General features: G+C 36.0%; 7 protein-coding genes across 15 annotated transcripts; 6 read left to right on the forward strand and 1 right to left on the reverse strand.

Moving 5' to 3' along the window:
- Positions 1–49783: 49783 nt before the first annotated feature.
- On the forward strand, positions 49784–54594 carry LOC116262801 (LRR receptor-like serine/threonine-protein kinase RGI1). The gene is made up of 2 exons (XM_031642309.2): positions 49784–53663; positions 53980–54594. Exons 1-2 carry the CDS (start codon positions 50816–50818, stop codon positions 54453–54455), a joined length of 3324 nt encoding a protein of 1107 aa, XP_031498169.1. The 5' UTR covers positions 49784–50815; the 3' UTR covers positions 54456–54594.
- A 7330-nt stretch (positions 54595–61924) lies between these two features.
- LOC116266968 (uncharacterized) lies at positions 61925–71737 on the reverse strand. 2 transcript variants are annotated; one of them, XR_004175501.2, is made up of 10 exons: positions 71579–71737; positions 71372–71437; positions 69388–69468; positions 69135–69188; positions 67382–67450; positions 65476–65538; positions 63514–63596; positions 63353–63418; positions 62588–62728; positions 61925–62280 (listed from the first exon to the last, which is right to left on the reverse strand). XR_004175501.2 is itself a non-coding variant. In XM_031648520.2 (9 exons), the coding sequence occupies exons 1-9, from the start codon at positions 71627–71629 to the stop codon at positions 62698–62700; spliced, it is 564 nt and encodes a 187-aa protein (XP_031504380.1). In that variant the 5' UTR covers positions 71630–71737; the 3' UTR covers positions 62361–62697. The 2 variants fall into 2 exon arrangements, 1 of the variants encoding a protein (XP_031504380.1); XM_031648520.2 differs by lacking the exon at positions 61925–62280 and having other exon boundaries at positions 62361–62728.
- A 1024-nt stretch (positions 71738–72761) lies between these two features.
- On the forward strand, positions 72762–85022 carry LOC116262361 (agamous-like MADS-box protein AGL30). 7 transcript variants are annotated; one of them, XM_031641717.2, is made up of 14 exons: positions 72762–72982; positions 73110–73175; positions 75852–76072; positions 79233–79292; positions 79385–79406; positions 79972–80036; positions 80135–80150; positions 80249–80328; positions 80468–80564; positions 80973–81020; positions 81107–81237; positions 82511–82619; positions 82710–82865; positions 84511–85022. In XM_031641717.2, exons 3-14 carry the CDS (start codon positions 75888–75890, stop codon positions 84523–84525), a joined length of 984 nt encoding a protein of 327 aa, XP_031497577.1. In that variant the 5' UTR covers positions 72762–72982; positions 73110–73175; positions 75852–75887; the 3' UTR covers positions 84526–85022. The 7 variants fall into 7 exon arrangements, with proteins under 7 accessions (XP_031497577.1, XP_031497549.1, XP_031497523.1 ...); XM_031641689.2 differs by having other exon boundaries at positions 72763–72982; positions 82511–82865; positions 84517–85022; XM_031641663.2 differs by having other exon boundaries at positions 72765–72982; positions 82511–82865.
- A 1620-nt stretch (positions 85023–86642) lies between these two features.
- On the forward strand, positions 86643–90894 carry LOC116253806 (uncharacterized protein C57A10.07). Its single transcript, XM_031629129.2, has 3 exons — positions 86643–87961; positions 90088–90212; positions 90523–90894. The coding sequence occupies exons 1-3, from the start codon at positions 87370–87372 to the stop codon at positions 90838–90840; spliced, it is 1035 nt and encodes a 344-aa protein (XP_031484989.1). The 5' UTR covers positions 86643–87369; the 3' UTR covers positions 90841–90894.
- Positions 90895–93075: 2181 nt separating this feature from the next.
- LOC116246123 (uncharacterized) lies at positions 93076–100164 on the forward strand. The gene is made up of 6 exons (XM_031617829.2): positions 93076–93493; positions 95045–95256; positions 96771–97088; positions 97227–97301; positions 98522–98596; positions 99299–100164. Exons 1-6 carry the CDS (start codon positions 93277–93279, stop codon positions 99842–99844), a joined length of 1443 nt encoding a protein of 480 aa, XP_031473689.1. The 5' UTR covers positions 93076–93276; the 3' UTR covers positions 99845–100164.
- Positions 100165–105418: 5254 nt separating this feature from the next.
- On the forward strand, positions 105419–111036 carry LOC116263603 (putative UDP-glucuronate:xylan alpha-glucuronosyltransferase 3). Of its 2 annotated transcripts, none has more exons than XM_031643341.2 (5): positions 105419–105612; positions 106286–106427; positions 107951–108169; positions 108486–109120; positions 109763–111036. In XM_031643341.2, exons 2-5 carry the CDS (start codon positions 106363–106365, stop codon positions 110785–110787), a joined length of 1944 nt encoding a protein of 647 aa, XP_031499201.1. In that variant the 5' UTR covers positions 105419–105612; positions 106286–106362; the 3' UTR covers positions 110788–111036. The 2 variants fall into 2 exon arrangements, with proteins under 2 accessions (XP_031499201.1, XP_031499204.1); XM_031643344.2 differs by lacking the exon at positions 105419–105612 and adding an exon at positions 105719–106104.
- A 5988-nt stretch (positions 111037–117024) lies between these two features.
- LOC116264201 (uncharacterized) lies at positions 117025–119144 on the forward strand. The gene is made up of 3 exons (XM_031644290.1): positions 117025–117463; positions 117656–117842; positions 118414–119144. The coding sequence occupies exons 1-3, from the start codon at positions 117278–117280 to the stop codon at positions 118875–118877; spliced, it is 837 nt and encodes a 278-aa protein (XP_031500150.1). The 5' UTR covers positions 117025–117277; the 3' UTR covers positions 118878–119144.
- Positions 119145–122853: the final 3709 nt, after the last annotated feature.

A 122853-nucleotide genomic window follows, 5' to 3' on the forward strand; every position in this document is an offset into this window, starting at 1 on the left:
ATGCCAGCTCTAGCATCAAGGAGTATAGTGTAGCTAACCAGGGTAAGGATATGTGATTAGACATGTCTATAGTTTGACTTTCATAAACACTATATTTCTGTATTATGGACCCTAAGTTGAAAGGTACGCTGTTGTCATTATTGATACTTTGTCAGGGAGGAGGTAAAAATTTTTCATGAGGGGGGCATAATTAAAGTTTTTAAATTTTAACTAAGGCCCAAATATCATTTTTCAAAACTTTTATATAAACAAGTAAAATTTTCTAAAATTTACATGTAATTTTTTTTTTTTTTTTGAGGTGGGGCCAGGGCCCAAGCGTACCCTACCTTGGCTCTGCCGTTTCTCTCTGCGGTGAGTCATAATCTTCTTGCCAAATAACAAAACAGTAACACTTTAAATTGCAATTTTTGAGTTGGCCAATATGTAAACATAATGAGCAAATAATATGAAATAAACATTCATGTGAGACTGGTGTATGCAATTATCTGCTATGTGAAACCAATTATATGCATATGAAAAAGGAACAACAATATATTAAGCAGAAATTTAACATATATCTGAACTCCCATTCTAACCTCTACAGATATATCCCGTGACTCTTTAAATTGACAGTTAGTGGATCAGCAGATCTGGATCTTATTGTATGGACATGAAATTTACAAAAATTCAGTTATGTAGATCAGGATCTTGCTACATTTTACTTTATGCCTTAAATAGGTACAAGAGTCTGGACAAAATAACAAAAAAATGATTCAATAACATTGTTCTTAAGTTAATTATTTTTTGAATTTGATGTTTTTTTTATAAGACATAAAATTGAACAGCTCATATAACATCAAAATTTTAATTATGGAGTAATCCTGATTTTTCGTAAAAAAACAAGTTTTACATCAAATTAGTTTTTTATAAACATATTAGGATGTTTTTATTTTGTTTAAAATATCTTTTAAGCAAAAATTTAAAGGGTCTCATTTTTATCTCTGATCTATAGGTCTGTTTCTACCAATTTTTCATATATATATATATATATATATATATATATATATATATATATATATATATATATATATATATATATATATATATATATATTATATATGTGTGTGTGTGAAAAATTGGTAGAAACCAGAACTATAGGTCAGAGACAAGTCAAACCCTTTAAACATGATATTTAAAGTTTTTTTTAAGATCTAACCTTGTGAATATGATATTGAGGATATGTTGATGCAAAATATATATTAAGTTGATCATTTTTTAAGTTTTTATAGTAAGAAAAAATGAATGGCTCTCATAACATCAACATTTTGAGAATAGAAAAATCAACATTTTTGATAAAAGCAACTTGTTTCAAAGCATATTCTATATCAAAAGAGTTTTTATATATATACTAAAATGTTTATATTTTATTTAAAATATTTTTTTATCAAAAAGATTAAAAAGTTCTAGTTTTCGTCTGTAACTTAATTGTCTGGTTTCTACCAAATTCTCTCTCTCTCTCTCTCTCTCTCTCTCTCTATATATATATATATATATATATATATATATATATATATATATATATATATAGATATAGATATATATATATATATTCTCGTGTATGGGATATTATATTGGCTTCCAATTATAGTCTCAAGGGTTCAGATTTATGGTGACAGTTTGTAACTTGAGCTTCAATAGTTGGAGTCGTTGTTGATGCCAATGTAGCACATGAGTCCAAAGACAATGTGAATTGTTGCGGTGGGGAAAGGGGTGGGGGTGCTTCACATCTTTTTTTTTTTTTTTTTTTTTTGATTGGTGGCTTGTTAACCTCTCAGTCACCAGAAATTTTAATGACAAATAAATACTTTTTAATTGGTTTCTCATTTTATCCAAATTCCATTTGTGGTAGATCTCTATGTTAATGTTATGTTGTTAACACGGAAACAGTTGGAGCCCACCGTTTAATCGAAAGAGTATTTTTCTTTTCTACATTTTGTATGAGATTTTTTTTTTTAAGATTGTAGTTTTCCCTTATAGAGGAAGTGTCTTGTATTTATTCCAATAATTGTATTTTAGTTATTTCTAAATCATAACACATGATCCCTTTAGGGTCATAATATATAACCGAACTTACTTCTTAATATTACAAATATATCATAAAAATAAAAATATCTAAAGATAAAAAGTGTGCAAAGTATACAGAACCCATGTTGAGGTGCCTTACTCACTGTCAGTGTTTATGTTCTTTTTTTTTCTCTTATGATGTGTTTGTTTCACAAATTATCGGTGATCTGAGATTCATGGATTCAAAGTCGCACTCTCCCTTCATCTAATCTTTAATCCATGGTTTTTAACATGTAGCATCGATTTTAGATCCATATTAATGAGATCCTCCGAACCTTTTAGATCCCTTATCAAGGAAGCACACTAGGTGAAGTCCACCAATTAAATAATCAAATGACTGATTTCAAATCCATGCCACATCTAAGAACAATCATGGATATGCGGTCCGAAAGGGTAAGGAATTCGGACTATAGATCTGCAAATTTGATATCCTCAGTTATTAGAGATTATCATAGATCTTAGATACAGAGCAAGCCTGCAAGCATACCTTAAAGAAATTTGGATTTGCGTACCAGTTGGAATTACTTCTCTTATGTCTCGTATCCTAATCTGAATTTGAGTTTTGATGAATTGGCAATATATATATATATATATATATATATATATATATATATATATATATATATATATATATATATATATATATATATATATATCCGACTTCATAAGTTCTCAAAAGTTTTGAATATCACTTCGTTTGGAAGACAAGGCACTTTAGATCTGTTTCTACACGATCGTCTAAGTGGGTCGAGGCCGACAAAAAAGTTTGTATTATTTTATGAAGGAAAGCATACAACGTGTTTGAGTCTACTCCATATTGTTGCGTATTTGAGATAATTCATCGAAAAAATTTATCTTTCTTTGGATGAGTAAGGAGAGTATTTTATCCTACCGCCCAGTTAGAGGGACGAGACTCCCATCTTTCCCTTCATCCCTCGAAGTGTCATATTTGCTTTCAGTGCTTTAAAGTGATGTCTCTGTTATGTTTTAACTTACATATTAGTACTCCTCCATCACAATACTAGAAATTGACATTTTCAGGTTCAAAACAAAGAATGTACGACAGAATAACAAAATAATTTGGTTTATATACTGTTTATATTGGCAGCTTGCTTATGCAATATGAACCCCTAGCTGGTCGGCAGCTGGTCACGTGTTAAAGTGACATGAGCACTAGACCCTTTGTGCCAATGATGTGGAGTACTGTGCTAAGTAGTCGACAACATGGGTTACATTGTAGTGGTAGAGCCACATATAGTTAGCGGTGGGTAGTTTCCCACACTAGCCTTGTATTTTTTTTTTTTGGCATTGATACATCTCATTTTTGCACATTAATATATAAATGTGCTCCTAAAGATTTGAGTGCCTAAATTTCTTGGCTCGAACTCGGCTTGCGTGTCTTGAAAGAAACTCAAACTCCACTCAAGCTCGACTCGAGTTTTACTCGAATTTGATTTCATTAGCTCGAAGTCTACTATGCTCGAGTTCTTAAAACTCGAACTCGGCTTGATTAAGCTCGAGCCGAAGATTGGCTTTGAGCCGAGCCAAGCATTTCATTAATTTTGTTTTTTTTTAAAGGAAGAGGTATCACATGACTTGAAAATACTCAATTCAAAACCATATATATATATATATATATATAGAAAGAGGGAGAGAGTGAGTGAGTGAATGATGATAACAAGGGCAGTTTGTTTGAAACGTATAGTTATTGAGAGAAAAATAGGAAGAAAAAAATTTAAAATAATATTAGATGACCAAAATATCTACAATCTTTTTTTTTATTTCTTTTAGCCGTCCATCGTGTTAGGTGTGTGCATCATAACGTTTGAGTTGCTTTTCACAAACATAATTATATAAATAAGTAAACGGCATGAAATATATTATTAAAAAGTTAAAATTGTGATGTATGAATCAAATTATAATAGTAGGGAAAGCTTAAATCAATCTTTTGTAAAATTTTATAAAATCTAGTTTATACATTGATCGGAGGATTTTCTTAGATTAATATTTTTTTGAAAGGTGCTATCATGATAGTATTAAGGAGTATTGAGTTAGGTTTATCCTTGGAGGGTTACTAGTTGGTAGCTAATGTGGTAGAGTTTTTACCCTTTTTTTTTCTCTCTTCCTCTCCGTCTTTCTCTTTTTTACCATCTGTTCCATCCGCAATGGTTGACAATTTACCTGATGTCTTGGTTCATTTGTTCATGGTAGGTTTGGGAAGAGAGCAACAACCAAAAATATTCAAAAACTCACAGCCAAGTGTTGCTTCTATCAAATGCATTGTGAAGACAGATGTCTACCTCGTGCTTTCCTTTGCATTTGCTGGAGGATGTCTTTTTCTTTTGATTATCTCTTTCTCTCCTCCTCTTGCTTTTGTTCATGTCATGGTTACTTTTCTTTATCCTTTTTTTTGTCCTTACTTTGTCTTCTAATCTTTTTTTATGTCTAATTTTTGTTGATTGGTGATGCTGACAGAGCTAGAAATTTTTCATGAATAAGGTCAAATTAAAGTTTTTAAATTTTAACAGGCTTCAAAATATCATGTTTCAAAATTTTTATATAAGACAAGTGATTTTTTTTAAAAAAAATTACATGTACATTTAAAAAAATTAAGTGCCGCCGGGGCCCATGCGGGCCCCCCCTTTCGCCCATGATGCCCGGTCTCTAGAGTTTTGTCGTTAGTAAATTTCTTTGTCAGTTCTCTCTCTCTCTCTCTAGCTATTTTGAACACCATAATGAAGATTAAGCATCATAATTGAGATCGTTGTCGTAAATTAAATGCATCGCGTTGTTAGCAATTTCAAGATAACATAAAAAAGGATGATTAAAACCATCGCGTTGTTAGCAATTTCAAGATAACATAAAAAGGGCTGATTAAAACTGTAGAGCACCTAAGAATTGCGATTAATTTATTTGATCTTCTTTGTTCTATGTGTTATGAATTATTAACGTGATTTTGTCTTAAGCTAATTAATTTTGTATTATTTAGTGAGTTGGTCAGCTTTTATACTAAAAAAATCCCTTTTTTTTTTGGCAATATCATGAAAATTGAAAAAACTGTCATCCAAACACATTTTTAATTTCTGTGTCTAATCTGCCGATGAAGCCAATGGTAAAAAGAAAAAACTAACATAAATTAATGTGATGTGTAGGATTTATTAAATAAAAAAAGTTTTAAAACAACATAAAAGATCACTTCCATGGCTCACAAGTTTTAAAAACAATATCAAAGACCTTCAGTGTTCAAAGTAGCAAATTGGATTCGAATCGGATCCATGTAGAACTAATACAAAATTTTACTTCCTCTTTGGGTGGCTGAGTTTCACAATGAAAACACTAGGGATGTCGATGGTGCATAATGTAATGTTTGATTCATTTTCAGATTCGACTAGTTTAAGCTTTTTAAGAAAAAGTTAGATTGGATGGTAAATTGGATATGGATTTGTTGCATGATTTTCTTTTCAATTTGGACTGGATATCCAAGCCTTTTTCATTCTTTCAAAAGACAAATTGTAAGTCAGGCCCAATCCTGGCCTGACACCTGAAATTCAGGCCCAGCTCGGGTCGGGCCCAATCAATTTAAATTATAAAATATATATTTTAATATAAAATCATATATAAATAATAAAATTATAATAAAATAATTATATATTTAAAATAATAAAATATACTTTAAAAATTATTATTGGGCCCATCTGGCCCAGTCCCATAACATTTCCAGCTGACAGGTTGCCATTTTTTTTTTAAGGCTCGAGCTCAAACCCAAGCTAGCGGAGGGCTTGAACCCAAGGTAGGCGGAGTACCCAAGGTAGGGGGAGTATCAGGTAACCCATGACGTCCCAATCTTAATAAATTGTCAACCTCCTACTCAATAAAAAATAAAAAACATATGTTGTTAAATAATAGAATCGACCTCTCTCCAGCCAGTGCATGCATCGTTCCAGCCAACCGTTTTGGAGCAGCTGCCGATGGCTGGCAAGCATAAGTTGGGTTGCAAATAAGTCACATCTCGTTTGAGGGTCTTGCCACTTTCAATCCCTATGCATTTAGCTGTGGCTGATTCAACCCATTTAAAACATCATCTGATGTTATATTCATGCACTTCCACACACACAAGTGCATCTGCCTATTCAGGTGTTGCTTTATTCAGATCAAATTTGTGTTGCAATATATATATATATATATATATATATATATATATAGAGAGAGAGAGAGAGAAAGAGAGAGATTGGTAAAAACCAGACCAGGTAGATAAAGAAAAAAAGCAGACCCCTTAACATCAACTATTGTTATTATTATTATTTTTTTTGCAATCTAACATTATGGGTATGGATATGATTTGACAGTAATTTGGTGAGAAACATACCTTAAGTTAGTAGGTTTTTTTTTCTTAAATAATGTTTTCTAATAATAAAAAAAATGAACTGTTCATACAACATCTAAATTTGGATAGTAAAAAGATTTCTTTTACAAAAATACTTAAACTAAAGCATGATTTATATTAAATTAGCATTTATATGGTTTTTATCCCTTACTCAAGCGGTCTGGGGTATCTACCAATATATATATATATATATAAACTGATTTATCCTAAATTAGTGTTTATATGGTTTCTATTTCTTACCCAAGTGGTTTGGTATGTACCAATCACTATATATATATATATATATATATATATATATATATATATATCCCTGTGCTCTGGTATCTACGTCGTTGGCAACAATAATGTATTCTCATGTTTTAGATAAGAGAGAAAGAGATTAATATTAAAACTGTGACACATTTAAGAGATTGCAGTTGTCCTATTTCATTTAATTTCTCCTATGGTGGTATGAATTGTCCAATCCATTTTGTCTTAAGCTAATTAATTCCACATTATAATTTAGTTAGTTGGTTAAGGATCATAATAAAAAATGTGGATCTTTTCTTATGAAAATATCATGCAAGATGCATCTAGAACTAAATCTGATAAACAGTCCTCCAAACATGTTTAAATTTGTTGAAGTCAATGGAAGGAAGAACTAGATGGTCGTATGCTAAATCATTTGTAGGACAGTAGACCGCTCATCATGTGTGTGCCAATATCAAGTGGAGCTAAGCCTGGGCGTTGGGTCGTGTACCCAGTTGGCTCGACTAGGGCTCCATAAAAAGGCACCGGGTTGACCCGATAACTTAGTGGACCTGAACTGAACCTACGGTAAGATACTCTGAAAGTGTCTTAATTTACATAACCTTTTCTTTGTCATGCTTGTATTAGGATAATATCGTCAGATTATTTACTTTTTCATGCTGTCAGCACTTCTATTCTTGTTTGTTTGTTAATTATTTGCTGCTAGGCAGGAAAATGGATTTACAAGTCAGGGTATTGCAATGTTTCTTCTGCAAATGTGCTGCTGTTCGAGGGGCTTATCATTACATTCTTGTGTCGAACAGCAACTAGAATTTCTTCCATAACTATTCCTGTTGTCAATAATTGCAGTCCCTTAATGTAGAGATCCTTAGATGGTCTGATAAATACCAGCAGTGATCTGCCCACAAACATGATGTGCAGAACACATACGAAGCACTCCTATTTGAAGCACATGTATCAACCTTTTGAAGCTACTATTTTGTAACTGTTTGGGACATTTTGTTGGTTTTAGGTGGTGCATGTGGTTTTAGAGTGCAGGTTTGTAGACTTACTTGTCTGCAGGTGGTTGTGTCAACAAAATGTCCCAAATCTGCTAAGCAGTATGTGTTGGAAGGAGAAGCTAATAAAAGCTCCTTAACCATTAGAAAAGACAACCAGAAAAGCTTATTCAAAAAGGCATTTGTCTTATACTTTATTTGAAGGTATGCATTATTGCAGTTATTTCTTTGACAAATTGTGCATTATGCAGTGCCTAGCTACTGTCATATTTTTGTGAATAATGACTGATGATGCTATCTGATCCATCTGCTGGCAACAAAATGATAAGGATTTTGCTTTCCCTCAAAATATTCAGAAGCTTGTGAGAATTACTCTCCATCTGTTGCATTTCCATATACACCTAGAAGATATACAAAAGAGGTATGCGCCAATTGGTATCCTGGTTAATCTCATTTCCTGAGAGATGAGGCATTGATAGATGTAGTTTAATCTTATTTTATAGCTACCAATATATTACTTTTCATATAAAAACTTATTGCCAGATCTAATTCGCAAACTTGTTCTAAGATAATATCAATTGAATGGGGAATTGAAAAATTCCACCAAACACTAATTCACTGTCACCATACTTGATATGCTGAATTGCTCATCTAGTCACTCATGCAAATGGAAAACTAATTTCATTAGTAGTGGGATCCAACACTTAGTTGATCAGTACAACAGTTAAAAGCACATACTTGTATTTGTAATGAAATAGTGGTTTTTGTTTTTAGATTTGTAGAAAGTAATGTTTTGCTGGGAAAAAAATGCCTTAGCTGGTCCTGGTGTGGTGTGATACTTTTTGACACCGTTATGAAGGAGCTATTCTCTTAGTGGCCCTCTAGCGAGTCCACTGATTCTACATAAAGCCGAAGGTGTTGCAACTCAAGCATCCATGTGCTTTTTCCTTTTACTCTGTCAAAGAACAAGTAGATTATCTTGTTTCAAAGATCATGTTCTTTTTTCTTTCTGAATGCCCTTTCTTAGTTTGCTTTAGGAAATGCATGAGCTTGGATAGTGTTTTTGTTAAAGAAATTATTGAAATGTCACTACAGTTGTAATATTTTGAGATGCATGAACTCCCCCTAGTAAAGTTTTGTTAATAATATATTATAATTAAAAGTTTGATTAGGTAGTCATTCTGTTCCAGTAATGCCAATGAAATTTTTCATGAAGTAGGTAAATTCTATCATTTTTCTGCTCAAAAATTTAATATTTTGTTCCTGTTAGATACGTGGTTTAGATGAAACAGTGCAAATGAAAGCTAGCCAAATTGTGTGGTTTATATTTGATGCTCATTTCTTGAACACCAACCAGAGTCACTTGTTCAATGAAGAAATGCTACCTAATCCCATTTCCATTGTTCATTTTATCAAGTGAACAAGTCACGGAGAGAGCATGGTTTGTCTAGGAAGTCTTTACCATGGGAAAAGAGTCCAAGCATTGATCCTCCTTTGAATTGTCACTCACAAAAATCTCAGCAGAATCATTATGAGAGTCTTAAACAAATCACATTGGAGCATCCTGTTTGAAAGGAACAATACTTAGATAGTCTCAAATTTAACAGCAAGAATAACAAATGAACACAATTGAAACCTTTAAATGTCATCATTCTAAAAAAAAAAAGGAAAAAGGCTTGTCATTGCATGTCATATTCAAAGCAACACAGTAAAAGGTAATTTTCTCACACATGACCTGAACAGGATACTTCATTGGCACCAAAGTCAAAATGGTAGACTAAGTACAGTACAACAGCAGATGAAATGGTAAAAATGTAGTATAGACTTTAGAGTAATTTCTATAGCATGTTTGGCATTAAAGGGACCATAAATCCTGGAAAAGTAAGCTAAAAGTTGCTTTATCTTCCAAGTGTACTAATGAAGCTCTTTGCTTGCTCCTGAAGCATAGTAACTAAGAGGCATGAGGATGATCATGTGGACTCGTTCAATTCTCTGATATATAAGATGATGCCTTGCTCTTGTTTACCAGTATCCATCTAATTATTTACAATTTTATGTGTATCTATGACACACAGACACGGCTAAACTGCCCACGTACCCATGTCAACACTCAGACACTCGGATCTCGACACGGGACACGGCTGGGACACGCCAAAAAATTAAAGTTATTAATTTAATATTTTTTTTCATTTTATCATTTTTTTGTGATGCATCCAATTGTTTCCATGAATAATCCTTTCAAATACTCAGCACTTTTGTGATAAAACAAACTTTCTTATGAGATTCTAAGAGTGAACTATTAATTTAATGTTTTTTTTATTTTACCATTTTTGAGAATATAAAATTTGTCGTGTCCACGTGTCCAAAAATTTTGAAAATTGCCATGTTCCCATACCCGTACCCATGCCCATGTGACATAGATGTGCATGGTGATGCCTAGTGCATGAATTCCTCACTCCTTGTAAATTATCACATATCTTAAAAGTATCATCTGATCGTGTGTTTCTATGTACATTATTATTCAAAATGAACTGTCACATCCACAATATCCTAAAATATCATCAAACGGCATCTTTTATGGATACAATTATCTTTCAAAATCTCATATTTTCCCAAAAATAATACAGTAATAGAGGCAATACTTTCTCTTTGTAGTAATATAATTTTATTACAAAATACATCCTAAAAAAGAAAGACATCTTCACCCCTAGGTGCAGTAAAAGAGATCTCAAGGATATATAGAGGCTCGAGTAATAGCTTTGACCAATCCAGAAAACAAAGAGAAAGGGAGAGAGATACTTCATACCGCTTTTTGTACTTTCTCTTCTTCTTCTTTTATATCAATGCTTCTTCTGTGATTCTTTCATGCCTCTCATTTCTTATCAACTCTCCATCTTTCATCTTTTTTTTCCTTTAGGTTGTGTTTGATCTGAGGTTGCATTAAAAGATGTGTTTTGAGAGATCCTCAAAGGAGGAGAAAAGTTTGCTGAGCTAGGGATCTGCCAACTAATTTTAGTGCCACAATAAGCCCCAGGAAGAACCACAGAAGCAGTTCCCTGCAGAAATTATACAACAGAATAAAGTAGCAGTAGATTTTACAAAACTATGTGTTCAGCTTTCTACATAATTCTAAACCAGGTTGTCTAAACTTGTGTAATAAAAAAATCACACACTGCAGAAGCATGCCATGCCACATGCATTATATATATATATATATATATATATATATATATATATATATATATATATATATATATATATATATATATATATATATATATATATATCAATGAAATTAATATTAAAAAAAAATCTTATCGAGTCAAACAAGGCTTAGTCAGGCCCACCCGAGCTGGCCCCAATGCCTTTTTTCAGGTCCGAGTCGAGCCAGGTACCCGATCCGACACCCAGCCATAAGCTCAACTCGAGTTCGGCTGGGTTATGTATTGCTTGGCTCAATTCATTTAAGCCTGTGTTACTTGACTCTCTCTCTCTCTCTCTTTTTAATGGAAATGAAACCATGGAGAGTGTTAAAAATTCATAAAAAAATTATCGGCATACAAAGATTAACAAACAGGGAAGACACGAGTCAAGTCGAGTTTGAACTCAAACTCGATTCGACTCTTTTATAACTCATAACTCAAGCAAGTTCAAGTTGAGCTCAAGTTGAGCATACACAAACAAGTTCAAGTCGAGTTCAAATTGGTTCAATTCATTGTATATCCAAGCAATATAACCAATATGTGAGTGAAAGAGTGCATGTGATGAGAGAGTCTAGTTGCGATTAACTGGTTCAGTCTACATGTAAGTGACAGACCTCAACTGAATACTAACGACAACGACCACTTTTCAGACGAAAAAATTTGTATGAAAATTTTAAAAATTTTAGTTTAGCATATATAAAAATTTTGAAAGTTTTTATTACAGCTCCTCTTAAAATTGTGAAACTATAGTTGATCTATGGAACGAAAAATTGCTGGCTCCACCTAGGCCTGCTTATCGGGCCGACCTGACACTTGAAACCCCAGCCCGATCCTGGACCGATTAAAACTAAAAAATATGTATATTAATATAAAATAATACTCGTAATAAATATTATAATATATAAAAATCAATAAAATTAATATTAAAAAAAATCTTATTGGGTCGAACCGTGCTTAGTCTGGCCTACTAGGGTCGGTCCACTAAGTTATCGGGTCAACCCGGTGCCTTTTTTTTTAGCCCGGGTCCAACCAGGTACTGGGTACACAACCCAACACCCAAGCTTAGCTTCACCCTCTTGATCTAATGGCTGGGGTTCTGATATTGGCATACCCATGTTGAGCGGTCTGCCGTCCTACAAATGATTTAGCATACCACCATCTAGTTCTTCCTTCGGTGCCATTGACTTTAACTGAGCAAACTCTTGTTTTCTGAATTTAAACATGTTTGGAAGACTGTTTCTCAAATTTAGTTCTAGATGCATCTTCCTTGATATTTTCATAAGGAAAGATCCGAATTTTTTATTATGAACCTTAACCAACTAACTAAATTATAATATGGAATTAATTAGCTAGACAAAATGGACTTGATAATTCGTACCACCATAGGGGAAATTAAATGAAATAAGACAACTGCAATCTCTTAAATGTGTCAGAGTTTTAATATTAATCACTTTTTCTGTTATCTAAAACATGAGAATACATTATTTCCAATGGCGTAGATTTTGTCAATTTTAATATATATTATCAAATCTCAGTTTGACATCTAATGCATCTTACTGACAGTGGTGGAGCCAGCATTTTTTCCGTTAAGAGACACTTGAATTGGTAACATAAGTTTGGTGTGGGCAAGAGCGGAACCAGAGTTTTTTCGGAGGAGGGCCGAATTAAAGTTTTTAAATTTTGGCAGGGGCCAAAATATCATTTTTCAAACTTTTTGTATGAGACAAGTGAAATTTTCTAAAATTTACTTGTAATTTTTTTAAAAAAAAGGTGGGTCCAGGGCCCATGCAGGCCCCCTTGGGTGTGGGCATAGCATGTAATTTTTGAGTCCTCACAATGTGATCTTGAGATGCTATAATAAGATTTTTGTTTGGCTGGTGTGGGCAATTGCCCACACCTGCCAACAAGTGGTTCTACCACTGCTTGCTGCCTCAAATCCCATTGAGAAGTTCTTGCTTTGGCACAATCAAGATGGCGTATCCTTGTGCGCCACTAAACTGTCGATTGAACATCACAACCGGCAACGGAGACAGGTATAGGGTAGGTTGCAAAGTGTATCTGAAGGTAGAAGCAGCCGAAGGATTGAAGTTCTCCCCCTTCTCCTCGCTGACTACTTCAGGACATGAGTGGACCCATAGTACACCGTTTACTAGAGCACCGCACCATTTGCAGCCCAAAAGAGTAGTGCCTACGTGAATTGAACTGAAAATCAGGCTCTCACCAGCCCGCCAGTTTGACTAACTATGCTACACCATTGAGACTGAAAATTGCTGCCTTCACTTGCTAGTCATAAAAGAGGAATACTTCCTTTACTTTAATTTTTTGAACATAAGTTCAAAAGGAAGTCTTTCTTGAATGGGATATAAATCAATCAAATTTGGACAACCGATTTCAAATAACCTTGATATAGAGAAAAAGAATTAACATATGATTAAGGAATCAGATCAAATTCAGATATAAGAAAAAAATTGATTGGATGTGGATACGATTTTAAAAACTATCGAATCAGGTTTTGATCTGGATCTGGATTCAGTTTCAAACAAATATCTTATATCCATTATCCATACATTTTGGAAGTTAATTCTTAACATATATAATATGGTTGGGATTCAATTGCGCATTTGAAAGTCAGATTTGGATTTGATGCGAAAAATAAAAGTCGGTTTCGAATCAGATTCGGGTTGTGAATTTAAAAATTGGGTTATGATATAGTAGACTTTTATATGTTCGTATTAAAAATTAAACATGTCAATACCCAATAAATCAAATATGGTAAAATATACATCCAATTCAAATTTGAACTATTGACATCCGTGGGCTTGAACCTTCTTTAGCAATGTTAAATCCCTTTGTATGAGTCAATTTCAGAAAAATTGCCCAAACTTGATCACTTAACAAGTCTTGTTTGAGCTGAGTCAATTAAGCTTAGTTGACCTGGAGGAGGCTCCTTGACCACCACAATGTCTGGTCTTCGTGTGATGACTATATGCATTTCAATATAAGCTGGTTTCCAATTCACATCTGATGACTCCCATTGTGATAGCATGTTAATTGTTACCTAATTTCGACTTAATTAATTAAATCTTCTCCTATTGCTCTTTTTCTCTCTCTCTCTGTCTCTCTCTCTCTCTCTCTATATATATATATATATATATACTACCAAACGAACCAAATATAACTGGTCTGCTAAGGGATGAGATTGGCTTCCTTATTATTTCCCTTGGCCTCAACTCTTCCTTGTAGCATTGAGATGAGCAAAAGGATAACTCTCTCTCCCCTTGATCGCTCAACTTCTAGCATTGAGATGGAGTATATATATAGTGATTGATAGATACCAGATTACTTGGGTAAGAGATAAAAACCACATATACACTAACTTAATATAAATCATGCTTTAGTTTAAGCATTTTTATTTAAAAAAACTACCCAAATTTTGATGTTGTGAAAATGGTTATTTTTTTATTATTAAAGAAACGATTAACTTAAAGTATGTTTCTCAACAAATTACTTCTAAAATCATATTTTATAACCATAAGGTTAGATTGCCAAAATAATACTAATAATAACAATAGTTGATTTTAAGGGGTTTGGCTTTTTTTCTTTATCTAATTGGTCTAATTTTTACCAATCACACACTCTCTCTCTCTCTCTCTCTCTCTCTCTCTCTCTCTATATATATATATATATATATATATATATATATATATATATTACAACACAAATTTGATCCCAATAAAACAATCTTGCCTTGTCCGTGTGGAAGTGCATAAATATAAAATCAGATGAAGTTTTAAATGGATTGGATCAGCGACAGTTAAATTGCAAAGTGATTGAAAATGACAAGAGGCTCAAACCAGATGTGACCTATTTGCAGCCCATCTTATGTAGCTGCCCCAAAACGGTTGGCTAGAAGAGAGCATGCACGGGCTGCACAGATGTCAATTCTATTTAAAAACATTTTTTTTTAATTTTTTAGTGAATAGGAGGTTGACAATTTATTATTCAAAAAAAAAAAAAGACCAGAAGCTCTACATACAACAAATCCATATCCAATTTACTAATCCAATCTAAATTTTCTTACAAAAGCAGACTAGTCGAATCTAGAATGAATCAAACATTAGATTATGTCTGCACCATCGACATCCCTACTCAATTCTGTTTTCATTGTGAAACTCAACCACCCAAAGAGGAATTAAAACTTTGTATTAGTTCTAGATAGATCCGATTCAAATCCAATTGCTACTTTGAATACTGAAGTTCTTTTATGTTATTTTAAAACTTGTGAGCCATCGACGAGATCTTTCATATTATTTTAAAACTTATTTTTATTTAATAAATCGTGCACATCACATTAATTTATGTTGGCTCTTTTGACCATTGGCGTCATCGGCAGATTCTAGACACAGAAATCAAAAATGTGTTTGAATGACCGTTTTGTTCAACTTTCATGATATTCCCGAAAAAAATCGAAATTTTTTTTTCTTTGTATTATTTAGTGATAACAGGATTTGCTTTGTCATGCAAATACTCTACACCTCTAGCTGCACCAACTACAATCTTCATACTAGTATTCCACTCAAGAGGTCTTCTTCCAGGTTGGACATCTGAATTGAACAAAAAAAAAAGTGCAAATTAACACTTGCATTCTTCAGCAATTGAGTTTCTGACAATAACATCTGTTCAGTCTCGGACCCAAAGAACTCGACACAAGCTTACAAATGAACCAAACAGAGGTGCATGTAGAAAACATGAAAACCAGTATATTCATTAAAATGCAGGTCAATTCAGAAACATCTTCACATCTACCAGCCTAACACCAGAAAAAAAAAAAAAAAAAAGCCTAAGAAGGTTCAGATCACAAGTGCGATATCTCATGTTACTTGGTTGAATGAAAACACTAATTTGAAGAGCACAGGAAACATCTTCAGAAGAATATGAGTTGCAAAAAGCAAATCAATTTTCAAGAGAAAAATTCTACTTTGGGTAGACTTGGTATTTTATCCAACCAAGAAGTTGACAATAACAAACACGTAATTTCTTGTACTAGTGCTTCTCTCGTGGACATGGCTTAGTTACCATGCTTTCAAGCATTTATCACAATGACAAACATGGCTTAACTAGCATAGAAAGACAAGATGATCAAACTGTTATGTTCTCAAACAAATAGCTGATACAATTTCAAAAGAATAGTGAGGCTAGAAACTCGTCTAAAGAAGGATTCAGAAGTTACAAGGGCCGTGATACCACACAAATACAAGCATTTTGATGATTTAGTTGAGAGTCAGGTGCAAACATTTTGCTCTACAAGAAGACAACAATCCAAGAACAAAAATCAACCAGCATTTTCACGTACAATTGAAACATGACACGTACTTCACCAAGGCAAGAAACCAACGAAAATCAAAAGGAAGAACAATCTAAATTACCAAACAGATGGTCTTCCATGCTGCCAATTGACATGTATTCATACACCAAAAGCCTCTGATCAACATCTGCGCAGTATCCAATCAGGTTAACAAGATTGGAATGGTGCAAAAGGCTTTTGGTGTATGAATACATGTCAATGGGCAGCTTGTTAAGCCTTTTGCACTATTTCAATCTGGAGGTGCTCATGTTAAGCCTTTTGCACCATTCCAATCAATGAGCACCTCCAGATTGAAATAGTGCAAAAGGCTTAACAAGCTGCCCATTGACATGTATTCATACACCAGAAGCCTTTTGCACCATTCCAATCTTGTTAACCTGATTGGATACTGCGCAGATGGTGATCAGAGGCTTTTGGTGTATGAATACATGTCAATGGGCAGCTTGGAAGACCATCTGTTTGGTAATTTAGATTGTTCTTCCTTTTGATTTTCGTTGGTTTCTTGCCTTGGTGAACTACTTGTCATGTTTCAATTGTACGTGAAAATGCTGGTTGATTTTTGTTCTTGGATTGTTGTCTTCTTGTAGAGCAAAATGTTTGCACCTGACTCTCAACTAAATCATCAAAATGCTTGTATTTGTGTGGTATCACGGCCCTTGTAACTTCTGAATCCTTCTTTAGACGAGTTTCTAGCCTCACTATTCTTTTGAAATTGTATCAGCTATTTGTTTGAGAACATAACAGTTTGATCGTCTTGTCTTTCTATGCTAGTTAAGCCCATTGTCACAAAAAACGGGAACGGGTATTAAACGGCGAGAAAAAAAACGGGTATAATACGGCAAAGTTTTATATATCGGAAATAAAACGAGAAAAGTTCAGCAAATTTTTTTAAAAAATTAAACATTTAATACATCTTAAAAATTATAAAAAATAATAATTAATAAAAAAACGAGAAAATAACGTATAATACAGGTATTATACAGGTATTAAACGGGTTTTTTGACGTTTGTTTTTTAAAACGGGAATAGTACGGGTATTATACGGCAGAACTGTTCTTGGCATTAAATACGCGTTTTTTTAAAAAAAAACGGCGTTTTTTGTGACAATTTAAGCCATGTTTGTCATTGTGATAAATGCTTGAAAGCATGGTAACTAAGCCATGTCCACGAGAGAAGCACTAGTACAAGAAATTACGTGTTTGTTATTGTCAACTTCTTGGTTGGACAAAATACCAAGTCTACCCAAAGTAGAATTTTTCTCTTGAAAATTGATTTGCTTTTTGCAACTCATATTCTTCTGAAGATGTTTCCTGTGCTCTTCAAATTAGTGTTTTCATTCAACCAAGTAACATGAGATATCGCACTTGTGATCTGAACCTTCTTAGGTTTTTCTTTCTTTTTTTCTGGTGTTAGGCTGGTAGATGTGAAGATGTTTCTGAATTGACCTGCATTTTAATGAATATACTGGTTTTCATGTTTTCTACATGCACCTCTGTTTGGTTCATTTGTAAGCTTGTGTCGAGTTCTTTGGGTCCGAGACTGAACAGATGTTATTGTCAGAAACTCAATTGCTGAAGAATGCAAGTGTTAATTTGCACTTTTTTTTTTCAATTCAGATGTCCAACCTGGAAGAAGACCTCTTGAGTGGAATACTCGTATGAAGATTGCAGTTGGTGCAGCTAGAGGTGTAGAGTATTTGCATGACAAAGCAAATTTGTATTATTTAGTGAGTATTTTCAACTCACTAAATAATACAAATTTAATTAGCTTAAGACAAAATCACGTTGATAATTCATAACACATAGAACAAAAAAGATCAAATAAATTAGTCCCAATCTCTTAGGTGCTCTACAGTTTTAATCATTTCTTTCATGTTATCTCGAAATTGGTAACAACGCGATGCACTTAATTTACAAAAACGGTCTCAATTTTTGATGTGGTTTCCATTTTCTAACTACAAAACTTTGGACAGCAGGCATGAGGGGGCAGAGCCAAGCGGGGCTCACATGGGCCTTGGATCCAGATTAATTTTTTTCAATTTATATATATATATGAGATTTTGAATTGAGCATTTATTATGCTGTCCTATCTTTTGACAGTCAAATAGGATAAGGTCGGTCAAAACACATAAAATTCAATGAAACAAAGGATATTCCGAAAGAAAAAATGAAAAATCATAAATTCACGTGAGTTTGTTTCCTCACTCGTCTAGCAACAGCTAAGCTGACCAAAAACCGGTCTCCAACAAAACAAAAATATAATTAACAATAATTAAAAATACAGCCCACTAAGATTTAGGATCATCCTTTTGGCAGTCAAAGAAGAAAACATGTAGAATTTTGGGCTTCAGACGCGACCATCGACATTGGACTGCTCTTTCTTGATATTCATAAATAAACGGGAATATCGATCGCCATTCCTCTAAACGCTACCTGAATTGATGTTCCGTGTGTTCTCGAGAGAGATTCATGGCGGATTTTGGGCACCAATTCATTTCTTTTATCTTTCCCATGATGAGAGGTTCCTAATCCTACGTCTTTTTACTGTTTTCTCTTTTTTTTTTTAGTCTTTTAATGAGGTGTAGGTACACTTATTAATTAAATTGACTAAATTTTGCATCTTGAGAGTCGAACTCTTGACCTCTTTAAGTCAAAGTTGTTAGGGCAGCTTGATTATATTTGAATTAGCGTAGTTTTGTTAATACCAAAATTGGAAATGCTACTCTCAATTTTTATTGGTGCTAGGAAGCTGTGCAAGAAAAGTAAGTGTTTATGAAAAATAGATAATTTTGTATTTTAATTGTTGTCTTGAGGGAAATCCACTTATAGATATATGTAAAAAAAATGCTTGTATTTTTTCTATGTTGGAGATGAAAAAAAAAAAGAAAAAAGAAAATCGATAATTTTATATTTGGTCTATTTTTGGGTTACCGAAGATTAATTGCAATACATTTCCAATATCACTAAACGTACATGTCCTGTTTAGCAGGTTTTTGTTTGCTCCATCTCTCATCAAAACAGGTCCAAAATTTATGAACTGATGAAAAACGGGTTACATTAAACGTCGTTTGGCAGCAGCAGCAAGAACACTCCATGAGTGTTCCTATGAACCTATTCTAAATATTAACGTAAAATCTTGTAATACTTTAACTATTGTTCCTGAAATATGCTTTAATTTATGGAGCAGTTCAAGGAACACTTCATGATGTCACCAAATATTAAGGTAAATTCATAGAACACTTGAACTATGGTTTCTTAAATATGCTTTAATCTATGGTAAAGCTGGGCATTGGGCCGGGCTGCCAGCGGGTACTCGGTACTCGGACCCAAGCCAGGAAAAAAGGACACCAAGCTAGCCCAAGAAAGCCGACTGGGTCCGATAAATTTTTTAATATTTTTTATCAATATATATATATATAATATTTTATTACTATTAATTATATTTATATATTATTTTAGATTAAAAATATGTTTTTTAATTTAATCGGGCTGGACTCGTTTTTTTTATGGCTGGACCAAGCCCGGGCCTGAGTTTTGGGTGTCAGGCCCGGCCCATACCCAAGCTTAATTTATGGAGCAGGAATATTTCCTCAGTGTTTACACTTTACATGAACCTACTCCAAATATGAAGGTAATTCATATAACACTTGAACTATTGTTCCTTGAATATAAAGGTGAACATGAGCCAAGTCGAGCTCGTGTTCAGCCAGCTCGAGCTCAGCCCGACTAATGAAATCTCGAGCTCGACCAAAGCAACTCCAGCTCAACTCGGCAGAATTTGATGAGCTCGAGCTCGATTAAGCTCGACAAACTCGACTCACTGCTTCCCCTTGAAATCATGGAGATCTACCACCGGACCACCACTATTGTCTTCACCACTGCCAACACCAACCATTGGCATTTTCACCTGCTTCTCCCCCACCCAGAATCCACCTTTACGCCCAGCAATGGTTAGGGGGCTTCCGCTCAAGCTAGTGTTTCTAAAACCCTCACCCGAAAAACCCACATTTGGGCATACCCTCGCCCAAGCCAGGAAGTGAGGGAAACCCTCGCTTGGCCAAAACCTTCAGCCAAGCGAGGGTTTCATAAAGCCTCCCTTTTGGAAAAACGGAGAGAGAGTGTGAGATCAAAGAGGGAGAGAGAGAAGGGGAGAGTAGAGGGAGAGGCTTGCACAAAACTAGAGATATATATATATATATATATTAAAGAGGGGAACAGAGAAGGGGAGAGTAGAGGGATAGGAGAAGTAGAGAGCAAGAGGGTGTACCTTAGTGTTGATGTTGTAGCCTGCAGTTTGAAGAATCGGTGGCCGGTGGGGGTTCATGAGAATGAGGGAGAAAACTAGTGAAGAGAGAGATATGAGAAGCCAGCAAGTAATAAAATTGCAAAGAAGAAGAAGAAGAAGAAGAAGAAGAAAGAGCGGAGAGAGAACGCACAGGATGAAATGAAACGTAAAATGAAAAAAACAAAATAAGTATTGCTTTTGCTCGAGCCGAGTCGAGCTGGCTCGACTAAAAAAAACGAGTTGAAAAATGAGCTGGAGCTTTGCTCAATAAAAAAAATGAGTCGAAAAAATGAGCTCGAGCTCGGCTCGAACTCGATTTCGAGTCGAGTTTTAACGAGCCGAGCTCGAGTTGCTTGGCTCGTTGTTCACCCCTACTTGAATATGCTTTGGTCTCTGGAGGACTTCAATGAACACCCACAAGAGTGTTCTTTTGCCAAACGACTTTTTAGAAATTAGATTTTTCTCTCAGTTCATACGATGTATTCAAACTCAAGATTTGACGTCAGATGTTAAGCTGCTCTGCTGGTTCCTAACTTTAAAAAGCTATTGCAAACCTGCCAATTAAAGGTTTATGGTTAGGTTCCTCAGACGAAATGGGAACACTTATCCCTTGAAACTTGGGATAGTTTATCACAGGACTCTCGTAAAATATGCCAAATCTGGTTGCAAGTGGTTCAGATCTGGTCCCAGCAGGATGTTGTTTCGCTAGGCCTGGGAAACTAGCTAAACAAAGTTGTCATTTGCTTATAAGAAACCTGCTGGAACTCGTAAAATCCACACTGAATTTTTTCTCTCTCTCTCTCTCTCTCTCTCTCTTTAAAAATTTTTGGAGTCCATAAGCATTGGATCCAAAAATGAAATGTTGACCATAATTGCATCTTTCTTATAACAAAAACATGGTACTATTGAAAGACGTGCACTATAAAAACATGTATGTATATAGAAACATGTATCCTAGAAATAACATTGAAACATTCACTGATTAGAGCGCGAAGAATATACAACCCTTCAAAGATGCACCACCTTGGGTTTTCCGCCCATTTGTTTAGTCGATATAAATTGTGATTCGTATCTTGTAGATATTCTGATGTGCATGCTAATGCATTTTGTTACTTGATTCATCTAAAGATTTGTTGTTTGTATGACACAGAAGCCCATCCCACTATATATATTAATACCTTTTGGGGTGAGCAGGAGGCTAATCCCAATATCTGAGTGAAGCGGAAAGCCTCTTCTTTTTCTTTGATCCTCCAAGAGGCTATAGCTACTTTTGATGCTTTAGAGTGATGTTCTTGTTGTACTTGTAGTTGCATATTTGTGTTTTGACACCACAAAAGTAATTTAAAAATTTTCATGCATCCTATAAAAGGGCCTTCCTAGTGAAAAATTCATGGTGCCACCCCAAACCCCAACAACATAATATTTCGCAGGACACTTGCAGTTCACCTATTAGTGAAACCGCGTTGTTCCTAACCCAAACAACATAATGTTTGGTAGGACACGTGCAGTTCACCTACTAGTGAAACACCGCGTTGTTCCTAACCTAAACAACATAATATTTCACAGGACACGTGCAGTTCACCTACTAGTGAAACACCGCGTTGTTCCTAACCCAAACAACATAATATTTCACAGGACACGTGCAGTTCACCTAGTAGTGAAACCGCGTTGTGGATATCATGGGCAATTGTCACACCAGCCCTTGCATTAGTACTTCATTTTTTATCTTTTTGTCTACATATGAGTACCAAATTTAAATTATTATGCATTTTATAATAATTAAAGTAGTTATAAATGTGATTATCGCTTCCTTGTTACGCAATTAGGTTTGTGGTTTTGGTTTATTAGTGGTAGCATAATGGGCAATTGTATTTGTTCAACTATCATTTTGCTGTATTTAACATTCAATTTTAAAACCAAGTTTTTGTTTCCTATTGTCATCCAAGCAGAGAAACCAGGTTCTGTAGGTTTTAAGAAGGTGTCATCCCAACACCCTTTGAAGGGCTGTTTGATGGATTAGAGATATGGAATGAGAAATAAGATCATGGAAACTTATTTCCAAGAAAATGGAATGGAAAATTTCCTTCCCATTCCATTTGTGCCGAGTGTGTGAATGGATTGGAAGATGTTTCCTAAAAACATTCTTCTTGACTTGACAGCATGGAGAAGGTAAAAGCAAGAAAGGTAAAAAAACAAACATTTTCCATGCACCTTTCAACTGTCATTTTTTTGTCTAGAAAATCTAGTCCAACCCCTTGGGGTGGGACTAAGTTTCTGGAAATGTCTTTCCAAATCACCCCAACGTTTTTTTTTTTTTTTCATCCCATGTTTATGAATAAAAATTATTTTTAAAAAATTTGAATTTTATTTCCATCACCACTGCCCATCAAAAAAAGAGACCTTATAGTTATAGCCTCTCATAAGGGACGACGTGTTATGGGGCTAAAATAATGAAAATGTTTTTAAATCATAGTCACAAACAATGCGTTTTTTTTTTAAATAAAACTAAAAAAATGTGATAAATTAAATGGCATTTAAAACTTATAAAAACACGTTTTTTAAAAAAAATGTTAAAAACAAAAAACGTGTTTTTCACTTTTTCTTTTTTTAATGTCAAACACTTTTTTTTTATTTTGTATTTGTTGCAAATATATTTTTATTAGTTTCTGAGTTATTTTATTTTTTTATCTTTTATTTTTAAAAAAAATTACTATATTTTTCTCTCTTTCTTTTATTTTAAATCGAAATCCGAAGTCATGGACGCCAAGGAACTCTCCTCTCTCCCCGAGGACGCTGAAGAAGAGCCGCTGTCGAACCTTCCTCCGTCGGCGTCCCCGATCGTCCGCCGATTCCGTACGATCTTTCCCTTTTTCTTTCATTTTTGCGTTTCACGTCCTTTCGTTTGCGTGGTTTCAGGAGAAGTCTCCAATCATTGTCCTCGAATTGTTTTCCAGATTAGAATTATCTCTGATTTACGATGTAGTCAGTTTTATTTTCTTCTGTTTCTGCATACTCCGAGAAAAAAAGGAAAGGTTGATGTTTGATACCTTCCCCGAGCTTCCACTGTTCAGTATGCTTTTGATTGCCGTCGTTAGACTTCATGTTTAAGCTTGTGGAATCAATATGTGCGCTTCATTCGAGGGAGGTCGTTCGAGGATGGGACACCTTTATAAATGAATCTGTCTCTCGGTCTCAACATACTCGACGAGTCTCAATTGTTTCGAATTTTTTATTTTTAGAATGGGATATTTACAGAATCCCATGAAGACAGAAGTTATTTATTTTTCTAAAACCTTTTATAAGTTTTATTCCTGATCTAATCGAATATCGACCGATCCAATCAGAAAAAAATAGATATGAAAAAAAGTTTTATATTTGATTACGGCATCCGATAGGATTCAAATTCAGATATACATAAATTTGATACTTCTTTTTCTAAAAAACGCTTCTTTAAAGATTCTTGAGGCATCCAATTTACTCATGATGGTTTTAATTAATGGGTCATGTTTTCTTCCATCACACACACATCAAATCTCTCTTTTTTTTTCTCTCTCTCTCTCTCTCTCTCTCTCTTACAGTTTTGGATCCCAAAAGCAGATTCTAGTTTTCAGCCCTAAGGCAAAAATGTATATAACAAATAACATATATATATTGAAATACATATATACGCACATATAATATAATTTATATAATTTATATATATTATAATATGTATATACATATGTTACATTATTATTATAATACTTGTTATTATATTACATACATGTATAAGTTAATATACATATTATAATAGTTTATAAGGTTAGCGATATCAATATATCCGATTTGAATTGGATATCAGATCTGAAAAAATTGGATGTAAAAAAAAATTATTATAAAAAATCGAATCAGATTCAGATTTAATAAATGACATTCGATCACATTCGAGTTCAGTTTTGGATATACATAAAGATCCAATCGGATTCTGATCGAATTTATTTTTAAAAAAATATCCAATATCTAATGCTATCAATTTTGAAAATTAGCAAAATTCAAATTTAGATTCAGATATAAATATAAAAATCGGATATGGATTGGATTCAGATTGTAAAACTGAATTTCGGATTGACTTTTCTTTATTTGAATTTGAATATGAATATGTGAATATTCGAAAAAATAGATATTATTAAGAATATATCCGATCCAAATCTCATCCGTTGACATCCCTATATACAATGTCATAAGTATTCATATTATATATACGTATATATGTCATTATAACATATATAATGTATATAATATTATAATAGTTTTTTATATTATATAGTAACACATTATAATATAGTTATATAAAATATTAGAAGGTCCGAAACCAAAATATTCCTGATTGAAAAAAGAATCGACATAATTCAAAAAGTTCCATTAAGACTCAAATTAAAAGAATGAGACGGAAAAAAGCCACACCACAAAATAGTTCTTGTTAGGGACTCCAACACATGAACAGGGCAGTGTGTTTGTCCTTTAATTGACGGCACAATCTTGAAGATCTGATGTCCAAATCAAATTTTTGTAATCAACATTTGGATAACTAACCATCTTTGTTTTCTTAGCCTATAATATTCAATTTAAATCATAGTCACCGAAAAAAAAGACGCAATAAATTAAATGGTCGTTCAAAACTTTAAAAAACGTGTTTTTTTTAAACGTTAAAAAAACATGTTTTTAACGTGTTTTTTCAAAAAAAAAAATTATTTTTTAGTTTTTTTAATGCCAAACAATTTTTTATTTTTTATTTTTGTTTGTTGCAATTCCACTTATTTTGTGATGTTTGTATTATTAGTTTCTCACTTATTTTATTTTTTCTCTATTTTTAAATTTTTAAAATGCTTGTACTTTTTTCTTTTTTTCTGTTTTTTTTAAGTTCTTTGTATTATACATAAGAAAAACCTCACTTTTAAAATTCCGAGAAGTTATTTATAACTATGAATTAAATATTGTATATTGATTTTTCGTCTTGAGACCAAGACGACCCAAATGATCTGTATCCAAAATGGTTCAGTTAAAGTTACAACAAATTCGGGCCCGATCCATTTGCGTCTGCGTTCATGCCAAAGAAATCATGAAGCTAATTGTGTTCCCATCTGAAAACAAAAGATAAGAAAGAATGTGATGTTTGTTTCCTTTAGCTCTTGATATTTATCTTTTCTCATTTGCCGACAAAGAGCTCCGTGTAAAAGAGATCGAGTGTTTGCCACCAGATTGAATTATCATTTGCATAATGGAGAATTGAAATTAGCGGGCCCAGCTAAAAGCAGTCTAAACCATCGCCAGTGTCCTTAGGGTGGCCATTGAAATGCTTATGTTAAAAGCACCTTAAACCGTTTATAAAAGCATCACTAGTTATTGCTGCACCACAGATAGTCACTAATACTCTTTCGGCGACTCTTTTTTTAGCCATAAACTTTTTAATTTTTAGTCATCCGACAACATTTAATATCTCAAGAGCTCCCCTAGTTGTGCACACACACACATGCAAATATAACTGGTAGAGATCTATTTAATTCCTCATTCAACCATCAAAAAAACTAAAATTATCATAAAGATCACTAATATCAAATCAGATTGAACACCTTCCTATCGTGTTACAAGTTTCATTTTATTTTCAAGTTAAAATTCTGATGGATACTTCTTCCTTTGAAAAGCATTTTACGTAGCAAAACATGAGACATCCAAGGATAACACCTTTCCAATTTACGTGAAGAAAGCCCGTTAAATGTCACTGAAAGCACCATAAATTGTCGTTAAAAACATAATAAACTACGTTGTATCATTTTATATATATTTATATTGTGCGTGCCATTACATATATTACATATATAAGGTCCCGTTTGATGAACAGAAATTTTATTGTGCATCCAGGAAAACTGCAAGTTTTTGTACAATTTTTTCTTTTCAAATCACACACAAGAAAAATTACCATGGTAAATTAGATAGAACAGAATAATTTTTACCATGGATTTTTTTTTTCCATAGTAACTTTAACGTTTCAAAGTTCACCTTGACATCAAACTGGACCTAAAAGCGAAATGAAAAATAAAAAAATGACATCAACCTAATGGTGGCCTGTTCTTAAGAGGTCAAACACATACACAGGGTGTTCGTCTTTAGACGGACAGCAAAGTCTGGAATATCTGGTGGTCAAATCGAGTTTTTTTAAATCATGGGAAATTTAAGACTAGCCATTTTACTTTCTTAGCTTATAAAATCCAAGTTAGACATTGTATTTATCCACACACACACACACACATATATATATATATATATGAAAAATATTGTATTGGTGAAACTAGAACAGTAAGAGAAAAAGTGTACCTGTGAAGCTTTTGCGTGATTGATAGAGTTCTCCTGTCCATTGCAAGCAACTTTCTCCATCGTAAAGGTTTTTTAGTACCTAGCAAAAGCAATTTTTAATTGGTATACATCATAGTTAAGAGATACAAATCATTCATGTCTAATGTTGACACGAGGCACACACATAAATACTGCATGAACATGCGCGTGCACACACACACATAGGAGCAAGGGCAAATAATAACATCAAGATGGTAATCCTGACCTTACCAATGCAACTGCCCATTGTTTGCCATCTCCACAATCAATGCAAGTAGCTGTGATGCCACAACATATTGGCATTTTATTACATATGCAGCAGATGTCAACTACCAGTTAACTATAAATGAAGGTGCTGAAAGCAACATCTTGTTTCTTGCTCTTTTCAACAGAAAGTGTAGAGACAAATAAAGGAAATGCCACAAATTCCCAATGGCATCCTTCAATGAATCCCCAACATTATAGGCTCCTTTTGATGCAAAGGAAGTTTTTTGCACGGTAAAATTATCAATGTATGGAAGGAAGAATTTTTAGTTGAAAAAAGTTGGCCCTAGAGAGGTCCGACTTTTTTGCATGGGAAGTTTTTCCAAATTCACTTTTTTGAGTGGGAAGTTTTTCCAAATTCAATAAAAAAACGCAGCGTAAAATTTACTATGTTTGATGTGCATGAGAAAACCATACAAACATTAAAAAAGTTGGGTACTTAGAAGGAAAGCGGAGATCATGAACATTTACGAAGTCGAACGTTAGGGGCTTTGGATTGCCCCTGATCTGAAACCCTCATCATTTCAGAACCATTAACTTGAGATTAGATATTCTCATTTGAAATTAAATCGACTTTTTGCCAATTTTAAAAGGTAAAATAAGGATTTCAAGTACCGATTTTAGGTCGGGTCAAATACCTTTAACTTGATGAACCAAAGACTATGATAGATCTTCTACATCAGATCCACAACAGATGCAAGAATTTTAAATATGAAGTAATCAAACGGAGCATGAGTCACAACTTAGTACAAGGCCACAAGCCCACTTTGATGATTTTAATTTGAGTTAGCTGGTACAGAAATTGTTTAATTTTCATAAGAATGTAAAATAGCACATTGGATAAGCACGTAAATATGTGAAAGAATATGTTAGGCAACTATTTGTTAACTTTCCAAAGGTGCGTGGGAACTTACTATTTGTTCAAATATAAGCCACCTTTTTTTGTATTTTTTTCTAATTTTCGTTTTCTTTCACTTTCCTCCTACACTATAAGCCACCTTTTTTTGTATTTTTTTCTAATTTTCGTTTTCTTTCAGTTTCCTCCTACACCCAATTGCGCTCATACAAATTTTCTAAATCACAAAGCACTAGAAACCTAAATTAATTTATTAGGTTCTTTGTGGACTTACATTAAGTCAAATTTCTTGTCTGATTAACCAAAATTTGTTATGATGATCGGCAATTGGTCTAGAGAAGACCTGGGCATCAGGTCGGGCCGGCCTGGCTTGGCCCGACACGGGAAACCTGTGCCTGTGCCTGGGTCTGATACTCGATGCTCGAGCCCAGCCTGGCCATATTAAAATAAAAAATAACTTTTAAATATAAAATAAAAGTTTTTGAATTTAAATTATATTTTAAATAATAAAATATAATAATAAAAAATTAAAACAAAATAATTGGGCCGAATCGAGCCTACTCGGGCCAGCTTTTTTGGGCCCGGGCCCGATCTAGCAGGATACCGGGCACCCATCGAGTATCTGAGTCCGTTGCCCAGGCTTAGTCTAGAGAATTGTCATTCTCACAAAATGTGACTCAAACACAAAAAAAAACCTTTCTCCCAATGCTGTTGTAAATGCAAAATACAAAGTACACAGGGCCAGGAATGTCATAATATGTCTTCCTTCCTTCAATCTATTACCAGTTTATATTCCGTTGGATCTAAGCAAATGAGATTTCTCACATGCAATACACTAGCGTGTGCTACATTATATACACACACACGCACACACGCATATATATATATATATATATATACACACACACACACATATATATAATGATAATAATAATGAATAATTAGTGGGGTATTATGGAGGCTTTTGGCTTGGTTACAAATCTAGTTGGATTTCTGATCATCGATCATTGGAAACAAAATTATCACAGTGATGATCCAATTTGGAGCTTCATATCTCAAGATAGCTAGCTAGAGAACCTTAGCTGTCGATTCAAGCTACCTAGTGATAGTGATGATCATGGCCTAATCGTACAAGGACACAACTAAACTTGGTATTTAGAGTATATCATACTTTGGAAAGTAATGAACTGACTTTGGTTTTCATTGTCTTCATTTTAATTCTTATTGAATTTCTTTGAGTATTGTCTTTCTTGAGAAGTCCTCAAAGCAGCCCTGGATCCTGGGGTGATGGGGGGAAGGCTTTCGGCCTTCACTTGGGTTAACATCCGATTGAGAAATTGGATTGGATTCGGACTAGGTGATGACATTCCATTGTAATTGGATTCATGTTTGGTTTTAAATGAATCTCCGATTGGATTCATATTTATACATCCTTTAGCTTGAGCGTTTCAATCTCACCCTTTGCGCCCATGAAGATGGAACATGTGATGAGCTATTAACATGCCCACTGCCCGACCAGTTATGCTAAGCCATTTTTTTTTGTATAAAAGTAATTAAGATAGCCACGAACTTTTATAAAAACAGTTTCACGGCTGGACACGCCATTAAAACTTAGTTTTGAGCGCTTGCATTAAAACATCAATTGATACGTCTCTGCAAGTAGTAGTTCATGCACCAACCTCATCAGTTCTTAAACTTAATGACCCAACAGTCTAGCATATTAAGTTATTTTAGAGAGGTGTTTGTGCCACCTGTGAAGGCAGGAGAATGGCCTTAGGGAATATTTATGCATCACATAAATTAAAAAGTGTACAATTGCACGATTATTGTGGAGTGGCGTTGAGCAAGTCTATTCTTCACGCTTGCACTCAGACACACGCATGTACAGGCACATGCACATCTATATGTGCTTGTAGATGATATACATGACTGTTTTATATTCAAAATTTGAAGAGGAGGAACAGGATATTGAAGGATGCCATTGGGAGCTGGTGGCATTTCCTTTATTTGTCTCTACACTTTCTGTTGAAAAGAGCAAGAAACATTCGCTAGATGTTGCTTTCAGCACCCACATTTATAGTTAACTGGTAGTTGTCATCTGCTGCATATGTAATAAAATGCCAATATCTTGTGGCATCACAGTTACTTGCATTGATTGTGGAGATGGCAAACAATGGGCAGTTGCATGTGTGTGCACGCACATGTTCATGCAGTATTTATGTGTGTGCCTGGTGTCAACATTAGACATGAATGATTAGTATCTCTTAACTATGATGTATACCAATTAAAAATTTATGCACCTTGACATGTACATACTGGCATTGGATCAAGAGATCTGATAATCTATGTCATATGAATATTTTTATGACTCTTTACATAAGGAATTAAGAAGTAGCTAAAAATAGAGTACCTACTCGATGCAGACTGCAATATGTTGGTGCCCAAGTGCAATTTTGTCTATAATACACAAAAAGGAAATGTGTCAAGGTATATACTGGGCCAGGCCTATATGTATATATAATGATTAATTTGTGGTCTTTGTGATCAATAAAGATCTTGGCATGAAATGCTAACAACAGCTATAATTTGTGGTTCATTTTGCATGTTCCAATGCACGATAAAATTTAAAATTTGGTAAATGAAAAAAAAATTAAGGGCGCAACTGCGCAAGATTCTATACATCAGCACTTGCTTAATTTTAATGCGGTACAAACAAAATAGCATGGCAAACTTAATTTTTCAAAGTTTTGGCAGTTTAGATGATAAGCAACTGCCATTGTATAAATAAAAGGATTTTTCAAAGTTTTGGCAGTTTAGATTATGTTAATCATGGATAGTGTCACTACAATAATACTGAATAAATATTTATAGATTAATACTAATTGAATATGGCTATGCACATAGGACCGAGTAAGCTATAAATATAAGGAAACAGCAAATACAGCGAAAACTAAAGAAAATCAAAGAGAAAAAGAAACTCATGATTTTCTCAAATCTGGACTGGTAGAAGTGCTTATAGACTGTGGATCTCTCATGTATTTAAAGATGAGAATTTTTCTGCTATAGTTGTCTTTTATTTTCATGAACTATGTTCTGATAAACATTTCCACAATAATGTCAGTCATATATTTAAATTAATTATGATCCATCTAAGAAAAACAAATGTCTCTAAATAAACAAAAATCCTCAGTGGAATATATAGGGAGATAATTCTACATCAGATCATATATATTCCAAATAAAAACTAAATATCCAAAAAAAGCCAAGAGAAACATCATTGGATCATGTAAAGCTTGTACAAGAAGATCTGCTGGCCACACCACCCTGCATCGTAAGTCCGAGCAGTTACAACTGTTATTTATAACTCTTCAGAAGTTTACTTGAATTCATAATGCACCAGAAATGATTGATGATCAAGCATTTAGGTTGAGAATGTTTATTTGACTTGGTAGATAAAAAATAATTAATATAACACGGATTAATCTCTATGTAACATTAATTAAAGTTGGCTTCTTTCTTCGAGAGACCATATATGCAGTAATCCACCAGAGTATTCGCTTTTGAACTAGAAATGAGTGCTTTAACTTGCAGCATTGAATTAAATGCGAAGAATCAGATGCATATATTTACATATAATCTCAATGTCTGATTATGACTTCAAACTTATTTGAAGATTAATCAAAAATGTATTTACTTAAGCAGAAAATTGAGGAGATCAAGATCAAAAGGGGGCTTGAGACAAGGTGGGTCCAAACAGAAGCACTTGGTAAGAGCCAGAATATCACATCAAATATAGTCATGTTGATGAACCCTAAAGCTACAAGAAATTGCACTTGAAATAACTTTAACCAAGTTGCATGTGTATACCAACCACATTAAATTGCCTTGATTTGGACTGCAGCCCAGCTGGGCCATCCCAAATAAGTTCCCTTGGTTAGTTTGCCTTGCCTTTAAATATGCATCCAAAAGGGAATTGATTGCATGCTTGGTCTCTAAAAGGAGGTCAGTTTCTCTATAAAGTTGCTTCCAGCAAGCCATTTGGGGTGGTGGGTGGGTGGGATTTGGATCCAATTGTTACCATTCCTGGATCCGGATAATTAATTGGATCTTTTGTATAGTTGGATCTGGATTCACATTTGACATTGGTCTAACCTGTTCCACCTTATGGTCACCTCTTTTGACATTGTAGAACTTAGAGTAAACTGAATACCAGAAAGTCCCCTGTCTGTAAAAAAAAAAAAAAAAAGCATCCTCCTTGAAGGGTAAAGAAGGAAAGCCATAAATTTTGTTCTTGTTTCTTTCATAAATTGTCTAATTACCTCTCCCACAAGCCCATGTGAGGGGCCGAGCATGTGTGCATGCTTGGGCATCGAACATGCATTGTGCTAGATGTGTCGCACAAGGAATGGTTGGATCCCAATTCACATTACAGTCATGAACAATGTGCCCATCTATTAGTATCTTTTCATTGGTTATTTGTTCAGACCCCTACACGAGCATGCTCAGGGTTCAAAATGAAAAAAATGGCCTCATTATTCGGAAACAGAGAAACATCCCTGGGCAAAAATGAAAAGATAGAAGTACCTCTAACACAGAATTGTGTGAGGGGTCGAACACGAAGGTGGGTGTTCGGGTCCAAATGCCCACTGTACCCTCTTAAGTGTAGCCTATTAATATAAGATTGTCATTTACTTCTTGGCACTCATTTTTGCTTCGATCAAAGGGGTCTGAACTACAACAAAGAGGCTTTAAGTCAATTCACCTAGCTAAGTTTATGAAGCCCTCGCATATAATCTCAAAAATCATGACAAAATGACCTCATATCAGATTTTTTATCCAACCCGATCCATTGGCATCATTAGAAACCAACTAGCCAGGTTGCATTTGTCTATGTTGTTCTGATTTCTTCCAATAAGGAGTCAAAGAAAGACGGAAGCTACAAGTGATATGGAAAGGAGAACAAATAAATATGGTTATTCATTGCTCTAAGATAGGGTTATTTTATGCCCCACGAAATCAACATCCTGTAAATTTAACAGTGGGGTTTTTCTCTTTAATTTCCAAATAAAAAACAAAAGCAACAAGAGTTCCATCCACTTGGCTAGGCATAGTTCGGAGTCTGAACTTTGTGATGATTAAGAGTTTAAAAAGTTGGCAGTGCTTGTTACCTCAGATCTTAGGTCTGATCTATTATAAATGAGGTTGTGTTTGTTCCACATTGAATCTCAGGTCCGTAGTTAGGATCTCAAATCGATAGGTTTAAGATCGGACCTCCTTCTGTCACACCTTAAATCCATGGTTTTTAACATATTGCATGGATCTTAGATCCATGCTACTGAGATTCACTGCTTGATTAAATTGAAATCTCCCAAAACACGCCCTTTTATGCAGCATCAGATCTAAGAACTAAGGCTATCAAACTCAAATTGAATGTATTAGATCTGAGGATTCGAGGTCTCACCTTCATTCAACTTGGGTTAGAGTCCCTTTGAAATTTTATTTTACGGCACATCGGTCGACTTTTGGAGTGTAAATGAGTTGAAGGGCAAAGGGGGTGCTTTTAGAAACAGCATATATAGTCATGTTTAGACCAAACGTAGCCCACACCTGCTTCAGCCCCTGCTTTGAAAACAATTGTATGTAAAGACCACACATCTATCTCCATCTTCTTGAATGGATAACAAAAGAAAAAAGAAACAATATGGTAGTACACACGATTGGACCTCTTGGGCTGCTTTTATTTTACTACATTGGTTAGCCAAGGCATCACCATCCTGTAAATTTAAGTCTGCCTACATAAAGGGGAAGACATAGGTTCACGAAATGGAACTTGCAAAGAAGAAAAGGTGCACTAGCAATGGAACTGCATTCTTAAGACAATAAGTGCAAACCCGAAACCAATCAAGAAAAAAAAAACAAGACTAAAGCATGGGAGAGAGCATTCTTGAGACCATAAGTGCAGAATTGAAAATGTAAGGTTGTGTTTGGTTTACCGTAGATCTAAGATCCATGGTGATATGAAAACTATCTCAAATCCATGGATTTAAGATCGGACACCTCCCCACAAAGCCGATCTTAAATTCATGGTTTTTAACATGTAGCATGAATTTGAAATTCATGCTATTAAGATCCTCAGTTTTAAACTGAAGATCTCTAAAAACATGTCTTTTAATGCAACCTCCGAACAAACTCTACCTAAAGGGAAAAAAACAAGATGAAAGAGAGTTGATAATGAATGAGCTTTGAAGAAGAGAGGCATGAAAGAACAACAGAAGAAACAAGAAGAAGAGAAAGTACAGAAAACGGTATGAGGTATCTCTCTCTCTCTCTCTCCCTCTCTCTCTGTTCCCTGGATTGGTCAAAGCTATTACTCGAACCTCTATATATCCTTGCGATCTCTTTCACTGCACCTAGGGGTAAAGATGTCTTCCTTTTTTAGGTTGTATTTTCAATAAAATTATATTAAGCCAAAGAGAAAATATTGGCCCAAATGATGTATTATTTTTGAGAAAATGTGAGATTTTGAAAGGTAATTGCATCCACAAAAGATGACATTTGATGATATTTTAAGATATTGTGGATGTGACAGTTCATTTTGAATAATAATGTACTTAGAAACACACAATCAGAGGAAACTTTTAAGATATGTGATAATTTACAAAAAGTGAGGAATTTCAACTAGGCATCACCATACACATAAAATTGTAAATAATTAGATGGATACTGGTGAACAAGAGCAAGGCATCCTCTTAAATAATTTAGGCATGCCTGTTGCAGCGGTAGTCGTAACAATAGATCAGTGACTAGACTACCTAAACAAGTAGTTTCTTACATAACTATCTAGTCAAAAACCTAGCTAACATACAAATAACCAAAAGGAGTAACTAAAGACCAGCAAATGAATACATTATATAATTTGTGATAACTACTCTTTAGACATTGTACCAAAGCCTCATGTACACTATATTCAAGCTTCAGCTTACCTTGTTAACATGACGTCATGAACAGTCTTATCTGTATTATCCCCAAAAGTTTCATTTGCATCTAGATATCAACTCCATCATAGACCTTATGCTCAACCTCTAGCTCGTTGGATGGAACCAATATATCTTCATCCCTCGCCGATGGAGTTCCCTTTGTGATCGAAGAAGAGAGGAGAACTCGAGAAGAAGAAACCTGCAAATCGAGAGCTGCGAACAGCAGAAGAGAAGAGAAGAAGCATGAAAATGAAGTCCGCGAACTCCTTGGGTCCAGCAGAGCCCTCCATCTCTTTCTCTCAATCAACGATGGATTGATTCTCTCTCTCTCTCTCTCTCTCTCTCTCTCTCTCTCTCTCTCTGGGCTCAAATATGCACATGAGTGAATATCAATTAAAAAACTTCACGCCCTTTTATCTCTCAAATGGTGGGGGCCACTCACTTGTTTGCCACGGTATTCGCACCCCACCCCTTTCTCAAAGGGTGTCATATGCAAATCAGCAAAATTCTTTTAAAATTGAGGTTTTGAAAATTATTTTAATGCAAAGGGATCCGCCCGTCGGTACGAGGTCCAACCGTTCCTACTGCCTTTAACACGGGTAATTAGACCAAGGACTAAGGATCATTTGGATCATATACGAGTTTTTGATGCAAATCCTATATGCTTATGCATTGAGGTTTTGGATTCAATGACCAAAATTTATTTCGAATGAGTGATTTGAACTCGTTTTGAATATTAGAGGATTTTCAAGTTGGTTCAAAAACCTTTGTTTTTGTGCCATTCGATTTGAAATACACAATTCTTGAGGATTTTGAAGAGTGAAATTGAGTTCTTTATTGTAAACTCTAAATGGTTCATGAGTTAAAATTATGATCAACTTTTGAAAAATAGCTAAGTTTCCTTAGCAAAGAAACTTGATTTTTCAATTCTTCTTTTGCCAAATCGTGTGATTTGATTAGGTAGAATTCATTCTTTTGATGAAACATATGTTTCAAATTGTTAAAAAATGTGTTGTTTTTCAAATATACTTTGGCCAAGATCATGAATGCATTGCTTGTGTTTTCTTTTGAAGTTAAGAGAAGTTTACATATTTTTGTTGCAATATGACTTGGTCACTTTTTACAACTCAAATTTGAATCACTTTAACTTCTTGAGAATGTGCATATGGTGCCATTGATTTTGAGTGAAAGTGAATGCATGAAATGAGAAGAAAAACTATATGGAACATTCATTCTTCTCTCTCTCATAATCTCTCAAGGTTCATTCATATGAAACATACATTCTTCACTCTCTCATAATCTCTTAAGGTCCATATTGCAATTGCACATCATACGATCTACACATAGAGATTGATTTTAATTAACATGTAGGACTTTCTCTAAATATGTTTATTATATGATTAAGCATATGAATTAGAGATGTAGTCCATAAGCTTGAGACTTGACATAGAACTATCAAAATGATGAAAAATATACAAATGATGTCAAAATTAATTTTTTTTTTTTTTTGAAATAGATGGGAGACGTGGATGACATCCACTTTTGTCTCAAGATAGCTAAAAAAAAATCAGACCTTATGTTGATTTAGATAGCTGAAAATTGTGGACATTGATTCCAATAAAGAGCTTGTTTCTTAGATAGAAATGAGAAGTCCTTGATCAAATTTCAGATTTCGTACTCATGAAATTGTCAACTTCTTTGGATGGTTCTATGATAGTTGGCATTTCAAATATGTGAAATTTGACATTCTTAAACCAATTCCTATAAAACATGGTCTGATTTCAACAACATACATACATCTTACGTATGGATTGCTGAAATTAAGCAAATTTTAAAATGAAATGAAAATGATTTCATAACTTGGTACTATGAAAATCAAAATGAACCATCTTCTTAAAACTAGTTTGGAAACGTGTTCCAATCTGATTTTAAGAAAGGAAAGCAATTTTTAACAAGATATTGAACACACATATATATACATATAACAATGTATACATATACATATTTTACTCTTCAAAATGAAATTTCATGAAGGAATCACATAACTCACAAATCATGAAGATTCATGGTTGTGTTCTTTTACATGGGAAGATTGAAAACTCGTTCCAAATCTCCCCTACTATCCTTGATCAATTAAATAAAGCATAAAACAAAATAACTTTAAATAGAAAGGGATAAATGAATGCTCAAGCTAGTTCATCCTTAATTTCGCCATGCAAAGGTGGATTACATTCATGAGAATGCATCCATCCTTAATAGGCATTTTCGTCATATATATATTGCAGCAAGATCACTCTCTCACCGTGATATTCTCTCATAGTGGGGAGTTCAAAATGGTTTTAAGCTGGTTATTTTGAAAGAGACGTGGCCTTGGGGCCTTTTTCAAAATTTGATACATAGGTTCATCTTTAAGAAAAACCGACGTATGCATGCATGATACATTAACATGTACATTTAATCGTAGGTTTCTCTTAGCTGGACATCATTCCCAGCCATGAAACAAATGAAAATAAACCCTCTCATGAATTGCTGGAATTAAAATGAACTAATGAGAAGCCAAAATAAATGAGAAATTGTTAAAATCACCTACCTTGCGGTCGGTCTTGATATTTGATCTTCGCCTTCACTTCTTTTCTAAATCGAGCAATCCTAAGCAAGAATCCAAACTTGGATTCGAGCTTAGCAAAGCTAGAAGTAGAATAGTTTGCTTGCTGGAATTTGTAGTAGGAAAGAAGGCTTCTCACCACGAAAATCCTAAGTAAGGGTTCACTTAAGCACCCTAACTTAACAAAATCAATGGAGAGAATAGAAGAAAATGAAGAAGAAAGTAAGAGAAAAAAGGGAAGAGTACTTGGACGAATCTCTCCTCTCTTCCTTGGCTTCTCTCTCCTAGCTCCTTGGCTGCAGCACTTGATGGAATACCTCAAAATTTCGTCCTGGGAGGTTTATATAGAGGAGGAGGTGGGTTCAACCACCTCCTTTAATTTTGCCTTAGAAGATTAATCAAGGCTTAGGGAGATGAAAATGGAATAAATGGAGTTTTAATGACTTTATTTACTCATTCTTATCCCAATTGACCTAGCTGACCAACATTGACCAAATTTTGGATGAAAATGCCCTTGCATAGGGTTTTGCCTTATTTGTTTGAAATCGAGCTTGTTAGGTTAAAACCTAGTTATTAAGTTCCAAATACCATTGAATTATGATAATCCAACTTAAATTTGAATAAAATTTAAAAATTCTATCAAATTTGGCTCGAAAAGGGTATTTTCATCCATAATTTGATTGAGGAAGGATTTCAACTGAATCAGACTTTCGTTTGAAAAATTGAATTTTAAATTGGTATTTGTCTTATCTATTTGAAAAATCCAAATGTTTATTTGCCTTTCATAAACCAATTTGAGCTCTGTAAGTTCAATTTGACCATAGAAGGGCAAAATTGTTCACATTGGTCAATTTCGACCAATTGACGAAAGTCAAAGCTCATTTGTGAGTAGTTTGACTTTGTTTGAGGTAATTCGATAAATTTGAGCCAAGAAAGCTCTTAGTTGAGCTAAATTGTACTTTGACTGAGTTTAGTCAAAGTGGGTTTGGTTCGGTCAAAGTCTATTTTCGTCCATTAATTGGATCGTGAGACAAACCTATTTTTTGGCCAAGCTGAGCTCATGTTGACTGAGTCTAGCTAAGATTTGGGTGCACTAGGGTTGAACCTACTTGAATTAAGTGGGTTTGACAAGCCTAGTTATTGCTTTTCGAATATTGAAAACTCTTTAAAAATGACCTAGTTAAAGAAGAGAGAGATGCATAAATGTTTCTCTTTTCCTAAGTTTTTAGTTATGATATCATTCATTTCTCCTTGAAAATTATTTTTTCATTTAATTGGGAGAAAATATTTATTTATTTATTTTTTTTAAATGGGGGGAGTGGCCCTGGGGGGCTCTTGACCACACGGGCTAGGTGGGGCCCACACGTGGGTCCCACATAGCATTCTAGACCGAATTAGATCCAATTTTTGGATCTAAGTCAAAATTTGAATTTTGCATTTGGATTTGGATTTCAAATCACATTTGCAATTGGATTTGGATTTCAAATCTTAATTTGGACATAGTTTGAACTCATAATCCTGCATTGGGATTTGTGTCACAACTTAAATTCATAATTCGAATCCAAATTATGTTTAGGTTTGAAATTGGTTTTGAAATTGCAAAATTTCACAATTCTTTTGAGAAATTTTCACATTGCTTCAATTTTGATGTGAAAAAATTTGGGGCACACTGCAATGGAGGATGACTTTGCAGTATTCAAATATTTTTTCTTTTTTATAATAAAAGTCAGAAAATTTTTGATAGAAAGAAATAGAATCACTGCTTACGGACATTAACTACTTAGATTTGGATCGGAGATAACATCAGCATAATTGAGTAATTTGGTTTATTAGTATCAGAGTCCTATTCAGATTTAGGTATACAAATACTAATTATCCAAATTTTTTCATGTAATCTGATTCAGGTGTCCACAGAAATTGGGTATGAAATACGATAACAAACCTCCATCCAGTTTTCCTAATCAGATCTAGATTTTCTTATTCAATCCAACCAGTCAAATCTGCATATGAATCAAAACATTAGTTTGTATCTTAGGGTGGACATCCCTAGCGATACCCCAATATAAAGATTCGAGTCACTCGTTGGAAGAAAAATCCAAACCATGTGACGCCCTCACACCATACTCCTCGTGCTGCAGTTAAACTTTACTGGATGCTCGTGGATCTTGTCTATATCCTAACTACACTATGAGTAATCGTCTTTAACTATTAACTAGTGGGAAATTTAGGGCATAAATATTCCCGCTACGAGCTACACTTATTTGTTTTCTTTTATACGAGTCAAGTGAAGGGCAGATTATGCATGAAGTTACGAATGTGCTACGAGTGAGCGGATCTTGGCTGGAGTTCAGTTAGACCTGGGAATCGGTCCAGCCCGGCTCGATAAGGAGTCGGGCTGTGGTCCATCCGATACCCAAAACCCAGGCCTGGACCTGGCCTAACACCCGAAACCTGGGCCCAGGCTTGGCCCGACACCCAAAACCCAAGCTCAAATCTAGTTCAGCTCTGCCCGATTAAATTAAAAATTTGTTTTTTATGTAAAATATTATATAGATATAAATAATTATAATAAAATATTATATATATATATATATATGTGTGTGTGTGTGTGTGTGTATCAATGAAATTAATATTAAAAAATCTTATCGAGTCAAACAAGGCTTAGTCAGGCCCACCCGAGCTGGCCCCGATGCCTTTTTTTGGGCCCGAGTCAGGCTAGGTACCCAATCTGACACCCAGCCTTAAGTTCAACTCTAGTTTGGCTCGGTTATGTATTGTTTGGCTCAATTCATTTAAGCATGTATTACTTGATTCTCTCTTTTTTAATGAAAATGAAACCATGGAAAGAGTGTTAAAAATTCATAAAAAAAAATTATCAGCATACAAAGATTAACAAACAGGGAAGACACGAGTCAACCCAAGTTTGAACTCGAACTCGACTCTTTTATAACTCATAACTCAAGCAAGTTCAAGTCGAGCTCAAGTTGAGCATACACAAACAAATTCAAGTCGAGTTCAAATTGGTTGGATTCATTGTATATCCAAGCAATATAACCACTGTGTGAGTGAAACAGTGCATGTGATCACAGAGTCTTGTTGCAATTAACCTGTTCAGTCTTTATCTAAGTGACAGACCTCAACTGAATACTAACGACAACGACCACTTTGCACACCAAAAAATTTATATGTAAATTTTAAAAATTTTAATTTAGCATATATAAAAATTCTGAAAGTTTTTATTACAGCTCCTGTTAAAATTATGAAACTATAGTTTGATCTGTGCAACGAAAAATTACTGGCTCCACCTAAGCCTGCTTATCGGGCCGACCCAACACTTAAAACCCGAGCCCGATTCTGGCCCGATTAAAACTAAAAAATATGTATATTAATATAAAATAATATATATATAAATAATTAATTATAATAAAATATTATAAATATATAAAAAACAATAAAATTAATATTTAAAAAAATCTTATCGGGTCGAACCGGGCTTAGTCTGGCCTACCCGTGCCAGTCCACTAAGTTATCGGGTCAATCCGGAGCCTTTTTTTCCAGCCCAAGTCAAGCCAAGTACTGGGTACGTGACCCAACGCCCAGGCTTAGCTCCACTTGATATCGGCACACACATGACGAGCGGTCTGCTGTCCTACAAATGATTTAGCATACCACCATCTAGTTCTTCCTTTGATGCCATTGACTTCAACTGAACCCTTGTTTTCTGAATTTAAACATCTTGAAAGACTGTTTCTCAGATTTAGTTCTAGATGCATCTTCTATGATAATTTCATAAGAAAAGATCCAAATTTTTTATTATGAACCTTAACCAACTAACTAAATTATAATGTGGAATTAATTAGCTTAAGACAAAATGGACTTGATAATTCATACCACCAAAGGGGAAATTAAATAAAATAAGACGACTACAATCTCATAAATGTGTCACAGTTTGAATATTAATCTCTTTCTCCGTTATCTAAAACATGAGAATACATTATTGTTGCCAACGGCGTAGATACCAGACCACGGGGATATATATATATATATATATATATAGTGTTTGGTACATACCGAACCACTTGGGTAAGAAATAGAAACCATATAAACACTAATTTAATATAAATCAGTTTATATATATATATATATATATATATATATATATATATGTATATATATATTGGTAGATACCAACCATTGAGTAAGGGATAAAAACCATATAAATGCTAATTTAATATAAATCATGCTTTAGTTTAAGTATTTTTGTAAAAAAAATCTTTTTACTATCCAAATTTTGATGTTGTATGAACAGTTCATTTTTTTATTATTAAAAAACATTATTTAAGAAAAAAAACTACTAACTTAAAGTCTGTTTCTCACCAAATTACTCTTAAATCATATCCATAACCATAAGGTTAGATTGCAAAAAAATAATAATAATAACAATAGCTGATTTTAAGGGGTCTGTTTTTTTTTTCTGTCTAGTTTTTACCAATCTCTCTTTTTCTCTCTCTCCCTATATATATATATATATATATTACAACACAAATTTAATCCCAATAAAACAACACCTGAATGGGCAGATGCACTTGTCTGTGTGAAAGTGCATGAATATAGGTTGAATTGACGACAGCTAAATGCATAGTGATTGAAAATGACAAGACGCTCAAACCAGATGTGACCTATTTGCTGCCCATCTTATGCTTACCCAGCCATCCGCAGCTGCCCCAAAACGGTTGGCTGGAACAGAGCATGCACTCGCTGGAGAAATTTGGATTCTATAATTTAACAACATATGTTTTTTATTTTTTATTGAGTAGGAGGTTGACAATTTATTAAGATTGGGACCTCCTGGGTCGTGGGTGCTGATACTCTCCAGGTTCGTTCGAGCCCAAGGCACCATACCGGCTCGAAATGTTATCGGGCTGGTCAGATGGGCCCAATAAGCTCACCCGATAATAATTTTTAATGTATATTTTATTATTTTTAATATATAATTATTGTATTTTATTATATTTTAAATATTTATATATTATTTTATATTAAAATATATATTTTATAATTTAAATTGATTTGGCTCGAATCGGGCTCAAACTTGGGCCCAGATTTTGGGTGTCAAGCCAGGCTCGAGCCTAGGTTTCAGGTCTCGGGCCAAAATGGCGTAGCTGCATTTAAATAAAAATCTTAAATATTTATTCTTATATATATATATATATATAAGTGCTCCACCAAATTTGAGTTTGTTTAAACAAGTATCCCTCCAGCTAATTTTTTCCTGTGTCGGCTGGCCCAAGCCCAACTTTTTATCGAATCGGCTTACAATTTATCATTCGAAAAAAAAAAAAAAAAAAAGACCTGGAGCTCTTCATTGAAATTGGATATCCAGTCCAAATTGAAAAGAAAATCATACAACAAATTCATATCCAATTTACTAAACCAATCTAAAATTTTCTTACAAAACCTTAGTAGTCGAATCTGAAAATGAATCAAACATTAGATTATGTTTGCACCACCCAAACCCAAAGAGAAATTAAACTTTTGTATTAGTTCTACATGGATCCTATTCAAATCCAGTTGCTACTTTAAACACTGAAGTTCTTTTATATTATTTTTAAGAGTTGTGTGCCATGGACGTGATTTTTTATATTATTTTAAAACTTGTTTTTATTCAATAAATCCTACACATCACATTAATTTATGTTGGTTTTTTTTACCATTGAAGCCGGCAGATTCTAGGCACATAAATTAAAAATGTGTTTGAATGACAGTTTTTTTAACTTTCATGAAATTCCCGAAAAAAATCCAAATTTTTTTAGTATAAATGCTAATCAACTCACGAAATAATACATAATTAATTAGCTCAAGACAAAATCGCTTTGATAATTCATAACACATAAAACAAAGAAGATCAAATAAATTAATCGCAATCTCTTAGCTGCTCTACAATTTTAATCATCTTTTATTCATGGTATCTTCAAATTGATAACAACGTGATGCATTTAATTTACGACAACGATCTCAATTATAATGCTTAATCTTCATTATGGTGCTCAAAAAAGCTAGAGAGAGAAAGAAAGAACTGACAAAGAAATTTACCGACGACAAAACTTTGGAGACTAGGCATCAGGGGCCGAGCCAAAAGGGCTTGCATGGGCCGTGACCCCACCTTAGAATTTTTTTAATTTACATATAAATTTTGGAAGATTTCACTTGTTTCGTATAAAAATTTTGAAAAACGATATTTCAAACCATTTTAAAATTTTAAAGCTTTAATTTAGCTTTTTCATGAAAATTTTTTGCCGCTGCCCCTGTCACACATCACCAATCAACAAAAGCATAAAAGACAATAGAATGGACGTAAGAAAAAATTAGCAAACAAAGCAAAGACAAAATAATTATAAAGAACAGTAACCATAACAAGAACAAAAGCAAGAGGAGGAGGGGAGAGAAACAAATAATCAAAAGAAGAAGACATCATGAGGCCAATGCAAAGCATGAGGTGGACATCTGCCTTCACAATGCATCTGATAGAAGCAACACTCGTTGTCGAGTTTTTGAACATTCGGTTGTTGCGCTCTTCCCAAACCTATCACGAACAAACAAACCAAGACCATTAGGTAATAAAGAGAGAAAAGAAAGAGAGAGAGAGGGAAAAAAAAGGTAAAAACTTTACCACATTAGCTACCAATTAATAACTCTCTTAGTACCATCACAATAACACCTTTCAAAAAAAATATTAATCCAAGAAAATCCTCCGATCAATATATAAATTAGATTTTATAAAATTTTAAAAAAAATTATTGATTTAAGCTTCCCAACTCGTATAATTTGATTCATACGTCACAATTTTAACATTTTAACAATATATTTAATGTCTTTTATTAATTTATATAATTATGTTTGTGAAAAACAACTTAAACGTTATGATGCACATACAAAATATCATATATATTAAATATGCTAGATGCCAGATGCTATCAAATGAGTAAAAATTAAAAATCAATAGATTAAATACCATTATTATAGGGGCAACATTAGAAAGTTTATAATGTTTTTGGTGACAGACTTCACACGCACATATATATATATATATATATATATATAAATTGGTATATAACGAATTATCTTAACAGTCTATCTTTTCAGGGTGAAAGGTTAAAAAAAAATTAATGAGAAAAAAAAAGATAGAAAAGTACCTTTCACCGTTTATTTAGTCACATAACATTAACTAACAAATTTTCTCTTTGACTTTCTGTGAGTCTTCCATCTTGAAAAAATAAATAACCAATATGATGCCTTATGGGTCATGCATCTAAGTGTCAAGTACCTATCAATTTCTCACACACATATATATATAACTCTAGTTTTTTAGAGTTATCCAGCCATTTAATTAAGGTTATCAATATAAACGATAGAGAGTAAATCAAAGAAAAAAATTATGGATATTTTTATCATCTAATATATTTTAAACTTTTTCTTTTTTATTTTTCTTTTAATATTTATATGTTTCAAATTGATTGAATGACTTTGAATAGCCAGTCATTCACTCTCTCTCTCTCTCTCTCTCTCTCTCTCTCTCTCTCTCTATATATATATATATATATATATGTATATATATATATATATATATGTGTGTGTGTGTGTGTGTGTGGATTTGAATTGAGTATTTATTATGTTGTCGCTATCTTTTGACAAACAAATAGGATAAGGTCGGTCATAAATTCACGTGAGCTTGTTTCCTCACTCATCTAGCAACAGCTGAGCTGACCAAAAACCTGTCGCCAAGAAAACAATTATAATTAACAATATAATAACAACAATTAAAAATACATCCCGCTGGATTTAAGATCATCCTTTTGGCAGTCAAAGAAGAAAAACATGTAGAATTTTGTGCTTCAAACGCGACGATCGACATTGGACTGCTCTTTCATGATACTCATAAACGGGAATATCGATCGCCATTCCTCTAAACGCTACCTGAATTGATGTTCCGTGTGTTCTCGAGAGAGATTCATGGCGGATTTTGGGCACCAATTCATTTCTTTTATATTTCCCATGATGAAGCATATGAGAGGTTCCTAATCCTATGTCTTTTTACTGTTTTCTCTATTTTGTTTTAAGTCTTCTATTGAGGTTTAGGTAGACACTCATTAATTAAATTGACTAAATTTTGCATGTCGGGAATCGAACTCTTGACCTCTTTAAGTCAAAGTTGTTAGGGCAGCTTGATTTTATTTGAATTAGCTTAGTTTCGTTAATACCAAAATTGGAAATGCTACTTTGAATTTTTATTAGTGCTAGAAAGCTGTGCAAGAAAAGTAAGTATATTTGTGAAAAATAGATAATTCCGTAGCTTAATTGTTGTGTTGAGGGAAATCCACTTATAAATATATGTAAAAAAAATGCTTGTATTTTTCTATGTATCATTTATTGGAGATGCAAAAAAAAGAAGTATATTTTTGTGTTACCGAAGATTAATTGCAATATATTTCCAATATCACTAAACGGACTGTCCTGTTTAGCGGGTTCTTGTTTGCTCCATCTCTCATCAAAACAGGTCCAAAATTAATAAAGTGATGAAAAAATGGGTTACATTAAAGGTCGTTTGGTAGGAGGAACACTTTGAATGTTTTGCATGAATCTACTCCAAATATTAAGATAAATTCATGGAATACTTGAACTATTGTTCCCTAAATATGTACTAATTTATGGAGCAGTTTAAGAAACACTTTGTGAGTGTTTCTATGAACGTGCTCCAATATTAAGGTGAATTCATAGAACATTTGAACTATTGTTCTTTGAATATACTCTAATCTATAGAGTAGTTCAAGGAACACTTCATGCATGTTACCATGAACCTACTCCAAATATTAAGGTAAATTCATGGAACACTTGAACTATTACTTATGGAGCAGTTAAGGAACATTTAGTGAGTGTCCCCGTGAAGCTACTCCAAATATCAAGGTAAATTCATTAAAAAACTTGAACTATTATTTCCTGAATATGTTCTAATCTATGGAACTCTTCAAGGAACATTTTTCCTGAGTGTAAATTCATGAAACACTTGAGCTATTGTTTAAACCTAAATATGCTCTAATCTGTGGAGCAGTTCAAGGAACACCCACAAGAGAGTTCCTTTTGCCAAACGACCTTTTAGGAATTAGACTTTTCTCAGTTCATACTATGTATTCAAACTCAAGATTTGACTTAGGTATTCAAACTCAAGATTTGAAGTCAGATGTTAAAAGCTGTTCCTGCTCGTTCCTAACTTTCTAAAGCTATTGCAAACCTGCCAATTAAAAGTTTATGATTAGATTCCTCAGACGGAATGGGAATACTTATCCCTTGAAACTTGGGATAGTTTATCACAAGACTCTCATCAAATATGCCCAATCGGGTTGCAAGTGGTTCGGATCTGGTCTGAGAGTAGGATGTTGTCTGCCAAGGCTGAGAAAATAGCTAAAAAAAACTGGTAAGTTAAATGTTTACCATAATTGCACCATATTTCTTATAAAAAAAACATGGTACTATTGAAAGACGTGCACTATAAAAGCATGTTTGTATATAAAAACATGTATTATGGTAAATAACATTGTAATAATCATTGATTAGAGCGCGAAAAATATACAACCCTTCAAAGGTGCATCACTTTGGGTATTCCGGCCATTTGTTTAATCGATATAAATTGTGATTCAGATCTTGTAGATATTCTGATGTGCACGTTAATGCATTTTGTTACTGGATCCGTCTAAAACTTTGTTGATTGTGTGACAGCTAAGCCCATCCCACTATATGTATTAATTCCTTTTCAGGTGAGCGGGCGGCTAATCCCAATGTCCGAGTGAAGCTGAAAGCCTCTTCTTTTTCTCTCATCCTCCCAAAGTCTATGGCTACTTTTGGTGTCTTAGAGTGATGTTTCTGTTGTGCTTGTAGTTTCATATTTGTGTCGGGTTGACACCACAAAAGTAATTTAAAAAATTTCATGCAGCCTAAAAAGGCCTTCCTAGTGAAAATTTCATAGTGCCACCCCTAACCCAAACAACATACTATTTTGCAGGACACGTGCAGTTCGCCTAGTAGTGAAACCGCGGTGTGGATGTTGTGGGCAATTGTCACACCAGCCCACAAATTTGCTTTGTTTATGCATTAGTACTTCATTTTTTTTTTTCTACATAAGAGTACAAAATTTAAACTATTAGTGTCTCTTAAGCATAAATTTGTTGCTCTGCCACTAAGAGAGCTCACCGCGGCCATGTTGGCAAAATAAGTCAAGCTCAAACCAACTCGGTTTGCGTGATTAATCTTTAATGTAATGAGATTGTATATAGAGTAGTGTTGATTAATTATATTTAATGATAGGTAGCCAGCATCCATTTTGAATCCTCAGGGCGTCAACCACATGTTCTGCAAACAAGATGAGGGAAGGGGGGGTGGGAGGGTAGAGGGCTCCAATATATATGTGGGGATGTCAATATATTCGATTCGAATTGAATATCCGACCAATCCGATCCGAAAAAATCAGATATGGAAACAATTAATATCCAATTAAAAAATCGGATTGGATTCGCATTCAGATATACATAAATATTTGATCGGATACAGATACAGATTCAGATCAGATTCTGTTTTAGACAAATATCCAATATCTAATGCTATTAAATTTTGAAAATTAGAAAAATTCAGTTAAAAATTTGAATTTGGATATAAATATAAAAATTGGATTTGGATTGTAAAATTAGATTTCGGATTCGGATTTGGATATGACTTTTCTTTATTCGAATTAGAATCCAAACATATGAATATATGAAAAATCAGATATGATTAAGGATATATCCGATTTGAATCTGATTCGTTGACATCCTTATATGCTGAAATATATGAGAAGTGTTACCCTGAAACATCGAAAGGAGGCCTGGTACCCTAGAGAGGTTGAAGAAAGGGTGGAGGCCTAGGTCCTTTTATTTGGTAGTAAGATGAAATAATCTTTTCATTCATCATCACACCAACTAATCCAAAAACTTGAAAATCTAAAGCCATGGTTTCGTCAAAGTAAATTGGAGCTTTTTGGCTGTGCCTTTTGGCCATGACACAAGACTTATGAAGCTAGGATCCAAAATAAAGGTCTTCCAATGAAACTATACACAGTTTCTTGTAGGGCCCTTGCTATAAAAAAGATGTATCAAGTAGCAAAAAGCATGAGATCACAATCTTCCTTTGCTCTGAAGATTTTGATGGTTGGCCGGTTTCCCTTCAGATAATGTCGTTATTGGATCCAACACATCATGTGTTGGATTCCTGTTCCAGTTCCACGTATGGCCATCTAGTCCAAAATCAAACACGCATTTGGATCCAGATCCAAATTCAGTTCCATCTTCTTAATTAGATGTGAAACCAATTGAAAATTATCGTTATCATTAATCAGCCAGTTGGTTATAATTCTCCCTCTCCTCCCTCTCTCTCATAAAAATCGGTGCGGAGGGAAATCACGAAGCTGCCGGTTCGGTGAATCGGCTGCTTCAATAATTCCTCTGCGACATATATTTAAAAACAATATATATTTTAAGGTTATAAAGTAAATAAAATTTATTAAAAACGAGATATTTTTTAAAATTAATAAAAAATGACATGTTGTATTTGTGAATTATTGTGAATTATTCGATAGACCTGAGTCAGCTCGACCCGGCCCGGCCCAATAAGAGCGGAGTCCGAGCCGGCCGATCTCTCAAAGTTTAAGGCTGATTTAGGAGGGAACCAACAATCTCTGTTGGCCATGAATTCGATTTGAACATAAAATTTAGAACAAATCCCTTCAAGTAAATTAGGTTAAATAGTTCAAAATAAGGTGTCATTCTGGAACCAGATCTGCACAGACACACTGTGGCAGGCTATCAAAGCTCAGTTAAGTTCCCCCTCCGTGAGGAAAAGTTTTCCCTCTTACGTGGAAAAGTGAATCAGCCAAACAGTAAAACCACAGTTTGAAGCATTGACTGACCAGTGAATTAAATTTGCTTCGGCTGGTAGTTGGTTGTGCTGTTCCTCGAGGTCCAAGACGACAGCCATTATATTATATCTCTTTCTCTTTCTCTCACGCAGTGAAACAGCATGGTGGTAGCATGGGGGAGAGAGAAAGATGAGGGTACATGATTACGTACAACTGCGATGAAGCTTTTCTTCTGGTTTAGAGAGAGAAAGTCCGGGAGTAGACACTGATTGAACCACGATTCACCACTTGCCGTCTACATATTTAAGGATCCGTTTCTCCTGTCTGTGATGTTTTGCGAAGCAACTGGAAGGTGCCCATCTGCAGGGCCATGGCAGGATGATGCCACAGTGAAACTAACTCTGTGTTGAGCGCGTACCGGAAAGTTGACTGGTTCTGCCACCCCTTTCTTGACCATGACCAATGGCAGACTTTAAAAGCAAGTGAAAAAGATCATAACTTTTTACCTGCAGTCGAGTCTTTTTCTCTGCTGTTGCATCATGCAAGCATGCAGAATTGAAAAGCGGAGCAGAAGCAAATGCAGCAATACTGTCCTCTTCTTCCCAGATGCTTTAAAAAGATATCAGAACGCAGAGGAAAGAGAAAGAGATGGTACAACTGTAGATAGAGTCATAGAGCACAGTGGGCCAATCCCCATACTTGCTGTTCTCTCTCTCTCTCTCTCTCCTCCCCCGTTGTCTGTGCTATAAAAATTAGATAGTGGCGGTGAATGTCCTCTCCCCTTCTCTCCACACACACTCTCTCTGAGGGTCTATAAAACTGGAAGATTCAGAGGCAACACAGAGGGATTGATTGTAGGATCCCATACTTGCAGTTAATTCTCTCACCTATCTCCCTCGAAATGACTTGCACAGATAAGGTGAGAGGGACGTGAGTCTCTCTCTTTCTCTCTGTCTTGTGCCTTTGAATGACAATGTAGAAAGCAGGAGAACCAAAGCAAAACAAGTCTCCTTCTTTTGCTCTATTTGCCGTAGAGTTCAGTGCAGAAGAAGAACGAAAAGTGGTGCAGCTGTACTTGCTACTCTCTCTCTGCGTTTTCCGTGGAGTTGCAGTGCAGAAGAAGCCATTAGAACAGCAGCATCTCTCTCTCTCTCTCTCTCTCTCTCTCTCTCTCTCTCTCTCTCTCTCTCTCTCTCTCTCTCTCTCTCCAAATAAACAACAATGTCGACGAGACATAACCCTCCGTTGGTCTGCCTTCTCTTCCTGCACTCTTCCCTCCTCCTCCTCCTCCTCCTTGTTCTCCCCTCAGCTTCGGGCACCATTGCCACCACCAACCCTGAAGCTCAAGTCCTCCTCTCATGGCTCCAGTCCGTCGACTACCCACCACAGGAGCTCGTCTCTTCCTGGTCCGCCCAGAGCCCCGACCCTTGCCTCTGGTCCTACGTCTCTTGCTCATCTCGATCCCATATCACTGAGATCGTCATCCCTTCGCTTCAGCTCCTCGGCCCACTCCCTACCCAATTCACCAAACTCTCCTTCCTCACCAAGCTTGTTCTCTCCGGCAACAACCTCACTGGAGAAATCCCTCCCGAAATCGGGAACCTCACCTCCCTCGCGGTCCTGGACCTTAGCTCGAATGCCCTTACCGGAAATATCCCGCCGGAGATAGGAAAACTCCGAGACCTCGAGGTCCTCTCCCTCAGCTCCAACCTCCTTTCCGGGGAGATGCCGCCGGGGATATGGAATTGCTCCCGCCTTCGAATCGTCAATTTGGTCGACAACCACCTTTCTGGCCGGATTCCGGTGGGACTGGGTCGGCTAGATGGTCTCGAGGTCCTGCGTTTAGGCGGTAATCGAGCGATCGAGGGTGATATCCCGGAAGACTTGTCTAATTGCGGAAACTTGGTCTTTTTGGGTTTTGCCTTCACCAACGTCTCTGGTCGGCTTCCGGCTGGTTTCGGCCGTTTGGGGAAGTTACAGACGCTATCCATGTACAGCACCATGGTTTCCGGTGAAATTCCGGTGGAGATAGGCAATTGCTCGGAGTTGGTCAACCTATACCTTTATGCAAACCGCATCTCTGGCCAGATTCCAGTTGAATTAGGCCGGTGCCGGAAGTTGGAAAGACTCCTTCTGTGGCAGAACGAGCTCACCGGAGCAGTGCCGGAGACAATCGGAAATCTGACCCAACTGAGCACTCTGGACCTCTCCTTGAATCGCTTGAGCGGCGAAATCCCGCCAGCCATTTCCAAATTAGGAAAGTTAACGACTCTTCTTCTCTCAGATAACGGTTTCACTGGCCGGATTCCTTCCGCACTTGGAAACTGTACCGCCCTGACTCAGCTGGAATTGGACAACAACAGGCTTTCTGGCGAGATCCCGCCGGAGATTGGCAGATTGACTGAACTGACGTTGTTCTTTGCATGGCAGAATGATATCTCGGGTGCTCTTCCGGCAGAATTGGCTTACTGCGCCAAACTCCAGGCGCTCGACTTCTCCCATAATCGACTCGTTGGCTGGATTCCACCCAGCTTGCTTCAGCTGAAGAACATGAGCAAGCTGCTTCTGATATCCAACGATTTGTCGGGGCCAATCCCACCAGAAATTGGCAACTGCACCGCATTGGTTCGTCTCCGGCTTGGGGGCAACCAGCTTTCCGGTGCAATCCCGGGATCGATTGGAAAATTGGCGAGCTTGAATTTCTTGGAATTATCTGATAACAGGCTATCAGGCACGATTCCGCCAGAGATTAGTAACTGCACAAAATTGGAGATGGTGGATTTCCACGGGAACGGCATTGAAGGAAGCATACCATCTTCATTGGGATCAATTCATGGCCTTCATGTTTTAGACCTCTCTATAAATAGGCTGTCTGGTTCTGTTCCTGATTCTTTTGGTTCCCTGAAATTCCTCAATAAACTTATGTTGAATAGAAATAACCTCTCAGGTTTGATACCCAATTCTTTGGGATTCTGTTCTGGCTTGCAATTATTGGACTTGAGCTGCAACAGGATCTCTGGATCCATGCCTGATGAGTTGGGTGATTTGCAAAACTTGGATATCTCACTGAATCTCAGTTGGAACTCTCTGTCCGGCTTGATCCCAAAAACATTTTCACAACTAGCCAATCTTGCATACTTGGACCTTTCTCACAACATGCTTACAGGAAGTGTGGGAGTTTTAGGTGGCCTTCAAAATTTGGTTTCACTGAACATTTCTTACAACAACTTATCTGGGCTCCTTCCTGATACGAAGTTATTCAGGGAGCTTCCTCAGAGTGTTTTGGAGGGTAATTCTGGATTGTGCACTAGTGGGGATGGTTGTTTCATTCAAGTTAATCAGACCAAAGATGGCGAAGCACACAAGAAGAGTCTTAAATTGGTGATTGCTCTGCTGGTTTCTGCAACATTACTGGTACTAATATCAAGCCCTTTGCTGATAAAGCGAGTGCACACCATTACGAGGGAAGCCAGAGGCATGGGAGGTGATTGGAAATTCACCATGTTCCAAAAGGTGAACTTCTCTTTTGATGAACTGCTCATGGGATTGGTGGAGGAAAATGTGATTGGAAAGGGGTGTTCTGGTGTGGTTTATCGGGTGGACACAGGGAGAGGTACAGTGGTCGCTGTGAAGAAGCTTTGGCCTTCGAAGAATGAAGAGAACTCTCTTGAGAGGGATTCATTCATTTCAGAGGTTAAAACCCTCGGGCTTATCAGGCACAGAAACATAATCAGGCTGCTGGGCTTCTGTACTAATGCAAACGTTTGGCTGTTGATGTATGACTATATGCAGAATGGGAGCCTGGGTGAGTTACTCCATGAGAAGAAGATGTTCCTGGATTGGCATACTAGACACAAGATTATACTTGGTGCAGCACAGGGTCTGGCCTATCTTCACCATGACTGTAATCCACCGATTGTTCACCGAGATATAAAGGCTAACAACATCTTAATTGGCATTGATTTTGAAGCCTATCTTGCAGATTTTGGGTTGGCAAAGCCTGTGGATCCATCCGAAGAGACTAAATCTGCCAATACTGTGGCTGGTTCTTACGGTTACATTGCTCCTGGTAAAATTCCAACTTCATTTGCTTACAGGGACAAGATAGTTTGAATATTACTGTTCATGCCCAGTAGAAATGGAATCTATTTTGTTTGTTAACTGCTCCAGCTTACGGTCATGGGAAATTTGCTAGTTTTAAAGAAATGTTGATAGGTGAAATTTATTTTCTGTTTCTATTCTTGGTGAAGAAGAATGTTGGTAGATTTATGGTGGACTCAGAATGACTTCTTATTCAGTTGTTTGAAGGAGTGGCAATTTCATAGTTTTGTAACTCAGTTCAGAAAATATGAGAATTTATATATGTTTTTTGTATTCAATTGCAGAATATGGATATCGGATGAAGATTACTGAGAAGAGCGATGTGTACAGTTATGGTGTTGTTCTTCTTGAAGTGTTGACAGGGATGCAACCTACTGATCCACAATTGCCAGAAGGCATGCATATTGTGAACTGGGTTTGCCAAAAATTACAGAAAGAGAGCACAAATGCTATAGACATTCTCGATGAGGGCCTTAGAGGTTTGCCAGATTCACAGATTGAAGAAATGACACAAGCTCTGGGTGTGGCTTTACTATGCATCAACTCATGCCCAGAGGAGCGCCCGGCCATGAAAGATGTGACTGTAATGCTGAAGGAAATTATGCTTGAAAGTGAAGAATGTTGTGCCAAGGCTAGGATGATCATTGAACACATGAGTAGAGCCCCACCATCACACTGTCCTAGCTTCTCAAGGTCTTCTGAGCCTCTCATCACCTCACCTATGTATTCCTCTGGTTCTGGCAGGTTGGGATTTGACTAAGCTATTGTACAGTTAATTGGTAGTTGTCAATTAACTTTCGGTTTATTGTGTATTCTTGGAATTTGATGGTTGGAATACTGGGTGAAATTGGAATTTGTTCATGATATATTAATGTGTGAATATTCATTCTTAGAGTAAATACTATTGCAGGGTTCTAATTCTAATTAATGTTTTTGCTTCACAATCAAATGCTTCTAGTGAGAAATACTCCTATACAAGATGTTAATGGCTGGCAAAACTGAATTGAATGTCTTACATGTGATCCCATACTGATTTGACCTTTCTTTCGGATGCTTGGTTGGACTGAAATGCATAAATATTGTTTGAAGCAATTCAGTTGGTAGAGGAGAAGCTAGTCTATTTGGAAGCCACATGACCCTTTCTGTTCTGAGAATCAGATATTCCATTGCATAGAAAAATCCGATAGAAAAATGACATTAGTTTTTGGGGTATCCACTGGGGCCTTCAGACAGGACAGGTAAGGAATGGATGATTGGAGGCATTGGGGTTTTGACTCTTGAAACTTCTCTGAAGTTTCCTGAGCTATATGTCTCTTAAAACAATGAGAATTTAGCGACAGAGACAGAGATGATATTAGTCGCTGCCAGGTGCATAACAACTGAAATGAGTTTGAGCAATTTAATATTGTCATTGTCAAGGGAAGAAGGCATGACAGATTATCTTGGTGCATTTTTTTTTTCTGTCTGTATGATTTGGATGTGAAGATACGATGGCAACCTGCAATCAGTGGACATCCTTGTCTATCAAGAAAAAATACTATTATTGTGATAATGCCGCAAAGGTTTAATATCATGTAATATTCTTGTTGTACTTACCTTAGAAGACATGATTCTCTTTAATAAAATAAAGACAATGAACTGAGTGGACTAAAGATTACTATTACAACAGATAAACATGCTGAACCGTCTAGCTTGAGATGTTATTATGTGTTGTAGGTCAGATTGAGCAGGCCAAGTGGCACTCAACCTAGGAAATTTCAAGAAAAGTGTAGAGCTAAGTGAATTCAGGTTGTCACCAGTTTTTCTTGTTCAAAAGGAAAAGGACTAGCCCACTAAATGGGTCCTTTCTTTTTCTCACTACCAAAATGCATTTTCATTATTTAATTGCTTTCCTACTTTGATCATTGTAGAAGATCACTGTAGTCATTATATCAGCAAAGTGAGTCTATTTTATTAAGTGCCCTCTTCTCTTTTCCCTTTCAAGGGCACCCATCTCTAGAAACAAGATGCAAATTTAACGTCAAGGTCTAATTTGGAATGGTCAAGTGCATGAACAATGGTAGAGACATCTCCTTTTTTAAAAATTTTCAGGGAAAAAAAAAACAGTAGGCCATATTAGAAACTTAATAAATAATGGGGCTCATTTTTGGAATTGCAAGCAAAAAGGTTATGAGATCTTTTTCATTTAGAAAAAAAGGAATAATTTTGTAATGAAAAAAATAAGAGGGTGTTCAGAAATTCTTATTTTCTTTTTCCCAATGACAAGGACAGTAGCATCTCAGTAGGATCTCTTAGGGACAGTGAAATGTATGCATTATGGGGAGTTACTGTATATGGCAGCAGGACACAGGAAGCTGGTCAGGCAACTAAAAACAAAGAGAAGAGCATACAGACAGAAAAAAAGAAAAAGATGACATCCATGAAGATAGCTTGCAGAGAGAGAGAAAACATGGACATGAGAGAAAAAAGTTGCAGCTGAGTTAATGAATCTCCTTTCACATAAAGCAGCCCATGCTCACTTGTTAGTTCGATGGGAGACCCCTTTCAATAATGCACCACTTTCTCCTTTCAGAGAAAAGAAACACCCCAAACAGGAACAGTGATCTGATGTTAGTTCTGAATAAGGAAGATTCACTTTTTGCTTTTTTGATAAACTTAATATCATAAATCTCTAATACTGTCAGAATATGTGTATGGTAGAGCATAAATTATAACTTGTAAAATATATACTGTCCAAAATATATATCAACCTAGACAAGATTGTACAGATCAAGCCAAGCCAAGCAGTTCTTGTTCATACTCAGCTCATGCAGATATGCGAACAGCAGAGCCGGAAGGAGCATATTCACGAGCCGAGCTGTGCTGAGCTGCAGCCAACTCAGCTCATTTCCAAGCCTGACTGGTAGATGGCCCATGGAAATGGGGCTCTTCTTCTCAAACACAGTGACAACTCCAGCCCCCATTTGACTGGACTCTGGCTTGTAAGCAGACCATCCAGTAAATAGGCAGTGCTGCTGCAGATCAGTATGTTTTTGGATCTTAAATCTGACTTTTATTCATCACTGAATGTCTGCAGATATTTGTAGAGCCCTGTGATAAGCAAGGATCTGAATGAAAGGGTTCAAGGGCATGGATCCATATCCATGCCTGCCAAGAAAAGCAGCAAGTCAGACATGGACCCAGATCCAGCTCAGTTGCAGCCTCGGGTCCCATCATACCAGGGTTTATCAATTATTCTGTTTTCTCAGTCTATGATTTCACAGGAATTATTAACTTTCTTGTTTTCCACTGTGTGTCGCGAGAATATGGTTATGGTCTAGCATGTGACCCAAGATCCGAAAAGAAGATCCATATTCTTAAAAGAGGACACGAGGGCATCAATCTCTTTTGCGCTTTAATGAAACAAAAACCAGTTTGGTGCTTATATTAATTCATTATTGAAGATTAAAACTTAGAAAAATGATAAAAATGTAGTTCTCATGACTTGGCACCCTGTTATAATGGGAAGAAATCTTAAATCTTAGCATCGCTCCCAGAGGCAAAGGCATACTGTAGCTGGACGGATTGGCGAGCAGGTGAAAGTCCCGTAATCAGTTCGTTTTTCGTAAGTGCTAGTCTTTTGAACTACAAACAGTAGATGTATGACATCCTAATTGACGGGTGTATTACTTTCCACCTACATTCTAAAGTAGTTCCTTAAGGTGCTGGGGGAAGGGAGAAAGTATTTGTGCCGACTGCAGAAAGGTTGCCGGTGCGCATGAGTTGGTGTAAAGTCGATTAGATGAAAAACTCAACTTTCTTCATGGCAGAATGCCTTTTTACTTTTTGGTATTACAATTGCATCAGAATGAGTATCTCTCCCTAGTGGGCCTGGTCCCTCGCCCTAAATTTGGTCACCTAGGTTAACCCTAGTCAGCCATGATAACTTAATTTTTAACATACGTATAGTTATAGTTATGCATATTTATTTATAATTAATTATATTTAATATAATTAATTATATTTATATATTATATCATATATAAAAATATATTTTTATTTTAATCGAGCTAGACCTCGAACCCAAGTTGCGGGCAACCAGGCCAAGCCTAGCTGCATTCACGAGCTGCAGCTCAGCCAAAGCCCACCTTTTTATCAGGCCAGTTCCGTGCCTAGTCCCCATTAGTGTTTCTCATTTAACAAAGGTCAACAAAAAAAGATCCAAAAAGGGAGTTCATCCAATTGGGGGCTTCTCTGCACCTTAATGCCCTTTCATACACCCCAGTAGCCCAGGCGGTGATGACTGCCACGTGGCTGCATCTGGTTAATTAATTTCATTTACTAAGTTAATATTAAAATCAGTGAAGAATCACAATCAGAATCCAAAGACATTTGCTTATTGTGGCGTATAAAACCATGTGATGCATTTTGCATTCATAAAATTCAAAGCTCAGGCCTCCTTGGGGACATTTGACTTCCCTTTTTTTCCCCTTTTAATTGCAGAAACAAAAAGAAAAAGGAGCCAAAAAGCTAATATTAAAAAAGAAAAAACATATTTTTAGAGAAAAAAATAAAACATTGTTCAAGTTTTCAAGACATGTCACTTGATCAGCCTATTGTTGCAAAATATGCAGCTTAATTTAGGCAGTAAAAAGAAATAATTTTCAAGCGCTAAAGTGCTTTTGCTAATCCTTTAGAAGACAAACATCTTATTGTGAAAAAGATTTGTTGCAAAGAGAGACCATCGAAACAAGGCCACTTTTATTTCCCAATTCACCAATGCTCAACCAACCTTTACACTAATTGAAGTAAGATCTACCTGAGGTTATAGTGCAATTTGTGGGTCAGTGTTTGGTAGGCAGCTAGTCTCACGTTTCGAATGTTACTGGCCCGGCTCCTTGTGAATCCCGACACATGCCAGGATCAAGATGCCGGAAAATGACCTTGGGATTTTGTGCCCTCGAAAAGAAAAGAAATCTCTCAACCTACAGTGGTTTATCCCGAGTAATTTCCTTTTTTTCCCAAAAATATTAGAAATTTCTTGCATATGCAGCCTCACATGTTGCTTTCACCATCATGGGATTGTATGTAGAGGCTAAGAAAGGAGTGCCATTGATTAAAAAGAGATGAAACATGCAAGAAGAGAAAGGAAGGGAGATGTGACAATGCAAAGGGCAAAAGGACATAACATCCCCATCTCATTCACATCTCTACTTTCAAAGGTGGGGCATGATTCCTTTAATCTAAAAGCAAATGGGGCATGCTATAGGATGTGTCCTGCACATTGACACTGAGAGGACCCCCTTTGTCCCTTAGCCCTTGGCTTATGGTGCCCAAGAGATCTTTGTGGGGAGGGGAACAGCAACATGAATGATTTAAGTGCTTTCACATTTGCTCCCATGGCTAGTAAGCTTGTTAGATGCATGACTTACTTTTTCACCTAGTGTGGATCCTGAGTTCAATGTATTAAATGGAGTCGTGTGTTTTTATCTTCGAGGGGTTGGTGCAACAGAGAGAGCAGAGGTTGGTAGGTGTTCAGTTTCCGTTTCAAGTTTCTGTAGCATCAGCGATCTTTCTGCCGCAATATGTTGAGGGGGAGGGGGTGCATCAATATGCAAGTTGAAGCGTAGCAGAGACGCTACCTCAAGACACCAAAAGCAGCTCTGACCTCAAAACTTTGTTTGGATTGAAGGAAAAAAATGGAAGGGAAAGGAAAGGAAAGAGAAAGGAAATAAATAGGGAGGAAAGAAATAAAAAGGAAAGAGAAGGAACGTCCGTTCCTTTCCCTCCCAATCTGTCCATTTTCCGAAAGATTAGCATTACATTAAAAAACTTTTCCTTTCCCTCTCTTTCTTTTCTTTTCCTTTGCACCCAAACACAATTATTAGTTTTCTTTTCCTTTTTCACCTTATTAATTAGTCAGCCAAACACAGGAAAGACCTTTCTTATCGTTCCTATAAGGGAATGGGGAGAAGAGGGGAGGCTTCCACTTTTACTCGGGTGGTAGGTTATGCACACTAGAAAGGAACTGCTAGCTTTTATTTGGCCACCAACTGGCTGAGAGTGGGGATCTAAATAGATCAGGTACACTTAATTACCAATCTGATATAAAATTTATTTTTTTGGAACCTGTAAGGAATTTTAGATCCTTTTACTAATTGGTATGCAGCTTCATAACTGAAATCGTATCTAAGTCTAATATCTGAATTGCATATGAAAAATATTCAACCCTATTACATACAAGTCTTGAATCAAATCAAAATTTGGTTTAAAAAAGGCTGAAGCGGAATCTCAATCTGAATCCATTTACATAGATCCAATAATAACAAATTGAGTAAAGGGTGGATCATCCTGATTCGAATCCAAAACTGTTTCGGTCTCAGATTTAGCGGAAGGTTGGCCCAATGCCCTGCTAAAGTCAAAGCTTTGCGCTGCTATGAGCCGGTCAAAGTTGTTTGAGAAACAACTGGGTTACATTGACCAAGCTATGGGCTTGCTAGCTTGTGATCCATTTCAAGTGCAAAATAGTTAAAGGAACAAACGTAGAGTTGTTTGATGCACCATGGGATGGCCTTGGAGGCTTTTAGTTCTTGTTTAAAGTGGGATTAATTTTCACATGAAAATGATTCACAGGCATTTTGCCTCATATGTGAAACCACATTCATATTGAGAGACTTGATTGCCCACCATAAACCTTGAGGCTATTTCCATGCTCTTAAGGACATTGCATGCTTGTGTCCATGCCACTAAAACAAGGAACCGGCCGCTTACCAGCCACTAGACCAAAGATGGTGTCCCCTGCATAAAATATTTCTAAGTGTTCGATAGGGTTAAGATGGGCAGCGCAGCGCGCCCACCTCATCGAACCCATTTCTTTTATGTGCCTTGAGACATTTAGCAAAGTTTTGCTTGTCTCCTTTTGTAACCTTGCATTTTTCTTATCCTCTGCTTTTGGTCCTTCAACCCTTGTCAAGATTTCAACACAACTATGTTGCAGTTTTGTCTCAAGGAGCATACTGCAACCAAGCGGCAATGTGGCTTACACTCAATGAGTCCGACTGTTATGCTCCGGTAAGTACTTTTCTAGGCTGCAAATGGTGGCAAACATGACAAATTGATAGGTCCATTTTAACCTGAGTAGAACACACACATATATATATATATATATATATATATATATATATATATATATATATATATATATATATATATATATATATATATATATATATATTATTTCTCGATTCGGGTGAAGACTTTACAATCAATATTTGATTGATGACAATTCTGTAACCCTAACAAGAAACTTATACTGGCAACGCACATGGCCCTGAGATGGGCCTAGTCACGTCATACCTAGTGAGAATGCATCTCAAACCGCAAGCCCAGACTGGTCCAATTTACTGTTTGGGTCAGTGCCATTTGGGTCAATGGTGCTGGTGGCACCCGGTGTATATTTAAATGCCTAGAAGAGCCAACTATTCTCCAACGAAGAATATCCAATTTTACTTTTTCAAAGTTTCTTGTGAGACTGAGGGGCCGCTGGAATTGTGGCAAAAGCTTTTATCCGTATAAAAGTTAAGGGTAAGAAAAATATTTACCAAAAGTTCTTGCGTTCTTTTAAAAGGCAATTACTTTCTTTTGTTATATTTTCAGAAACTTGTGACGCCCTTCCAAAGAAATAACTTTGAAAAATATAGGCTTCAACATTTATTGCTTCAAAGTGATTTGTTTTCTCTTTTCAAATAGGTAAGGATCAGTTCTTCTCATTACTCTAGAACTGGCATGAGATATCTTAATTCCAAATAAAATACAAATATTCCTGGGCTTTATACATCTACACATCTACATACAAATATTCCTGGGCTTTATACATCTACACATCTACATCTTAGGTAGTGAAGTGCAATACCTAATTTGAAGAGTGTGCCGCTGCCATCATTGATGCCGATGCAGCCCATGACTCCAGAAACAGAAGGAATGAAGAAATGAAGAGGCCTTCAGACCTCATTTTCCAGCTGTGGTTTATTAACCTTCTACTCACGGGAAATAAAATGCAATTAGGTAAATACCATTCTATCAATATCGTTGTCATTTTTTTAATCATTCTTTTTTTTTTTTTGTTGGGGGGGGGTGTTGTTGCTATCATGAATAGTGACTCAATCCACATAATCATATGCACATATACATGCATATGCATGCGTGCCAACTTATATTGGCTTTGAAAACACCTACATTAATACCCATATCATTAAGACATGAGTACCCAATGCCCACTCAGATCTCTGGCTCCATGAGCTAGTCTTTCTGTTCTTTAAAAGAGATATAAAAAGTCCTTTCTAAAGAAGAAAAAACTGTCTATCTAACAAGAGAACTTATCTCAAGATTTTTATCATGTCTGAGTAACAGAAAAATATTCTGTAGGCCCCACCTGTTTTAGCCTTCAAGCGGATATCCCCTCCATTTGATAAACAGCATACCAGCATTATTTCATCTCAAATGAAATCTCTCTCTCCCTTTCTCTCTCGCGTTCTCTACTGCTGTATGGCTTGTATTCACCCAACGAGAAAAAAATGTTGCATTTTGCAGTGCGATTTTTCTTCTACCTATTCACAATTAAAACCAAGCCGGCTTTCAATTACAAGTACTAAAAGCATGACATGGCTAGAACTTTCAAGATCAGGAGTCCAGCAACCCACGTAATAATAGAACTATTTTACTATAGTTAACTACATACTATACTGTTTGTTAAATCATGACTCTGCAATCCTGGTAAGGCGAAGACCATTAATATGATCTCGTCCACTTAAACTGCACTGTAGGAGGATTCTATCGCTTGAAGAAGCAACAAGATAATCAAACCAGAGAGTACAGGCCCGAGGAATGCTCGAGCAGTGGACAGAAAATTCATACCACAGCAGAGGGAAGCTAACTAGATAGATGCTATTGCGTCATCCAAAAGTTTGGAACATCAGCTACAGCTTTCATGGCCACTTGATACTGCATCGCATCAGCTACAGATTTCATGGGTGCCACTTGATGCTGCATCCAATACTGTAGGAAGAAAAACCTATGTAAGCAGAAAAGAACGAACAGTTTTTGTTTTCTAAACTGATTGTCAGCACTCAACCACATGATGGTTTCAACAAGAAAACGTGTGCATAGACTTCTTCAACAAACAAGATTTTTACCGTTTTTACCCTACCCTTTTGCGGTTGAGTGGTCCAACATCTTTAGTTCCTATTTACGTTTTCTCACTTTCAGGCATATAAGGCTTTGGTTCATCCCCATGATCCCAATCCCTCACTTGACAAAGGGGGAGTCCCTTGGGGAAGTTTAGAAGCAATGAGCAAAGCCAAGCAGAGGCTTCCATGACCCATTAATGCAGTTCAGCATTGCAGTGCCTCATGGACAATCCAAAGGAACAATGAAGTTTGCAGCCTTTATTATCATTACAAGATATTCCTCAAACATCAAACAGGAAATCAAGCAACCTGGTGACAATCTCCTTACCTTCACATGTAACACTTAACAACTCACTAGAAGGAAAAATTTAGAGTCAATTCATGTATACTAGGGCATTTGTGGGTGGGATATTCAGATATATTATTATCCAAATCTACAAGGTCTCTGAATTTATGTGCATGTGCAGTAATAAGAACTTGAATAGAAAAATACCTTGGCCTTTGTGGATTAGGAAATGGTCTGCCACCCAGAAGACAGTCAACTGCCAAGCTCAAGTCACTGAAGACAGTTTACGGAAATTAAGAAGTGTGCTGTAAAGAAAGGAAAGAAAAAAAAATAGCAACAGGAGCATATTGACAATCCTGGGAGACTACCTTCCTGTGACTGGTACATTGTTACCAGGACGTGACTCATCAAACCGCCCATGGTAGAAAAGATCAAAAGGCTTTCCCACATCCTTAAAAAATTCACACAATTACATACAAATGAATATTCATGTCAAATACAATTCAGAGGAAATGAATTTCTGGTGCATAATTCAGAGGGAATGAATTACACTACTTCTAGAACAAAGTAACAGTATGCATCTACTTGTGCCTATGTTTCCTTCGCAGTTTGTTCCCTCTGCATGGCTTAATGAACTTTGTTCCTCTAATCCCCCTCAGTTTTGTGAACGACCACTGGTATACACTTTCAAACAACCAATTGAACCACCATCTACCAACTCTTGCAATTCAGAGATAAGTAGTTATGATAACATTGGTGTACATGATATGGTTCCAGAAGAATAGGTACATATTTTGGCTCCTGATACTGAAGATGATAGATCCATTGCATTGAAGAAAGATAAAAAGAAATACACTATACACACCATATCCAAGTTTGTCATGGATGCTAGACTGGGAAATCATATGAAAAGGTTTACACCTGTTCTTTCAACTACTTATATCCCATTGAATCACCAGCAAACTTTGATGGACCCTTAGTTATGATAGCATTGGTGTATATGATATGGCTCTAGAAGAATAGGTGTGTACTCTTTTGAGACTTTTTCACCTACAGCCAGATTTGGAACCATCAGGTTAGTCATTTCTATTGCGATTTATTATGGGTGGACTATCACAGCTTAACGTGAGAATGCCTTCCTATATGGTGATTTGTCTGCAATTGTATATATGCGAAAACCTCCTAGGTTTGAACAACAGGGAGAATGAGATGTGTAAATTGAAGAAGACTATCTATGATCTCTAAAACAAAGTCCTCGTTCGTGGTTCCACAAATTTCTTGAGGTGATGTCAGAGGTTGGCTTCGAGAGATCTCCATCTGATCATTCTCTTTTTGTGAAAAGAGGCTCTCAAGGTATTCTGGTCATAATTGTATATGTGGATGATATTATCTTGACAAGTGACAATCAGCCTGACATCCAACACGCTAAGAGTTACTTACAGCAGAAGTTTGTTACTAAAGATCTGGGTCCTCTTAGATACTTCCTACGAATAGAAGTTGCAAGGGACAAAGAGGGCACCGTGTTGTCACAAAGGAAGTATGTCAAGGATCTTTTACAGGAAACGGTTTGAATTTATTCCTATGGATACTTAGGTAGTCCTATGAATCCTAGAGTTCACCTACATGGTGAGCAGTGAGAACATGTAGATAGTAAATCATATTGGTCTCTGATAGGTAAGCTCTTATATGTCACTGTCATGAGACCCAATATATCATTGGTAGTTGGAAAGTTAAGTCAATTTATGGACAAACTAGGGAAGGTGCACTGGGATGCATGGTGCTCACATATTTAAAATCCTCTCATGGAAAAAGCCATCTAGACATAGAAGGCTTCTCTCTTGATAATTGATATTATGGCCTTTACAGAAGCTGATTACAAGGGATCTGTTGATGATAGAAAATTCACCATTGGCTTCTGTATCTTTGTTGGAGGAAACTTGATAGCTTGGTTAAGTAAGAAATAGGGAGTGGCGGCTAGAGAGGAAGTGTTAGAAATAAGATTGTTAGCAGTTTATAGAATATTAGTTAGTCATGAGGTTCTACATATTATTCTTTTAGTTTTTAGTGCACTATTTTGTAATTTCTGATTTTCGGCCCTAAACACTATTAAAAACATGATTAAGGTTTTCTAATGTATGATTTTCTTTCTTCTTTCTCCTGGTTTCTACAGTTACCATGGCTAAAAGTTGTCCATCTTCTCTCATTGACTACAAGAGAACAAAAAGAAGTGAATCAAATATGAAGCATTCAAACAGTTGCATCTCCTAATTAAGTCTAGGCACCATTTTGGAACAGTATGTAAAGACCAACTTGCATGTAGCTAAAATTACCTTTTTGAACAAGAAGAACTCTGGTGTGCAAACAGCTTGAAAGGCCCGCGCAATGTCTTGTGACTAGAAATGATTATCAATGTCATTCTCTAAATAAGAAATTAAGCATTCACCATTTTCTACACTCTATGGGCAAAATTGACCAAATAACTCAATTATATTTGGAAGTGCCATTTTCAGTCCAATGTTAAATGAAAAATGCATGAAGGACCCATGAATAAGCTCCCAAAAAAGGGAAAGACAAAAGCACAAACGTACCATCCGTAATAGGTAAATGGACAAAGTAGAACCCCAAAAACTCTGCTAATGTAACTTGAAAATTACAAGTCCGATGACACTTTGTTCCAAAAACAAGGACAAATGATGACCTAGCATCTTATATATTAGTAACAAGCAGCCCATTCCCTAAATTTAAAACTGTAAAACCATTTAAAAAAGTAATCACTAATGAACATTAGTAGAAGAATGAGTTCCCTTTAAGACACATGAACCTTTCCTAGGATGAACTCAAAAATCACAACCCACACTCTCTGACACCTTCTCCAAACATTATTTACACGTGAAGCCAAAGGTCAGGTATTGATGCCTTGCAAACAATTGACTAATCCAAGAATTTGTCCAATGGCCAAAAGAAGATGGGAATTGGCCTTACACTGTGAAAGTAAAGGGACAGGACTTCAACAGAAAAGATATTGATCAATCTCGTTCTAGGCAATTTTTCGACAAGCTTTTTCATAAATTTTCTTCAAGATATACATATCTTTAGGAGACCTCTGTAGTTTTAAAACTTGAAAAGCTACAAAGGAATAATAAAAGATTGCAATGTAATAAGTTGCCTGGTACTTTTTCTTTCTAAAAATATAAACAGGTATAAAGGTTATTCTATATAATATACTTCAAAGAAAATCATATGATCAGAAACATGATTTTGAAAATCTCGAGAATATTTTAGGAAGACATTAGGAACGACAATATCACAATATTTTCAGTTATGGCATTTTTGCTTGAAAATATCACAATAATTTGCCGATATTATCAGCTTGATTCAAATTTCAAAATAATAATGATACTATAATCTTTTCAAAATGCTGCTGCAACCGTGCGGTAGTATTGTTGAGCAGAATAAAGGAAATATGCTATATCAACCAGGGTCTAGAATAACTAACCCTACCACAAAACGGTTTCCTGTGAAAGCAAGTAATAATAGTGTTGCTTTGGCATGTCATATGCGTAATGCTGAAAGAAAAATCATTCTCACAACTATAAAGATTATAGTGTAACTGTTCAATTATCAAAAGAAGCTTAATTTCTCATCACCTACCTATTTTGATCTTTCATATGTAGTAACTCCTTTTAATAATATTTTCTTTTATTCTTCATGAAAATCTAAACATCTAAGCTCATATATCATGGACCATGTGACTAGGAAAAAAAATATAATTTCCATTCTCTCCTGCAAGAAATCCATGAATAAGCAACTGGACATCCTTGCCTCGCAATTAAAGAACGTCATATTCAGTGCAATCAATTCTCCAAAACAAAAGCCTGAATCACAAAGTGAAAGTTACTTGGACATCCCTTCTCTTACAGTATTCATAAATGCATCATCTGAAAAGGAGCCAAATACAAGTGTTTTAAACCTATAAGCTCCAATACAATATAAAAACATGTAACACGCTCTTCCATAGGCTAGTATTCACATTTATATACCATATTTTGGTTTTAGAGCAAAGTCACCATGCAACAACTACTTAAACAAAAATTAAAAATCATCATATTTAATGTCAAAAGGAAAATGAGTTTTAGACTTTTACTTGGAGATAGAAAAAACAAATGATGAATAGATATTTTTATATGTTCCTGAAAAACTGTCTAAAAACAGCAAAAGACACCCATGTTACCGCACCTTATCATATAGATATGGAAATGGGTAATCAAATGTCTTGGCATCTTCCGCCATGAACTTGGGCCCATCCTGCAAATGCAAATATGAAAAAATACAGTTACAAGAGAAGAGACAAAAAAGGCAGTACAATAAGCATAACGGTTATAACAGGCATTATTACATTGTATAAAAACAGACAGAGTACAGCATGGTAACTTGTATACTTGACAGCACATGGAAGATGGATAGCGTTCAACATCATCAGTGGGAACCAAAAGATGTCTTTTGGTTCAAGGATGCATAGATTCAAAATTTCAAACACACTAGACTTATTCAAAGTGAATATTCATTGCATGATCGACTCCATACTATCAACGGATATTACCTTGAATAGCTCATTTCCTACTTTTTTTTTTTTAATCAAATATATTGGATGAATCATGTAGGCAATATCCATAGAAGAACAATCCTGATTTAGCAGCAAAAGCCAATTCCCCATCTATCTGCTCCATAGCAAATTAGCAATAGAAATGTCTATGTTTCTTGACTATGACATCAATCCGCAACCTGAAGTGCTCATAGTGGCATTGTAACGGGAGGACCATTTAAGAATCTGTTGAAAGCTTTTACTGTTTTACATGCATATATTCTAACAGTAGCAATATCCTCTCTATACCATCTCTAAAAAGAGAAAAATAGCTTCGATGTCCCCTTGTCATTTTTTAGCAAATTATTGGTCTTCTATTTTCTGATTGTGTTCTGCACTTCAGTTCATTTTGTGATGTCCACCTTATTTTTGTCAAACTTAAGCATACGAGGGCTTGACTTATCAGCTTTTTATCTATAAAGCTCATCTAATATATAAGCATAAAAAAAATTAAGCACATGAGGGCCTTGAGTTGTCAGCTTTTTACATAAATCTCATCTAACAAATAAGCATCACAACAATAAGGAAAAATCAGTGGAGTAAGTAACCCTTCAAGCCTCAACAGGGCATGTGAAGGCATAGTTTTGCCAATGACCTAGGTGATTGAAGGTAGCAGCAGACCCAGGGCATTATTTTCAAGTTAAAAAGCAAGGTAGTTTGGATATACTGAATGTGCAGGCAAGAGAAGACACAGACCAACATCAAGGGCACCTCAAGCCAGGGCAATTAGGTTGTTTCCTGGTCCTCCTGGATGGACAACCATAAGAACTAGAAGTTCCACAAGGGTACATCTGAAGACTGTACTTTCAGGGTTTAACATTTGAACTGCTATATTTATTTAAGAATGCAAAAGACAGCAATCCCACATAAGGTTACAAGAAATGAAATTAGCACCTTGGCATGAAATATGCCTATTAGTTAGTTAAACACAATTACATGATCAACATTGACCTTTCGGAACTACAGAGGCAATGATGCTAATAATCTACCAGTTACATACTTTAAAAATCTCATTGACTTGTTTGCATTTCATGATATTTCTATGATGTCCTTAATAAATGTTTGAAAAAATCATGTCATACACAAACAACAAGAGAGTATTTCTATTGGCATGCCTAAGATACATCAGTATAGTTTCAAGCCAGTGACTCAACAGAAGCAAGAAAGGACAGATCGAAATGCAATCCCAACTGGCAATCCAAGAACCATGAGAAACAAGTGTTAGAATAGCATCAAGATGTAGCGTGAAAAAATTGTATCTAACAATCATCTGAAGATCTTGTCTTCCAGAAGACCAAGTGGCCAAACTATATAATAAGGCTGAAGGCCAATTAGCTTCAAAAAAACCTGTGGGTAAGTCACTTCTGAGTTTGAAGAGATTGCCACAACCGCAACACCCTTCTGCAATACCAGACAAAACTTGAGATAATCAGTATTAGATGCACCAAGCAAGAAACCATCTCAAAGTAAAATGCTATCTCACGGATATTTGTTCTTCTATTTTTCTTCTTCTCAGTCAATGTTGGGTTATTACAGGATACTAGTCGTGCACATGGTTAAACCACAATATAAAGTGGAAAGCAAACCAGCGCATCATTACCTCCTTATAATCACGTGCTAACCTCGCAATGTCTTTCTTCAGGTGCACCACAAATGGACAGTGATTGCAAAGAAACATTACCTGCACAATTAACTCCTTAGCAAACTACTCTATAAACCATAACATAAATAAAAGCAAATATATGGCTAAGAAAACCGATAAGAACAAGCTGATACTGAATTTACTGCACGAGCAACCTTGTTTTAGAAAATATATGAAATAGATCTCTACTAGCAAGAAAACCACATGGCATGCTTGCAGACAAATTCCATATGGAATTTTCTAGAAACACTATGTAACACAGGTACATGAGAAAGGGTATTGTACTCATGTTCATAAGTTCTTAGACACAGGTATGGCTGACCATTTGGGTACTTTTTAGATCATACTTGGGTCAGGCCCAGCATCCAAACCCATACTGCCCTGTCTGCATTTGCACCTGCACTCATGTGACTTAGAACAAAAGAGTTTCTTGTAGCATTCAATTATGGACAAGAATTGGATGATATGTCCACAATGTGGTATCCCAATATCAAACCCAATTGCAGAAGTTAATTCCTGCAACAAAATCAAGTTAGTGACTTTTCTCTTCTCCCTTTTCTCCTTCAAAAGATACTTGTAAGGGAAGGAGACAAGTTTTAGGTTCATGTACATTAAGATGCTAAAGCAGAAATCGTTCTTCCAACCACTCCACTTTATTGAGAAGGCTATGAACTGCTTTATTCCAGACTATGTTACATGGGTATGGTGTGCAGGTGCGGGATGCGGCAGGTTCCCAAAAAGATTGGGTGCAGGTGCAGTGAGAGGATATAAATATATATATACATTTATATATGTTATCTGTTATATAAGTAATTTTATTTGTCTATATTTTTAAACTTTTTTTTATCAAGATTACCTTAATCTCATATAAAATTCAAAGTTTTATTAAATAAAATAGCGGAGGAGAGAGACAAGAGGGAAAACAGAAGATGGAAAGATGGGAAAAGGACAAAAAGCAAAGAAAAGAAGAACAGGTGCAGTCAGCAACACCCGATCTGACTTGACCGAGTCAGGTGCCCTGTCGGGCCGCACCGACGCGGGTGTGCCACCATATTTGGCGTACCCGTGTGACTTAGATTCCAGAATATGCAATGAATGATAATGAGTCAAGTAGCATGAACTATGAAAAGTTGAAAACTATCGATGTTGGAGTCTGTGCAGCATTAAGATGTAGTAGGAGGTAAGCACTCTCTCTCTCTCTCTCTCTCTTTTGATACTAAAATCATTAATACCTTCTGTCCTTCTGTGCCCACAGTATCGATTGTCCAAAGATTTGGTAGGAGGACAACTTAATGATCCGTTGCCGTAAACTCAATTTTCTGTTGAGGTCACATTCCAAGGTTATGGTGGTAGCCATCCAATCCAAATTGAGGTCAACAGCTACAGACATGAAAGAGATAAGTTCTTCTAAATGTCAGTCGCCATCTACAGTCCACCGAAACAACTACAGCTCAACAGCTTCCTTCAAATTGATCTCTCACCTAAAAGATGCATTTATTGATTGATATGGGAGGAATTGAAAACATCCTCTTTCTGATGAACGGATTCCTGTGTTCCAGGAATTCCAAAACCCCACAAGAGCATTTGTTATGCTGATTCCAAACTCTCATTCTCTGACCCAAACGAGTCGCGAAACTAGTACTTCATCGCCCAGCGGCACATTTGTGTTCATTTTAGCGAGCCGGCATCGACTTCCTCAAAATTGACTGATGTGTTCTTAGTTGTTTACATAATCATTCAGCTATTGGACAGATGTTTGAACAAAAAAAAAAAAACAAGAAAACAAAAACAAAACAGAAAAAATCATACGTCGTCATTAACCACGGACAAGTTCATCGATCAAAAACCAAGGTCGGTCAGGAGAGCAATAATGAAGGCATCAACTCTTCCACATAAGCAAACACTCGAGAAAATTCACGACTAAGACAAACAAAATTATTACCAGGAGTCCAGAGTGAGACTCAAAATCTTCCAGTTTCCATACTTTGTCCGTCAGTGGCTCAGGCAGCTAAAGAAACAAAAAGATTACAAATTTAAGATCATAATAATTCGCTAAAACAACCATGTCAAATCTCATCCCAACTGCATCAGACGGAATAACAAAAATGATCCGTCAATCAATAATTCAAAAATCATCAAAAAATAGAACCTCGAAATGGGGAGCGGGAGAACCGAGCGGGAGGCCACCTGACTTCGCCATGAATGTGGATAGAGAGTGGATTCAAGCGAAAGAACGAGGGTACTATCGGAACAAGGAACGCATCCTCTCGGGAGTTCCATCCGGGTGGTATTTATAGGGCTCCGGTGGCAATACGGTTTCCACAAATAAATTATCAGAAAGAGACATTTCTCAAAACCACATCAAAATTCCTCAAAATGTGAATTTACAAACAATTTTATCTTAGCGCCTTATAGTTTTACCAGGAGCACGAACCGTATGTCACGAGTTCGATTCCGGAAGACACCGTCCCCATAAGCCTTGGTGGGGCACGCTTTCCACAATGAAATTTTCCAAATTTCAATTTAAAGGAAATCTCTAATGCTTTGTTTCGATGGAGAAAATGAAGGAAAAGAACAATAAATCAAGAACAATAAATCATTTGTTCAGTCAATTTTATTTTTTGTTTGGTTGATTAACAAAGAAGAAATAAAAGAAAAGCAAAAAACTTATTTGATTGTAAAGGAAGGAAAATAAAGATGAGGGAATGAAAATTATGTTTTAATGTAAATTCAATCAATTTAAAATTGAAGGGATTAAAAATAAAATGAAAGATTTATCGGTATATACTCTTTATTTCTTTTTGTGCATGCATGAAAAAAGTTTTACATTATAGCATTATCTTTTTCAATTCAGAGTCTCCTTTTACCACATAAACCATCACAACAAAAAAAACTTGTTAGGTTTGTCTTTTTTTTTTTCTGTTTATATTTTTACCACCGTTCACGACGCCCCTTTTCTTTTTCCATTGTTGGTGCATACTATAATGTAAATTATTAGTTTTATATCATTTATGTATCTAAACAAACATAATTTTAACAATCTATTATTTTATATTCAAACAAATGTTATAATTACTTTTTTATTGTGTTTTCTTTTCCTTCCAATAGTATTTTCTTTTTATTTTCCTCAATCCAAAGGTTGCTTGATTGTTGTAGACAGGAACGAAGCCTGTGTGTGTTTGTCAATGGAGAAAAAACACAAGTTAGAGAGTCAAAATGTCTTGAAAACTTGTTTTGTTTGGTCAAATGACTAAATTCAGCAAGTGTTGTTCCATGGCCTTGGTTGTTATTAACGTGTGTTCTGGTGGTGATGGTTAAGGTCGAACTCCTACCGTCTACTCACTCTTCTTTTCTCCCCGTTGAGCTGAAAATCAGGATTTCTGTTCGGACCTCGAAGGGTCCGACTTTTTCTCTGGTAAAAAAAATTTTTGCCATTCACCGCACGCTGCGTCTGGCTTTCGCTCACAGCTGCCGCGGCCGTGGTTGTTGTGGCCTTCGCTCTCCACGAGCTTCTCCGAACGCAGCGGACGGCACCGGCGCCGGAGGTCGGCAAGTCTGTCCCTCTTCCACTCTTCTTCTTCTTCTACGTCGTTTTGTTTTTCTTCTGCCCCTTTTCTTCTTCTTCTTCTTCTTTGTCTGGTTCAGCATTTGGTTACATGCGTTTCTGTAATTTGTCGCAGAGGCGCCTTTCACAAGGTGGAAACCTTTTGCATCTCACAAGGTGGAAACCTTTTGCATCTAACAAGGTAGATCCCTCTTTTCCCTTCCTCTCTCCTCTTACTTAAGGCGAAAGTTTCCGCTGGTCTTGCTTTTCCCGGTGCTCTTCTTCCCGAATCCTCCATTGGAGGCCTTTTGGGTTTTCAGTGGATCCATGTCTCGTTAGGAGCTTTGCATTTAGGAAATTGTTGGGTTGTCTGTATGGTTCTGGAAATTGGGTATTTGAGGTAATTCAGGGTTGTGGGGGAAATCGAGCTGGGATGCAGAAAAAGAGGGAAATGGGAGAGTTGTATATGAGCCAGCTGCCTGGACAGTTCTATTGCTGTAAAACATGCCATTACCATGTTGCTTACATTGATGGCATCGTTTCCGGGGTATATTTTCACGTTCCGTCAGACATTTTTTTGTTTCTATCGCGTGTCTGTATTACTTGGTTGATTCATCTGAGTTTTTGTTAACAGTTACTGATTTTTGTGGGTTCTTGGTGATGGGTGTTGTGGTGCCCAGGCCTCTGGTTGTTGTGTTGGATTCGTATTTTCTTCTCGTTCTTAGTTGTTGATATTGTTTTCCGATTATTGGTTTGGATACTGGTAGTTGTGAATTTTGGTTTTCAAGTTTGATGGCCGTATGGAAGGTTAAGGTGCTTTGACGAGTACTTTTCTTCATTTTGTTTCTACTAGTTAATGGATCTCTAGTACAGGGACCAGAGAAACTGCTTACCAGAGAAACTGCTTAGTGGATTTGGTTGATCTCTTGAATCATTATTTGAAAAATATATGATTTCATACGTCTGTAAGTAGGAAAACATAGAGCGTTTCTTCATGTCTGCTGTTACTTTAATTGCAGTGTTTAGACATTCCTACATCTATAAGTCCTATTAGAGTTGACATTACTCACTAATATATATATATATATATATATATATATATTGAAACTGAAACCTACCCACTGGTCTAGGTACCCCACCTTACTCACTAAAAATAAGTATAAAGTAATAAAACCCTTTTCTTTCCTTTTGTAGGCCTGCCTAAATCCCTCCTTCTTTCCCCATGCCCTCCAACCTCTTTCGCCTTCCTTTCGTGAATGCCCCTTGCATCACTTCCATTTCTGCCCCACAGCAGCAACCTTCTTTCCGTGGCTGCATTCCTACCTACACGGAAAAGAAAAACTTAAGAAAATGAAGAGCAAAGCAATTACAGGTGTTCATATTTTGTCCAATTTTATGCTCAAGAGTTAAGACTAATTCAGGCTAGTGTAATTTGATGCTGAAAATCCATGATTGAACAACCAAGAACCCATGATTGAGCATACAGGGGTTGTTGATTTTTCAATCCCACAAAATGCTGTTTTGTTGTTGAAAGCCCATGATTCAACAGTCATGATTGAACACAGTATCTGTTGATCTGGTTTGTTCTGGCTGCTGATAACAACCACATCCCTTTGTCAAGACCAGAAGGTTTTAAGGCTCGCTGAAGTTACAGGAGGTGACTCTTCTTCTACAATGGCTAGAGGAAATGAAGTGGCAGATAGAGAAGAATTTACGATTTTAACAATAAAACGAAAACCCAAAAACATGAGGAGTCCGACGGGTCTCAATGCCATCAGCAAATAATCTATACCCCTCCTGGCAATGGTGAGAATACAATCATGGAAAGAAGGTTATTGTAGCAAACAACAGCTGAAAGTTAGAGGTCTAATGGGAAGAAGAGGTAAAGTTGGACAGGGCTAATGGGCATGTGGGAGGAAGGATGAACTAGGAAAGGTAAAAGAGAAGGCTTTTACAATTTTCTGAAGTAGGCATGATTGGGGGTGTTTAATTTTCATGTAGAGAAGAATCAAATCCTATGTACAACAATCGTACAAACCCTGCATATCCTCCATGATGCACCTTGGCATGTCAGCACACCATACACTCTCTCCCATTTTCAATAAAGAGGTATGCAGTTTTCTAACAAGTACGATAATATATATATATATATATATTTTGAGAGAGAGAGAGAGAGAAATGCCCAAGACCAGCTCTCTGTCTCTCTCCCTCTGTGAAATATAAACATAGATCTCATTGTTAACATATGCATTCATGAACATCACTAGCGGAGAACTTGCTTTTTATTTTTTAGTACTTATTAAACAAAGCAGAATGCGTGCATTAGAAATTGGAATTTGACAATTGTATATTTATAGACACACACTCACACATATGTACGGCCCTGCTAGAGCTTGAGTTGCTTGAGAGTGTTTTTATGCCAACACTCATGTAATGTAGGGTAGGACTTGCTAGTTCAAGCCTGGTTTCTTACGTTCACCACTAGCTTGGAGCTTGAAAGTGGGTTTCACTTTTTTTTTTTCGAAATATCTACCCTACAATGCTTGTTGGTATATTAACTCTGAAAGGTTGTTTATATCTTAACTTCAAACACATCAATAGATATTTTTGATAATTGTCGTTAGCAACATTCTTTTTAGGTTTTTGGTTATGAATGCCTGTATTTGTGCGTAACTTCATTTCTTTTGGTGTTTCTTTTCTTTTTTCTCTACTGCTTTACTTGTTGTAAGTTGTAACATTTGATAACAACACTAGATCCGAGTTTTGGTTTCTCTGGTGAGCGTTTGCAAGAAATTAGCATTTTTTCCCTTGTGTCACTTGAAGTGCGATTAAGATTTTGTTTACATATTAATGTGGATATTGCACTTCTTTGCTGCAGAGTTCGGAAAAGGAATAGGAAGTTTCTTTAAACATAATGGGAAGAGTTAAATTAAAAATCAAGAAGTTGGAAAATAGCAATGGCAGACAAGTCACATACTCCAAAAGAAGGGCAGGGATTGTGAAGAAAGCTAAGGAACTTTCAATACTATGTGACATTGATATCATCCTTCTTATGTTTTCACCAACTGGAAAAGCTACATTATGCCATGGAGAGAGAAGGTAAAGATTCATTTTTCTTTTCCATATTAGGTAATTTCATTTTATCTCTTGTTAGATGATATGAGAAGTTTTATTGTGTCTGTGTTAATTTTTTTTTTTCCTTTTTGTTTGATGAATGGGTTAGGCAGTTCTCTACTGGATTGTGCCCAGGGCAGACTTTGGAGATGAAACTCTCAACTTCCTTTAGTTGAAGGTTTTCAGTCCACTCCTGGGCCTGGTGGAAGGAGTTATTGTTTCCTGTTAATTTGATTAGACCGAGACTTTGTGTTTGCTTTACTTCGATTTTTACTTTATGATGTTGTCACATAACTAAAAGATCACAATCATCTATTCTTTATCCATTGGTTCATTGGTCATTTTCCATGCTGCTATTGCCTTGGTTTGTTGTATTTAATCATGTTACCCGTTGATGTGATCACTGACCAAAGTTTTTGAATCAATAGACTTGGTCTTTGAAAATCTTCAACTGTCATGTTGCTATGTTAGGAATTGGTTGGGCAAGTTCCTTGAATGTTTGTTGTAGTTTGCAAGAATAAAGGCTAAGGAAAAATGAGTGGGAGTAAGTTACATTAAGAATCAGAAAAAGAGTAAGAACATGTGGACAACAAGTCTTTGAATACTTTATTTCCTTATTCTTTCTATCAAAATTATACTTTGTCTTCCTTCTCTCTCTGTTATCAACTTTTGGAGCCAGACAGTCTGATCCCTTCAAGCAAGTTGGATAAAAAAACGTCAGCAGCAGTGAAATAAGTTAAACTAAGAATTAGGAGGATAATCACAAACAACTTGGCCTCACAAAGAAGAATGCAGGCCATTGTCCAAGGAACAAGGAAGCTTCATGAATGCTGGGGAAGTGCTCAGTCAAAGGGCACTTGAATTCTATCGTGATAACCAACTCCTCCCTTACTCTTAATGCTGACCTGCTTTTATGCGCACATGGTAAAGAGCACAGCGAAAGAAAAGTTGGGACGCCGAGAGTCAAAACCCTGACAGAGGACAAAAGCAAACTGCTGAAACCTAGAAGTTACGAACAGAAAAAACAGTGAATACTCTAGAGGCAGGACCCATGAGACCAGATTCACTGAAAGCAAACGCCCCCACCCCACCACCCCAACAAAAAAAAAGGAAAAAAAAAAGAAAAAAGAAAAAAAGAGGGATGATAATACCACACGTGACCATTAGCCTGTGGCGATCTTTGTGAATAAATGGGTGGGCTCTTGCTCCCCAGCAATTTCCATGGGAAGTTAAGCTAAGAAGTAGAAAAAGAGTAAGGAAGTCTTTTTGAGTACTTTCTCTCCTTGTTCTTTCTGTTTCTCTCTCCGTTATCAACTTTTAGAGCCAGCAGGTGATCCTTTCAAGAAACTTGAAAAGAAAAATTGGCAGCAGTGAAATAAATGTATCCTAAATGCTATGTCACATGGGTACTGGTGTGGGGACAGCTGCAAAGGAATTTCATAGGAGGAGTGAGAAGGATGAGATATGGCCTACCCATCTCAGTCCTCAAGATCCTTGTCCCCAAGTCAACCCCTCCCCCTATGTGGATGGTAAGCTTAGATGTAAGGACATGCCAGGCTCAAGGTATCTAGGGTGTCAGGGGCTTCAGGATGCTTACTTGGAGATCCGGCATCCAGTTACATTCTGGAGACCCACAGCCTACGCGTTATGAGTTTTTTAGCAAGTAAAAATTAATTTTATGTGCAGAGAAAGTCACTAAACAGTCTAAGCTATTAAGTTTATTATGACTCACTTAACAACACAAAACTTCTGAGTTTATGAATTTAGACATCCATGGATTTGAGTGCATATTCTTTAAGTATTTTTTTTAAATTTTTTTGTTCGTTAAGAACTCTATTATATTTTTATTTCTATTTTCCTTTTATCCAGTCTATGAAAGGCTATTTAGAGAACTGTCAACTTGTTGAATTAGCGATTTTCTTTATTAATAATATGAAGCAGTACCTACTTTCGTAATTTTTGAGGTAATTCAGTATCCATTGCTTCCTATTCTCATCTTACTGAAGGTACTAGATTTTTGTTTAAAAATAATAAACTAGTGACTTTGCATGCTTATCTTTTGAGGTAACTCTGAATTTGTTAATTCCTATTCTGATCTTACTGAGGGCAACAGATTTTTGTTTAAAATTAATAAACTAGTTTTTGTGTATGTGCATGCTTAATCTTTGAGGTAATTCAGAATTTTGTTGATTCCTATTATCATATTACTTAGGGTTGTATTTGTTTTAAAAATAATAAACTATTGCATGTGGGCGAGTCTTTTTGTTCAAAGATAATAAACTAGTGAGAAAGAGAGAGAGGAGATGGGGGTCAAATGTCTTTATATAGTCTAAAGTACATCAGAAAATTTTTAGTGTCTATTTTAACTTTCTGATGATCATGCATTTATTTTTTGTGCTATAATGCCATAAATGGCTCCTGTGAAAATTATAGATTGATCCAAGATATGTTTCTGTGGTGTTCTTCCTTCTCTCAAATATATCTTTGATTGTAAAATAGATTCTTCATGTTACACATATGTTATATCTAGAAAATAACTGTAGCATTTATTTAGACTCTCATCTCTTGCTAATTTATTTTTTCCTCTGTAACATACTCGATTACTGCATTTGTAGCAGATACCTACAAGATAACATCCAGACTAGTGGAACTGAAACTCACCATTCGGGAAGGCCTATCCTTTACTTTTCTTTTCACTCTCTACATGATATGTTTCAATTACCATTATCAATGGTTCTTCTTGACATTAAATGAACAGAAGTTTTGCAAACCGGTGGAAGGAAAACCAGAAAAGTCATTGTTCATTAACCCAATCTCTGCTTGAATAGAGATTCGTAAAAAATTACAAAGCCATCCTCCTTATTACAGGAAAATGGTAAAAATGCCACTTAATAAAATTTCTGCTAATTAACACCTAGTGTTAAGTATTTCTTTTAACGACCACAAACTTATTTCTCTCAACAAAATCTATGAATGTGAAGAAGTTAAGTGAATAATTTAATTGTTCAAGAATTTAAATTGGAGTGTTGTTTAATATTTAATGTGAAGATATAACATTCTGTTGACTGCCTATTTCAGCTTTCAGTTGCTTTGAAATTACAGTTTTTCTTATCTGCTTCTGCTTAGACCTTTTCAAACTTTTCAGTGCTATTGAAGATGTTATTGGAAGGTTTGCTCAATTAACCCCTCAAGAGCGAGCAAAAAGGTTTGGATCATCTTGTCATAAGGAATAGCTTCTTTTCTTTCTTAATTCAGATTTAGATGATTATTGAATTGCTTTCTTTCCTTTGCTGGCAGCAGGAAGTTGGAGAGCCTGGAAGTACGATAATTCATTTCTTTCTTTTGTCTTAACTGCAATGTTTTGGAATTTGTTTGTTACATTGAATTGAAAACATAGCCACAAATATTGTTATATTTTCGAAAATATCTTGATATTAATGAAAAAAGGGAAAAATTTGTGATATTTTGAAAAAAAAAATGAAAAAAATCAACTTGTCATGATTTTGTTGCGATTTTTCATTTATTTTTTATTTCATTTTCTATTTTCATTTTCTTCAACTTTTGTTTTATTGTTTTATTTCCTCTTTTTTTAGGTATTTAACGTGGCCTCTTAGATGGGACACAATACTTATTACTTTATCATTTTATCTTTTTAATTAGATGTTTTTTTGTATTCTTATTAGTTTTTCATTTATTGTATTTTTCCTTAACATTTTGATTTTTTTTGTTTTTTTTAATTCTGAGATTTTCCCCCCAAAAAAAAATTTGAAGAAAAATACCCGGGAAAACCTCGCTGATAAAAGACCGAGAATGATATTTGTGGCTATGATTGAAAATTGGCATATTGTTTCGTAATAGTAAAATACAAGCTTGTGATACCTTAGGCACTTAAGAAGACCTTCAAGAAGTTGGACCATGAAGTAAATATTCAAGACTTCTTGTGCACAAGGTGCAAACTAATTCCTTCACTGATTTTTTCTGCTTCCATTTTTTATGTGTAAATCAACTAGTAAAGTAATCGATGTTTCTTTTCTTTTGGTTATGCAGCTCGCCAACGGCGGAGGTATGCACTAATCACTATTGTTTAGGATATTTGTTGTGGTTCATACGTGCGTTCCTCTTTTATATTGTGACGTGGAATTTGTTTCTTTAATACAACAGGAGTTGAATAACCAGCTAAAGATGTTGCAAGCACGCTCATCTGAGTTGAACAAGAGATTAAGGTTTTATCTCTATTTTAGGTTGTTGTTGTTCTCTCATTCTATTCATGTACCCCAGACACCTTGTTTATGATACAGCCATCGAGTATGTCCTTGCAATTTGTTCATATGTCCTAACTCAAGTTGAAGGACCGCTAACAATATTGTTGTAATTTTACAGCTACTGGGTTGACCCAGACAAGATCAGCAGTTCTGACAGAATTAGAGCAATGCATGAGTCTCTGAAAGAAGCTTTAAGACAGCTTCATACCTGCAAGGCATGCACATTCACGTTTTGTAGTCTTAATTTTGACTCTTTACTGCTTCTTAGGTGTTCAGTGTTTGCATGAACAATTAAGACATTTTCATTTTTTTAGAGTATAATGGTGCTCTACTAGTAAGGCTTACTGGCATTGCATTGCTATGACAGAAAAAAATAATGTTTCTTTTGAGAAAGATAATTGTCATAAATTTTTATTAATATTAGTCTAACATAATTCATATAACTTTCCTTTGATTAGGTCGTCAACCAGAGGTCATAGGCTTGTTAAAAGTTAAAACTGAATTTCTTGGTTTTGTTCCTTTTGTGTTTTGTGTATTCGCTTAGCAATAAAATTATTCTCTTTCAAGACCATGATTCTTTTTAAGAAGGATCACTCATGAATGGTACTTCTTCCCCCTGGCAGGAAAATTTGAAAAAGCAACAGTTTTTGCCAGTAGAATGCAGTAATCAGGTAACTGTTGATGTTTCTGTCTGTTGGATGGCTAAATTCTTCAGCAGCATGAGATTTCAATTAACACTTTCTTTTTTCTGGGATAGTTTGAGAGTGGAATACATTTGCCTTTGGGTTTGACCACTGAACAACAAGGCAACTCTTTATGTTGGCTTCCAAATCAAGATGCAACACAGCTAATGTTGAATGAGGATCCACACTTGGTATTAGGACCACGGTGAGTAGTTATTAATTATTAGTCATGTAGACTTCGTACCATTTGTCTTGCCAGTCCTTTTATGCTGTTGCCGATGAGCTGATCTTGAGTTGCTACTTGTGAGGAACAACATCGATTACTAATTATTTTCCAAAATGTTAGATAACTGAAACAAGTTCACCTTGCATATTTTAAAATTAGAATAACCTGTGAAATGATTTCTCAAGATTAATCAGTCAGTTCAGGATTGTATAACATCTGGAATTCCTGGAATCTTAGTTATCAACTTAAGGAGTTGTCAATCTGACGAGTCACCTAGTTATCCTAGGGATTACTGAACCACCTAGTCCCTAGGTAATAGTTGGTTGGGCCCATGGTAGGGACTAGTTGACTGACTTGGTTGGCTAGTGAGCAACTAATTGACTGACTCATCCCCAAAGTGAGCTTTTTCAGAGAAACTACATTTTGAATCAGAGCAAAGTTTCCTTTTCTTTTTACTAGCTTTCACTTCTCCTGCCTTCGACCTCTGTTTTTCAATAAGTTTTCCTTTAAAGTTTAATCTATTTTCTGTATTTCTCCCTCTGTGTGTCGGATATATATATATATGTATATGTATGTATGTATATCCTACAGATTCTGTGTTAATGTATAAAAACATGTATATATACATGTATTCTGTATATTCTTTGTTTGCATGCATGTACATATGTGTGTTTATATATATGTATATATGTCCCCATGTATCTGCAGAATAGATTTACGAGGTATTTTATATTTTCTTTACATCTTAGGTTTCAATTTATTGTTATGTGATGCTATGTGTGATCAATGAACTATGTGGTTGATGTGATGTTTTGCATAACAATGTTTTTCTACTGCGAATGTGCGTCTTTGAGCCTCTTTTGACTAGTCTCAAGACTCTCAACTAGCCTTTTTAAGGCGCTAACCAAGTTGAATCTGACTTGCGATGTCTGGAACTCTGATTAGTGGCATCTCACCTGCTTCATGTTCTCCTGCATTGAACCATATGCCATGTTTATCTGGAACATAGGGGTATTCCAAATTTGTAATTAGATTTCCTGCAAAAGTTAAGCCTTCGTCAACAAGGTTGAAGAAACCATTACTAGTCTTTTATGGATTATTAGACCATAATGCCATATTATGTAATTCATGCAACTCTTCAAGTCCACAAATGACCTCTCTTTTGGCTTAAAACATGTTACTCGTATTGAATTACAGAAGTAGTAAATCCTGTATTCTGAAACAAGTAGCTGCGAATTTGTTTCCCCTGTAGAGAAGTTGAGTGCTCCTCAGAAGCTCCTTTTCCAAGCTTTTCTTCTTATTTGGAAATGGGAAAGCATATAGAGATGGAACAGCCAAGGTCATGTGATACACTGAACGAGGTAAACAGAAGCTCATGCCTCAGTTTGCAACTTGGAGCTTTTTACCCTTACCACCCATATAACCAGAATCATGATTTTCTTGGAGAAAAGAAGTTCAAGGATGAAATGGAGATGAACATTCAAGGTTCATCAATGGATTATCGAGTTCCTAACTTTGGAACACCGAGTTATGACAATAACATGAGCAATTGGGCTTCCACATCTGACAATTGTGCAGTTTCACTTTTTGATGAGAACTCGTTCCAGGTCAGTGTTTGATGCTATATTCATTCAATCATCTTGTGCTCATTATTCTCCTATGGAAAATAAGTTTGAATCATGGATGCTTGATGGCTTTGAATTTTGTTTTTTGAGTGTATATTATGCATGTGCTTGTGCTGCAGTGGAACTTATTTTGTTTGCTTAACTGGATATTATTTTACATTTGCAATGGATGTCAGCAGTATCATATTAGTTTCTCTTATACTTTCAGTGTATTGCACAATATAATACGATCTATTGATCACTCTGTCTTTTTACCAGATCAGTTTGGAGAGTAACTGCTTTAGTTCCAAGAAAATGTGTTAAATATCCTTGGTTAAACATCTCAAAATATTGTTATAGGGACTCTTTTTCCATTCTTGCTGCTTCCTTTAATGATTTACATATGCAAGTAAAAATGATAATGGTTCTATTGTACGAGTATTCTTAACAAGAGAAGTCGTGCCAGTCTAGGAAGATTCATGTCTAAAGTTAAGCACCAATTTGCTAGCTCCATCAAACCAAGCTCTAGGAATTTGTTCAAAGCCATACTAAATTTTCTTTGACGAAAGCATCTAGTATCGGGAACTTACTTCCCTAGAAGGGCAACTAGTTTCTCTGTCTGTTGCTTTTAGTTTTGATGTTGAACACACATACCTGTCCTACTGCTTTCACTCTTGTTAGTAGCGTTTGGAATCTTAATCACGTGTCTATATCCTACTATTTTCTTTTCCAATGGTAGAGATCGGGATTTCATTTCTTGCACATTTCTGAAGCACTGAATTCGACATTCAGAGTGTTTACTTATTTAGGACATTGGTTGAGTTCATGATAGATTTTAGTTTCAAATTACGAGTATTTCTGGAGGATACATGTAAGAGGAAAAAATCATATAATACAAAAATAGTCAAGAGATTCAATTACCCTGTAGGATTACCGGTTTTGAAATTCTGGGTTTTCATTGGTACGACTTTCTCCCTATTTTTATGACTAAAGTTCTTGCTTCTAACTGTGGCCCAACATAGGACTATGAAATGTCAATAATCTGGAAACATTATTCAGTATGTGAAGCATTTAATTGCTGGATTTGGTCAGTGTGATTAAGGTGGTTTTTTTCACATGAAGCACTTCCTCATGTAACAACTCGATACAATGTGCAGCCCTGTTCTGTTAGGTCATAAAAAAGCATATTTTACATGTTTTTTTGCAAGTTAATCTTGACTTGTGTTGTGTAAACGGCCAAATGATTGCATGAGGATTAGAATTTCTAGTTCGTAGGAATTTTGACCGCTTGTCTCTTACAAGGATTGCTACTTGTGACATGGGGGAGTAACCATGTTATGATACCTCTTGGAGAGAAATTTTGACTCATCAACGTATGGAATATTCAGTCCAATCTTTAGATCTTTGTTCCCGAACCTGTTTCTGTGCTATATTTCGGTGGCTGCTCTTTATACATTCCTATTTGGAAAGCTTTGGCTCTCATACCCAATAATTCTCCTGAATCATTCCGAAAGAGAATGCTTAGGAGATTTTGAGTGATATCCGAAATGCCACTGCTGCAGTTCCTTTTCAAACAAGTCAATATTCTGTCTGTCCTGAGACATGTTAAGCTTTCCATATTTTTGAGATTGTTTGAATGTTTTGGCAGCAACAGCAAAACTGAACGACCGGCATAGCTTTCTGCCGCCTTCAGAGGTAGCTCTTGTAGATTGCTTACTCCCCGGATGGAGGTCAATCAAATGTACAGTGCGTTATCAAAAAGTGATCATAATAGCTGAATTGTATTCTTATCAACGTGCTGTTGAAGGCCAGCAAGAGTGGGCGCATGTAATGACTACTCAACTACATTGTTATATATGTATGCTTCATACATCTCGTTTTAGAACATGGGTGCGGCACAGGGTTGTGGACAGTGAAGTAAAGGTGCCAGAGTTGTTGAACATCAACCTTCACTGTAGAAAAGTCTTTGTTTTCCTTCCCTGTGAATGTAAAACCCTATTAATCCCGGGTACATGTCCTGTAAAGGAGGGTTGTCTTCATTCTCCAAGTGACATGAAGTTTACAATTTTTTTTTTGTAAGGGCAAGTTGCTCATCTATGAATAAGGCATATTTGGGTTCCCATTTTTTGGATTCAACAAGTTGTAATAATTTTTCCTTCTCATTTGAGTTCCTTAATTGCAGGATGAAAGTGGTTAGAGTTTATGCAACAGAATCAGGGTGATTTCTCTTGTAATGTTGTCCTGATTGCGAATTTTATTCTTAGTCTAAGGTTCCCCAGAACTCCCTTGAGGATGAATGACAACTTATTCTTAACTCATTTAATTGGAAGCTCTATAGTATGAATGACAACTTTTCCAATAGCTAGGCACGGAAAATCCCTTCATTCTTTTGTTTGTAGGGGTGTACATGAGCCCAGTCAAGCTTGAGCTGGCCCAACGTGAACTTTGTTTGACTCATTTATTGTTTGGCTTGAGTTCAAGATGAGCTTTACAAGGTCAGCTCAAGCTAGACTCAATAGACTGTGTTGGAGCTTAAGCCTGACTCCTTTAAGCTCATGAATTGTAACCTAACTGACCTTGAGTTCGGTAATATTTTAGATCGACTCAAGCTTGATAGCAAGCTAAGCTGACTCCAGCATTACATAAAGCTATTGTTGGATGACAAGAAAAGCAAAAATTTATTGCTAAAAAACAGTTATAATAGGAACATTAACACATTAACCATCATTTGTGGTGCAAATTGTTCATGGAGCTTTTAGCAATAGGTTATGGTGCTTTTAGCAAACAATTTGAATTATATATATATATATATATATATACATATATATATATGTATAGTAGAGGGAGAGAAAAACATTGAAATGATGTGCCATAAGTTTTCCTATATTTCTTACTTTGAAACTATCAGATCAAGTGGATTAAATAACTAAAGCTTTTGATAAATGTGATTTACTTTATGCTTTAGTATAATAAAATTTGGAAAACATTAAATATCTTCAAGGTGTAAATAAGAAAACTAGCAGTATGAAATCAAATGCCTTACTATGCGTAGAAGTTGTTGACTCAAAACATGAATTATGGTTAAAAAATCATGTTGGATCTATTCATAATTTTATATCATCAAATTAAGTAAAAACATCGCCGTTTAGTTTGGAGCATACGAAAATCATCACACTTTAAGACTATTTATTTATTATTTCTGTTATTTTTCTTTTTCTAGTTTGCGTCCGTCCATTTATCTTGCCTTCTAGTCCTCTTGGTTTTTTAGTACTATAAATGGTAATATTCTCTATAAACTCAATTGTATAGATAGATGTAAAATGTTAAAATTTATAAAACGTAAAAAACAGTGAAAATCGAATGTATAAATTAGGTTTTATAATATTTTAAAAATTAACAAGCTCATAAATCAATTTAAACATCGAGCTATCATTTTCTTATTTATTTTAAATTTATTCCTATAGTTAATATATGAAAAATAGCTTAATTTAGATCCAGCAGATTACAAATATTAACAACTCTGGCCCATGCGTCAAGGTCTTTTTCTTCGAACTATTATTAAAGTGATATTTATTTAGTAAGAACACGAATTCAAACATGTGAAATAACATGATTTATTGATTTATCGAATTAGGTCCAACAATTGAGGTGAACATTTTGAATATTTGTCGAGATTCCAATACCATTTTTAATTTGGTTCAGATTGTGCTAACTGATCCTGATTCCTCTCTACCTCGTCTGTCGGATCTCATCAGAATCACCATAGCCTACTGCCTCATGCAAAAAAATTGCACCCGGAATCAGATGTGTCAAGTTTGACCCGGTTCACTCTCACCATGTGCGGCTTCACATTGTCAACTCTGGAAACCCAAACCCTGCAGAGGAAGCTAAACCTTCTGCTTCCTCGTCGCCCATTGGAAGATCTCACCGTCGGATTTTCGTGTTCCTGCCCCACTCACGTCGAATTCCTCAATGCCAGCCTTTTATTTTTCCATCCTTGTTCTACAGAATTACCAATAAGAAATGTGACTTCCTCTTTCTTGTGAAAATTGCAGGAATCAAGGATCTCTCTATGAGGATCTCAACCTCCCACTTGCTGGGTTTTGTTTATTTTGATCTTTTTCCCTCGAAAAAAGTCTGACGTTTTTCCCTCCTGAATTCTCTCGTGGGTACCGCTTTTTTTAGCTTAACTTTTGTTCTTAGTGATGATAGAGACAAAAATTTGTGCACCCATTTGAGATAGGAGGTTTTACGGTTATAGGTGCAATCATACGCTGATTCCCTTCCCCCAATTTTGCTCCCATTTTGGGTTTTGATTTGCAGTTAGATCTATTAGATTTCTGCTGCATCTCTGGATCATTTAAGCACTTCAAGTTTTGTTGATTACCAAGATCGACGCTTTAACAGATCTCCTTTTTTTGGTGCTCTTTACTCAAACTGACTATTGACCAATCGAGGTATTCGAGTTTCTAATTTGCTGCTATTTTAGTCGAGTTCAAATGCTAGTATGAGTCAGTCATTTGGCCAAGGAAGCCCTAAATCCTTCCCTGCTTACCCGAGGGGTGGCGAGTTCGATTTGGAGTCCGGGATTAGCAAGAAATCAAGGAGGCCCAAAAATTCTCGTCCTGAATTGTTCAAAATGATCAAATCGATCGGCCATCGTCTTCATTATCACTATAAACTGCACCCTCTTTTTGTGTTTCTCGTCTCTCTGGCTACCGGGCTTGGAATTATCATTGTCCTAGCAGTGTATGAGAACCGATTCAGGGGCATGGGCTTTCAAAACAAATTCGAACTGGATTCCACCGTGTATCCTTATCCGGATCTCAGGAATCTTGTGATGGTGGCGGGGCATTCGGTGTATACTAGTACCAGTTGTGAGAAGGTTGATGGAGAGAACTCATGGTTTCTGGAGTCGTATCAGAAGCATCCAGGGCAGGCTGCCACCTTTTTGCAGCATATTAGAGAGGGAGTTGAGATCGCAGCGAAAGATAAAAATGCATTGCTGTTATTCAGTGGTGGAGAGACCCGCAAGGACGCTGGGCCTCGTAGTGAAGCTCAGAGCTACTGGAGTGTTGCAGATTCCAAAGGCTGGTTTGGTGAGTCAACACCTTCCTTGGTGCCCTCTTATTCACATCCCTATTTATCATGTCCTTTCTAAGATGGTAAATCTGCGAATGTTTTTATACATAGTGGTTCCTCCAAGTTATAGCTTCGAAATTAGTCACTTGTTCTCAGTGAATGTTAATTTACATTCACGTGAAAAGAATAATCACAATTTTGTTGGTTTATAACTTATTCTGTTTCTAAAGTTTTCTCCAAGTGGACTGTTCTGTTCGAAGCATAGATGGTCACTTGTTCAGTTGGGAAGTAGCAGGAGCCGCAACTTTATTCTGTATATGCTCTTCTTTATCTTCTAGGGATGCTCATATTGATGGTCTGAGACTGCCAACTGGAAATATGATGCTGTCGTGGTTTTGTAGAAGAGCTGGCTAGTCGCTGAAATGAGTGGAATACCATGATTCTAGTGAACTGATGTACGATTCATAGTCCTTTGCATTATTTATGATTAGTTGCTTCTCATCTACATGTCTGCCACATTTACATCTAGATGTAACTAATACTTCGGCTTCTGTACTAAATTGAATGTCATTTTGACATGGCAGTCAATACTCGACCCTGGAATCAGCTGCCTGACTTATCATACGTAGTGATTCTAAATATACTATGCATGTAATTTGAAATCTCAATCTAAAAACATGTTCAAGCAATAACTATCTATGCAAATAATTTGAAATTGAAATCTTATAATCATGTTCAAGTAACTATTGGATTCCTTTTCCTTTCAAAGGTTACTGTGCAGATACCTTGGAAAAAAAGAATTTTAGCTTCATGCACATCTAAAATGTATTTCTATCCGTTGCTACCTTTTCTCCATAAGAAGACTAATGCAGAAATGCCACCAACAGAACGATGCTTGATCTGTATAAGGTGTTCAATGTATCTGTAACATTGTAGAAACTGGTTTCCTGTTTCAAAATGCAAGTCATGTTTAGAGTACATGTTTTCCACACCCAAAAAGTGGTGATGGCTACTCTGCAACACTTGTCTTTTCCTACTCTTGTAGTCTATCTTCAGTATCCAGTTCAGAACAAGCTTAAGTGGTGTAGTCGTATACCTAATCCCAGTGAGCCAACATCTTCTTGATTGACGTTATCTTTTGTTGGACTTTTGTTCTGAAGTTTTCCTTATTCATCGGATGATTTTCAGTTCAACACAGTTCAATATCTAAATGTGGTTGGTACTGAAGTGAGTTTATGGGCAAAATGAAACTCTTCGTTAAACCATCATTCTCACTTCTTGTTCTTTTGTTCTGTGCTTTTTTACATCCTCCCATATTTTTTTTCAGGTGAAAATATGGAATATATATATATATATATATATTTAAATATAAATGCCTATCTTGTTATTGATACTTATCAAGGTCTGTCTCAACTATGTCTTTTAGTATTTTCATTGCACGATTTTAGAGGAAGTGTTTTTTTCTTAAACTCTATAATCTATATCAACTAGAAATAAAAATACGAGGACACTGTATAATAATGTATTAGGTTTGGGCCATATTACTCTTAGTCACATAAATAAATTTTGTAAGTTTTTTACTTTTTCATATAAAGAAATGTTGTAAGTTTTTTGTCAGCGAACTAATGAAAAATAGTTTATATTCAAATTACATGGAAATAGTTTTCTACAAATAGTCAGGTATTGTTGCTTTCTTTATATGTTGAAAAGAAAACATTCTGAAAATATCATGCCATTTTTCATTTTTTTGCTGGATGCTGGGAAGCTAGGACCGTGGTGCTCTTATTTGCAGCTGTTTCATGTTAAAACAAGTGATATTATTGAATTGAACACCATGCAGTTGTCACATTGTAATTTCTTAATATTGTGCTTTCACAATTACTGTCACTGTTGGACCTTTGTATGCAATCTCTATTTATGCTTCATCTGCTACTTTTGAAAACTTGATACATGTTATATCCTTTACAACGTCCAGAGAGATTGTTCCTCATCCTCATGTCATTTGCTTGTGTAATCCAAGTTTAAATGTGTTAATGCATGTGAATGATTGAGAATTCTGACTAAGAGTTTCTCAGTTTAACACCGCAATTGTCTGATGATCACACTCTTCAGTTCATTGAACTTATGTTTGCTGACCTTTCAGGTAATCAGGCAACTGTCAGATCAAAAGCACTTACCGAGGAGCATGCAAGAGATAGTTTTGAGAATCTTCTTTTTAGTGTCTGCCGATTTCGTGAACTTACTGGTGTATATCCACAAAATATAACAGTAAGTTTAGCAGTCAGCTAACCTATTTTGTGACTATTGCATTTTCCTTTCCTTTGCATGAAGTCATCAAGAGGCTTGTCTGAATAGGCTAATATGCTCATGCTGGGCCCTTTATTTGGAAGAAAGGTGTATTTGAAGAAAATTTCGTATAGATAACAATGGTTTCACCTTTGTTTCTGATGAGGTCTCTCAGTTATGCTAGTGTGGTCGTCATGCTTAAGAGCAGAAAAACCTCTTAGATTTTATATCAAGTTAAAAATTCTTTTGCTTGTTTAGTTACTGTTCTGATGCAAACATTGAATTTCATCAGGTTGTGAGCTATGATTTTAAGGAGGAAAGATTTGCAGGCCTGCACCGTGCCGCAATCGGCTTTCCAGAAGCAAGGTTCTTCTACCTAGGTACTCCAGCTTCAGCTGCATCAAAAGATGGAGCCAAGAAGGGAGAAGCACTGGCAAGGGCTCAGTTTCAGCAAGACCCATATGGTTGCTTGGGCAACTTATATAGGAAAAAGCTGAAGCGCGATCCTTTCCATCGGTCGGTTCCCTATCCTAATGGTTGTCCTGAATTGCAAGGTCTGTTTAGTTATTGTGGTCCACTTCCATACCCAGGCAAACTGCCCTGGTCTTAGTAGCGAACCAATATCTCTCCTAACAAAATAATGAGATAAAAATCTCTCTCTCTCTTTGTGTGTGGTGTGTGTGTGTGTGTGTGTGTACCTGTGTGCATGCGCAGGACTTAATTAGGCCCTAACAGATTTACATGAAAAGGACTTTCTTGATGCTATCTGAAGGGGAAAATGATTGCATCGCTCTTTTGTTGTGTTTAGGAGCTGTTTGGCAACAGTGATATATTGTTACTGTCCCAAAGATCTTTTTCATAAAATGGAACAAATTTGTGAAACACTTGTTTGTGTTCTATGAATCTTTCTCTTACCATTTTTAGGGGAAGATTATTGAGATAGTAACCAAGTGTTGTTATTGTTGGCAAAGAGCCCTTTAAGAAACCCATCCCCAGGTAAACGCATTTTTAACAAGGATTATAGATCCCCTTGTTTGGAAAATGTAAAGATTACGTTTCTCCAATGCATCTTTACTCCATGAATCTGAGGTAAGGCCCTCCTCCGACTATAGGTCGATGCACTTGGGGACAATGGGCATCTTAAATTTATGGTTTGAAAATCTGGAAAAATCATGGACTTAAGTTATACCTTGTGACAGATCGGTTCCTTGGAATTGAGATCCGGGGTGATCTAATGCCCCCAGTCTTGTGCCCCCTAAAGTGCTTGCCGCCAAGTGAACATGATAAGAATAGTCCAAGTCTTTGTTGCTTATGCAGCAGGCATGATGTTCATATGATCGTTATCATGCTGAACTTCATCCAGGGCAAGAGTTTGATCTGGGCCGGTGTGCTCTGCTCTGACTTATGGGGCCAACATCCTCTAAGTTGACTTGGTGCATTCAGATTGGTTACTCGATGAGCTAGGGCTGGGCATGGGCCGGCCTGGCCTAAGACCTATTTTGATGGTATAAATATATTGTTTATAAGAAAAAATATTAAAAAAAAAACTATATTAAAAAATTAATATTTAACATTGCCCCCCCTGCCCGGTGCCCGACCGTACCTTCAGCTTGATCAAGTGTTTCATGACAAAATTGCATTGCAGTGGGTTCTGCACTAGTTATATTTCAGTTCGACCATGGCCACTGGACCTGACACACAGCAACGCTGCGAGTCTTTGAGCACCAACTTGACTCGGATCAACATGATTGAGTCAGGTTTGAGCATTACCAAGGTCTATTTATTCATGATCACTGTGAATTTTGGATGGAACAATTCAACTAGCCTAATATCCCATGTTTGCTTGTATTCAGATTCTTCAGAGCCAGAATTTTTTTTTTCCATAAAACAATATTATGGTTAACAAATTTTCAATTGACTTTCTGGTAGTGACCTGATTCTCATGGGGTTGCCTCATATAATTGAATTCAAGTTTACCTAAGTTTCACCACTGAATTAAAATTTCAAAGAGACTTCGTAGGGCGTATGCCTCATGGAGACCACACCTATCTTCACCCCTGCTATTAGGAGCTAGGATTAGAAAGCACAAACCTATAATTACCAATTCATTTAATCTAGAAGCAATCATAGTTACAAAGGCATGGTTGATTACATGTCCTAGCAGCGGTTTCTCTAATCAGAACAATGAGGAGCGATTAATTGAATTGAATAGTTAGTCATACTGAATATGGGTTCTTAATGCATGTCATAATCACATAAATTATGGATCAAATTTTGATTAGAAACCCAAAAGGCTTTAAGCATGTTATGTTTTCTCTATGGCTTAAGTGAGAGATACCCAAAGAAGTCAAAACCCCTCCCTCTTTTTCCTTATTTTTGGGTAATCTAATAGACTAGAGTGTTGTCCATCAACCGGTTCATTGAACTGATGGCTAGACTTTCACTGACCCGGTCAATTCTAGCTGAAGCTTTTTTTCATTACTTATCTTCTCCATATCAGATTTAAAACAAGTGCTTAAAATTTTGAAATTGAAGTTAATAAAATCAGTCAGGTTGCTGATTTGGTGAATCCGCTGAGTTTGCTGTGAGTAAAAGAAAGATATATAAAAACAAAAAAACTTTATAAATATTTAAAGTTAATAAAAAATGAATCATGTCCCCCTTTATCGGCTCCAATCGAATCGTTTTACAAAATCTGCAGATGCAGGAGAATGTTTAGACCACTGACTTCAGGTAGTTGCCTAGCTAGTTTTAGATTGAAGTTGGATACCCAGCGAGACCAAATCCAGTTTAACCAAATTGGTAGCGTAGCTGAATCTGGTTCTAACCCTGATTCTGGAAATATTGGATCTGGATCAGATCCGTTGTCTTGTCTTCAAAGCCTGCCAATGAACAGTCATGGAGGTCAGGGTTTTTGTCTCTGAGATTGTAGTTTCCGTTAGTTGAAAACCCCAAAGCCCTATACGCCGGACTCCATTTTTTGGGAAGCCTATTGATCTCTTCTGAGCAAAGTGAGAGAGAGAGAGAGAAAGAGAGAGAGAGAGAGATGTGGTTTCTGTGTGTGTTCTACCACCGGCTGCTGGACTACAGGAGGCCGGAGGTGGAGTCTCTGGCGGAGCTCTTCGGAGCTTTCGGCGACGACTCGGCAGCTATCACCAACAGGTCGCTGCAGTGGGAGTTGCCGGAGAACCACCATCCGGACTCTCCCTTCCACTTCGTCTCCCTTCCATCTGAGGAAATAGCGGCTAATATTGCTAGGAGAAGTAAGTTTCTTTACCTCTTTGCTCTTGTTTTTTTCCAAGAATAATTTGTTGGTATCTTCATTTCGTGTTCTTCAACCACGCCCACTTCTTGAAATTCGGTGGTTCTTTCGTTTTTGCCTTTCTGGTTTGCTGTCTCCGCATTTTCTTCTTCCTGGTCGGGATGGTTGTGCGGGCTTCTTGTACTTGATAGTAGTTTGTGAGCATTGGTCATTTTATCGTATGCTTATGTTGAGCCGTTTAATCATTCATTTTGTATTCATAGTGTGTCTGTGTGACTCAATTAGCTAAATCGTGTTATTGCTGCCCCTCACTTCAGGATGTAGCACGGAAGGGGAATATTTAGTGCACGACCTATATCACATGGACGCGTATAAATGGAGTACATTATCGCTAGCACATGTAGATAACATGAATATAAGTTGAACTATCCTGCGACATGACTTCCAACTTACCATTTTTCCCTTTCTCTAAGATAAATGGGAAATTTGTTAAACACAAAAGCCGATGACAGGATATTATCAGCATTATATAGAAGGCACTAAGTGCTCATGAAGGCAGTGGATGGCACAGTCAGCATCAATCCGTATAATTTGCTATAGCATAATGTATATCGACCTACTAATTCGCTTCACTCATGTTGCCTTGGATTCCCAAACTTGTGCCTTTTTCGTTTTGATGATAGGATAACTGATAGCCACAATTATAACTTATAAGTTCAAGATATCCCAACTAGAAACTTTCGAAGAGTGTCCTAACTCCTAACTCCTAACTGGTTTGATCTCCCATGATGCACCAGCTTTGTTCATTTATTTTCCGGGTATAGATTCGCTCTCTATGTTTTGCATTTTGTGTTCACCTGATATGAAATATAAAAGAAACAGTAATATGGTCTTTAAGCTCCCATTCAGTTCCTCTTTATATCTATGTCACATGGGTGTGGGTACGGTATGAGTTCAGGTACGACAGTACGGGTTCAGACACGGCAATTTTGAAAATTGTGGGTACATGTGTACGACAAATTTTATATTCTCAAAATTGATAAAATGAAAAAAAGCATTAATAGTTCACACTTATAATCTCATAAGAAAGTCCCAAACAAAACACAAACAAAATATTGTTTATCATAAGAAAAAGGGGAGGAAAATATATAATCTTAGTGGAAGGGAAATATAAAAGAAGGGAAAAATCAAAATTAGAGAAAAATTAAGTTTGAAAATATAATTTTAAATGTTTTAAAATGCAGCCGTACCCAAGTACTGACATAGGTACCTGGGCAAATTGCACGTATCATGTCACATAGCTTTATCTCCTTTCTTATAAAAAACATGTTCCTCATATGGGTGCCTTAGATTAAGCCTCTCATTCTTTATCTTATTAATTTTTTGGTTTTGTTTGCTATTCTAAATAACTTGTCGTGCTACTTTTTCATGCTTGATTTAGATTGCTGTTTTCCGTTTCTGTTATTTCCTAAATACTTGATTTAAGCCACCGGTTTCTTTTTTTGGTTGTTTTATTTATAACTCTTTTTTTTTTGTTATTTGTAATTTGCAGGTCTTCTGGTAAAGGGCATATATGAACTTTGGGGGCAGGGGATTAACTATGAAGAATTAGAAGCAAAGATAAAAGAGTTTCCAGATGAGAGGAAATCACCGTACTTGGCAGAAGATAGCACATTCAAGATAACCGTGGATAGTTTTGGAAAGGTTCTCAGCTTAAAAGAGCAAAATGAAAGAATACACATGCTTGAGTACATTCCTTTCAAGGTTGGTGAGTTTGTCTACCGGTTTTTTCCAATAAACTAATTCAACAAAGTTTAAGCATAGAATTATCTTGGACGGATGTAGGGCCTGTGGTTAATTCCATTTTGCCCAACGTTTCATTTCAGTTGGTGGAACATTTAGCCACAATCTCACGTCTTGTTTGGGCATAGCCTGCTTCCTGTGTTTGGTCAGTGGAGCCATTCTACACTGCTAAGCAGGAAATTGGTGCGAGTTAACTGCTTTCCTCTTTTTTACTGTTTTCTAGGATATTGTATTCTTTAGTGTTCAGAAGATCCCTTTCTTGGAGACTTCTCATTTGTATTTTTTTTGTTGTGTGGAAATTTATAAAAATTCAAGGATGTGTTTGGGTGATTATCTGCCTTGTGTGACTCTAGTCCTTATTCATTGTTCATTCTTTTGCAACTTCCATGGCGTAAAATACTAATTTCTCATGATTTGAAAAGATGAGTTGATTCATAGTGAAAAGATAACCTCATTTGCATACTTTATAATGTGTTTGTGACGACACTTAAATGTAGGGCCTTGCAGCTTGCTTGATATTTTTGTAATTTGTTTTAGTTTTTTTTTTTTTTTTTCGAAGACAAAACTTGAAGACATCACCAATAAGAAACGCATAAATTTTTAAATGAAAATCCTGTGAGATGTGTTATGATATTTCCATTAGGATGAAATTTTTTTAGAAAGGTGGATACTTTGACTTTCCTATAAAAAATGATTTGTATCAATTTCCATTGAATAAACTTATAAATGTACAAATGTTACCTCATCTAAGCACTTAAAAAAAGTCATGTATATTATGTTGCAGTGGGATCCATAGTGGAACTTGATGTAGAAAACTGGGTTGATAGATTATTCTGTTCATGATACAATAGCATTATCGAGCAGGTTTTGGATCAAGTAGTTTGAATGGTATGGGGAAAGTAGAAACTTTGTGGAGCTTTAAGTGAAATTGATAATTTGGACACACATTTAGATAAGATCATAAGACATGCCATAACTATCATGCTCAATTTGAATCTCAATTCAAGTCGTCACGAGAGCATGCCATGAGATTTGCTTTCTCATTTTTTAGGTTTTCATTTAATTCTGCATTTTTGTGGACATTTACCCAGAATCCATGAGCTGCACGTGAACTTAAGGGGCTGCTGTCTTTTTAATGAGCAGCACTTCTTGTTGTGTTCTTTTATTATCAAATTTGGTTTTGTCAATGTGCATGGGAGCAGTGAAGTTCTATTTCCAGTTTTGATATCTCACCAGAAAGTAGACAATGGATGAAATGCCACATCCTTTCTGTTACGTGGCACATAAGTTGCTGCCCTGTCTTTTTGGTAGAAGTTACTTAGCACTAGGCATTGCTTCAGATAATCAGATGGTATCCTATTGTTATTTGCAACTAAATTCATAGTTTCTGACTTGCTGGTGCTTTCTCTGTTCTTCTTGCCCATTTTTTAGTTCTTCATGTGGCATGTTGCCTTTAACATGTACAACTATCGCAGGGCCGTGTTAATCTTCGAAAACCTGATCACAAGTTTTGGCTTATGGAAACTGATGAATATGATTTAAACAATGGTCTTCCCCCAGTAGCTCAAAGGACAATATTCTTTGGCCGTGAGGTTGGAGCAGCTGATAGGAAGCTTTTACCGACCTATCAGCTAAAAAGCCGTACTTATATAGGACCAACAGCAATGGATGCAGAAATAGCTTTTCTTATGGCTAACCAGGCACTAGCCAGGTCAGGGAAGCTTGTATATGACCCTTTTGTTGGTACAGGAAGCATTCTAATTGCAGCTGCGCACTTTGGAGCCATGACAATGGTGATTACTAATTTAATGTTACTATGCCACTGTATAGGTTATTTCCGTATAGTTTGAATCTATCAAATGTTTGACAATGTTAAAGTTTGTAATTTGGCGCTGGGCTCCCCTTGGCTGGCTATGGTTTTACTTGTTCAGGGTGCAGATATTGATATAAGGGTAGTTCGTGATGGGCGTGGTCCTGATTGCAATGTCTGGAGTAATTTTAAGCAGGTAATACATTCTTCTACGGCAGTAGTTTTGGGACCTCTGCATGGTTGATGTTGCAGTTCTCATTTATTAATATCTGAAGGTACAAGGTATAAACCTTCTCTGTTTTCCTGTAAATTGGGCTTCTGGTTTGCTCTGTTATGCTACATAGGTTACTGAAAGTGGTGGTGTATGGCTTGCTAGCTTCATCTAGATTATATAGCTCGCTATTGCTGTCAATCTTTTAGTCCACTTGTGTGAACGGCTCAATCTTGTGGGGAATTTGGATGGGAATGGTCATTATATCCTTAATGTTGCCAAATATTACGTATAAAAGGACTACAAGTCTACATCAGTCTACAATAACTGAGTCCATGGAGTTCTCCTCAAGGTATTCAAGTGGCTCGAATTTCATGGAGAATTTGGATGAGAATGGTCATTATATCCTTAATTTTGCCAAATTAACATATAATTAATCTGTATCCATCATAACTAACTCCATGGAGTTCTCGTTAAGGTATGCAGGAAAGATAACATGCTGTTGATATGATACTAAAGTTCGTCTGTGGCTGTATATGGAAAAACTATAAATTCTTTATGAAATAGTCATAGCAGATGGTAAAATCTAATTGTTATGGCTATTCATGTCATATTATGTGTAATAAATTATAAGTTTATAACCGAGATATGACATTTCTATGGTTTTGCAGAGGATGGCATTTCCTCGTACAAGTCATGGTTGTGGATATTATTAAGTCAGACCCTGCAGCATGTTACATGTTTTCAATTCAATTTTTTGAAGATGAAATATTTACAATGAAAGTTTGTTGCATTGTGCACCATGTGGAATCTTATCTGCTTATTTTGGTCTAATACAAAGCTTTTCGCGGATCATGAAATATAGGTGCAAATATTGGAAAACTAATTGGTTTGCTAGACAATATAGTGCCTGAGAGAGGCCCAAGTAGTTGGTAATTTTTTGAACGGCAAACAAGTCCGTGATCCTTGATGCATGAAGTCTTGTGTTTTCTTAATAAAATTGTAAGGAAGTAGTTAAAATTTTTAGACTTGAATGTTAAAGGTTGTTAAATGATTTAAGTCCATAAGAACCACTTAAACAACACAATTTTATTTCCCTCTAAAATGGCATGGTGTTTTGATCCAGTATTTGTCACCTCTACTGTGCACACACACATACACATACTTTCTTCTCAGTTTATCATAAATTTTCTTGTCCATTGCAGTATGGTTTACCTATGCCTATTTCGCTTCTAAGAGCAGATAACAACCTTCCACCTTGGCGTCCAGGACTTGAAGAGGTATGGGTTCTTGTCCTTCAAATGACAGGCTTGTTGGCTATAATGTCACATTATGAAGCCATGAAGTATTCCCCATATTTTGAGTATTTTCTACTGCATGCTTCATGAGTTATTTCTGATTTTCTTACATCTTTAGATGTCTAGACTCTATGTGAGTTTACTAATGTTTCATCATTTGTATCTGCATGTGAAGATGAGAGAGAATCTTTACTCAAGCAGTGAGTAGCATGCTCATTCTCCATCCATGAGCTCAAATTTTTATGGATTCATATGATGTTACATTGATGTGATTAAAGCCTTGTTCTGATCAACTGGGTGGTTGATCTGGTTAAACTTTGATAATTACCTAAGCAACTGCAGTTATGTCCCTTATCAACCTTGCCTTCGAAACCCCTCCACACATTGAGGTCCTTGATCCTGTTACCTAGATCCTCCTACCTTTTATCTATTTTCTGGTACATTAGTTAGTTAGCCATACATCATTTCATAGCTGGGAATATGTGTTTCCATCTGTGAAAGGTGCAGCTGTAAACATGCCTCTCAACCGTCTTACTGTGGTTTGGTCACGTATTTGGTATATGAATTACAGAATGTGGAGCATATTCATCTTAGGATTTCATATTTCTTTGGTAGTGTCAAACAACTAGCAAAAATTTTCCTCCATTCTCTATCATTTAATGTCCATCTACCATTTTTAAGCAGGTATTTGATGCAATAATATGTGATCCTCCGTATGGTGTTCGTGCTGGGGGGCGAAAGTCCGGTGGACGGAAATTGTTGAAGGGTGCTGTGGAGCCATACACGGTACCTGACGATAAGAGAACTGATCATATACCGTCAACAGCGCCATACAGTTTAGCTGAGTGTGTGCATGATTTGCTTGACCTAGCTGCTCAGAAGCTTGTGATGGGGGGCAGGCTTGTCTTTTTTTATCCAGTGGTAAGAGAAGAAGGTTTGACTGAAGGGCAGTTCCCTACTCATGAATGTTTGACCATGATTGCTTCTTGTGAACAAATACTTAGCTACAGGTACAGCAGGTATTTGCTAACTATGGTTAAAACTACAAGATATACCGATGAGTTTGCAGAATTGGCCAGGAAGAAACACTTGCAATTCAAGGAAAACCACGCTAAGTGGTTGGAAGAAAGTACTCTTCATTCAGCTGTTTTCAGCCCAGTTGATTCAGGAACAAATGGGAAGGGAATAGACAGGGACTTGAAACCAAAATACCGGGGGAAGTACGTCTAGTGAGATGGACTGGTGTTTTGAAGTGTTTCAGTGATAAATTGCAACTGTTCCACGGTTGCTCCTTCAGCAAGAGTTCAAATGGCCTTGCAGCTAAGAAATTATGTCAGAAGGCATCAGAAGATGCATTCAAGGGTTGATTACCAGTTATTGCATGACAGTTACATTGTTACCTGTATCACATTCTTCTCAGGAGTATAATTTTTGGCTTAGTTGGCATCAGGAAATGTTGGCAGTTCTTGGATTTACTGTATCAATTTTCAAACAAATTTCAGAACAATGAACTTCTGGAATCCCTCTTTCACATGGATTGCTTGTATCAAGGGAGAGGCTTCGTGTGTGTCTATATATATATATATATATATATATATATATATATATACAGCCAGCTGTGGATTTGAGCTCTGGCTAGAACCTGCTGCTCGATGAACGTGCACAAGCTATGGTATTCTCAGGAGCTTCTGCTACTGGTCTTATGCTTTTCTTGGGGGTCTAAAAGGGTCCTTATTTGAAGTCTTAAATTCTAATAAAATCTACATAGAAGCACATAACTTAATGTTTTGGTCTCACAACCCTAATCACAAAAAACTTCGTCAGACGAAATCATGAATTATGACTTTCTTCAAAAAATCATTTTTGACATGATAAAACATAAATAAAAACAAAGCCTGCACACTTTTGGAATGCTAAGTGCATGCATAGCATTCCAAATAGCTTTTTTCGCACAAAATATTAAGACGTATCTGGAAAAATTGAAAGTGTAACCAGAATGCATATATTTGTCTACATAGTATATATATATATATATATATATATGTGTGTGTGTGTGTGTGTGTGTGTGTGTGTGTGTGTGGCTTGAACTATTAATTTACTTGATCGTAGGTTACCAATTAGGTTTACGACAAAATCTAGAAATTCCATCATCAAAGTACTTGTACAGGATAAATCTCAACAAAGAGCTAGGATAATAGCAGCAGGTGACTGAATTTTGCAGCTCTTTGCATAAAATTATTGACTTTAGAAATATGGTAATATGTAGAAGAAAAAATTATTCCAAGCACCCTTTGTTTTAAAGAGAAGAGGATGGGTTATTTATTTACAGGCAGAAGCAAATTGAAAGCTAAATAGTGATAGTTCTTAAGATTCTTCAAAAATAATTAGTGTTCATAAACATATTAGAAGGTTCACATTTTGTTTAAAATACTTGTTAAGACGAATTTTAACAACTCTAATTTTTATCCCTTACCTAAGTGGTGTAGTATCTACCAAATACACACACATACACACAATGGTGACTATTTATCCAGAGTTAGTTCACTTATGAAGGCCACTTAATCTTTTGTGATAGGCCCTTGAAAGCAAAAACAAGAAGAAAAAAGTGAGGGGTCATTGTTGTCATTTAGTATTAGCTACATTTTTTGTCATTTTTTTCTCAACCATCCACCATGATGATTAGACAGTTTAACTAAGTTGGATGACTTCATATATATATATATATATATATAACCAAAACAATCTAGATTGACACATGTGTATCATGTCACCCTTTATATATATATATATATATATATATATATATATATATATATATATATATATATATATATATATATATATATATATATATATATATATATATATATATATAACATGTGTCAATCTAGATTGTTTTGGTTGGTACAATTTTTGCCAGCAGTTAAAGTAACACAACCAAAAGACTTGTGGGTCAAAGCATTGTACAACAAACTCAGGTTCCAAACTCAGGTGGTATGTCAGAAGAACAGATCTTGGTATGTACTTTGCATGCAACACAAGGAGACGCCTGCTTGCCTTGCAATGCAGATGTGCTTCAATCACAAGCAATTCAACAAAAAGAAAGAAGAGGGAAAGAAAAAAACAAGTGGATTGGCAGTCTATGCTTTCTTTTTCTTTTATCTTGTTTGACTGCTTGCCCCCCAAACTTTCTTTAGCCAAATTTAAGCTTTTTGAGGGTTCAAGTTAAAATGGCCAACAGTATGAAATTACTTTACAATTTTTTTTTTCTTTTTTTGGAGATTTTGGTGAGAATGATGTAGACAAGCAACTAAGTCGGATTTCGAACAGCTAAATGCATTGGAGGCCCGGATCCAATTGCAGCAAAAAATGACAAAACCCTCATACCAGATTTGATTCGTTTGTGTCTCACTATCATCACATGAATCTTGACAAGTGGCACGAGTTTTTCATGGTAGGTCGGCTCTCTACACCGTCATTTGAACGTAATTATTATGGGTAGGGCCGGACATCGGGCTGAGCCAGGTTGGTCCGGCTTGATTCCAAAGTCAGGCTTGGGTCGGCCCGAGGCCTTTTTTATGGTGTAGGCTAGGCCAGGTACCCAAATTTGGTACCTGATCCGATGTCCACTCTTAGTTGTACGTTCAAAATGAAAATTGAGGTGTGAATAAATATTTTGTTGAGAACCCCTAAACATATACGTAAAATTTGTCCTTAGTAATTCTTAGTAGAAGTCAAACCTTCTTCTTATAGCTTAAGAAATCCAATCTTTTAAGGGGAGATTGATAGCTACGTGAATAGTTTTCAGGTCTACAATTTTTGTTAAATGTTTTTTTTTTTACCACACGCAAATTCTTATCTCCCTCTCTTCTCTTATATATATATATAAAGAGAGAGAGAGAAAAAAAAAAAATTGAATGGTGACTCGAGCATTTTTAGAGTCACCCAACCATTTAATTTGCACCATCTTATCTAATGAAATAGATGATTAAGAGAAAAATAAAGAAAAAAAAGAAGATGAAAATTTTTGTTATCTAATATTAGTTTACACATTTTTGTCATTTTTCTTTCAACTATCCATTTGCTTTAAATGGACGGCCCTGGTTAAATGGTTGAGTGACTCAAAGTCATCTTCAATCACTCCTGACTCAGTTATGGAGCTACACCAGCTCACAAAATTTACTTTTTTTTTATATATATATATACAAAAGATTCATTAATTTTTAGTATTTTTACATGCAAGCACCCTTTCAAGTTTTGAAATTTGAACTTAAAATGTCCTTTACTAAAAATTTCTGGCTCTGCCACTTGTTACACATAAATATCTGGTCTTCTTATAATCAGATCTGGATTTAGTTTTTAAACTTGGGAACTAAACTTGAGTCTGAATTCCCACTTAATTATCCAAATTATGATTAAGATCAATTTTTCGAGAGGCTGGATCTGAACCATTTACCTCGTTTCGGGTTGAGTTAGAAAACCAGTATGACCTTTTTTTGGTTCTTCACGCTTCAGTTTTTAAAACGATGGTTTTTTCTTTTGTGTCCTCTAACCAAAATGATCGAGACATGAACAACAGTTTCTTTGAGTTGAATTAAAGCATGAGTTCTTCCAATCTTAATAACTCCACTTCTTGCTTTTATCTCTCTGGCCATCTCTCTCTCTCTCTCTCTCTCTCTCTCTATATATATATATATATATATATATATATATATATATAATATATATATATATATATATATAGAGAGAGAGAGAGAGAGAGGTAGTGAGGATCAATATTATTTTATGCATATAAGGATACTAAATCTTAACTTTTCAGTTTTTTTTTTCTCTTCCTTCATTAGAGATGATTTATTAAATGATGGAAGAAAAAGATAGACAAATACAAATGCACTCACAACGGGCCAAAATTGGTAGTTGGTAAAATAAAATTTAAAAAGCGTGAAGACTAAGTAAAAATAACGAGCATGTAAACTAATTAGAAGTGATTTGTTTAATAGTTTATATTTCAATAGTTTATAAAGTGCAATAATTATGAATAACAACGAATACTTTTGATTTGGAAAAATACTTTTACATGTGAGATTTTATGAGAAAAGTTTCGATTCGGATATGGAGCGAAATCTGAAATGTGGACCAACTTTTTTGTTGTTTTCCACAATCGTAATTTGAATTTCAGATCAACCACCGGATGGGGAGAACTCGAGGAAGCCTTCGAATGGTTTGGATCTTCTCGTTGGTGACGGGAACGGAACCGAAATCAAGGGTGTAAAAGAGAATCAAATGCCCAAGCAGAGTCCCCTTCTTGTTATACCAGTTTTCTTTGAGGGCATTTATGTCTAAAAATAATTTGCGCGTCACTCAGACCTCGAGAACCCATGTAGACCTGGGCATCGGGCTGGCCTGGGTCGACGTGATGCCCCAAAACCCCAGCTCGGCCTGACTTGACTTGATTAAAATAAAAAAATATTTTTTAAATATAAAATATTTTTTAAAATATAAAATATATTATATTATTATTAAATTAAAAATAATAAAAACTTTTTATTCATGCCGATGTTTTTTTAAGGTGAATACAAAGTACCCGTCCAGTACCCGGGCCCGTTGCCTAGGCTTTAGGCCCATGTCCATGACGGCAAGCACCACGTGCTTAATGGCAACGGAAGTTTCTCATATGCACTCGATTTATCAAAAATTTACAAAGTCACCATTTGGCTAAACATGTGTATTGAGTTTGTTATGGTTTTTCATTTGCCATCTAGAAAAACCCCAACCAAATAAATGAATAATCACATGATAATAAAAGAAAAAAATGTAGATTGTCTAGTTAAATAACCAACGTAATCAGAAAAAAAAAAGATGGCAATGAAACCATGGAACAAACTTTGACATTCTTTTAGAAATTTAAAATGAAGATAAACAAACTATGACCAATTCTCTCATATTAGATTGGAACCATGTGTTATTTATATTCAAAAGAACATCAATTGAATAGAATGATGAACTACTTTTAAATTAGTTCTAAGAGTTTTTGTGCAGAGAAGAGTTGGAAAACCCAACCGTTGCTGTTATTTAAACAAATACAACTTGCCAAAGCTTATTCAAACTAAAATAGAAAAAGTACATTGAAATGATGGAAATTTTCATTTTAGTCTATCTTTTGTTTATAATTTCAAAAAATGTGAAACTTTTCTTTGATTTTTTTTTTCATACGAATCAACCTTTCCATGAAAACTATCAAATGGGTCTGAAATGAATCTTTGTTACATCAAAAAACAAAAACCTGTAAGCTGTAATTTTCTTTTCAACGTTACCTTCTATCTATGCATTACACTTTTAGCTTTTAAGCTAAGTCCTTTTGTTCTTCAAGTTAGTAAAAGTTTACTTGATAGCTTTTATAAAAAGTGTGGCCTTCATTTTAAAGAAAGTGTGAAATAAATCCTTCTTTTTCATGTCACCAATTCAATTTGAATCAGGCGAGCCGATTAGGAATGCATATTTATAAATTTATTTTTAGTTTTTCGAATTAATTGATTATCTATCTTAATTTAATGAATAAATAAATACAGTATATACCTGTCTCGGCCTTGCGTATCGGGCGATACAATTTTAATGATAATACTGTGTCGGTCTATTGATTCCTTAGCTTGGCTAAGGAGAACCTTACAAAAAGAGGCCTGCCGATTTTAGGGGCGGTTTTGTAAATAAATAATTAAGAGAATACCGTTTGTGAAGTTGGAAATCATCCTAGATTCTTGCGGTGTATGGGATGTCCAAGTTACGGTTTTGAAAATACGGTCCATTACTTAAATCGATTTGACGAATTAACTCTCCTCAACTGCTTCAGTACAGTCAGGATTTGATCTTTCTTCTTCCTTGGTTTTTTTCATTTCTGCGGATGCCATCTTTGCGACTCTTCTTTCACTGATAAAGACTGCTTCCTTACTTTTGAAATGATGCCCTGAACCCCTACCACCTTCCTGAGGAACAATCCACAGGTTGGTCCCTCTCTCTCTCTCTCTCTCTCTTTCTCTCTCTGCTTGTCGTTTTGTTTTCCATGGTCAGAGAGATTGACTGGTTCATTAGGATTTATTTTCCTTTAGTCGTTTTGGGTACTCAAGTTTCATCTTGGACTTCGGGCGCTCATCTACTGACAATCTTGCTTTCGGATCTGGGCTCTCTTATTTCTGCAGAGCTTGCAGAAGTGAATATTGTCTTTTGGTAGCTTTTAGGATGTTCGTATCTGTTGGATTTGGAAACCAAATCTTAGTTGCTGAAGAATATGTACCCCATGTTTGTATCCTCTGCTTCTTGTTCCCGAGCTCGAGCAGCCTAGCTCCGTGCTCCCCTCTGTTTTCTTCCCTGAATCTGGGTGGTTTCCTTTTTCTCCTTTCTTTAGATTTTGTGGTTGGGACTTGGGAGGCTACTCCGAGGAATTCAACTGTTTTGTTCTTCGGTGCTTTCGGAAAGTAGTTTTGCGTATGCTCCTGGTATGGTCCAATCTGTCGTTGTTTTCTGAATCTGGATTTTGATTCTTCTGGTCGGTGGTTCTCGGTGATAGGTTTCTCACCGACAGGATTGGTCTTGTCTCGGTTTCATTAGTGATTAATTGTTCGGGTCTGAGATATTTGATTTGTTGTTTCTCACATCGTTCTTACTTGGACTCTGCAGGTTTTGTGCCTTGGGTGCTTACTGTTATGATGAAAATAAGAGCGGATGATGTCTTTCTTTGCTGAAACTGCATTAGAATGAGAGGACTTTCGAGTGCACTGCTCAATTCTAATGAGCACAGGCATCGACAATCAGGATCACTGTGTGCTCTCTCTCTCTCTCTCTCTCTCTCGCTCTCTACTTTATTGATTCACGTAAATTTCACGTTGCTGATGCTTCTAGGCAGGGTGTGTGCATTTGGGTACTCGCGGTTGCAGTATAAGATTCATACAAACCATTGTCTTTTTACATGTTGATTATTTGTATATATTTCCATTCTATGTAGCGATTGGTCCACAACAAACTCACGGATGAGTTTTAGTTAGAATGTCTTTGCTAAGAGTTTATGCGGAAGAGTCAACTGGATCTTGTCTACCTTACAACTGCTTGTGGGGCATTTGGTATCAGGTAGAAAAGTCTATGTAGATAATGCTTTTAACTCCACATGCGTGGGGTCTCTTGTTCTTGATTAGCTGTTGGAGCATCCTTATGAGGTCATACTGGTGTTAGATCAACATGCAAATTTATCGCTTGAACTTTGAAGGGCCAAGGGGTATAAAATGGACTCGAACTTTTGTGGCATGACATCTCCATCTGACTGTGTTTTCCTTTTGCTATATCCCAGAACTTCACAAGAATGATTTTACCCTGGACCCATATGACATTGGACTCATCCATTTGTATGTATCTGAAGTTAGTTTGGAAATGGCAAAAAGGCTGTTGTCTGCTGCATGGAATAGCCAACAGAGATTTTCTTACACCATTCAATGAATCTGATGACTTTAAGGCTTTGGCACACTCCTTTTGCTTGGCCATTTCATTACAGTAAGAGGATTCAGATTGTGATATTGTGACTAATGCTGTACTACTCTGAGCTATTCATCATTCAACCTTTTTTTTGGTCTGTGATAAAGTGTTGCTAATAGGTAGCAAACGATTAATATTAAACAAGTAGCTTGGAGAACAAGAAATTCAGTTTTTCTCTTTGAACTGCAGAAATTTTTTTCCTTTCCCAAATGGCCAAGTTGGGGATAGCACTCTACCCAAAGATGTAGCATGTATGGCCTTCAATATTTTTGTTCTTTTCATTTGGTTTGGGTTTCTGGTGTCCAATGACGACCTTGTCTAGTTTTTTTTTTTGTGCTACTTTTCTCCAATCATTCCATGTTTAGGCTTCAGATTGAATGAGTTTTAGTAATGCTACAGAGCCCGTACAATACAAAGTTGAGTTGAAGTTATACCAACGAGTTCCCCTTTTGAACATCTAAACACCTTACTCATTACTTGGTACTATAGTTTGTGTCACCAAAATATTTTAACTGAAGCATGATAGGAGCATGTCTGTTCTTTGGCTAATTTTTCATTCAAAGTTGTATTCTTGGGAAGCACAAGTTGGAACGAGTCCATGAGAGCTGTACTGGTGCAGTTGGGTTTACCAGAATGCTGTCTATATGGCCACTGAACTGATGGTTACTCTGCACTTTTTAACCACCATAGTATGAAATGCATGCATGCACGGAGACACAGTGTACTCTGGTATTATGCTTAGTTGTTTTATGTCTCATTTCCACATGTGTAGCTGCTTCTTTTTATCATGTAAATGATGATGTGCTTCATCATATACAGTGGGTCTGGTGAAGAGACAAACAAGAGAAGGTTGCAGAGGACTAAGGATGTCAAAGATGTTGACAAGTCTGGACATGGTCCTGTACAAGACAGGAGTTCAATCTGCAAGTTTCTTTCTCTGAAGATTGTCCTTGTCTGTATCATATTGTGTACTTGTATAACAGTGTTCTTCTGTCCAGCTGTAATTTATTATGACAACCCCACAGGATCCAGCTCCCGGTATGCCACCTTCACCATCTACATTTAGTCTGTTCTTCTGAGTGGATGAATCTTAGGTTTGCAGTTTTGTTTGTTCAGTTTCTTTTCTTTCTCCTTTCTAACATTGTTCTTGTGGGGAAATGGCCAGAAAGATTCCACTATTTTGGAACTGGTAGTGGCTTCTGCATCATAGTTTATTCACACTACTCAGCATCTTTTGTTAGTTTTTCTTTGATTTCACTTCACCCATAGTGTAATAGTTTTCTAGAATCAAGTTCTGAGGACCAAGTGCATGCACCTAAGAGAGGCATTTTTTTTCTCTTTTTTCCATGCCCAGATTTGTGGATGTTGGGTGGCTGTGGGAGAGGACAGGCACAAATGCAAAATACGTATCAGATTTAAATATTGACTGGATTCAGGTTTCAACTGTTTTGGAAAAAACTATCAGGTTAGGAGGACATCAGACAGTTGGGTTGCTAAGTTTTAATAGCAGTGAAGTCCATGAATGGCGAAAGATCTTACCAGGTGTAAACTCTGTGAGTCTATCTCTAGAACATGTAAGATCTGGTGTTACATGGGAGACACTGTATCCTGAATGGATTGATGAAGAAGAAGAATCAGAAGTCCCAAGTTGTCCATCAATGCCTATGCCTGAGGTTCAGACAAGGTTACGTTTCAGTCTTATCGCTGTAAAGCTTCCTTGCCAGAAAACAGCAAAAAACTGGTCCAGAGATGTGGCGCGGTTGCATCTGCAGCTTGCTGCTGCAAAACTTGCTGCTTCTTCAGCGGGAAACTCAATTCATGTGTTATTCATGACAGACTGTTGGCCTCTCCCAAACCTCTTTACATGCAAAGAACTCATCACTCATGACGGTAATATGTGGATATACAAACCTGACTTGAAGATCCTACAGAAAAAGCTCCGGCTACCAGTCGGGTCTTGTGAACTTTCTGTCCCACTTAAATCCCAAGGTTGGTTGAACTTTACTGTAAAATATCTTCCCTGCATTTTTCGTGAATTGCAGCATTTATAAGTTATCTAGGAACATAAATCCCATGGATTACTCTCCCTCCATTTTCGTTCAATTAAAAATAATATTCTTATTGTTGGTTCTTGTACTTCATTGCATCTCTCTCTCTCTCTCTCTCTCTCTATAAGGCACATGCATGTATGCATAAATTTGTGTACTAATAATACACTGTAGGTTAAAGTTAGGCACTTGGGAATCTCTAGGAAGGACCTTGCTAGGTCGTGTTTTAGTTGACCCAATGTGAGTTTTCTAGGTCACCATCAACTGAAGAAATCTGCTGTTAACTTATGCCAGTTGATTTTTGGACTAGGTTCCTCTGTGAAGTCCCCAAAAGAAAAGCTATTTGATAATCCTAAACACATTTATTTGTGAATTTAGGGCCATCCATTGAGGAGTGGTGTGTGGTAAGAAATGAGTATCCTTATTAGGTACATAAGTGCGGCTTTTCAACTCAAAAGAAAATGTTCATAATTTTGGTAGCATTTTTTTCCCTTTTCTTGCCCCATTAAATATTAAATTCTTGAAAAGTATTGTAATCTTTCTCACGAGAAACTCAATGTCTAATATGGTTTTCTATGGGCAGAGAGATTTTACCATGGTAACAAGCGGCGGGAAGCATATGCAACAATTCTTCATTCTGCTCATATATATGTCTGTGGGGCAATTGCTGCTGCTCAGAGCATACGATTTTCTGGCTCCACAAGGGATCTTGTAATACTTGTTGACGAAACCATCAGTGAACATCACAAAAGTGGTCTGGAAGCTGCTGGGTGGCAAATCAGAACAATCCAGAGGATCAGAAATCCGAAAGCAGAGCAGGATGCTTACAATGAGTGGAACTATAGCAAGTTTCGTCTATGGCAGTTGACCGACTATGACAAGATAATTTTTATTGATGCCGACCTCCTGATCCTAAGAAACATTGATTTCCTTTTTGAAATGCCTGAGATAACAGCTATCGGCAACAATGCTACGCTTTTCAACTCCGGGGTAATGGTGATTGAGCCTTCAAACTGCACTTTCCAACTGCTGATGGATCATATCAACGATATAGAGTCCTACAATGGTGGTGATCAAGGTTATCTTAATGAAATATTTACATGGTGGCATCGGATGCCAAAGCATATGAATTTTCTTAAGCATTTTTGGTCAGGTGATCCGGATGAAAAAGAATTGAAGACCCGTCTTTTTGCAGCTGACCCCCCTGTTCTTTATGTCCTCCATTACTTGGGCTTGAAGCCTTGGTTGTGCTTCCGGGACTATGATTGCAATTGGAACAATGACATTTTGCACGAATTTGCAAGTGATGTGGCACATGAGAGATGGTGGAAAGTTCATGACCTCATGCCTGAGAATTTGCAGAAATTTTGTTTGCTTCGATCAAAGCAGAAGGCATCACTTGAGTGGGATCGAAGGCAGGCAGAGAAAGCAAACTATGCAAATGGCCACTGGAAGAGGAACATCACCGACCCGCGGCTAAAAACTTGTTTTGAGGCATTCTGCTTCTGGGAGAGTATGCTGTGGCATTGGGGTGAAACCAATTGGACAGACAATGCGACTGCAACTGCTACTCCTGCTATACCTACTGCTTCACTTTCTAGCTTATAATCTTCATTTCCTTTCTTGATGTGTTGTTTTACCAATTTTTTGCTGTTGTCTGCCAAATGCATTATGGGATTTAATAATATTAGAGCTAAAATTAAGTAGGGTAATGGTGGTCATCCATGGTTGGGTCCATACGAGATTGAGATCAAAGTTTTGTATTGTATGTAGTTTCTGCGGACAGCTTAAATCCTATTGAAAATAGAACAAGGAGAATCTTCAATCATGAGAATTAGATGTTCTTGGTGGGGTTCACTTTTCTTTTCCCTTTTCTTGTTTCCTTGTTGAGGGAGATCACGTTGTGTTCTGTATATACCACAGTTTGCTAAGCTCGGAAACGCAAACCGTTTCCTGCTTTGGCTTTTTTAATGCAATACATTCCAGGCATCTTTCTAATGTTTTTGTCTTCCAGAACTCTATAGCCTTCTTGAACTTGAAGAGCTTAAAGTCCACTTTCAGTCACTCCTGCGTACTTGAAACTCAAGAAATTTATATGAAAATTGTCACATACATCAAGTGCAATAAACTGCGGCTGAGTTTCATGCAACGAATATGCTTTTTGCTGTGATATTGCTGCCAAGCTAAGTCACATACGGAAATTAAGGAAGCCTATTAATCATCAGATTCCACACTCTACAAATATAGGTCAAAATGAATTCACAAACGATTCTACCTTTTCATGTTTTATTTACAGATGTTGGTTGCTAGTACTGTGGGCATCTGTGATCTTGCAGTAGCTTTTACTTTTGCAATTTTCTGAATATTTGAACGAGCTGAACAAGATATATCAAGAAAAACAAAAAATATTATCAAAAGCAAAAAATAATCTAGCTCATTAGCAAATCTCAACTGTAATAGAGAAAAAAAAAAAAAGCAAAACTTGTAGCTTATCGATGAGATCTCTTGAGAATGAAATTAATCTTAAACAAACACAAAAACCTTCCAAAGTTTGGTTAAATTAAAATAACTGCCTAACCTTTGTGAAATTCTATACAGCCGGACCCTTTTTTTGTTAAATTAAAATAATGTGTAGCAATGGAGCAGGACTATGACTCTCAGGAGGGGGCCTAACCCCCATGCAACTTTTGTCCGGGACTATGACGCACAGGAATTCGAAACCCAGACCCAATTTTTTGTGAGTCGCCTTGTCACCCAGTTGCGCTATGCCTTCAGAGCCGCCGCTTGAATTAAAATAGTATTTATTAATAAACAATTTAAGGATGAAAATAAACTAAAAAAATACAGAAATTTGGTTTATATATAACAAATCTGACAATCTAAAAATTAAATAAACTCTTATTAAATTTCACCAAATTAAAAGAACTGCCAATCCTTGAAGAAATACCACGGCAGCCGAAATAAAAAGATTGTCAATCCTTCAAGAAATAGAAACTGTTAACTGCTTGGTTAGTCTTTCTTTTTCTGGTTAACTGCTTAGTTCACTAATTTTTTTACCTCTCGATACTTAAAAAGTACACTTATCTTTATCATGGAGATAAACTGTCCGGACTCGGTTATCCAAACCTCATAAATCATAATCAATGGGATTCAAACTTTAAATTTCTAAAGCCAATTCAGAATCTGAACAGCAAGCTTTTTTCAGATCTCTTAGGTTGCGTATGAATATGATTACCGTGGATTTGAAATCTGCGGCTTTCAAATCCGAACCCCCCACCTCCCACTCAAAGAAAAAAGAAATCCCATTTCAAATCCACACTTTTTACATTTTTAGGATTTGAAATCCATGTTAGGAGTAGAAGCTGAAATCCACGGTTTGATACAACTGTTGGTTTCAGCTATCACAGATTTGAGATTCCTTCGGATTTGAGATTCGCGGGGAATCACAAACACAGCCTTACTGAATTTTGAATCTGACACGTATATACAAGTTGGCGCTCCATCTGTGTTTGGATTTTTTTTTATCTTTCGGATCCGATCTGATGATGTGGATTGGGTTTGCAATTGAAAACAACCTCTTTAACTTTTTTTTTTCCTTTACTTGTCTCTTTCTTCACTAACTGATAATTAATGGGCAACTTATCATCAAAATGTGTGCTTTGAAAGGCTGTAGGGCTGTACAACTAGTCGAGCTAACTAGAGCGCAACTCAAACTCCTTCAGTTAGCTTCGGCTCGTTAGTAAATGAGTCGAACTCGAGCTTATAAACGAGTTGCGTTTGAGTTACATGAATGCACCAGACTTGATAGGAATCATTTAAACTATTGACTTCAAAGAGATTGAATGCTAGAAATTAAGTTACAAATATGAGCCAAACTTTTTTTTAAGACTTCAAAATTACCCTTTAAATATGGAGAGAGAGACCAGTTCCTTTGCTAAAGCCACTTATCTTCTTTGAGGGGCATTTCAGACTTTAGAAAACAAGTGATTTTTATATTTTACAACTTTATATATATATATATATATATATATTTGAAACAGGTAGCTACCCGCTTTCCTATATATATATATATATATATAGGTCTGGATTTCGAGTTCCATTCACTTTTTAGTCTGGATTTTGAGTTCCTTTCACCTTTCAAGATTTACTAAAGGTTCTCAAAAGGAAAAATATAATAGAAGAAGGAAGAGAGAGAAAAATAGATGTGAGAGTGAAAAAAATATAATATCAAGCTGCAGGTTGAACCAATATTTATATATAGTGTGTGAGTGTCTGAATAAGAGCAAAAGCTCTTATCGTATTTGATTGTGCAGTCGTGAGCTTCGTCGCTAAGACCACATGTTAGATAGATCAATTTATTTTAAAAGGTCAATGCTTTAGATTTTCTGGAAATATAATGCTAAAGAATGTTGTTTATGCATCCAAATAAACACCTAAGAGAGAAAGTTTATTTGACAATCTTAGATTTGCTGCCTCATGAAGTTCGTCCCTTTTAGATTTCATAACTTCTCTCTAACCATAGAGTTTTGATATTTTAGACATATTAACTTCTCTCTAACCATAGAGTTTTGATATTTTAGACATATTTTTGTACAACCGAGTTCTAAGATTTTTAGATCTCATAATCTAGGACTTCAAATTCTCAACTTTTAGGGGGCGTTTGCTTGGCAGGAAAAGCACTGTTCAACAGGAAAAAAAATTCAAATTTTTAAAACTTTTCCATTTGATCAAACATGGAAAAAAAATTTGAACCGTTGGAGATGATTCTGGAAAAATATTTCCGGAAAAATTTCTCCAGTCAGAGGGGTGGAGAAATTTTTCCAGAAATTTTTTTGTGACCGTTGGAGGAGGAAATTTTTTCTCCCTCCTCCCTCTTTCTCTTCTTCTTCCTTCTTCCTTACCATTCCCATCAAACAAAGAAATTTTTTTCTAGAAAAATAATTCCTCCATAACAAACACAAATTTGGAAAAACGGAAAAAATTTTCCGTTTCTTCAATTCCAGAAATTTTTTTCTAGAAATTTTTTTCCAGAAATTTTTTTCTGACCATCAAACGGCCCCTTAAGAAGATTTGGTATGTTATGTTTGAAAGATGCAAGGGTTATACACCATAGATTTGTAAACCTTGTATACTGAAATCGATATCAAGTCAAATCCTCCTCTTAGTCGAGTTTTGTGGATTTAAGATGAAACGGTTATATGAAATGCATGCAGGGTGAAGCCAGAAATTTTTCATGTGACATATGCCGAAATACCATTTTTCAAATTTTTTATATAAGATAAGTAAAATTTTCTAAAATTTACATGTAAATTTTTAAGTTTTTTTTTTGAGGTGGGGCCAGGGCCCATGCCGCCCGCCCCTGAATGCATGGTCCTCAAATCCACAATTTGCTGGAAATGTAAATTTAAGTTGTGCTTATTGTGGAACAAATTCCTCAAATTTAAGGTCAAGAATAATCAATTAAACACCTAAAGTCATTGGAATTCGATTCTAGAATGTAATGTTTCGGACACTATATAATAGGAGTTGTGGATTTTTCCGTTCATAGACATGTACACACATGTATTTGTACATCTGATGATGTCTCTCAGTGGCAGACATTAATTTTTAAAATCTAACCATACAAATAAATGCAAAATGTAAAAAAACACATTAATAAAAAAATCATAAAACATTGAAATTTGATCTATATATTTGATTCCTTGATTTTTTTTTTAAAGATCTTCTGAATTTGAACAATTTGCAATGTCCATTTATACAATTGAATTTGTGAAAAAAAAACTTGTAATACACATGAGATCCAGAAACTCATAAACCAAGATAAAAGTGAAAGTCATAATCTTCTCTCTCTCTCTCTTCCCCTTTCTCTCTCTCTCTCTCTCTCTCTCTCTCTCTACATATAAAAACAAAAGTAAAGAATATATGGCTTTGAGTACACGAAGGTGATATGAGTACTTTTTACGTGGAAGAATGTTTGTCCTTTGGATCATGCAGAATTTTACCATTCAAAAAGGCCTTGGCCGCACTTTTGCTATCCTCATCTTCTCAATTATTTATTTAAACATAAATAAATTTTTCGGTAGCACACTAAAAAAAAAAGCAATAACTAGAGCCACTTCTGTCTTCTTTTTTGTGGTTCATCGAAAACACTCATAAACTCTTATATGTTTAAGTGACAATTTATTTTTTACCCCCACAAAAAATATCACATACGATGTTTTCATGCATCACTCTATAGTATTAATGAAAAGAATTATTTTGATGTGAATAAATAAAATATTTTGAGTATGGTACTTAAATATGAATTGTTAATACTATTTGACAAAGTTAAAAAAGTTAATAAAAATGACCTAATATTTAATTTGCTCGTGATGTAACCAACTTAGTTTACTGATATACTATTCGATACGATTTAACATAGTAAAAGAAAACATAAAATTTGCATGTAGCAAAGGATTTTAATCATGTTATTTTGATTTGCCCAACTTAGATTAGCAATAATCTAGAGTTTAATCGACACGAATTTATTTTCTGTTAATTACACACAACTTAGATATGTTTTTTAATAATATGAAAAAGGTAAGGGTATTTTTAACCAACTTAGAATAGTAATAATCTGGAGTTTAATCAACACAAATTTATTGCGTTTAATTACGCACAACTTAGATATGTTTTTAATAATATGAGAAGTTAAGGGTACTTTTACCCAATTTAGAGAGTAATAATCTAGAGTTTAATCAGCACAAATTTGTTCCGTTAATTACACACACTTAGATACGTTTTTAATAATATGAAAAAGTTAAGGGTACTCTTACCCAACTTAAATTAATATTAATATAGAGTTTAATAAAAACAAATTTATTTTGTGTTAATTATAAAAAAATAGATATGTTTTTAATAATATGAAGAAGTGAAGGGTACTTTTTTTTTTCACTAAGGGTATTTTTTGCTATTGTTAATTTTAAGTATATATCCAAATTTTCTATTTTTTGAATAATAATAAAAGAAAACACGCAGATCTCACCCTCTGTAACTTGTCATTATCTGATAAATCTTTGAGCAAGTTCTACTCCGAACAGTTCTGAACTCATCTTCATACTGTCCAGTCTAGTTGGTGGGTCTTTTTTGCAGTCGGTTAAAATATATCACGACTTCAACACGTGCCGAAGAGTCACGATTACAGACTCTCTGTGGCGCAAGGAGCAGTAAAAAAAATGCAGAAGAGAAAAGAAATTCGTTTTCTCTTTACAGAGAGGTTGAAAAGCGAAGATTGCACACAAAGGGACAAACTTGTATATTCCCAAGAATATTCGACTGAAATCTTCTGCTTTCTTGCACTAAACTCCATGCAAAGTATGGGATAAATCCAGAAAATCGAGGCTAAAAAACTGAGGGACAAGTACCCAACACGCGTTCAAAGACGAGGGTGCGTGGATGTGGAGGAAAGCAACACGAAGGAGACAGGGAGAGGGAGAGTTGTGGTCTAGTTTTAGATTCATTTCTCTGAAACTTCTCATAAGGTTTCTGAAAGCTGCCCATTAGTGGAGAAGTTAACATCAGCATTTTGGAGGAATTTATTGGGCTTGTCATATGTGATTTACCAGCTAAAGGGGAATGATTTTTCAAATTTCACAGGGAAAACGGGAAAATACTACCATCTTCTTTCCTTCGATTTAACTGATACTGAATCTGAGTTAGAAGATAACTTTTGATGGGTAGGTATTTAAAAAAAAAACTAAACTAAACTTTCCATGTGGGGAGGTACAATAATTGGCAGTATATTCTGTATACTTTGCAGTATATATACACGGATCATTTGAATCATTTAAACGACTATTTGCCAACTTCACCGAGAGAGAGAGAGAGAGTTGCAGTAGTCCAATGACACGCCATCAGAGGTATACATCTGTTGGGTATAAGCTGTAGATGCGTGCTCGTTGGTATGGAAAACTAGAGAGGTAGAGAGGGAAAAAGATCTTCGTGGCATAGTCTGTGGCTGTCTACGCACCACCATGAAAGAGTAAAACCCATCAGCAGAACGGATATTCTTTATCTAACAGCAAGAGGAAGAGATAGAGGACGAGAGAAAGAAGGAGAAATGAGGGGAGGGGAACAGAAAGAAGGAAAGGAGGAGGAAGAAGAAGAAGAAGAAGAAGAAGAAGAAGAAGAAGAAGAGAGGCTCTGTAAACTGGTCGACGACTTTCTTGAATCAGAAGCAGTCCACATCTCCTCTCCAAGTGCAGACTCCTGCCATCCAGAAGATGAGACATCCCTGATTCTCAAGGTCATAAAAAAAAAAAAATCAACTTTAAGAATTTTCATCTTATTGTTCTTCCCTTCTCTCATGTGCCTAGAAGCAAGTTATTGTTCTTTCTTCTCTTCCGTCTCTTCCTTGGTTGGAGTCTGGTTATACAGGACTGTGCTCTGGTTTTTGCCTCTGTCTCCTCTGCTAATTTTCCTTGGGTGTTGGTTTCAGAGGATCATTGGCTCCAGTACAAAGGCAGAGAAAGATGCGTATGAGAGTGTGATGAGGCATTTGAGGTACTGTGGTGGTGAAGGAAGATACAGTCAGAAGAAAGGTCTGGTTCTGAGGATGAGGATGGAGGGCTATGATGTTTCCTTGTGCAGATCATCATGGGTTTGTTCCACAGGTTGTCCTGGAGGTAATATTTCACTGCTTAATTTTGGGTGTTCATGTCAGTCTCTTGAATTTTCATTGAAGATGTTTGATTATTTTTGGTATTCCTGGATACGTCAAGTTTGATCTTCCTGGTCTTTTCTCTTTTTCCTCTTTAATCAAGACAACGTTCTCCTCTGCACTTAGCGCTTTCAACCTTTTCTTCTGAGCTTTAGCAGATCATGGAAAGTTAGTTTAGTCCGCCTCTTGGTTCCCTTGCCTTGGATTCATGGCCGGTTCTTCTTCTTCTTCCTTTGTTTTCACTGTTTAGAGTGCCTTATCATGTTAGATCTTTACTCTCTGTATAGAATCAGTCTCTGAGCCTTTGGTGCAGTAATAATCCGTTTCATCACTCTCTTATCCCTTACAGTAATAAACCTCTGATTCCCTCTTTACCAGTACGGCACTACTGACAGTTTTCCCTTTTCACTTTTGCTTTTTCCAAAAGTCTGATACTGTGCAGCAGAGATTCTTATCATTAGTTCAATATAAGTGCATCTATAGTCTCAGTTGCAGAATTTCTGACATCTCTCCCTCTTTTTTTCTCTCTTCTGCAGGTGATTATGAATACATAGACATTGTGTGGGTGAATGAGGCACAGCATCCAGAGAGGTTGATAGTTGACATAGACTTTAGGTCCCAATTCGAGATTGCAAGGCCAACTACAGCCTACACCCAGCTATACAACAACCTTCCTTCAGTGTTTGTTGGTACTGAGCAGAAACTTAACAAAGTCATCTCTCTAGCCTGCTCTGCTGCAAAGAAGTCACTCACTGAGAGTGGCCTCCACATACCACCATGGAGAAAGGCCTGCTACCTGCAGTCCAAGTGGTCATCCTCATGTCAGAGGCTCACCACAGTGGCCATCCCCATCTTCAGCAGAGAAAATTTTGACAGGACTCCTCCCAAAATTAGCAGTTGGGTGCCTCCAAAGCTGATGCCTAGAAAAAGGCAGATGGGTTTTCAAGAGGCAGGCCTGTCTAAGGAATTCTCAAGCTTGAGATGCCCACCAGTTGCTTGATCACTGTGTAGCTGCTGTTTCTCTCTCTAAAACTCCACCCAACAGTGCAAGTTTTGCCCTAAAGCTTCTGTGGCTACAGTTTTTTATTCTTTTTTTTCCCTTTGTTTTTTTTCTGTTGGAGGGTCTTTTCTTTTTTCATCAGCCAAAGTTATTGTCAACCTTCCTTTGCATGGAAGGTCATGTCAAAATGTTGTATAGATGATGATAGCCACCTGGTTGAGCAGCTTTCTTTATCAATCAAACCATTATGGCTACCATTTAATTTGATTTTTTTTTTTGAAAAACCGTAATACGAATTTATCCTTGAAGCTTATGGATAACTCCTTCAAATTAAATTTCTTAGTAAGAAATTTTGTTGTGACATTAAGTCATATTTTGAAGAAGAAGAAAACGACTAAAATAACAATGCAACAAGAATTTTCCCTTGTGCATATGTATCTTTTACAAAAGATAATTTAATGTATGGCAAGGCGCTACAGTTAAAAAGGACAAACTGACAGATTTGTCTTGGAAGTGAAACTTGTCATTGATAAAGTAAGTGGTTGAAGTTCAAATTTGATGGGCACCACTTTTTGTGCTAAAAAAAAAGTATAGGCCCCAATGGTAGGTAGATTATTAGCTACCAAGTGTTGTGTCGCTAAAAGACGTTTAGGTCTCAATACATTCTGATGAGCGCGGAATGAACTCTACTGCTCGACTGCTACTGCTTCATTAAGATCCCGTTCACCCCATTGCCCAAGTCCTTCGAAGCTCAAGTCATGCTCTCCTCCTAGCTTTTGAGGTTCAGAGCTGTGTCGTGTCCATTCACCCTAAGAGCTGTGTCGTGTCTGTTCACCTCATTGCCGAAGTCCTTCGAAGCTCTCCTCCTAGCTTTTGAGGTTCAGAGTTCGTGTCCGTTCACTCCATTGCCGAAGTCCTTCGAAGCTCATGTCATGTTCTCCTCCTAGATTTTGAGGTTTAGAACTGTGTAGTGTCGGGATTTAAGTGAATTTATGGTTCTCCTCCTAGCTTTTAAGGTCCAGAGTTGTGTCGGGATTTAAGTGAATTTACGGTTTATTTTCTAAAATTGAGAGTAGTAATGTCATTTTTTGTAATGTAGATGAGTAGTGTCTATAAGAATTGAATTGACAACACTGTCCGACCAACTAAGTTTTATGTTTTAAACAACAGTCCGGCCCGGCCGGCTCAGGCCTAGTTAGAAACAATAGGCTTGGGGGGTTGGAGTGCTAGCTATTAAAAGTGACCATCTCATATATTGTGTAGTTTTCTCACGTTAAAATGTAGACTTTAAAGGTCAGAATATTAGGGCATAGCGTAGCCTATTGGGTAGGCAGGCTGGTGAGAGTAAGTTCGATTTTTATTGGTGTTATTCCTATAAACTATAAATGATAGCAGTGTTACAATTTAGTTGATGGGTGTACTATAGTCCACGCAGGTCCCTAAAACCACCATGAACTCTCAGCTCAGCACAGAGGAAAGGGTGGACGGTCCATTTTTCAAGCCACTTTAGTTCACCTGAAAAGTAAAAGTATTAGTTACTAAGTTTCGTGTATCTATTTTATCCCCCCATAAAAACTTTGAAAAAACCCGTTCATGTGACAATTAATCTTTGGACCATTCTGCCCCTCAAAAATACCCCGGATTTGCCACTGCCAAAATCTGTACCTTATGTAAAAAAAAGGATAAATTTGAGATAAATATTTTTCTTTCATGATCTTAAAAGTGACTCCATTGGACAAGGTGCTTGCCAGCTTTCTACTTACTAAGACAATTATTAGCACTTGATAGTTGTTCGCAGATGTACTAATTGTCTTCGCATAGTCTCTCTTTCTCTCTTTATATATATATATATCAACTGATGAGTAGCGCAATCAGTTGGGTTAGAGTAGGAGCAGAGCCAAGGTATGGTCTGTATGGGCCTTGGCCCCACCTCAAAAAGTTTTTTTTATTTACATGTAAATTTTAATAAATTTCATTTGTTTTATATAAAAAATTTTAAAAAATGATATTTCGGCCCTAATCAAAATTTACAAACTTTAATTCGGCTTCCATCATAAAAAATTTTTTGGTTAAGCTATTGGGTTGGAGGAATTCCATCCTATCAAGGTCGTTCAATGGTTTTCAACAGGTGGTTTCCTTCCACACACATGCGCATGCAGTGATACACAAATATGAATGTATGTTGTAAAAGGAGAGTGGAATGAATTATATATATATATATATAGTAAAATAATTGTGGAACTGACTGATTTCTGGAGTGTGACCTATAATTTAAAAATATATTTTTTAAATATATTTGTTTTTTTATTTAATCCAGAACATATAAAAACAAAACATCAGGGTCTAAAAAACTACTTTTTGGAGAGAAAAATTCTCAAATATTTTTCATAAAATTTTGAAGGAAAAAACGGCGGATAATTGTCGCTTTCGACACCACATGCAAATTGATTTTACCTCTTTCGAACGTTACAAGAGCAAATTTTGTCATCTTCATGTTAACTTTCGACCGTTGCCAGCTTTTTCAATAATGCTAAATCTAACCTTCCAACAACCGATATTTCATAATCGTTCCTTATCAACTTCATAGAAAACATTTTTTTTGCAACAATTAGAGCAATAGAGTTTTTAAAGTAATGATTCCTTCTAGATAGATTTTAAACATCTAGTAGTTACAAATCATTAGAGGTTGGATTGAAATCAAATGCAACCATAAAAATGAATTAATATTCCAGTTTTTATATATGCTTAAGAATAAATCTAGGCGTGGTTGGGCGCAGGGGTGGAGCCAAGGGAAGCCCGCATGGACCCTGGCCCCACTTAAAAAAAAGAATAAATTTACATGTAAATTTTAAAAAATTTCACTTATCCTACATTAAAAAATTACAAAATGATATTTAGAAACTTTAATTTGACCCCCTCATGAAAAATTTCTGACTCCACCTTTGGTTGGACGATGGTTGAAACTGGGTTTATGAAGAATCCAGTTTTGAAAAAATGTCATCTAAACCGACCCTTCTTTTGGTTTGAGAATGACTACATTTCAAATGGAAGCAATACAAAGTTTTGCCTTCAAACAAGGCTTTTTGGAGTGTTTGGATGTCTTCATAACTGAGTTTGAGAAAAACAACAGTTTTACCAAAACCTGGTTTTGTAAATAACTTTGGGTTAGGGGAATTAAATTTTCCATTCATTTTTGGACACTCCAAAAACTAGGGCGGTACAACGAGTTATCCCAACTCAAACTCAACCCGTTTAACCTTGCACTAAACTAAAAATCTTGAGCTTACACGTCAGTCGAACCCAATTACATGAACTACACTCGAGCAAATTTAAATAAGGTTGCTAAAACTAGGTTTTATATATATATAATATATATATAGTTCGTAAATAAGCTCAAGCCGCAATTCAGTCTAATGAGCCGAGCTAGAGCTGAGCAAAATACGAGTTGAGTTGATCTCGAGCTTGACTTAGATAGTGTACAGCCATACCAAAATCATGGTTTTGGAGTGCATCTCCTCAACATTTTTCATATAAAACTTTGGGTTTGAACCTCTCTTACTTGCCCCAGAAACCAAGGAGCTTCATACTCCCCCATAAATTTTCAAAAAGTTAAAAAATCCAAGCCAATGCTTTGAAATGCATATTTTATTCTAGCCCCCTTGAAAATGAATTGTTATCACCTCATTTTTTTTTGGTAAGTTTCCTTAATGTACGTCACTGCAAGGGCAGAGCCAGAATTTTTCATGAGCCACGCTAAATTAAAGTTTCTAAACTTTGATTAGGGCTTAAATATCATTTTTCAAATTTTTTATAAAGAACAAGTGAAATTTTTTGTTTTTTTTTTTTACGTGAGGCCAAAGCCCATGCGGGCCCTACCTTGACTCCCTCTAATGCCAACCCAATTCTTAAAAATTTCAAATGCACCACGAGCAAGTTTTGAAAATTGATTTTGGCCCTCTTTCTTCTTAAGCAAGTT

Source organism: Nymphaea colorata, chromosome 1 (assembly GCF_008831285.2).
Source record: "Nymphaea colorata isolate Beijing-Zhang1983 chromosome 1, ASM883128v2, whole genome shotgun sequence".
Taxonomy (NCBI): Eukaryota; Viridiplantae; Streptophyta; class Magnoliopsida; order Nymphaeales; family Nymphaeaceae; genus Nymphaea; species Nymphaea colorata.

Coding starts and splice junctions, on each gene's coding strand:
- LOC116262801 (XM_031642309.2), top strand. CDS start 50,816: ATGTCGACGAGACATAACCCTCCGTTGGTCTGCCTTCTCTTCCTGCAC. Junction 53,664..53,979: donor TTACGGTTACATTGCTCCTG/GTAAAATTCCAA, acceptor ATTCAATTGCAG/AATATGGATATCGGATGAAG.
- LOC116266968 (XM_031648520.2), bottom strand. CDS start 71,629: ATGGCGAAGTCAGGTGGCCTCCCGCTCGGTTCTCCCGCTCCCCATTTC. Junction 69,469..71,371: donor AGTCTCACTCTGGACTCCTG/GTAATAATTTTG, acceptor TTAATTGTGCAG/GTAATGTTTCTTTGCAATCA. Junction 65,539..67,381: donor TTCCATATCTATATGATAAG/GTGCGGTAACAT, acceptor AATCATTTCTAG/TCACAAGACATTGCGCGGGC.
- LOC116262361 (XM_031641663.2), top strand. CDS start 75,888: ATGGGAAGAGTTAAATTAAAAATCAAGAAGTTGGAAAATAGCAATGGC. Junction 79,293..79,384: donor CCTCAAGAGCGAGCAAAAAG/GTTTGGATCATC, acceptor CTTTGCTGGCAG/CAGGAAGTTGGAGAGCCTGG. Junction 80,565..80,972: donor GACAGCTTCATACCTGCAAG/GCATGCACATTC, acceptor TCCCCCTGGCAG/GAAAATTTGAAAAAGCAACA.
- LOC116253806 (XM_031629129.2), top strand. CDS start 87,370: ATGAGTCAGTCATTTGGCCAAGGAAGCCCTAAATCCTTCCCTGCTTAC. Junction 87,962..90,087: donor AGATTCCAAAGGCTGGTTTG/GTGAGTCAACAC, acceptor CTGACCTTTCAG/GTAATCAGGCAACTGTCAGA. Junction 90,213..90,522: donor TATATCCACAAAATATAACA/GTAAGTTTAGCA, acceptor GAATTTCATCAG/GTTGTGAGCTATGATTTTAA.
- LOC116246123 (XM_031617829.2), top strand. CDS start 93,277: ATGTGGTTTCTGTGTGTGTTCTACCACCGGCTGCTGGACTACAGGAGG. Junction 95,257..96,770: donor TTGAGTACATTCCTTTCAAG/GTTGGTGAGTTT, acceptor CAACTATCGCAG/GGCCGTGTTAATCTTCGAAA. Junction 98,597..99,298: donor GGCGTCCAGGACTTGAAGAG/GTATGGGTTCTT, acceptor ATTTTTAAGCAG/GTATTTGATGCAATAATATG.
- LOC116263603 (XM_031643341.2), top strand. CDS start 106,363: ATGAGAGGACTTTCGAGTGCACTGCTCAATTCTAATGAGCACAGGCAT. Junction 106,428..107,950: donor CATCGACAATCAGGATCACT/GTGTGCTCTCTC, acceptor CATCATATACAG/TGGGTCTGGTGAAGAGACAA. Junction 108,170..108,485: donor CCCACAGGATCCAGCTCCCG/GTATGCCACCTT, acceptor TTCCATGCCCAG/ATTTGTGGATGTTGGGTGGC.
- LOC116264201 (XM_031644290.1), top strand. CDS start 117,278: ATGAGGGGAGGGGAACAGAAAGAAGGAAAGGAGGAGGAAGAAGAAGAA. Junction 117,464..117,655: donor AGACATCCCTGATTCTCAAG/GTCATAAAAAAA, acceptor TGTTGGTTTCAG/AGGATCATTGGCTCCAGTAC. Junction 117,843..118,413: donor TTCCACAGGTTGTCCTGGAG/GTAATATTTCAC, acceptor TCTCTTCTGCAG/GTGATTATGAATACATAGAC.